This window comes from Mercenaria mercenaria, chromosome 17 (genome assembly GCF_021730395.1).
Source record: "Mercenaria mercenaria strain notata chromosome 17, MADL_Memer_1, whole genome shotgun sequence".
Lineage (NCBI taxonomy): Eukaryota > Metazoa > Mollusca > Bivalvia > Venerida > Veneridae > Mercenaria > Mercenaria mercenaria.
Window position 1 is genome coordinate 30,357,881 of NC_069377.1, and position 144,179 is coordinate 30,502,059.

Consider the following 144,179-nt stretch of genomic DNA (forward strand, 5'->3'; position numbering starts at 1 on the left):
TAGGGAAAAATTAAGAATATTTATAAAATGGGAAACTAAGGAATTCTGGACATCTCACAAAACTAATTTAAATCAAATGCACCAAGTCAGAACTTAAATGAGCTACACCTACGTCCCAAAAGATATATTTGACAAAGTGATTGAAATTCAATCAACTTGTAAAAGTGAAAAATGAAATAAAAACACATCAATATAAATGAAAAAAAAAACACGTTAAGAACCATCATATTGCATGTTTTGCTTTGTCTGAAACATCGATGTGACATTGTTGAAGCTTTTAATGATACATCAATTCAATACACACAATATGTATTTCTCAAAACTGGTGTCAAAGGACTGATGTCGCAACCAAGCCAGAAGAGTCACTTTTTGACATGCGTTTAACTTACATGAGATGAGTTTGGAACAAATAGTTTTGATGAAGAAATCGATATGTACCTTGATACTGTTCATTTTACACAAGAAACCATTCTTATTCCTCTGACAACACATTACGGGGGTCAAATTAAACCGTTACTGAATACGTTCCAAGCGCTTCCGGGGTTTGTACATTTTACATTATAATGACACGGCAGAAAGCAGGTTTAACATATGCTCATCAAGCAAGCTTATAGTACAATTTTCATACTGTAATGAATCCAAATGTACAAGAATACTATTTGTAACCAAGCAATATGAAAAAAACAACATCGATTTAATCAGATCTGTACTTCATTAGATCAAGGTTTGTACATTCTCTAATTCTTTCTTTATGGTGTAGTGTTCAAAAGTTACAATTTTTGATTTAACATAAAAGCGTCTTCTCTGTATTAGGTTAAGCGTTATTTTATTATCAAAATATTTCTTAATTAGTTATTTTCGGAAATATCTAACCTAAATAGCGTTTCTTGATTCAATTCTTCTACCAGTACTAACATATTTTCAGCAACTGTCCTGTTCTCAAGTTGAATCAGAAACGAGGGACAAATGATTTCAGACAGACACAATATCTTTACAAACGTTTATAAGATCGGCACTGAGAACATGCATTGAGCCAAGGGATCTAGCTCAACCTATGCGACCGGTTGGTATGTGCTTAGTTAAGCGGTTGATTTATGAGGGATCTTGATTTCATGCATTTTTCATGAGTGACCATATACCAATTTTGAAGTAAAAACAATTTCAGGTTTTCTCGATCTTAACCCATCTAATCTGGCCAGAATAAAACTGTCTTAGACTTGTTAGTGATATCATGCCGGCAGTAATCTTATCTTGCAAGTTGAGAGACACCATCATTCTACAGAGGAAGGAAATTACCTGCAATGAAACAGTTGTTATTCTCTGATACGGCGGATAATACCCCATTCATGACAACGTATTTCCGAACGAACTCGTCTTTCTTTTTTTTTAGTATTCAAAACGTTTAAGCATTCCCAGTCACCTAAATAACTGATATTTATATATGTTCAGTGGTCGTTACATATTCATAAATTATCTGGTCGTATAAGCAGATATATTAAATGTTATTTTAAATTCAATTTCTTGTAAAGGCCGAAAAATGTACTGTAAAGACCTTCAAATTAACACAATTTGAAAGCAGATGGAAGAGAAAACGCATTGGAAAATGACTTCACCAACCTCAAAATTTACTTTGGAATAATAGTGTAATATTCAAAACATAAAAATGTACCGGGACGTATAAAATGATATTATCTGTAGTAAGCCGAAGTTCTGTGTCAGCCGCTGAATTCAAGGTATATTACACTTCCTAGTTTCAAATTTCTAATATTTTGCACGGAATATGACGTGCAACGGAAAAAAAATGATTTAAATGTCAGAAAAGATAAAGGCGATCTGTTAAGCAGAATAAACGTAATATATCAAACATTTATATAAAATTCTGTTAATTTTGAAATATCGTATCAGATGGGACTATACGCCGCTTTTCATGCAATTGTACTCCATATGTGGGTCAATATATACCGCTGTATGAACACATCAGTGGATGCCTCTTAATTGTATTTTTGTACTTGCAGATGGTGGGTATGAACGGTTGTGTGCATTTCCACGACCGCCCATGAAAAGGCTCGGTCAAACTTAGCCTGAAACATTTCCATTTCTGTAATTGTTAGACGACTTGTCGATTATCATTTTTTTTCAATAACAACAACAACAAAATAAAACATTGGAAGCAAAAAATACAAAGCTACTTCTAAGTAATTCTGAAAGAATAAAACTGGTAATGTTACACTAATGAGCCTCCGTAACTGAATGTTTACCTTCGAATTTCTTTCCCCAATTGCTGTGGGTTCAAACCCTTGCTTGGGTGTGGAATTCTTTCAAGTAAGGAAGCAATCCAACTGTGTTATTAAAGGTCTGTGGTTCTATCCAGGTGTTCTGTCGTGCTGAAGATAAAGTATGATCTTTCATCATCAACGAAAAGCTCGTCAGTCGCCATTTGACCAGTAATTGTGACGTTATAAACACAACAACACTAAATAAATATTACATAAAACTTAAAGATAAGGCAATAGAAAAAGTGGAAACTCCACAGGTCGCTCAACACAACAAACACGAAAATGTTACAGGCTCGGTTTGATTGAGCCCGTTCACGGACGGTAGTGGAAATGCATGCTACCATCCACGCCCTCTAGCCCCAGGTTGAGCAGAACTCAACATTTACACATGCTAAAAGTACAAAAAAAGATTTAGAGACATCCGCAGATGTGTTCTTACGGCGGTGCACATGGTATCTTCAATGCTACACTAACATGTAATTCCACAAAAAGCGGCGTATGGTCCCCAGTTAAAATAATGGGTTTGGCCTAAACGAGAAAACAATGGGCAGAACTAAACAAACTGGAATTTAGAAAAGGGATATGAGGTTATGGAGCAAGCCATGTGACAGTTGTATGTATGCTGAAATATGTATTTATTTAAACCTAGACAATTCTGCTTTGACACAATATTCTAATAATATTAATCTTTGACGTAAAGCCTTCAAAGTCAATGGAATAATTGTTTTAATCATCAGTTTTCATTATGATCTAAATTCAGTTTGTTTTAATTTTCTTCTTAAAATCGCTTAATAAAGATTAGGCTTCATGTGGTATAATGATCTGCAAAAAGCACATGCAATAACACTACAGCAGCCACTAAATTATGTATATCTCCGTATACAGTGATTGAGAAGGTTTCGTTACTGCATGTAAATTCCAGCTCGACATATTGTCTTCTTTCCGAAGACATGCTATTGAAACTGGTCTCACCCATGCTGCCGAAGTTTGTTTTCCATTTCATCAAACCAAAGTTAAGAATTGCGTCATTTTGTGTTTACTTTTTATTAAATGTAATTTTTACACGTTGCCATTTCCTTGTGTTTTTGAAACGTTATCTAGTCACCATGGGTTACAACTGTATACATGAATGGTCATGTTAATTTTTAAATTTTACTTTTAAATTCTCTAATCAAGGAAATACGATTTTTTCTCATACCGTAGCAGTAATTCTGAAAATTTCATCTTTTGAAAGTTGAAAAGTATTACTTCTGTAATTTATTCTAACACCAAAGACTTATGCCATTTCTTTTATTATTGTCTGTACAGTACGAACTCTTTGAGTATAATGTAAAAGATACAAATGACGTGTTATAAATATTAAAATACATTATGTATATAGTTCAGTCTTTACCTGGCCCACCACGCCCGGGTTAATGTTGTGAAAATTGTCATTTTTTAGAACGTTGTATGACATTTGCAAGCTTTGACCACAGGCCATACATTGATAAAAATACTATCAAGTAATAAAATTTTATAGTCTTTCAGGGAACACTATGGACAGATCCTATTGTCTTTTACGATATATAATAGATGTATGCTTAATCGGAAATTACTTTTTCTACACTCTTTATGTTCTGTATGTGCTGACAACCATCATCATTGATTGTTTGTTTTGTCAGATTTTATGTCACGAGACAATCTTTATCACTCTTGTGACTTGCCGGCTTTTAATGGTATCAACAGAGATCTTTCTTTAGCAAACTTGATAGCTTTCCAACACGGGAGATTTCTGTATCTCGTCATTAGAGTTGAAAACACTGTGATGAAGTGCCAGTGATTAAAAGACTCACTTGACCAAGTAGCCCTTCTTCCCCTACTCCCCCCCCCCCCCCCCCCCCCCACACACACCGACCCCCGCCCTCTCACATCAAACTATTAACATCAGTACGAAGAATCCAGTTTGGTAATAACTTTTATATGATATATAATAATATAGAAACAATATATAATATGGAATACATATGCCCGTTATCATGATGTATAAGCTTTGGATACAGACACGATGATAATGGAAAGAATATAATGTTCGTCTAGATCCTTCGTTTCAGACGTTCAATTTACTGGTTCATTCACATTATATTTCACGGTAATTGGTCTTCTTGGGACGTCACGTAGATATAATTTAATGTAAAACATTCTTGATATCTGGCTAAATGCGTACCTTGAACTAATCAATTATTTACAAACCATTTTGTAAAAAAGATATAACTTTGTTATCTTAATTAATAAATAAAATTACCTGATTGTCAGTAAGCACGTCCATGAGGATTGTATGCACATATGTTTGGAGACAATCACAGCCGGCTGTCTTTGATAAAACATGTTTCGTTTTGGTTTTTTTTCGCGAAAAAATTTAAAACAAGTAAGTTGGCCCTGGCAAGCTAAGAGATTTCAATAACATGTGTAAACATTTCATACATATAATACAATCATGCAAAGTATGCACTTTTAACGACACTAATATAACAAACTGCTTCAGTGACAAAAACATCAACATTGACAACAGGCAACATGAAGTATTTTATGTTTCGTTTGTGTATTGAAACATTTGACATTATTGAAGCTTCTATCAGATTAAAGGCAGGATTCATTTCTCAAGTACAATACAATATACTGATAAAGGGTCATTTTTTATCTGTATTTAACAATATTAAATCTGCATATCAAAAAAAAACATACTTGAGAAACGACTTCAACCTTTCATTGGGCGACATCTTACATTGTTCTTCAATTAGAAACCAGTATTTCCAGAGGGCACATACTAGTAATAATTTTATCTTGGTTCTAAAAAGAACCAGGGATAATATATCTCTTAGACTAACGCCTTGGAATGATCTTTAAGCTTGAATTGAATGCAGCCTGGCGCTAATACATAATCTTGGATATCACCCTCAAGCAATCTTCTAGTAAAATTTATAATAAAATAATGAAAACTAATAAATGTTCAACAATAGCAATTAAGACGAGAATTATAATCATGATAATATTTGACTGACTTTTTCGTGATTGTTTCCTTAATATTTATACAATGGTAGCCGTAAAATATTTATTTACTGTTCAATGAAGCATTTCAATTTTTTAGGAATTTCCAGGAGTAAGCATTAAAATATTGCAAAGCAAATATTAAAAAGTCCACCAATCTCACTTTTCCTGACTACATGTAATTAAACTTGGAATTAGAGCTTATGCCGACCCTTAAAACATGTGTTATATAACAACGGCAGTAATTAATTGTGCAATTTGAGATGCATGTTTATTCTGCAGCGGCAGGAACTTTACTGCATTAATTATATTTCTCTGAGACCACTGTAACAGTAAACACATCTTCCTCATACATACCATCTTGTCATGCGGATGTTTATAACAGTAATAATATAAACATCTTTACCTTGGCCGACCAAAAACAAAGCAAAAGCCATTACTGCATTAATTATATTTCTCTGACTCCACTTCGGTAGTGGAAAAATCCGCCGTTACTTTTTGGCAGATGTTCAAGTTACACCAATCGCTTTTGACACTACTTTTTATGGTATCCCGGACGAGACAGAATAGAAGTCAGTTTATTTTGCTAATCAAAAGATCTACTGCTACAAATTTACACCGTTGATATTATATAGACAGGCTGTAAATTCCTGTAGTCCCATACTCGAAGCCGGTGCTAATGCAATTTTGCCCCAAATGATTTTAGGTTGTTGGAAATCCTCAATATTTGTGATTGACAGTGACTGTTATTGTAATCAGTGCATCACTACTATTTCCCTTTACTAAGATATTCGTAGAAAAAATATTTTATAAAATTAACATGATGATATGCAAAACCAATCAAACAGCTTTGATTTGCACGAAAGAAATGCGCCTATAGTATATATTTATTACGCAACACGAAGCGGAAATTCTATTCATGTCATTGTAATTGTACTTTTGTGATTTTCCTATCCGTATATTTTATTGACGTAAATTCTATATATATATATTTGTTTCATTATACCTCGTCATATCTATTTTTTCAGTTTCCATACTATCAGAAATATAGAAGAACAAAAATTAAAACCCATCACTTCCTCTGTTTTGAGACAAAAATGGTATTCATATTTCGGTATGTGATTTTAATTGCATTCTCTGGTATGAGAAGAATCTTGTATGATAATTATAGGATTGCTCGTCGTTTTAAATGACACAGTTAAAATGTGTACCGTCTACAGCTGGTTAAAAATAGTCCTCATCGTGAAATAGAGCAGCATTGTCATCATGAAAACACCATCTTTTATATTTGATAATCGCACGTGATGATAACTGGTTATGACAAAATGGGGATAAAAATGAAACACAATTGAAACAGCTCTACAATTTTTAACCTCTACACTACACTTCACTGAAAATTGCTGCACTCTCGGGCTTTTCAAGAAAAGCACAAATACACAACACAGTCTTTGGAAGATTTTTTTTATACATTCTATAACTTTACAGATTTCAATCTTCTGACATTGGTTTATCTGTTTTATATATGCTATTTAATCAATTTTCACAACAGATAGTGCTTATCGGGAAAGGTACTCTGCCATGCTCAAACTATAATATAAATGTGAGAATTTGGATACATTATGTTGATAATTCTCTCCCTTTGCAAAGCAATTGAGAAAACATTAGCTATTTTGTGGGATAATTTCGGATTTCACGACGATTATAATAATTGTTATGGAATCTTTACCATGAGCTTAGTGTTTGGTATTTTGTTGCGAATTATATAAATGTGTGTATGAAAAACATGTACCAACGAACAAATAGGCAAACTTTTATTCGCCAGTTCTTTGCTTTCGTTCTGAATACTATCAATTATCAGAATTACAAATAAAGTCCTGAGGTGGCTGATATCAATTTTATGATACATACCATTAGGCATGTATTTCCATCAACCATTCTTTTTACAACTCTCGACAAGCCTCGTTACCGCCCGCTGCGCAGGTTTCCTTGGGACGGTTCGTAAACACATGCCAGATATTACTATTATTTACAATTTCTAAAATGAGCAAATCCTTGTATAATGAAGGAATATCAAATCGTTTTAAATGATGCGCTTGAGGTAGTGTAATGTCATCGTTAATAATACAATACGAACAGCTAAATCTCTTTTTGTCTCTGATAAAAAATAAATAAACGTTGTTAGTGACAAAATGAAATAATACCTAATTCTTTATCATCTGGTCTACCCTCAATACTACCTGATTTAGACAAATAAATATGCAACGTAGTACACTTTTACAGATTTTTTTCCGAAGATGATCTTTTCATTACAGCTTAAAAGTTTAGGTAAATGATCATTCTGTCTAAAACAGAAACATATTATATTTCATGTTTAAGTTATCGCTTGTGTAATTTCTGACACTAGTATACATGTCTTATAAGTGGTATTCGTCAGTCCACACCTGTTCTTCTATAAATGTTCAAAGAAGTATTAGCTTGTCCTGTGCATGTCACAACAGAAATTAACTTTACAATTTCGAATAAATCAAGTTGATCATCCTCCCCGCACCCCCACAATGCCCAAACATCCCCCCGCCCACGCATACACATACACCTTTACGTTTTAAGACTAATTAAGTAACAATCAGCCATTCTTTTTGCAAATCTCACATATTACTACCGTTTAATCCATACTCATTTTCTGATTTTGTCCTTCGTTATATTATTCATTTAGGAACCATTATCATGCGCTTAGTGTTTGATCCTGTTATCACCAATCTCTCCTGCTCTTACATCAAATATATCATCTCTTAATTAAGAAATAATAAATCTGTTCCTATATTTTATCAGTTAATAAAATATGGGCAGGAGTTTGGATGCGTAATAATAATATCACGAGTGCATAGCACGAGTGATTTAATTATTCGCATCCAAACGACTGCCCATGTTTTATTAACTGATAAAATTATTGGAACATATTTATTATTTCAATTCTAACAACGCAAATAATTCGCATTTTACAGTACTTCATTTTCAGCGTAATACGTCATTCGGGTTATATGCTGTTACAGTTTACCCCCTATGGTTAGAAAGTGTTGCATAGCCAATGGAACGTATAGATATTTGTTTCTTTTTTATTAGAATTTTGAGAAGTATTCATAAATTAGTAATCTATCAGCTCGCAAACTAATTATGAACTGAATCATCAAATTAGGCGAGTTGACCCTGTGTTACGAGTGACGAGCTTAACTTTTATATGACGTCACATCATTATGACGTCATACTTTATGTCATACATTTATGACGTCACCGCTGAATCATAATTGAGCTAATTTAATTCGCTCGTAGAGATCAGAACGTGTTTTACGGACCTACACATAAGTCAGTATGACTTTTTATTATATTTATGTTTTTGAAATGCTGTTTTCAACCGTTTGGCCCTGAAATAATTTGCATGTAATGGAACTGAAGTAGAATCTCTTATGTTACAATCAGAGGGGGGTGAAATGTAACAGCCAACCATATTTTATCGTAGATCCATGTATAGGCGATTTCGCTATATGTTTATATAGCAATTGCTGCGGATAGTGTTAGAATCTGAAATCTTCCGATTGTCAAGCCATATTCTAATAGAGCATAAAAATAACTTCTTTAGAAGATCACAATCTTAATCCTTCTGTGAAAGGAAGCTTTCAGCCACTGATACTTTATGAAGCTTGTATGATACATTTTTTTACCAGTAGAGACGCTTGCCCTGTTAATCTTTTGAAACTGCATATCACCACACTGCAATCAATAATTTGTTTAAGGTCTCATTGACACACGTTTAATATCCACTAGACAAGCGTTTTCGATAAAGCTGATTAGACAAATGACATTTTATTCTTCGTTTCTAATTTAATCTTTGATTGTTGTTTCGTTTTTAGGCTGGCGAACTTGTTCACTAGACTATTATCACCACAAGTCGAAAGTCACAAAGACTGCTGAGACTGACCACACAAAATAATATTTCATGCGCAATTCGAATAGTTCCATGCTGTATATCAATTTAACCATGAATTTGTTTAAAGATGGTTAAACTTACCTGTTTCTATAAAATCTATTTTTTTCAACCATTTTATAATCATGTTTTCTTTTAAATAAAACATATTTGAAAGTAAAAACAGATCTTTATAAAGGCGTTGCTGAAAACATATTTAAACTTACTACGCTTTTCTTTATTAAGCTGGCGTAACGTCACGTGCATACTCTGCATGTTCATTCACTTTAGTTAAACTATTACATTATGCATACAAACAAGTTTATTTTTAGACTGTGGGATAGTCTATTTTAAGCAGAAATAGTGTGTAAGTTCTTAATTAGAGTTTTTAGAGTTTTGTCAGCTTTATCATGTTTATATAATATATCTATTTACGAATCTAAAATATATCACATATTTCATGGTGTTAGAAACGTGGAAATAAACAGTGAAGATACCGAAGTTGCTTTAAAAAGTAATGGAGTTTTCCCCATGCATAATCTATTGTTAGATTTCCTTAGACTATTTAGGTTTTTCCGTGATCTATTTTAGGCTATACGCGATTCATAATAAAAGCCGTACCGCACGTACTTTTTTCCTACCTTTCTGTGCAATAAAGGCATAAAGTGCTTATATGATTGATGGCTACGGTCGTGTTATCATGTACAATAATTTTTAAACAACACTTGCTCAGATTTTGTCTTGCAAATGTAGACATATATCAATCTTTTGTGTACACTTCTACACTATAACTCTGTGATTGAAGCGGATCAAAATACTTAGATATACATGTAAAACATATTCTCACTCTGTCAACTATGTTTCAAAACAAGTAATAAAAACAAGGAAGAATATCGAACAGGGAAAGCCATGTTCTAAAAACGCAGCCTCCTCAAACGCGCACACGATCTATACACACACACATACACACAAACACACACGCACACCACACACATACAAGGACAAAAACAAACAAATAAAGGAACACAGTGGAGCACCGCCATTGGAACGGTCAGTGGTAAAACCACCACTGGATGCTTAACATCACTTTTCTCCCCCCCCCCTCCATGTTCAAAATCACAGGACAGTGTAAATAAGTCAAAAATATTAAACCAGGGAACAAAATCAACAAATACTCAGACGATTAGTAAAATAAAAGACAACTAAACAACATTAAATAAACACATGGGTCCGCCTTCGGTTTTGTTATATAGAGAACATCAAAACTAATCTTTTTGGCTTAGTGGAATTGTTGCAGAATGTGCACGCTCGTTTGTACTACTACTTTTTGTTAGATTTCCTTAGACTATTTAGGTTTTTCCGTGATCTATTTTAGGCTATACGCGATTCATAATAAAAGCCGTACCGCACGTACTTTTTTCCTACCTTTCTGTGCAATAAAGGCATAAAGTGCTTATATGATTGATGGCTACGGTCGTGTTATCATGTACAATAGTTTTTAAACAACACTTGCTCAGATTTTGTCTTGCAAATGTAGACATATATCAATCTTTTGTGTACACTTCTACACTATAACTCTGTGATTGAAGCGGATCAAAATACTTAGATATACATGTAAAACATATTCTCACTCTGTCAACTATGTTTCAAAACAAGTAATAAAAACAAGGAAGAATATCGAACAGGGAAAGCCACGTTCTAAAAACGCAGCCTCCTCAAACGCGCACACGATCTATACACACACACATACACACAAACACACACGCACACCACACACATACAAGGACAAAACAAACAAATAAAGGAACACAGTGGAGCACCGCCTTGGAACGGTCAGTGGCAAAACCACCACTGGGATGCTTAACCTCACTCTTACCCCCCCCCCCCCCCCCCCCATGTTCAAAAGTCACAGGACAGTGTAAATAAGTCAAAAGATATAAAACCAGGGAACAAAATCAACAAAATACTCAGACGATGTAAAATAGAAAGACAACTAAACATAAATAAACACAGTGGGTCCCGCCTTCGGGTGTGTATATAGAGGAACATCAAAACTAATCTTTTTGGCTTAGTGGAATTGTTGCAGAATGTGCACGCTCGTTTGTACTACTACTTTTCCGAAATTAATCCGGTACTGTAACAGTGGAACCTCCCTAATCCGAACCCCTCTAATCCGAAAACCTCTCTAAACTAAATGAATTATTTGGTCCCGATTTTTTCTTATTCATTGTCTACTATAAAATATCCTCGAAACCTTCCTCCTCAGACGATGTAAAATAGAAAGACGACTAGGCATAAATAAACACAGTGGGTCCCGCCTTCGGATGGGTATATAGAGGAATATCAAAACTAATCTTTTTGGGTTAGTGGACATGTTGCGGAACGTGCACGCTCGTTTGTACTACTACTTTGCCGAAATTAGTCCGGAACATGTATAATGTAGGCATCGGAACTAAAACAACTCAAATTAGGCACGATGTATTTCAGATATATGTGTAGCTAACAGCATCAAAGTACAGTATGAAAAAAGACTTAGAATATCATTTAGTAAAAAATAAACAATAAACAAATGACCCCAGGTAAAATATTTGAAAAAAATGTAGACAACTCCGCTAAGACGTAATTGTAGGCTTTTACTCTAGGCACGAAAAAATCATGCGTAGTTACTGCAAAGTCAGCAGTACGAAATGAAAATCATGTAAGGATCGAATCATTTTATACCCCGGGGGAAAGTTCGACATTTTTGTGGTAAACTTTGGCAACAAACTGACGATTTTTAATAGAATTTCACAAGGTAGAATATGTTGAAAAAGCTATTGCTGGAAATAGAGCAATCTCTGCTACCCATATATATACGTCAATGTATGGGAATACCATCTAGAAATATGAGAAAATCAAAGAAAACATATATCAGGACTGTTAGATGCATGACTGTGTTATCCTGTGTAGCATGGAACATGGACAGCTTACATTTCCATTACATTGGACAGGGCGGTGTTCACTCATCAATTTCACCCTCTAAACAGATTATTTCCCTTATGTAAAGAAGGCTTAGGGTAAGTCTCTATATATTGTGGTGGTGATTATTACGTATAAATTGTCTTTACTATATTACAACAGAGTTTGATCTGCGAGACTGGGCGTGTGTAATTTCGATAGGAACACAAACAAGCCTTACGTAGTCCAATCAATATCTCTGTAATAGAATTCCGCTTACGCTTGTGCTAGAGGGCGTGAGAGGTGTTGCACATTTAATTACCTCTCATGAACAGACTAAATTAAATCAAGTCTGCTAGTTTATTGCTTGGTTGCATTCTATGCATCCAAAGGATCTTTATATCGATACACATACTAGAATGCTGTTCAGAAAAAACGATGAGATATCTCACCGTTTCCTCTTATATAGTAAAGAATTAAAGCTGTTCCATTAGACAGGTGAATTCATCTGCAGTGAAACAACATAAAACTAACAAGCTTTCTAAACTGAATGTGTTTGAAGTATATTTTTCAGCTGCGATCTTCCTCCGCCATCAAAGCTGTTAAGTCGCCATATGACCTACTTGTGTCGGTGCGACGTTACCCGCCCCCCCCCCCCCCCCCCAAAAAAAAATGATAACATGTGGTAATGGATTGAAACTTCAAACACGCGTTCACTGTGATGAATTGACTTCCAGTAAATAGATTCCATAACTCTATTTTGCTTTTATCTGTTTTTTTTTTATTTTTGTTTTTTGTTTTTGTATGTAAACTTGTATCTCAATACCTACTAATAGGAATTGATTGAAACATCACACACACGGGTTCCAGAACTTTATTTTGCGTGTTAACCAATAATTATACTCTCATTCCGATTTAGCAATTTTGGTTAAGATTTTCATATGTATGTATTTTGGTTTCTTAATACCCTTTATTGGGAATAAATTGTAACTTCACACACTTGTCAACCTTGATGACCGTACTTGATTTTACAGGTTCTATAACTCTTTGTTGCATATTTACAAAATGATGTCCATTTTTATCTTAGCGTTTATTCCATTAATTTTCTTAACGACAAGGCTGTTGAATAGCCGAACGTTACTGTCCTCTGACAGCTTCTGTTTTTTTTCTAAAATCATAACAGCATTTATAATCTTAAAGACATTTACCTTGAGATACGAACAAACCAGCTGATATTATTGAAGAAATTATCCCTCCCAATTTGTTCTGGTGCCGGCGTTTAGCACCCGCTGGTGGCATGCTCTGTTTTAGATCATTTATAACGTGCATGTTAACAACTAATGATTATCACGAAGCAAACAGTTTCTTTTCATGTAGGACAGTTATTCCACTTTTAGTGAATAGATCCGCCCTATTCTCTTTATTTCCGATGCCCTTTTCTTTTAGATCAATGCAATTCGCCCTCAGTATTTCTCTCCTAAGTTCAAATTCATTGGGACAAAGCAAATCTCCCTCGTACTTCAAGCATGCAGTCTTTCTTACGATTGAAAATGTTTCTGTTAGTGTTGATGGCTATTGCTGTTATTTAATTAACTTTTGTCGTGGTTAAGGCACAAATGACAATTTTATGCGTGTATATATTTATATAAAAATTCATACAAATTCATGGATTTAAGAATTTGAACTAAAATGACTCAGCCATGAAATCCACAAACATTAGTCCATCACAAACACTGATATTACAGTATTCTCTTGCACAGCCTATTTCATATTTAACACCAACTTGTAGACACTTCGATGTTTTTTGCAATACTTAACAAGGCAAAATACAAGTAGAAAACTTTGCTTATGCTAAAATTACTTTACCACCAACACTTTGCTCATCTTAGATAAAACATTTTATCATTTTTTGAGATTTGAAATGTAAAAATATTCTCACCTATGGTATTTTATTTGGCTAAATACAAAAATCTAACACTGTATGTATAGATAAATGTTATGTATTGACAGTCATTAGTTAGAAGCACTTCCAATTTCTGTAGGGGCATGGCATGAAACATTCTAACTGTGTACACTTATACATTAAATAATGAATAGCTTTGAAAACCAACACATGGTACTTTTATACACATAAATATGTTTATTTTCACATAGATAGTATAGTAGTGATTGTTTACAATTTCAAATTTGTATGAAAGTTGGGCATAATGTATCTTTAAGTTAATTGACGATGTAAACATACACATTTGCATTTATTAGTTAAACTGTATTCGTTGACTTGTACAAATATTCATGGAGCTATTACCAAGCAGTGTAAATAATTAAGAAAGGAAATGTCCGGGTACAAATCTTAAGAACCTTGAGGCATATTCCGGACTGACTTTTCAGTCGTTAAAGTCCGGTTCAAATAAGGAGATATTTACATCAAACTTTCACATGAATATATTCTGCGTTCTCATCGTTTAGCATATGAACTTCGTTAGTGATGGATCAATAAATTAACATCTGAAATTATACATTGTCATAAAGTAACCGGCAATTTGTGAAAGTGCTTTCATATTGACAGAACCGATGATTTCATATTCAATAGACTAATGGAATTGACATGATATATAACAATAATATTATTGAGAAACAAAGAGCGCCGTCTGTGTGGGCATGAAAACGTATCAATACTACAAATGCATGACAGTAAAGCTGTATATCAAATTTGAAAAATAAAACACAACCACCAAAATAATGTTTCCATACCTGACAAAGATGCTAACTTATTCTAATATTAATGACTTTTCCAATAATTAATGTGACCTACTTATTCGTCTTATATGCAAATTTCGAATGAAGAGTAAAGGGATAAAGTGAAACAAAAGTACATTATGATATTTGTTCGTGTTTAAATGTGCTAAACAGAGGCAATTTCCTGAATGGACAAGCTACATATAATAATAACGGTAAATTATGTATTACATGTACAAAAATGTAACCAATTATTGAGCTTCTTCTATTGTTTTTATAACATAAATATTTGCATGATTTTATTACACTTTCTTTTCTTTCGTTCCGATTGTAAGACGCATACAAATTCTATTGTACCCACATGTTATGTTATAAACTGAAATTGTAAATTGTCACAAAATGAGTGCTTTTGATATTGACAGTTGGTTTCATATTCATTAAACTAATGAAAACTGATATGATGTTTATAACAGTAAAATTACTGAGAAACAATTGCGGGTGATTCGAACGTATACGCCTGTTCGTAGGTGGACTCACACTTGGTAGTAAAATATGAAAACAAAAATAAGTTGAACGCCGTGGCAATAGAATGTAGTCAGTTTGCTGTGTTATTGACCCCATTAAACGCGCAGATCTTGTTCTAGTAGTACGATGTCTTAGCTGCGATATTTCCCAAATGAGTTTTGACATGAAACGAACGGAGAAATGAATAATGACAATTGTAATAACAGAAACGGTTTCAATTTTAAAATATGTAAATTTGTAGAAGCTAGAAAGTATGACAAGGCATTACCAATACATTTAACAAGAGTGATAAATGTGACAGGTAAGCAGATATTAATGTCAATTTGCAATATTTATGATCAGTGTAATAAAAAAAGTATTTTTGTTTCTTTGACTACACATAAAGCTTTAATAACAACAGAAATTTATGATTAAAGCACTAAATATCGAAGGATGTACCTATTAGTAATTACTTCAGGACCGCCACGTTTTATAAATGTTATAAATATAATTATAGTATTTCCACTAGTTTACATTTATTGTCCCTGCCAATTAATTGAAATGTTGCGAAAATAAATAACATGATTTAATAATTAATGTATTTATTGCTCACGTCATAATCTTTGTAAAATATATCAGTGGATATTATATTAATTATTATAGAAAATAAATGAAAAGGAAAACAATCTGCTGAATCTCTTAATGGATGTTCGTGACTTTTAATATATCCAACAGATTTCCTAAGGCCATCAATAAAGATACTTTCAGGATATCGAATCAAAAGGTCAAATAGAGACTGAATATAGAAACGCTAGCGCTTAGAAATTGCAATTATTGTCGGAGATATATTGCTAAATAAATGTAATATTGTATATAAATATTGCTACATTTATATAGATTTACTGAAATGCTTGCCGATCAACAGTCAAATTTATTGCCCAAAGTTATAACATTTAATTTAGAAATCATTTTTCTGTTCTGATTTTAAATTTTTGACTCAATAGCCTAGTAAACATATAGACTGGTACTTGTTAAACACTTACTGAGATTTAGAAGAAAGCCTCTATTCACATCACTACAAAATATATCTTATATTTATAACTTTAGATCGAGTTTATGAGAGTTTCATTAACCGGTTTAAATCCCAGTGCTGTTTACTGTTCTAAGGAGGTGTTTCAGTGAGTTTCTTTGTGTATTTGTTATTGTTGTCTTTTTTGTCTATTTGTTTTACTTCGTGTATTTATCTCTATGTAAAAGTCTTCATATTCTAAATACATCGCTGACGTGTTTTTATTTTGGTTTTGGGAGACTGTGACCTTTGAACGCGACTCTCGATACTGGAACTTTGTCTTTGATGTTTTATCTTTACAGGGCACAGCGCATACAACAATGTATGTTTTGCAGGTATGTGTAAATAACGAATATGTTAAAAAAAATCGCTAAGAGAAACATGTAGACAACGAGGACATAGTAAACAAATACACGTACACAGTAAAGAACCTCCCTGACATTATAAACATGGTAAACGGGAAAAAAAGTCATTTCAGTGTTTAGACCGATTAACTGAACCCAAACTTTTCCCAACAATGCACGATGAAATGTAACCCAAAAAAATTATCTCCACTAGTTAAGTGATTTAAACATGCAGTAAAACAAAACAATATCCAACAGGAAAAGCTACGTTTCAGGAACGTAAGACAATATGCACATACCCTTCATTTATAAACTAGGCTACATATAAAACAACCGATATTTCATGAACCATATAAGCAAGCACTGCCAAAAGCTGAAAAAACAATTAAGAGCCTGACAAAAACAGGAACGAAGACAGCATTATACAAGAGTTTGTTTGTTTGTTTTTGGTTTAACACGGTTTTTCAACAATATTTCAGTTTAGTAACGGCAAGCAGTCAACCTAACCAGTGTTTCTGAATTCTGTACCAGTACAACATGTTCTCCAAATTTTAAAGTAACTGAAAACTTTCCCACATGTACGAGTCAGAGGTGGAGGACTACTGATTTCAGGCACGATGTTTTTTATTAAATCGTCACGAAGAGCATACGGCCCGTCCGAGGATCGAACTCACCACCTCGCGATACGTGCATTGTACAAGTGGGATAGTCTGTCAGACACAATCAAACCTTGAAAGGGTAAGGTAGCACCCTACTGTAAATCGGACTAAATAAAAATCATACTGTGTGCCTAAGTGTCGGGCCATATTTTCAATTATGCATACTATTACCTACAAAATACAATATTGCAATGACCTGGAATCTCAAAAATGAATGAATTTATTATTAAAATACATTAATGTACATGAAAGGTCTTGACATGACTTAGGATCTAGCAAATCTTATTAGCTAAGGAATATTTATATACCCGCACTGTTAACCAAATCTTTAAGAAAAACCTTCAGTAAAACGGAACAATTATTGAAAATGACCATACATTAAAACAACACTGAATATATGTACGGGGAGACATTTTACAGCCGCCACAAGGCACTCAAAGAAGTTAACTATAAGAAAATCCAAAAAAAAAGAAAATGTGTAACTCTTCCTTACGCATCCTATGGATCCCATAATGGTTAATTCTCTCGATTTAATTCAAAATGTTTTAGTATCACTTTCATATTGAATGTGCCACTTAATAAGTTGTTGATTTTCTTCCGAAGGTCGAGATTGAAAGTAATAATCCGTTTCAATCTTAGCTTAATGTGTTTACAAACATTTAATAAAGACAAAAGAGTTGTCAAAGTCATTATCTGTGCTACTAAAATAAACTAAAATGATGTTAATGGAAAATTCCTTTTTAACTTAAATATCTATTTCCCCACGGAGCATGATAAAGCCCTTTGAATGGTTATTTCTGCATTATGGCATTTCTAAAATTACATCCTTAAATGGTTTTACGAATAATTCTGGTGTCAAATTACAGGCATAATTCCTGCGCCAGCAGTTCTATACAGTACAACAATTAATGACATTAATTTAATGGGCTAACTGGTTATCAAATGTCTGCACTTTCGGTATTTATCATCAACTGCTTACTTTATTACACATTAATGAGATATACAAATTGCCATGTGTTATTGTTCTGTAAAATCTGTTTAGGTTTGTTACAGTTTTATGTTACCGAAATTATTGCAGAGTGTAGCTTAGTGAATCGAAACACGGTAAAAGTCAGTCATTATAAAGATACAGGTTACGAAATATTAATAGATCAGTCGCATAAATATCGTAATTAAAATATTTCAAAAACTTGTTAACTCAGTTATGGGTTTTTGATTGCAAATAGGTTCGAATACTTGCAGTTTCCAATTGTAAAACTTGCACAGATATTACTTTCAATTCCCTTTTTGTAGCCTGTGCCGAATCTGTGAGACGATCGTAATATATTTGCAGACGACTCGAATTTTGTGCAGCTAAATTATGATTCTGTTCAAGGACCACTCACTGTTTGGGATATATATATTTTCGTAATTTGAAAATATAAACAGTTCCCACATATAGTTTATGTTATCATAAAAGTAACAAGTTTATGTGTATTAACATGCAGCACTTTGCATTCGGGTAAAAATAAACACACTTAATACATTGATAGCCGAACACGGTATGAATGTGTACTGTCACTAAAACATAGCATTTTTTCGGCGACGCCGTCTAAATTCGTTTTCGTTACCTATGCCACGTGACTTCAGTTTGCCAATCAAACTACTTGATAACGCATTATAGATAATTTATCAAAATGGAAGACTTATGCAACACTCTGCCTGATTGGACGAGAGTGTCAATTTCTTTCACTCTGTTGATTGTGCTACGCTGAGTGAAATGTAGACAAAGCGTTTATCCTAAACGACGCTGTTCACAGTTTTAAAGCTTACTTTGGCTCAGTATACTTAGCAAGAATATTGATATATCTCAAAATGATAAGTAAGTTTAATAAATGTGATAAAAACCTGTTCAATACCAACATATATCAAATTAAAGAAAGAGCTGAATACGGTCTGCGTATCACATGAATAAGGGTGTGATAAGAGTCTTTTATGTAGAGAAGTGCTTTTTAAAAGATTTTCCTTGTTACAATTGTCGTCTGTATATGAAAAGGTTTCTTGCTTTTGTGACTTATTCAGGTTGCATATTAAAATGACTACTTGTTTGCTTTGATATATTTGTTATAAATTATTTAACTGATTTATTATATATGAATATTTTTCTTTAGTATGGTATGCAAATATTGAACTCAGTTGAAATCCGTTTTATTATATATATGCTATATAATGACTGAATCTCGTTACACTGAAATGAAGGTACGTTGCATACAGTTTATCTATGTGATATGACTATGGTCAAACTTTGCTTATGAAACAGAAATATTGAAATAATTACAATTGTATGTTTTGCTTGACCTTCACTTTTTTATAGGTGTGACGTCATTGTCCAAAGATTCATGAATAGCGAATATGCTATTTGTTGTAGCGGGATCAGTTGGCCTATTTTAGAAATAAATAAAGATAATAAATAAAAAAATCCTTTAATTGATTTTTTCGCATGTATTCTAATCAAACTTGATTTGTAGCATCTTTATTAGGCCCGCAGCCAACTTTTTTCAGCTGGGACATTTGAACCCTTTTAGGGGCTGCTAGATCTGAAACTAGAATTGCCTTTATACAGCGTCTCATGAACAGCCTGGTGGATCTTTGCCATACTTGGTCTGGAGCATCATTATAAGGTCCTCTTCCAAATTTATTTATATAGGAACTTGGGCCCTATTAGGGACCACTATAGCTAAAAGTAGATATGCCTTTCTTCGCATTAACCACTAAAATGTAATGGATTTTTATCAAACTCGATGTGTAACAATATCGTAAGGTCTCCTGCTATTTTGTTACAAATGGGGATAGGGACCAATTTAGCTAAAAATATAAACACGTTTAATGATCTCTTCTCATGAACCGCTTCATAAATCTTCATCAAACTACTGCTGTAATTATTCGTGTAAGGATAAACGAAACAGAATTGCAACCCTACGAAACCTTTGTGAAAAATTAAAAGAGAACCATTTAAATTGTTGAAGTGCAGTGTTTAGTTTTGCAATTTGAAAACTGTTAGATGAAAGATGAATGTTAGATGAAAAATTCATAAACTTCTTTCCTTATTACAATTCGCCGACCATCATTTTTAAAGATATTTCTTGTCTAACAATAGGTTGTTTCTGCATGACATAATTATGAATTATACTGGTCTACGTTTATAATGAAGTTCTATATTTGGTAACGTTCAAATCAGTTACTTTGGATTTTCAACTCTTGAAGTATCTATATCATATTGAAATAAAGTATTCTGGTGAAAACGGGCATTGAATATCTTTAAAGGTAAAAGTTTACTGTCACAGTACATTACTTAGAAATTTATTGATCAGATTGAAAAAGAAACAAGTACATTTGTATATGAATTTGAAAAAAAAAATCAGAGCGACCATGCCAGCTGATGTGATAATTCGGAAGAAACATAAGCATCAGCCGGGAAAAGAGTTGAGATTGTGTCACACTTTACATGGTAGTGACATTAGCTTTTTGCATGACAATTCAGGCAGAATACACAAACGAAAAGCATTGATGCGAAGTGCGCTTTCGTTTTGAGGAGGCTACGTTTTTGGTGCGTGGCATTCCCTGTATGATATTTTTCTTTGTTTTTTGTTAAATATCTTGACAAATTTGTTTCTTATTATTTTAAGTTCATCGGACATTATGAAATGTTCTATTTGACCTAACGAGAATATACTATTTTGTACCTAAATATATAGTAGAAAATATAATATACCTGAAGTAAACAATACAAGATTCTGCAGGTTATACAAGGCAGAAGAAACAAATTTGTAAGAATTATTGAGAGTAATAAACACTGTCGTAATATATTGTCATAACAAAAAAGTAATACTAGATATTCAATACCAGGACTTTGAGTAAAGGATAAAAAGCTCACTATATAGCCCATGTAAAAGTTTCGGAGTCACGCAAATGATCAAGAAATGCAAGAATTTGCGAGATTTCGATGTATCGGCCGTAATGACGCCTATTCGCTTATAGAGGATGTTCATTTGAAATCGTACGGTATGCAAGTCATGTACAGTTCATCTCATACCTCGTGTTATATAGAGCCTAGTTTGTGTAATTGGGGTTTTTGTTGTTTTTTTTTTTTGGGGGGGGGGAGGTGTTTAACGCCATTTTTCAACAGTATTTCAGTCATGTAACGGCGGGCAGTTAACCTAACCAGTGTTCCTGGATTCTGTACCAGTACAAACCTGTTCTCCGCAAGTAACTGCAAACTTCCCCACATGAATGATCAGAGGTGGAGGACGAATGATTTCAGACACAATGTCTTTTATCAAATCGTCACGGAGAACATACGCCCCGCCCGGGGATCGAACTTGCAACGTTGAGAAAAGTTACAGTTAAGATAACTTCTATAAGTGCTTTATGTCAGACATATCTATTACCATGTGTTTGCGTAATAATGTACTCTCAAAACAGTTGGCATTTTTATCAAATTATCCAAAATCATGAAATAGCAATACAACCAGGCTATAGTTTTGTTTTATGAGTGTATAAAGCCATATACGGGATCATGCGTACAAAATCTCTTGTCTGAAGGGACTCCACTCAAGATTTTTTCAAATGAGAATTCAACTGTGTTTCAAAAATTATTTGTTGTTCAATGTTCCGCAATAATGGAGGGAAGAATGTCTTTATTTACGGACTTTTATTATCTGTTCTTGATTCTGTCACCTTTGTTGCTTTATATAAATATGCGTTGTACTTAACCAACCGAATGGAATATCTTTCACTTCTTATTATACATTTTTCTAATGGTTGTAGGATAAGCAATAATTGCAGTAAGTGAGTTAGTTAGCGCTTTGCTTCTTGATAAACACATACATATTAACGTCAGGATTTGACCGTTTTCAACCATGCGATGAGTTAATCAGCGGAAAATGTGAGAGAATATATCCGGCATTTTAGGAGACACGAATGTCTTTAAAGAGAATGAATAAGATAATATCAGTTAATTGGATATTATTAGATTGTAAATTAGTTTAGACAGTGTTCATTTAAGTGCATTTTAGATCTATACATATAATTTATCAGAACTGGAATCTGTGTTTTGTATATCTCACAGTTTTACATTTATCACATGCTATTAATACACAGAACATCCCATTCTGTCCTACAAGATGATCGACTCTGCAAAACAAACCAGTACAGACTTCGTTTGTTTGAGTCAGTATAAATGAGCCATGCAATGAGAACCAACATAGTGCATTTGATGCCATCATGGATCCAGACTAGCCTGCGCATCCGCGCAGACTGGACAGGATCCATACTGTTCGCTAACGGTTTCTCTAATTGCAATAGGCTTTGAAAGCGAACAGCATTGATCCTGACCAGACTGGTCTGGATCCATGGTGGTCGCAAATGCACTATGTTGGTTTTCTCATGCCGCGGCTCATATGAGATGTAATGAAATGATTCCTAAACTTCAGTTAACTACTTATTCAGCGAGTTAAATAATGTAGGTACCCTAGCGGAACAATTGAATTTCTTGTCGATCATTAGTCAAAACTATTTTGACTCAACCTTAGTGAACATGTGTTCAATATATAGAGGATAATTGTTGGTTTCGGTGTAATATCACGTTATAATTTCACCGAGTGGGCACCAAAAGTGATATTTTCACGAGTGGCGCAGCCACGAGTGAAAATAACAACTTTTGGTGTTCACGAGTGAAATTACCGTGATATTACATCGATACCAACAATTTTTCTGTTTATTTTATGTCTAAAACTCTACTTTTGTTGTGTTTATTTCAATAAAATGTCGAAATTTGCGGGAAATTTTATCAGGAAGCATCGCAAAGATGACGTCATTTTAACGACGTCATCGTCATATTGTTTCCGGCTTTCAGTACGCTCGGTAAACTTTTTGACGTTAATCCGGGTATCAGATTTGATAATTTTCACTGAGTGGCCAGTGAGTTTATCAGGATATAATTCACCGTTATATTTCGATAAACCACCGAAAAACATAAAATAAAGACCAATAATATAGCACCACCTATGGACCAGCGATTTATGTAAGTCGGTAATGTAATAATGTATTAATATTTATTCTTGTAATATAGATTCGTTCTGTTACAGTGTATGTGGTGGCCATTAAGTGTTGTTATATTTTCTTGTCTAAAGGTTTACGATCCCCTGAGATTGCTATTTAACAACAGACTGAGTATGAAATCATTACACTAATGTATCTTGTGCATGACACTTAATAATTCAAAAGTAATACTAGAAATTCCTGTACAAAGGTCTATTTCACACAAAAAAAAAATATTAACTTTTTTACGTGTTTAAAAAAAAAAGCAAAAATGAATCTAAAATGTAATATATTCCAAAAGTAATTGTTGATGTGTTTAACGTCGCACCGACACAACTATAGGTCATATGGCGACTTTCCAGCTTTGATGGTGGAGGAAGACCCCACGTGCCCCTCCGTGCATTATTTCATCATGGGCGGAAACCTAGGTAGAACCATCGGCCTTTCGTAAGAAAGATAGATGGCTTCCTGACAAGAGGAACTAAACGCCCCGAGTGAGGCTCGAACCCACATCGATGACGGGTAAGTGATTTGAAGTTTGAAGTCAGAAACCTTAACCACTCAACCACGGAAGCCCCTCAGAAAATAAAGATTACATAATTATCTGAAACATCGACAGTAATACAAATTGTTTCAAATGCATCCGCAGCCGACTCGTGAAAGATATTTCAGTTTTACAGAGAAACAATCAAATATCCTCTGTATGTTTATTTACTTCTTATTTTGCCTTTGGAATTTGAAATACATCAATTTGAACATTTTTATTTTGTTTTACATTTGAGTTAGACAAACATTAAAATGCCCTCATAATAATGAATAGTTTGAGATAAAGTACTCAGTTTCAAAATTATCATTTAAGATACAATAAGAACTTAATAATAAAGCTACTATGTTTATACCAACTTTTAAACGTGTAAATATAACAAAACATTTAAAACGCAATGTTTAATAAACACACTATGTCAAGTCACAAAAACCCTTTTTTATAAAGTGGCCGAAATGAGTATTAGTTTGATTGGTTAATGACCAGGAAGGTCTGTCTAATCTGTATGAAGAAAAAAAAAACACTTTTTTTCACAATAATAAGGTTGCGTATTTTTAACAGGCCTTTATTTGCAACAAGGATATGTCTACGAAAAACAACCATTTGAACGTTGTTTGAAATGAGAGTTAAGATATCTTAAATATTTCTCAATTTCCCATATATACTCATGCAGATATAAAACAATGGTGTTTAAGAAGATATACGTATTTTTCTGAAATCTGGTCTACCATTATCACAAGTTTAACAAGTTTCAGATATTTTCCTTAAAAATGATATATAGTATGGTTAAATATATTTAAACACGACTACGAGATTATATGCCTACGTAATAATTATTCTGGTCGACTTATAACGAAATATTGGAATGTGTCAACATATGAGCCGTGCCATGAGAAAACCAAATATGGCTTTGCGAGCACTAGCATGATCAGACAGCTGCGCATTCGCGCAGTCTGGTCAGGATCTTTATGCTGTCGCTAACAGTTTTCTCCAATATCCAACAGGCTTTGAAAGCGAACAGCATGGAACCTGACCAGACTGCGCGGATGCGCAGGCTGGTCTGGATCCATGCTGGTCGCACACCCACTATGTTGGTTTTCTCATGGCACGGCTCATATGGTGTTGTTGTATGTTTTTACTATTCTATGTTTTTATGCAAAATATGGATGAAATAAAGAAGCAATATTTATTGACGAACTTAAGGTGCCAAATAGTAGGTTGACGTGACGTATTAAAACATGGTGAATGTTACATGTCCCGTAGTATACTTTTGGGATGCGTTGATGTATAATGAGTTATTATGCACCCTAAATATCTAATTAAGAAATACGCTGTCCTGTTTTCCAATTTTGATTCTGAAAGGCTTCTATATAACATAGTAGATAGCATATGGCGCCATACGATATGTGACATGACATAAATATTGTCGTATTTTAATGAAAATAAACATAGTATTTTATATAAGAATCAATGGTGTTATCGTAGTTCAGATTTGGTTGTGCTATTTAATGTTAATTCAAAAACACTGGAAAAAGTATATCAATATTTTATCTGAAATATTTACAAATTAAAAGATGAAAGGTCAGGGTAGATTTCTCGGAAGCACAGAGCACCCAAAGCACAGAGATAGAGTCATGCATCACAAAGTAGACCCGCAACAAAAGGAAATCGTAACGGAAAAAATATAGTAGACGGGTCGCTTCAAAACTCCAACGAACACATTTTAATTATATATATGCAAAGGTAATGGGTGGATAAAAGGTCGGGGTGTTGCGGGAAAATGGTAAAAAGCCAGGATGGATAGATCATAGAAACATTCTACACAGAAAGATTCTGGGTTATGGTAATTTTCAATTGTAAAACTTCAAAGAAGCTATAAGAAAGCTAATTTGAGAAATATTTCAATTTTGATGTTAAACCCTTAGGTTAGTACAGTTGGAGGTTACGCTTTTTTCTGTTATTGTGCTTGACGGAAGAGGTGGAAGACTCACTCTGTGATCATAATAAATTCTCGAAGTCAACGGAGACAGATATGTTGTACCACTTGTCGTCTGACCTTTTTCAACAGGCTTTTAATGTTGTTTGTCTTGAAATCCGACATACTGCGTTAAGTGCATTTGCTATGCCACTAAATTTAGACTTGTATTCTGATCTATTTCTCCCGGCCTTTTATAGTTCTTGTCTTAAAATCCGGCCTACATTTTTAAGTGCATTCGTATATGGTTCTGTTAGGTGGTGCCATTCGTATAGGTTATGTCAACTTTATTCTTCTTCGTCCTTGCTCTCTAATTATTTTATTTCTTCAAGGTAGTGTTGTTTTTGTTTTGCATTTTATCCTTATTTGTTGCAATAACAAGTGCACAGAATCATACTAAAACGCCCCCAAAATGAATACACTCACAAGCACCAATCTAAACACCACAAGTTGATGTATTCAACAATCTTGTTTCACTTCAGACAAATGGATGCAGTTCACCATTGGTGTGATATTTCATTATGCTCATTATTAAGCGTTCGTACTCAGTATTTTACTCCAGGCAAATATTTGCGAAAGTAAATTAAGCAATATGACTGTAGAAGGATCTGATAAACAAAGAAATCTTGACAAACTACAACCTTTTGTAAACAGGGAAAACAAACCTTAGATGATATATTGCACGCTGATATTGCTAGGTGGATAGTTAAACAAACAGACTTAAACTCAATATTCTTTCTATTGCTTTTAGGGAAATAAATAAAGTCGAACATAATGGAGAGTTATAAACTATTAATACGATATTATCAACCTACATACTTATTCATATATGTCCGTGTCAATTTATTATTATACATTTATATATACCCCTGGGCGGCTGCGTTCTTCTATGTGTGGATGTCTTATAGTTAACATAACCAATTCCGTGAAAACATTTACCAAGTTTTCACTCCAACTTCAACTCCGGATATTCTACAGTATTATGTATAAGCTTATGTAACTTGTAAAATGATATTTTAACAAATGGTTGATTCTATTTCCCTGACATGTGGACAGTTGTTAATTGTACGATTTAGCTGAAATAGTCAAAGGTTAATGTGCTTCTTCTTTAACAAAGACCTCTTCCATAAATATATCAATTTGTTTCCAGTCGAACCTGCGGCAAGTGTCAGTAGTATTAGAATTACCGAAGCGAAGTCAATCTGACCCCCCTGACCTTTTGACCACTTCTAAAAAACTGACCAATGCCGGACAATTTAAAATCCACAGGTTTTAAACCCAATTAAAAGTTTTTAAAGTTAAATTTAAATACATATGATATAGATGAGTTTACAGAATAAAATATATTGTTTGAAAGAAAGAAGATTTACTGATAATATAAACCCCCATTATGTTATAACAAAAAATGGGAGAAAAATGATAAAAGCTACCTGTTCATCTTGTGGAAAGATGAAATCAAAGTTTGTTAAAAGTACAGGGGGTAATTTAGATATCCATAAAGCAATGTTACCTTTATTACCTAAGAAAGGTTTAACACTTCCAGGATATAATTATTGTGGGCCAGGAAATCCCCTAGATAATGGACCCCCTGTCAATGAACTGGATGCAGTATGTATGGACCATGATTTTTGCTATGACTCAGAACTAAGTAAAAGTGAATGTGACAAAAAAATGCTTTCCAACTTAAATAAAACTAAATCAAAAACATTTGGAGAAAAGATTGCAAAACATTTAGTTGTAAAACCAGCTATCAAAACGAAATACAAACTTGGTCTCGGACAAAAACAAAAGTCAAAAAACGGGAAAAGGGGGTAGAGTATACCCCCGGAATCACTGTACCAAGCTACCGCTGGAGCGATGAATTAGCAGAAGAATTACACAAACCAATTAAAAGGAAATTTAGGAAACGAAGAGTGATAGTTAATGATATTGATGATACTTGGTCAGCTGATTTAGTTGACATGCAAGCTTTTTCAAAATATAATAAAGGAGTAAAGTACTTGTTAACCGTTATTGATATATTTAGTAAATATGCTTGGGTTATTCCATTAAAGAATAAAACTGGAGAATCTGTTACTGAAGCATTTGAAAAAATAATTTCTGAAGATAGAATTCAGGGACAAAAGTCCCCGAAGACTGCAAGGATTCCACAAAATTTATGGGTAGATGAAGGAAAAGAATTTTATAATAAAAAGTTTGAATCATTTTTGAATAAAAATAAGATTAATATGTACCATACATTTAATGAAGGAAAGGCTGTAGTAATAGAAAGATTTAATAGAAGTTTAAAAAGAATAATGTGGAAATATTTTACAGCAAATAATACTTATACTTATTTAGATAATTTGCAGGATATGGTTGATAAATATAACAAAACAAAACATTCTAGTATAAAAATGACACCAACCGAAGCTAGTAAAAACTTAAATAAAGGTACTGTTTACTTTAATTTATATGGTGATTTAAAGATACCAAAGAGCAAAGCAAAATTTAAAATTGGTGATCGAGTTCGCTTAAGCAAACTTAAAAGACATTTTGAAAAAGGATATACACCAAACTGGACAGAGGAAATATTTATAATTTATAAAATTAATAATACAAATCCTAGAACATACACTATTAAAGATTTAAATGATGAAATAATTCAAGGTTCATTTTATGAACAAGAACTTTTACCTACTACACAAGAAGTTTTTAGAATAGAAAAAGTTATTAGACGAGACTATAAGAAAAAACAAGCTTTAGTAAAATGGAAAGGTTATAGTGAAAAATTTAATAGTTGGGTACTATTTAGCGATCTTGAACAAATTTAATTTAGAAATAAAAAGTTTAATTATATAAATGAGTAATAAAAATCTTATTTCTAATAATAATGGAATAGAAACAATAGATCAATTAATTATTCACTTAACTAAACTAGCTGCTGCTTACAGAAAAAAGTTATAAATTTTGTGGGAGAGTAAGTACTGGGTTATATATTACAGCAGGTGTTTTTGGTTGTTCAGCTGCATTAGCACTTGTTCCAGCTATTCCTATATTTGTAGCAGTTGCTGGTGCTGTTCCATCAGTAATTACCATATTTACTAACAGACTAAAACTTGACGACAAGAAATTTATTTTAAAAGCACATCATCACAAAATAAAACAACTTATAACAAAAGCACGGATCGGAAAAGTAAATAAAGAAGATCCAAATAAAGTTATTCAGGATATTTTTACAATACTATTAGAAATGCAGAAAGAAAAAAATTATTCAACACCTCTTGAAATGCACATGAAGGAATTTAAACTTAACGGATATAAAAGTAAAAAAGAAGAAGAGCTGTATTAAATTTTACATGCGTTTTTAGAGATTTTTTTTCTATAAGTATATTATATAGATGGTTAATAGAAAGGTAGATAGAATGATTATACCAAAATTATCTAGCACTTTAGGAGAAATAATGAATCCAGACAAAAATTCATATAAAAAAGTTCTTAAAAGAAGAAATGTTATTAAATCAAAACGATTTTACCAAGAACATGTGCTTTGAAGTACCAATCAATCTTCCTTTTCGATTGTCTCTGATATTTACTGCCACAGCTTCACTCCAATTATGGCATTTAAGAATATTATTTTAACGAAGCCTAATGCTTGATGTATTGGAAGCTGTTTCATACATAAGTTTACATATAAAGATGTGCTGCTTTCAGAAACGTCGTGAAACACTTTAGAAGACACAGCCGTTTTTAATATTGGTATCCTTTTCAGCTATTTGTCAGACTGATGACAAGTGAATACTTTAATGGTATAATTAAGAGCATAGAGAAGTTTGACGGAAAAAGGAAGTCAATTTTTCTTTGTAACCTGAAGGTTTGAGGCGGGGGTGTATTGCACCGGAACATAAAGCTCCTTAAAGAAATTGGACCATTATCAGTTGTTACATTTTTTTTTCTCATTGTTTATTAAAGTCTTTCTTTTGTACCATCTTTGAAAACGACAAATACCTTCACCTTAATGGCCTATCAAACATTTGCATGAAGCGCGAGTTAAGTATTTAATCATTCAATATCAAAACAGTAGAGATAGTACGCGTCTATATTAAAGAAAAGGCTTATAAACACGTCTAACACCTTGTACTAGCTCTATTCCAGCTCCTTGCACTTGCACCAGCTCCTACCTCCTAATCCCTTAAACCATTTACTACTTATATATAAACTTTTAAGCTTTTCATTGTGAAGGGAAATACCAGACGCCGCGTGTATAATGAATTACACTTTATTTCGAACTGACATTTCCACTTAGTATAAAGGGCAAATTAAAGGATACATTATTTTGCACATACACCTTTAATTGGATTAGCGAACTCGGTGAAGTAATGGACTTTAATTTAGAAAATCTACTAATATGAAGAAATTACAACGAAATTCCCTGTCTTCCTTTCGTTTAGAACTTTGATACATCTGTCACATATACCTTCGATACATTCGGGGATATGGACAAATTTCTGCTGCATACCCCAAACCCTGCTCAATTTGAACTAGACAGACAAAATCACCCTCTCATTTTTCCAGTTATATCAAATTTTCACTTCATTCTGTTTAAAACATTTTATTACATTCTTACAAATTGTATCTATACATTTCTATATATCTTTCTTTGTTTTTTTTAAAATTTTATCCAACAAAATCAATGGGGGATTAGTCCGCCTTTAAGTTAGTCAAATTGACCAGGTTTGGGGATGTTTTCCGGAAGGGGGTTGTCCTACATTCCGAAATTTGTTAAACGGACCAATTACAATGGCATTTAAAATACTACTTCAATCTCAGGTAATGAAGTTGGAGAAAAGGATTGCACCAACATTGCCTAGCTATAGACTCTGCTGTTATAACTAAGGGTCGAGTGTCTGCGTTTCGGTGAGAGAGGTGCCGAAATCGAGTCACGGTCAGAGCTCTGATACAGCATATATTTGAAGGTTATCGGACTGATTCAGACGTCTTTATTTATAGCGAACACTATTAGAACAATTTTCACCAAGCCAGATCACTGTTGAGTGTTAAATAGAATACACCTAAATACAAAATATTGAATATTTTATTTCCCTTTCATGTTCCTGCTCCAGGAAGAGTTACATTCCCTTAACACAATAATATCTTTATGAAAACATTAAACACTCATAGCTATGTGCTTTTGCTTAACATGTTATAAATAATATCTATTTTTGCGAAATATTTGGACACCTGCATGCATTCTAACTTCGTACTTATGTATTGAATACTATCTTTTCCTCCTCCTGCGAAACCGGTCAACGTGTTTTTATCAACATTTTCGCAGATCAAACGCTAAAACTGTTTAAAAGTATCTGAAGGTACGTTTTACGTGTTGCATTAAAGTTATTTTTCACTATAGAATACATCTGGACTACGCATAGGATTTCACTTGTAGATTTCATTTGTAGATACACCCTCTCCAACCCCCTCCCACCCCTCAAAAAAAAAAAAAAAAAAAAAAAAAAAAAAAAGAAAATTACAAGAGAATCAAAATTTTCGTCAAAACTCATAAGTCTGCGAATGAAACTTTTATCGGTATCAAGGCCGACAGAGAAAATGATAATTTGTTGTTTATTGTGGTCAGTTTCAGTCTCAGACATGTTCACTTTGGCCAGTTGTGAACATATTTCATCAATTATTCACTCGGTTAAAGATGTTTCGATCTTACCTGTATAACAAATAAATGTATTCTCACTTCATTCATTTTTACATTTTTTTATGTGTTTTCGTACTCACAAATTGTATAAGAAATGACACAAGTCATGATTTGAGAAGAAATTTTAATCAGATGTGCAGAAAGTTGTTGGAACTAATACAAAATTATCTAAATAGCATAATTTTAGAGAAGATATTGCAAATGTTTAAATATATACATCTCATGAAACAAACATATTACAATAAAAATTACATTCTAGATTTATAAACAAGAGACATTTTTCTTAGAAAATTTAAACAAACAGAGTTCATACTACATTATGGTAACTTGTAGGTTTATAAATAATTATTTAAAGCTCGTGTGGTGTGCTTGATTGATGACAAATTCCACTCTTCCATAGGAACAAAATCCCAACTTTGATGTTGTTAAACACAAAACAGTTATAATACAATACTGAATATATCAGAACAGAAGAGAAAATATCTTTATTTACCCAACTTGATACAGAAAATACCTTGAAGTTTATAAACCCAAATTTTAACAGAAAATACCTTTATTACATGAGTACCTATAAATAGTAACACATTTGTGCTGAAAATTCTCCCATTATCGCATTGCGTCATGCATTATCACATTATCATAATAAGCCCCGGGGCCATTATCGATAATGGCCCTGGCGTTAGCGCGGGAAATTAACGTCCGTAAACAAAAATGACGTCATGGCGTTTCATGGAGGTAAAACAGCAATATTTCCGTTTTATTTTATCATCTTGAGCGTAACATCGTGTATTCTTCGTGAAATAACGTATTTTTATCCCTAAATTATGCAATAAGCAAGAAAGTACAACTATCCAGGAATTTACTTTTATACAGTAAATAGACTCTTATACAAAAAATATAGAAACTGAAAAGCTAAAATTTTTTGTGCCAGAAGATGCAAGTACCCATAAAAATGACACAAAAACATTTCTTACTATATTATAGGTAAACATGTAATAAACAGGTAAATACATGGGAGAGCGATGCCCTTGAGTGATAATGGCCCTGGAAGAAGATAATAGCCCTCGGGCTAAAGCCCTCGGGCTATTATCACCTTGCCAGGGCCATTATCACTCAAAGGCACCGCTCTCCCATATATTAACCTATACTTATTACATGAGTACCTATAAATAGTAACACATTTGTGCTGAAAATTCTCCCATTATCGCATTGTGTCATGCATTATCACATTATCATAATAAGCCCCGGGGCCATTATCGATAATGGCCCTGGCGTTAGCGCGGGAAATTAACGTCCGTAAACAGAAATGACGTCATGGCGTTTCATGGAGGTAAAACAGCGAATATTTCCGTTTCATTTTATCATCTTGAGCGTAACATCGTGTATTCTTCGTGAAATAACGTATTTTTATCCCTAAATTATGCAATAAGCAAGAAAGTACAACTATCCAGGTATTTGATTTTATACAGCAAATAGACTCTTATACAAATAATATAGAAACTGAAAAGCTGAAATTTATTGTGCCAGAACATGCAAGTGCCCATAAAAATGACACAAAAACATGTCTTACTATATTATAGGTAAACATGTAATAAACAGGTAAATACATGGGAGAGCGGTGCCTTTGAGTGATAATGGCCCTGGCAAGGTGATAATAGCCCGAGGGCTATTATCTTCTTCCAGGGCCATTATCACTCAAAGGCACCGCTCTCCCATATATTAACCTATACTTATTAACCCACACTTGTTACAGAAAATACCTTTATCAACCCAAACTTGTTACAGAAAATACCTTTATTAACCCAAAATTGTTACAGAAAATACCTTTATCAACCCAAACTTGTTACAAAAAATACCTTTATTAACCCAAAATTTGTTAAGTTAATGTATGAAATAAAACAAATTTACATGACATGGTAAATTAAACATGTAGACATACACTAGATGAATAGAATATCAGCATATATTGAAACATGTTTAAGGTTTTGCAGTCTAAGAAAAATATAGTATACTTTTATTTAAATTATTGATGAACCCGTACCCTGATAAATTTCTATAATGAACTTGTCAATTTTCCAATTTTGAAAATACCGATAACTGTTTAAAGGGGTGCTTACCAAAAGATACTGATTGAATGGCGAACATTGCAGATCATGATCAGACTGTAGAATCAGTCGTGTCCAGCATGACAAGGGTTAAAAATAATAACTTTTCATTTAAGAGTATAATCACCTATTTTAATATCAGACAGGACTGTTTATATTCATGTGACTTTTTGCTGGTTTTTCATGTACATGTATGTTAATGTTAATTTAGTAAATACATAATGCGTAAGACAACAGAATATTGATATAAATGTGAAACACAAAAATTAAAAGCTTCTTGTCCCTTTCATCCTTGGTGATCTATTTGACAAAAGTCATTCTTAAAAATTTGAAGTGATGTATTCTACAAGTAAATACTTTGATGCATTTGACTTTATTTTATATCATCCTTGATTGCAGAAAGAAAGTAAACTTTCGATGTATTCTTATGCTTCGTCTTACAAATTATTCGGCTTCTCTAAATACCATGAATACAGAGGCAATATCGCCGCATATGATATTGATACGATTATCGTATTATTCTCATACATTGTGCGAGACCTTTCGTATGCTAATTATAAAAAAGAGCCAAATCTGCCAGAGCAGATTATGATTATATCAGCTTCATATGCAATGATCAGCATATGAATTTCTTATGCAAATCGAATGATTTCACTTATGATATGGATATGATACCGATATGAAAGTCATATATTAGCACCCGTGGCACCGTTAAATGTCGCAACATCGCTAAATGTCGCAACCACCGTTAAATGTCGCAAGGTTGACGCTAAATGTCGCAACCACCGCTAAATGTCGCAAAAATGATGTGCCGCTAAATGTCGCACCGTTAACGTTAAATGTCGCAAAAATTTGCCCACCGTTATATGTCGCAACACCAGCGCTAAATGCCGCACTTCCTATTTGACAACATATAAACAATTCATTGTGTATATTTCAAACTTTTATTTTAGAACTTTTATTTTGAACTTGTCAGTTTTCTAATTTGGATAATACCGTTAACTGTTTAAAGGGGTGCTTACCAAAAGATACTGATTGAATGGCGATCAGTGCAGATCATGATCAGACTGCAGAATCAGTCGTGTCCAGCATGACAAGGGTTAAAAGTAACAACTTTTCATTTAAGAGTATAATCACCTATTTGACACTATATGAAACGAAATGAATGGAAAACTAGCATTTTTACCTTGGTCAGGTCAATAAACTTGGATATTCATCTCATCATCCTACAATAACTGTTCAATAGTCACATTAAAGCAATCAGTATCAGACAGGACTGTTTATATTCATGTGACTTTGTGCTGGTTTTTCATGTACTAGTATGTCAATGTTAATTTAGTAAATGCATTATGCGTAAGACAACAGAATATTGATATAAATGTGAAATACAAAAAATTAAAAGCTTCTTGTCCCTTTCATCCTTGGTGATCTATTTGACAAAAGTCATTTTGAATAATCTGAAGTGATGTATTCTACATGTAAATTCTTTGATGCACTGGACTTTATTTTATATCATCCTTGACTGCAGAAACAAAGTAAACTTTCGATGTATTCTTATGCTTCGGCTTACAAATGATTCAGCTTCTCTAAATACAGAGGCAATATCGCCGCATATGATATTGATACGATTATCGTATTATTCTCATACATTGTGCGAGACCTTTCGTATGCTAATTATAAAAATAAACCAAATACGACAAGCATATGACAGCAGATTATGATTATATCAGCTTATGAGGGTTTGGTGCCAGAAGGTAGTAAGTTCCTATCCTTAATATGTCTGTACTTAGAGCCTTCTGGCTGTAACCCCTACGTTATGAACAAACATCATACATGTATAAGATGAAAATGTAGCAAACAGATGACCGTTTGTATATCTATATGTTTTAAATTTCTTTATTTGTATTATTTCTGAACACTCATTGAGCCGTGTCATGAGAAAACCAACATAGTGGGTTTGCGACCAGCATGGATCCAGACCAGCCTTCGCATCCGTGCAGTCTGGTCAGGATCCATGTTGTTCGCTAACAGTTTCTCTAATTTCAATAGGCTTTGAAAGCGAACAGCATGGATCCTGACCAGACTGCGCGGATGCGCAGGCTGGTCTGGATCCATGCTGGTCGCAAACCCACTATGTTGATTTTCTCATGGCTTGGCTCATATCATTATACTGATATACTGATACTGATATTGATCCGTTTCCGAATATGTGAGATAGAACAATCACTTGCATTTAAGTAGAAATTATTTTTGTCTTATATCTTTTAGAATATGTAACCATTTATGCCAGTGACGTATTTTGATAATTAGTGTAGTTCAGTCTCCAAATGGTTACACAATACATTGTTTGTGATAAATGACACAACCCGATGACTTGGCGTATACACCTAACCTAAATCCGCCATTACGTTTGTTATGAACGTATTGTGTTGCACATAGAAAACAGCGTTATAAATAATGCACTAATTTGCACATAATATATGTAAATGTCTCACAATTCCTTTTGCAAATCTTTATGACATATTGAATAATAGCAAACGTGTCACAAGTGAACATTGTATTTCCGTTCTATATCTATTATATACGCTAAAAGTAAAATATACAGGACAATAGCTGGCGAAGAACATATCGGTTAAAAGTAAATACGCCGCATGTACGATTCGAACCTACAGCCTCCCTGTCGACTATGCAAATGGCCTGATCACAATAAACTTAATTTTATATTATACACGTACCCTCACATGTTCACATGAAAACCGATTATTTTGTGGCCGAAATATTTGCTTTGAACCAACCGATACCAAATGGATTTTGCAATGATCAGATTCAACAGATTATGTTTTTGAAACGAATAGGATTGTATGGTTCAACCTTTAAAGTAAGGACGTTTCTTGATATTTTAAAATCGTTTAGAACTTTGCTACATGTTTATCAGTAACAGTTGAAATATAAGAATGAAATACGTATATATGGTACTTTTTAACAACTCATATAAGGTGTACTTCAGTTGTGAGAAGAAATTAAAACAGCAGGTTTAGGTAATGCAAACATTGTTTATTCATGTCTGTTTTGCTGACCATTGTTTTAAACACATCTGACTTCCTGAAAGAAATAAAACCAACAATATGCCTAGGTGTATACACATCTAAAATAATCTAATACTGTCATGTTGTCAATCAAAAGTAGATGTTAGTTCGAATTCTTCTTGTCAGGAAAAATTAACTGTTTCTTCAAAATATTTTTACAGACAAGGGTAATATGCTTACTTGTTTCCTTGTTTTGCCATTATTTTATTTTCATATTTTGCTTTTTTCCGTAAGTCCTACATACCCCTTATTCTCATATATAGATATTATTATAATTATTATTATGAAATGTAAAGTCTTCTTCACTATTTAGATTTCCAGACAAATACCGCATAATTACATTTCAGTAATTAGGAATAATACGTTAAAAATTCTAAACAGCAGGTTAATTGTATCTTAACCCTTATCTTGCTGGACACAATTGATTCTGTCTTTGCGACCATTGTAGATCGTGATCAGCCTGCACATCATGATCTGTACTGTTCGCCATTCAGTCAGTATCTTTTTGGTAAGCACCCATTTTAACAGTTCATGGTACTGTCCAAACTAAAAATGGACAATTTCATTATAGAAATTTAGTATGGTAAGGGTTAAATATAGAGTCATCAAGTTTCAAATGTGTTTATGATAATTATGCCTCCAATGTTACGGGGAGACATACTGTATTTGTACCGGCCGTGTGTCCATCATTAAACCGTGCCCACTCTATATCTTTTCGACCTTTGAAGGTCGTTTAAATCACTAAGCAAGACCAAGACTAGTATTAGGATACAAAGGAAATATTTTTTTTAAAAACGTTGATGGGCATACAGGTAAACTATCAGGATTAAAAATTATGACATAATGATAATAATGTTTGATGCGTGATTTATCTTTCTTGGCATTTTAGTTAATATTACATATTATACGCAAGTTGCAACAGAAAGAAATATAGGGCCATCTTTTTTAAATTGTCTTCTTTTGTACCTTCCAGTAAGTAAGAAAGATTTTCATGGTCTCAAATTATGTCTGATTCCAGCTGTCGTGCAAAGATCTTATTTCAATAAAAATGATGTTGCTCTTTTGTTCCAAGTATATGTATGGTGTTAAGCTTTGATAATTGACTTTAAAAAATGGAATTCATTGTCAACCATTCAATGAAAGTGCCATGTTTTTCAAACTCAATCTATTTTCTAATATCTTGAGTATGAAAACTAATAATATTTTCTTCCAAGTAAGATTTAGAGTTTGTTAATAATAGGTTCTTTCTGAAAATCAGAGGCAAGCTTTCTCATTTGTTTTGTCGCTCGACCATCTTTGTCGGCTAATTGTCGTATCGTATTTAACTAAATGCAAAGACAAGCATTGTCCACTGTTCATTCTGCCTGCAATGTTTTGTTATATTATTTATTCCAGTTAAGATTGTTTTTCATAATCAGAATAAAAATGAAAAAATGGACGATTTAACAACGGACCAAAATGACGAACCTTCTGGCTTAAATTGGTTTTAGATATTTTTGAACTGTATTGTCGTTTGCATTTATTTATAACTACGCTATCTTATTAGTCGGTATCTGAATTTAAATATTTTTTCAGTTTGATGAATTGCTGGAAAATGCTATCAATATGAAACCATCATATGGTTTTTAAGCTCATGCAACATAAACTATTTGATATGCTTCATTTCGCTTCATGTGAACAGCCTTTGCCTGAATAAATAGTTTTTGTATTTGCGAGTTTCTGGATTTTGACTTATTTGATGAGGACATTTGACTTTCTCTTACATTTAATTTTGTACCATATCGGAAGACATATTGAACATTTGATGTGATAGTGACTAAAATTTTGCAACAGATGAAATCAGAATCTGTCGGAAAGTGTTTAGAATACGTGGACTATGTAAACCAGAGAAAAACAAGTAGATTTGAATGAGACTAAAATACTAAACTACTATGAGTAAATTAGATTTACTTGTAATCCCTACTTGCCTGTTATGTTTAAATCATAAAAAATATTTTAACCTTTATCATGCTTGACACGATTGCTTCTGCCTTTGCGACCGGTGCAGATCATAATCAGCCTGCACATCCGTAAACAATCCATTTAACAGTTAATGGTACTGTCCAATTTGGAAGATGGGCAAGTTCGTAACAGAAATTTAGTAGTAATGTGTTAAGACACTTATCTCATGACCAGTTTCATTGTCAATATATTCCTAATTCTAAACAAGACAGATTGCAATGTAAAAATGATATGTTTAAATAACGTCCACATTTAGAAAATAAAAGACGAGACAGTTAGACGAGAAAGCATTGAATAAATTAAATGTTCGAAAACACGAGGATTCAGATGCTTAAAATGGCAGGAGCGCCGGGCGAAAACACGATGATAAGCGCTGCTTAAACGTCGAGTTTTTGCACTGCTCCCCCGACAACTCGACTTTTTGCCCTACGACTCCGCTAGATTGCGAGTTTTCGCCCCGCGCCCCCTCTATTTTAACTTGTTAATGCTTGTGCTTCTGTTCGGCGGGGCGATACCGCGAAATGGCAGAAATTAGCCACAATAGTATAGCACCGTTACACGCTTAGCCGTCTTACCTGGGAAGAACCAGTACAGGCCTCTTAGGTGGGAAACTCTCAGGAGCACCTCAGAAATTTCCAGTGCCTGGACCGAGATTCGAACCCAGGGCTTCTGGATTGACAGTCAAGCGTGTTGCCACTAGACCACCCGCCCAATGGCACATTTTATGCTTTCGTCAGCGTTACAGAAAAAAAAACATGTGTGAGCTTTCCTGGTGAAAATCCGGTCTAAAGGTCACAGCAGTGTCACAGTTATACCATGAAACTTGAAATGATGAATGAAATGATTTTGAATTTGAAGTCATACGTTGGCACACATTTGTATTGTTTATTTAATTCACATTGCACATTAGTTCTGCATATACTCATTTTAGCGTACACGTGTAGTTAAACGAAGACAGACATACATTTTCAGATCAGCCAATCAGAATACATGTAATTTTGTAATCTAGACTGGACCTACATGAGAGAAATGCATCCAAGATTTTTTCTGTAACGTTGTTGAAACCATAAACTACGCATTGTTTGTCTGCGATAAGAAATATTGAAGGAATGATGGAAGATAAATCACCACTTGTTCAATATAATAGTATACATTTGCATGTGCGCGTTTTAGATTAAAATAGGTTACATGTAGTATATTTTCCCATTCATGACCATGGTTCTTAAACTATACCTAGTGGTAGGGTATAACATGTACAGTGGCATTTTTTTCTTGTCTGGTGCAAGTGGTATGAATGTTTAAAATCTGAGTTTTTTTTTTTCATTTCAAATGATTAAGCTTTTATTCCCTTCCTCATATATAATATATTTTATGTCAAACGGAAACGAGTTTGTAACATTGTGATTCAATTAAATCTTATTAATATGCGTTGACTAAGTTATTAATATAGATAAAGAATTTGCATCATTAACGGCTACTGGCTGAATTGTGATGGTATTATAAAATTGTTAAGAGTGTACTGTTATTGTCTGTCAATATTTTCCATTTGAGACGTTTTCAAAAATAGTACTTAACAATATCAGTACAGGTAAAACGAAATGTAGCAGCCCTCAAATCCAAATCATTACCCAAAATACAGCAAAAAGTACCTGGGTGATGCATCTACGCTGACCGTGTTTAGTAACGAAACACCTGCTTAGTTTAAGGAAGAAATATGAAATAATCGAAGTATCAAACTGTGGAGCTTTTTGATAGTTTGTGTAAAGTAAGTTCAATAATTATGATACACATAACCGGTTAAAAAGAATTTCAAATCATCAACATGTCATTGATTATTTTAGCGAAATCCTGTATCTGTTTTGTTCTTTGTACCGCGACGCTCTGTTGGAGCAGGTTCATTATTGCTTGTCCCGAGAACATGAATTTTGCCCATGTTAATCATGGTATTTCAAGCCTAACTCTATGCCATCATTGTTGGTCTCCATGTCATTATGTAAAGCATTGTTTAACCACTTTCACATCTTGGGACATACTAAAGTCACTTTTCTATGGCTATATATGAAATTTATCGAGGATATTTGTCCGATTCAGTGTAAGGTTGAAATATATTTGACGTGTGAACACAAGAAGAACGAGTAAATTATAAAAATAAATTCAATCATGGATTCAAATATTTCCGTAGTACCATTGTCAGGACATATGCAAGTTGTTTGTTTGTGGTTGAAACAGTTTCAAAATGTTTAAGCTTTCTAAGGGCTATTCACTACTCATAAATACTATTACATTAGACGCTGCGTATACGGCGAGAAACCCCAATCATGTAGGTCCTATAGTTTTTGTTAACTATAACAATAGCAGTCTGTAAGTATTAACTGGAACCTCGTACTGCGTTGTTATATTTTCTGGTCATTTGGGATCATGAAGTCCATTCAGTTACATTGAAGCCGATAAAAAGGGACGTGAGAGGCTAGCTCTCACGAAGAAACTCAGTTAAACCAGTTCTGCTTGGTCGAGTTCCATGCTTCCAAAGGGTCTTAATAAAGATTTTTTCATCTTTTTATCCTTTTTGAAGAAAATATCATTACAGCTCCTTTAGCGGAAAAAAGATATATAGTTCCAATATTTTAAGAACGACGACGAAAACTAGTCATACCAATTTGAAAAGTTTCACAAGTCGAAAGTTTTTAGTACAACTTAAATTAAGAGACAACCCAAGAGATGTATCGCTTTAGAATCGGTGCAGTAGTAAGGACAGGATGACGTTCTCAATTTAGACAACAATTAAAATTTGACATAGCAAAAGTTAATACACATGACCTATTAAATACATTTGGTGCTGTTTGAATTGTTTCATTTAGTCACTAAACGCATCGTTATTCGGCTCAACGCAAATGAGAACCGGATACGGTATATCAAGCCTTAGTAATTTTAGTATTTGTTTCTATATTGTAATGAAAATTTATCTGTGTATTAATAAAAGAGAACCGGAAAAGGCTGTAGAAAGGATATCTACCATCAGAGCTGCATCGTATCTGAATGATTCAGTGGTAAAAACCCCCAAAGGAATCGGCTGACTGAAAATGACACATGATGAAGTGCTAAATATATGCAATACATCCGCTCACACCTCTCGGGAATTTCTCAAAACTAGAGTTTTAATGATTTTTGGCACTGGTATCAACGCAGATTTGTGGAATTTTCAAATTCACTATCCCTTCCTCCCTAAGCTTGTTATCTACCATTAAAGCTGCATCGTTTCTGAATGATTCAGTGGTAAAGACAGGATTGGGGTCTCAATTTAGATAAGAAATGATATCTTCCATAGCAAATGTCAATATACATGACCTTTAAAATATATCTGGCGCTGGTTGAAATGTTTCATTCTGTAAAAGAACTCATCTTAGTACGGCTGAACGTTTGTGCGAACTGGGCACGATAATACAAGCCTTAGTGTTATATTTTGTTACAATGACTTAAATGTTTGTTGCTGTGTCGTCTGTGAAGTACATTTACCGATGTTTCTCTGCCTAATCGCTCGGGAGCTTAGGGCAGGATAACGTTATCAGTTTGGACAACAATCAATCCCTTACATGGCAAAAGTTTATATGTATATCATCTGATATATACACGGCTTTGGTCGAATTGTTTCATTTCGTCAGTGAACTCATCCGTATACGACCCAACGCAAATAAGAACCGCACCCGATATAACATGCCATGGTACTATCGGACCACTGTGTCCTAAGTGTTTGTCGCTCTACCTCGTGTCTATTTAGCTTGTGAATTGAAATAAGACATGTATCGCATTAGAACTGGTTAAGTGGTAAGGACATGATGACGTTTTCAATTTAGACAAAAATTAAAATTTGACATCGCAAATGTTATTATACATGACGTATTAAATATATTTGGTGCTGGTTGAATTATTTCATTGCGTCACAAAACTTATCCTTATACGGCTCAACGCAATTGAGAACCGGATACGGTATTACAAGCTTTAGTTATTTTAGTATTTGGTTCTGTATTACAATGAAAATATATCTGTGTATTAAATTTTTATTTGCACTCGGAAAAAAAAAACACGATCGCCACAGGGGTCCGTTACGGGTATACAATGTATGAAGATTTTTTGAATTTCGTCAAATCGTTCATAGGGTTCTTTTACACGTTGTATACAAATATCAGTTGATGCCTCGGATATCAGATATGTTTGTATTTTAGAGATGCAGACCTCGGCATTTCAGAAATATTTTCATAATGAATTTTATGTTCTAAATGTTGATTCTACGGCAGCGTGAATAAGCCACCAGAGGCGTATACGCTTTAGTACGTTAAGGCTATGGAAAGGATATGCTATGAAAGTGTGTCTAGAATGTAAAAACATGTTGGAAATTTAAATGGTGGAGCTTATGTTCAGTCACAATGATCCTCGTAGACATGTATTTTGCAACTTACTTGCATCGATATTCAAGCATCTGTCAATATGACAAAAGATTCTTGTAGATCTGTCCAGCTGACATTTGATTCGTTCTTATCAGAATTGGTTGCCGTTTAACTATCGCTTAACTGTATTCACATGCAAAATGTAACATACTGATGGAAAGTTCGTCACTTTAGGTTTACAATAATACCCTGATCATAACACAGGTTTGTTTGTAGAAATCGTAGGGGCTCGTTGTCATGATACTGTTCAGGAGCCCAGGTAACATATTTTTGTGGACTTACCTTACCCGTATCATCAAGTTATAGTATCGTTAGATGCAAGTTTCAGTAATTTGTTCATTACAAATAATACTGACTAACAGTATTATTGACAGTGAATCAATTGACCATGTTGTATCTAAACTGCTTGTCGCTCTATTACAAAGAAACTAGACATGTGTTACACAGTACACAGTATTAAAGTGGCAGAGGCCTGTTTCGTATTTGTTCCGGGTACTTTCTTTTAAATAAATAGGTAGATGTAATTTAAAGGCATTTATATTCAACTGGTTATTTATGGTATTTATAGAACTCAAGATTCCTGTGTACTAGTAATTATTGTGTAAAATAAATAAATGCTTGAATCGAGTTTCCTAGCTCAATGTAGACGGCCGGGTCTAAAATCTAACTTGAGGTAACGGAAGTCAGACGAAATAGAAACGGCCATATATCCATCCAGATTAAGCTCAAATCTGGCGAAAAAGTAAACAGTTATGACACACCAGTATTTTTGTCTGGTCACATGCTTTAAAATTATACATGTGTTTAAGTCTGTGATTTGCAGAGAATGCGGTACAGGTCGCGCAAGGTGTACATTTTGGGCCATTTTTGCCTCAAAATGTAGTGTCCCTAAATCGGAGTTTTACTCGTTTTTATCATAGAAACAAAGGAGTAGGCAGGCTGAAAATGACACATGATGAAATGCTAAATATATGCAATACACCCTCTTACAACAATTTCCGGTATATTCTCAAAATTAGACTTTTTATGATTTTTTCGGCACTCTTATCAACGCAGATTCGTGGAATTTTCAAATTTACTGTCCCTTGCCCACTAATATTGTTGTTTGGATATGGCTTCTATCACTGGCTGTATGTGATGATGGGAATATATCCGGCTCTCGGGATACTGTTTACGAGGAAGAGCCTCGCTACCACCTAAACTGTTAATCTCGAGCCGGTTATTCCCATCTGTACCTATTGAAAAAATGTTATATCCTGACACAAATTCTCTCTTGATACAACATATTCTGTGCTTTAGCAACAAGAATGGAACTTTAAAGTGGTTGCGTAATGCAAAAGGTATTCTGATAGATGTTGATCCCTGTAGCAAGTCTGGCTGTATGTAGATTTCAAGATTTTCATTTTGACAGTATTCCTGTTGGGTCTGAAGTATTTGTTTTCCACAAGTCAATGTTCACCACATAAATTTATTTGAAGATCAAAATACTATGGTATATTCACCGCATCTGCAATGACGTCGGATATGGAAATATGACACTGATTATATCATTGGCTTTAATATCTCTTAAATGGACATTGGGAAAAAACTGTTTCCGATTTTACAAAATATAAAAGCAAACAAAGACTATTCAGACACCTAGTAAATGTTTGTTAATCATTAAAACGCCTGGCAGATCTCCCTTTCCCATTTATAAAGACACAAAAACGAAAAACTGTTGTGAAGCTTAAAATTATGTTTTTGAGGAAGAAACTTCAAATTTGGCTCTAAGACTTTCAAAACCACAGTTATAAAAAGATAAATATCAAAGATTCAATTCAATATCTAGAAGGCTTTAGAATCTAATTGACATATTACTGAGGCATGTTTTGACTCTATTAGATCATGGCTTGATTGCCTCGGGTTGTCAAATTAAGATACATGATATATCTGGCCTGATCTGGTCTGAAATTATACAAGGGAAATAAGTTATTAACAGGAGACCAAATACTAAGCACAATATGAAGGTTTACAGTTAAATGATGAAATAATGGAAGAAATTCTATACAATAAATTGCTCTGGATAAAATAGTAGTATAATTACCAACTTCAAGACGACAAGAACTCAAAATGCAATTTTCATTTGCTGCATTAATTTTAAATGTATCTAACAAATGTGGATTATGTTCTTGTGAATTACTTTTATCAGGTCGTTGTAAATAAACAAATACATGTTGTGGTTTTGTTACACCAGCTGTTATTCTAAAGGTTATATTAGTTTGTTGTGTATCAGTTGATTGTGTTATCATTTCCCGAAGGTATGACCATCTTGCTTTTTTAAATCTTTCAGTAGTAATTAGATCAAACCCAAATTCATTAAAAATTAAACGTGGAACCCATAGAATTAATTTTGTTACAATCACCCTACCTGGATCAGCAGCATTAGCTCTAAAAATTAATTCATCATCATCTGTCAGCTGCAGTGTTATTTGAATTTGACTTGGAGGTATAATATTAGTTTCTAAACCCTGAAAAAATGAATAATTATTTAGTGGAATTTTAGCATTTACCTCAGCACCACCTTGGATTAATAACTTCCTAGTAGCAAAACCTTCATTATATCCAGCTTGATCCTTCCTGCTCTCAGCATTATCATTTATATAGAGGATAATTGTTGGTTTCGGTGTAATATCACGTTATAATTTCACCGAGTGGGCACCAAAAGTGATATTTTCACGAGTGGCGCAGCCACGAGTGAAAATAACAACTTTTGGTGTTCACGAGTGAAATTACAGTGATATTACATCGATACCAACAATTTTTCTGTTTATTTTATGTCTAAAACTCTACTTTTGTTGTGTTTATTTCAATAAAATGTCGAAATTTGCGGGAAATTTTATCAGGAAGCATCGCAAAGATGACGTCATTTTAACGACGTCATCGTCATATTGTTTCCGGCTTTCAGTACGCTCGGTAAACTTTTTGACGTTAATCCGGGTATCAGATTTGATAATTTTCACTGAGTGGCCAGTGAGTTTATCAGGATATAATTCACCGTTATATTTCGATAAACCACCGAAAAACATAAAATAAATCTAAATAAATAAACTCATTTGTTCCAGTTGATTTTGCATAATCTTCAGATAGTTCAACTAAATCCTTTACATTTACTACCTTATATAAATTATTACAATCATATACAATTTTTCCATTTTGTTTAACCACTAACTGATCAATTAATGAAGCTGCATTATTAATTAGAGCAATTTGGGCTCCATCTCCGTCACCAGCATACTCACCACCGTTAGCAAGTTTATTTACTTTAAAACTTACTTCAAAATAACCATTAAACCAATCAAAATATGAACTTCTATCATTAATTGTAAAGTGATATCCGTTTTTTTGTTGCTTAACATTATTTCCTAGGACAGATATTAAAGCTGTATCTAATTGAATAGGAGTTAATTCATATCTTTCACAATATTGTTTTGTTCTAAACATGTATATATTATATATTATTTTATTTTTTTATTTTAGTTTTTATTCTATTTTTTATTTTATTTTTTTTATTAAAGTTAAAACTTTAGTTTTTATAAATTAATCTGTTAATACGTTTTTGTCGAGCTGAAGTTCCAGATCCTGACAATATTCTATTTATTCTCATATCAATATCCTCCTCTTTATCATTATTATTTTTATTATTTTTACTGTTATTCTTTTCTTGTAATTCCTTAGCAATTAAATTACCAACTGCCGGAGCAGGTTTCTTTTTAAATTTTTCAACAATTTTATCAGCAGCTAAATTTCCAACTTCTGTGCCAACCTTTTTTGTTCCACTTTCAAGTGCTGCTTTTCCTGCTGTTTCCAAAGCTTTTTCTCCAGCTGTGCTAATTGAAGACGCAACTCCGCTTGAAAACAATTTCGTTAAAGTGTCAAAGATACATGTTCCAAGGACCGCGTCCTCGGAGACCACAGGTATTCCATGTATGATTTCTTTTCCTGTGTGAGCATCAACATAAATAAATATTCCTTTATTTTTGTCATAAACTTTTTTGTACATTATATAAAACTAAAATTTATAATTTCATATTTCTTTTAAAATTAGTGTAAAACTTGTTTCAACCTCATTAAAATTAATTATTCTACCAAATACATCTGTAATATATATTCTAATTGAATTTATAATATATTTATTAATTTCAGAATATCCAACTCTTTGTGGTTCTTTTGTAAATGGATAAGCTCTTGTTAAATCTGCAGTACTTAAAGCATAGATAATATCACTGAAATTACCATCAACAAGTGAATTATCAATAAGATCACAATGAATGTAAATTGTATCCACAGAATTAGTTATATTTGGTGTTGTAGTTCCCCATTCAGTATTTCTCAATGCTTTTTTCTCAAATCCAAGCAATGTATGAAAATTTGACATTCTTAAATCCAACATAAAATTATCTGTAATTGAAATCAAAATCTTAAAACTACTTAAATCAAATTCCAAACTTATTGGAGCAATTTCCGATTTATTAAATTCAAAATCATCATTACTTATTAATGTTTCCCTGATATAATTATTAATATCTGTGTAACTGTAAGAACCGTTTGTAAATATGATATCTTTCCATTCTTTACCATTATTGTAACGAATTCTTTTATTGTCATATTCATCACTAATATTATGCCAAGAGTAGGTCATAGTGTTAATACTATCCAAACCAACAACATAAGTTTTATTTTTATCTAAAATTAAAGAACGACTAAATCTGATTGTAAAATCACTCGAGTATTTTTATTATCTTTAACTGTTTCAGAACTTAATACTATTTTTGTTCCATTTATATATTCAAGAAAAATAATTTTTATATAACATTTCATGTTGTTTTGGTAAGAGTGAATTCATTTTTAATAGTTCATCAATTATTCTAATACCTTCATTTTTAGTTCTTCATTATTATTTCCAGCATCAATTGAACCACAAATTAACTCCAACTCATTAACCAATTCTTCTGGATTACATGGACAAACGTCATAACCTTGGCCCCTAATTACTTTTTTAAATTTCATAGATCTTTTATTAATAGGTAATCCTGATTTTTCTGTTAATTCTTTAAATATTTTTATTGAATGAGTTGAATGTTTTTTATTATTGTTATATCTTTTATTAATCAAATCAATCAAATCATTATCTACTTTAGTGTTAATTACTTCTTTTCCAGTTATTCTGTCCTTAGCAATTAACTTATTTTGACCATAAAGTTTATTTAAGTTAATAATTAAATTACCATATTGTCCATTTGGTGAAACTTTATATGGATTGTGATATCTTATTCCCTTTCCAAATACCTCTGAGTCATTAATCATTTTTGATAAGCGTTCACCATATCTTTTAAGATTTTTTCTGTCTAATTCTAACTCCGAAACATACTCACCTGCAGCCATAGGTTCTGCATTTGTAAATTCAACTATTTCATCTGGATTTTTTTTACTGTGTTCATTTATTTTACGAGTACATGCCTTTAAACTTTCGGTAACCTCTTTTCTTGTTTTTATCCAATCATCTTTATTTTTGTTTATTACTAACTCTGATAATACAGGTAACTTCCAATCTGATAATACATCTTTATCAATATTTACATCTAAATTTGCCACAAATTCTTTTGATTTTTCAATTGTATCTTTAGTTGTATCTTTAGTTGTATCTTTAGATGTTTCAGTTATTCCCATCTTTTCTCTTCCATAATCTTCTAATCTTTTAAGTTCATCTTGAGGAACCCATCCGACAGGTTCATCCCCCCAATCTACTGGTATATATTCTTGTTGTCTTTTAGATTTTTCAACTTTTCCAGGAGACCCTGTAATTGATGGTGGTTCTTGGAATATCTGTGGTACACCCTGGTATGTTTGTATGTCTTTCATTTCATCACCTAGTAACGCTAATTGCTCCTTAATTCCAGGTAATGCTTTTAACTGACTTGATAATTGTTCTTTTTGACTTTCTATTTTTTCAGTAATTGGTTTATAAATTTCAGTGTACATATCCCGATTTGTAGCTTTCTTAATTTTTTCTCTCATTATTTCTTCTCTAAGATTTCTCATCTTTTGCCCGACTAATTTTTTTCTTATTATCATTTCATTAAGTTTCGATTGCATTTATATAATAATGTAAGATAATGTAAGATATTGTAAAATAATGTAAAATAATGTAAGATATTGTAAAATAATGTAATATTATATAAATGGAAATTCCAAATTATGATACAAAAAGTGATAAATCCAATAACTTTAAACAATTTTATCCTTTTATGCCAGATTCATGTTTTAGAATGTTAATATGTGGATCTTCTGGATCTGGAAAAACAAATACATTAATGCATATACTTCGAAAACCTCTTATATATTATGATAAATTATACTTATATGCTAAAAACTTAGAACAATCTAAATATCAAGATTTAATTAACAACTTAAGTCAAATTGCAAAAAAAATTAAAGTAGATCCAAATGAAATACTTGAATATTCAGCTGATCCCAACCAAATTGAACCTTGTGAGAATCTTGAATCAGAAAAACAAAAAGTAGTAATATTTGATGATTTTGTATGTGAAGATAAAAAAGTTCAAAATGAAATAACAAAATACTTTATTCAAGGACGTCACAAAAACTGTTGTGTTATTTATTTAAGTCAGTCTTACTATAAAACACCAAAAGATATTCGAATTAACTGTTCACATTATATTTTATTTGAAAGTCCAGGTAAAATGTAAAATGATAGGATTTGTAATGAACAAAATATAGATCGTGATTCATTTGCTAATGCAACAAAACAGAAGTATGATTTCTTATATATTGACAAACCAAGGAAGTTTTTAAGAAAAAACTTTACTGGTAATATATAATGGGAGTTTTTAATGATACAAAACAAATAAGTGAAACTGAAAGTGTAAGTAAAGTTAAATTTGATATTGATTTAAGTGATTATGCTACTAAAAAACAATATAAAAAGCTTAGAAAGGACATGGAATCGTATCTTCACAGAAATAAGGAACTTGATAACACAATGAACAGAGCATTAGATATGGGAGGTAATAAAATAATCAACCTAGGAAATCCAGATAAATCCACCGATGTAGTTTCAAGACGATTTATGTTTAAAAAAGTTCAAAGTGTAATAGATAACTATAAACTTGAAGATGTCAAAAGTATAAAACAAACACTAGAAGCAGAAGTAAAGAATATTGAAGAATTAACAAAAGATTTTAAAAAGAATTCATTATTAATAGTTGAATTACAAGGTAAAATTGAAGAAGAAATGAAAGCTATGGTTGATTCTATTAAAGAACTTGAAGAGAAATCTGATTTGACAGATGACAATATAAAAAAAGTATTTAGAACCAATTTTGAAAAGTTATACACTCAAGTTCAAGAATTAAAAGATAGTATGATTAAACATGAAGAACTAAAAGACAAGATTATTGAAGCTGAAAAAAAGTTACAAAATATGTATCAGTTAGAAATTAGAACAGAAATAAATAAACTAAATACTGAAACTGAAAAAAAGCATAAAGATTTATTAGAATTAATTTCAAATAAACTTGCAGAATATAAATCTGAATTGGAAAAGGCAGCTTCACAAAGAGGTGATGATCATGATACAGCATTAGAGAATTTTAAAGAAGAAATTAATTCTAAAATAGATGACTTTAAAAAACAAATTCGAAATTGGATTAGTATTGTTGACAACCGTCATAATTTAAAGTATGCAGACTTAAGTAATATTACAAAAAAATTACAAGAAGATAATTATGACGCAGCTTAATGCTAAAGTTGAAGAACATAAAAATGAACTGGACTTTGTAGTTGAAAAATCAGTTAAACAAGGAGAGTTAATTACTGCTAATACTGAAGCAATTAACACAGTTAATAATCAGATAGAAAATTTGAAGAAACAACTTGTAGACTTGATTAATAATGTTGATGCACGTCACAATATAAAGTATGAAGAGTTAAGTAAACTTACAGGTTTATTACAAAAAGATATTAATGAATTTAATGATAAATTTAATGATAAAATTAAAAAAATAATAAATGATTTGGACTCTGTAGTTGAAATATCAGCTAAACAAGGAGAATCAATCACTGCTAATACCCAAGTAATTACTGCTAATACTAAAGCAATAACCGCTAATGTCGGAGAAATTGCTATTAATGATGAAAAAATTTCTAATAATTGGGAAAAAATTATAGAAGTAAAAGATGCTTTCTTAAAACAAGAAACACAATTAGCTAGAACAAAGAATACTGTTGACAATCTATCTGCTTCTGAAGTTGCCACAACAAAACGACTTGATGATTTAGCTGAAATAATTCTTAAACCTAAAAAGAAAGACAAAAAAATAGAAAAAAGGCTAGAGGAAGTGGGACATGAAGTGTTTCTTATTGAATATAACAGTTTTTATACATATGTAAAAATGAAAAAGTATTTTAACCGTCTTGGTGCTTGGATACATTCAACATATGAAGGTATGGATGATCTGAACTATTTAAATGGAATGGATTTAAGATTTGGAATTTTCGTAGATTATAAAGATTTTATACACATAAACCAACAATATAATGTAGCTGTACCAAATGTGGTTTTGAATGGTGTGTTTGCGGCCAGAAAAACTGGAATGTATATAATAGATATTAAATTTTTATTAACGGGGGCCAGGCCCATAGGTGAACCGGATAAACCGATTAAAAGCCCAATATCGCAGTTTATATTTAGGCGGTGGTATGATGATGATGATCTAATTCTTGGTATATTTGGCAGTAATATAATAAATATAGTAGCTGAGGACTTTGACACTGATCGGTTAATATCTATTTATAAGAAAAGAATTAAAGTTTATCTAACACAAGGAACAATGTTTGATATTCATCCTTATAACGATTCAGAATCTACAGAAGTAACATTTACGCTTTTGCCGGGTAGTTACATCAGATTATACATATCGGATGAACCTGCATCGAATATTGTATCGGATGAACCTATACCGGATGAATCTATATCGGATGAATCTGTATAACCTGTATCGAATGAACATGCATTCCATGATAGAAACAAACTTTTGAATTAAAAGTTTAATTAAAGTTTTAATTACTATGTGTACCCTGATAATGTACTTACTAATTGAAGATAAGATCAAATACCTTACATTTTATTAATAAATATAATCTGCCAAAGTTTTGCCAAATTTCTGCCAAAAGTTTGCCAAGTTGGCAGACACTGCCACATTGCTGCCACTTGGCAGAAAAATGGCAGGCTTTTGATTGGTTGAACTTGTGGTTTTCCACATAACCATTTTTAAAAAATGCACTTGATTTACCTTTGACACAACAGGTACATAAAGGACAAGTATGTGTCTTACAAGTAGGACAAGCTTTCAATACACAATAGAATTGTATTTGTTATAGGGTAATATTTGTTCTCCAGTTAAACTGAAACCTGATCTTTATCTTGATATGCACTGTCAATCAGGAAGTAAATACGCGGTGTATAGATATTTAAGTCAATTTTATTTCAGCTTGTATCTTTGATAAAGCCTGTGGATTTTAAATTGTCCGGCATTGGTCAGTCCGGACCAAAGACTAAATCTTTTTTTTTTTTGGTTAAACCAAAGGTTTTCATTCGGTTTAACTAAAGATTTAAAAGATTTTTAGGGTATTAAGTAGTATTCTAAGTTTAGGGCAAGGTTAAAGTCCACTTATAGAATAGGGACAAGGGGTCAGGGGGGGTTATATTGTTTTAAAATCGGTATTTCTAATACTACTAAGGAAAACTATTTTTAGTTATTATCGAAGTTATATTTTGCATAATATTTCCTTCGCCACGCTTAGTAGTGAGGGGTGCCTTGATTTAACATGATTTTCTTCCACATTTCCAAAGAAAAAAGATGATTTGTAGCATACTAAAATGAAGGGGAAAGATTAAGCTATACCATGGTACTATTTTAATAAGATTTAATGCATCAGGATTCTGTTAAAATAACAAAATATATAAAACTCTGATGTAGTCTCCAAACAGATTCAACTCTCTCTTCATTACTTCAAATGAGCCATAATTCTGTGTGCTATTTGGCAGCCCCATAAACTACCAATTTGAAAGTATATCACAAATTTTCTCTAATCTCTTACTAGAAAAAAGAGTTACGCAGCAATCAGTTATTTTTGGGTCTTTGATTCCTTTCTCACTGAATTAAAAGTGATATAATTCAAGAAGGGGTTTAGTTACTAAAAACTGTTAAACACGTTTATAGATCACTCTTCAAAATATCAGAGTGCCATTTTTTATGCGATTTCCTTCATAAATAAAGAAATTGAATCACTTCAAACACTTCACAAAGACTGAACTTTTATTTTTTTGCCAACAAATCAGGCTACTTCATTCTTCCATTCCATGATGTATTAACAGGTCTATTAACACTTAATCACAAATAATCAGGCCTCTCCACCAAGACAGCCAGTCAAAATCAGTTATATTTACCTGATGAAAATCACCTATACAATTTCGGTTACATCAAAGTAATATAACTCCCTTTAGAGCCTTAGATGACCACATTTTAACTATTGAGATTCAGGAAATCAAATGCTAAGCCGGTGGTCCAGAAATACCGTGACCAAACTTATTGCCTGGGTGTTCTTTTCAGAAAGGTGTTTTTGTAAACAAATATCAAATATTTACTGTTTATCCTTGAACAAACGCGAACAGAAAAACTCTCTAGCAAGGAGACATCAAAATGGACAAGAATGTTTAAAATACTGAGTAAACATTTGTATCACCCCTCTATGATTGTACACATGGCTTTAGAACGTCCGCTTCTTTGGTAGACCACTGTGTGCATCTTTTTAAAGAACATGTAATCTCATGTTTAGAAACTCCGTTATATATTACTGTGAATTTTATAAAAAATAATTCCATTGAGGGTCGGGAAAATACATTCGAACATGCATCCCTATTCGGCAAAGTACCCTGTTTTTAAATTTCCTGACTGGGACTGGAATCGCTAAAATCAATTACATGTACGTGGAAGAAAGTCTTGACCTTAATCGTGGCGATAGTCTTATTTTGCAGTTGAACGATTTAGTTTAAAGATATCCAATACCCATCTTTCACTAAAATATTTTATCTTCAGATATTTTCTTAAAATGTATAAAATCCTCATCAAATGTAATTAACTTTACTAAATTAAAAAATAAGTTTGCATACAGTTATAATTAAATGTCGTGCAATAACAATAATTGTTTAAAAAGCAGCCAGCTGCACTTATACTGTGTTAATATAAAATAGGGTTATTATAACAGTAGCTCGTTCTTGCCTCTTGGATACTGTATTCGGCTCGAGTGAATTTTTTTTGTCAAAAATCCACGAGAGCCGAATACAAAATCCCAGATCTAGCTACTGTTATAATGATCCTTTTATTATATCCCTCTAACTTTTTGTTTGTTGTTTTGTTATTAAATGAAATCTTCAATGTTTATCGATATTAAAATGGAACAAAGTGATTGAGAAGTTTTTATGTGCGGTATTTATAGAACTGTGTCAGGTCATGCATATTAATGAAAGAAGTCCGGCAGCATACAATACGGAAGGTACAATACGGAATTAAAATGTACAATACGGAATTTTGTCTGCCTGTTCATATTTAATTGTGAAATACAAGCCATTTTTTACAGAATTTATATAGGTATATAATAAATGCATTTATACAGTGAGTACATTTTTAAACCAGTAGTAGTTCATACTGCTATGAATATGAACCTTACATAAAATTTATGAAGTAATTGGTTATGTTTTTTAAAAAAGAAATTTGGATATAATATACCTTTAAGTGCCAATGTATTTTATTAATTCAACTATATTGTGACCTAGACACATGTTGTCTGACAAGTATCACACGGGGTTCGAAGGTATATTGCTGTATTCAAACGTACACAACTGTATTGATATTCCACTCTATTTATTATTTGGAAAGCAACTGTCATCTACAAACGGATTATAAAACACATGACTTACATAATATACTCTCAGGAAATGGATGACACCATAAGCAACGCCAATGCTCCTTGATAAAATCTTAAACAATATGAATAATATACGATATATTTCGCGTTTTTGCTTTTACCAAGGGAAAAAATCAGTACAAAACGTTTTTCATGTCAAACGGCCAGTAGTGTCCCCCTTATGCAAGTGGCAAATTCAAAGGCTACTTTAAATCTTCAGTTACTGTAATTGATGCATATTTTCTTGTTAGTATACTGCACACTGGAGTATATCTGAAAAAAGTCCTTAACTTTTCACAGCGTTTGCTAAAAAGAATCCCACAACAAAATCTGCCCGTATTTTAAATAAAATCCGCTTATTTAGTAACGCTATTGTATAGAAATGTTTTTTTGTCAGACGACTATATTCCCATAAAGAACTGTATTGCTGTTGTAGAAAAAGGAAAAAGTAAAAGGAGTGTAAACTTTTATAACAGAAAGCTACACTTCTTTAAATGCTACTGTCTGAATTTACTCCTTTTCGCCTTTTTCAATGTCTCTTTTCGAGATACCGCCATTTTATCTAGCATGCGATAGGAAAGGAACACTCACAAAGTAAAAGAAAATGCGACCCTATTGAGAATGGGCGCGAAGAAAGGAAGCTAGTGGACTACTTGTGACTAGACTTGCGTAAGCTTACATTTGATTTGGTAGTAATCATCCTAAAATAACCATAACATTCCTTCTTAAAATTTTCCATTTGGTGTAAAACATGTGGCATAATTTCTAAGAATTTCTTTATTTAGTTTAATCCTTGATTTCAAAGTATATTTATGTTTTATTTCTACTGAGGATTTTGTCCTCTATGTACTGTTCCAGTTACATGGTTCAACTCTCATTAAATTCCATTGTACTATTTTTAATGGGAAATGCTGTTGTTTTTCGGAAATTAAAATGAAAAATGAATTGTATTTCTTGACAGATTTCGAATAAGAAACTATGACAAGTGTTGACGGTAAGACCTTCGATTAAATTTTGTTTGACAAATGACGTCACTGTGGATATTTCAAGTAAACTTGTCGTGAATTGTCTGCGATTTCAGATTTTTTCAAAAGGTCATAATGTGATTAACAGTAAAATATTATCGGTGCATTTTAATATATTGTCTATGTTTTCATGGGAAACGTACGTACTGTCACGTTTTTTTTTTATCTATTTCCACAATTTTAGTGTCTTAAAGGAAAAAGGATCTTTAAATCGGTTATTTACGGCGCCCCTAAAGTGACATGTTACGCACTTTTTTCCACTTAGGTAATGTGAGACTTTTTTTATTTCGTTTAAACGAAATAAAAAAAGTCTCACATTACCTAAGTGGAAAAAAGTGCGTAACATGTCACTTTAGGGGCACCGTAGTTATTCAAATATACATGTATTGGTTTCATATCCGACAAATAAAAACATGTTAATCACAATGACTAAATGTCTGAAAAAGCATTCGGCAAGCCCGCTTCCAGGTTTCCAACTTCTGTTCTCGGTATTCCTCAATAAGATAAGATGGCCTCACTTTGCCATTTCGAAGTTTGCATTAATTTATAATTGTTGTGCTTCACACTCTTTATTCACGCTTTGAATAGAATCAGACAAAGTATGTTCAAGTCAGTCCACCAGATTTTGACATTCCAGTACTTTCTGTCTTTCATTCTTTCTTTCCATAATACCATTTTTTAAACATTTACAAACTAATTTTTTCGTATTGTTTTATGCAATAATGCTTGGTTAAACTGTATAGCAAATTTTATCAAGTCGCATGATCAGACTTAACCATACCGAGTCTTCATTTATTTTGCTTTGCTGTGTTCTATATTTCAAAGTGATCTTCTTACATTGTTGATACACCTCCGGTATATACTGGATTCAAGCGATTTGAATAATACGTATCTTTAATGTATATATTTTGTAACCATGGTAATACTAACCCTAACCTTTAGTCAGTATAGTATACATATTATACACTAAATGCGTGCGGACATGCAATTATTTGCGTATTTTTGCTGTGCGCTTCAATTGATGATCACTTCCGGACATGCGCAGAAGACCACTCCAGCTCTGCAATGAGCAACATCGCAAGTTGATTGTGTACAACAAATTTTAGCTGGAATTTAAAAGCGTTTGGTATTCGGAAGTAGAAGTTTCTGGTATTCAGAATGGTTTTTATTAGCTCACTTGAGCAAAATGTGCTCATGGTGAGCTATTGTGATCACGCTGTGTCCGTCGTCCGTCGTCAATTATTGTGTTTAAACAACATCTTCTCCAAAACCACTAAATGGATTTTGATAAAACTTTGCGTGGATGTTTCATGGATGGTCCTCTACCAAAGTTCTTCAAACATTTCCGCTTAGTCGCACATAAGGGCCGTCTGAGCTAAAAATAGAAAAATCTTCAAACGACATCTCCTCCTAAACCAATGGTCCAATTTTAAAATAATTTCACACAAATGGTCCTTATTTCACCCTCTACTAAGATTGTTAAAATTATACCGATTCGTCAAAAAAAAAAAAACATGGCCGCCAAGGGGCGTGTTCACTTTTCCCTATATGTATATAATGGAAATTTAAAAATCTTTTTGTGTGAAACTGCTTGCCAGATTTTAAAATGATTGAACACATATGGTCATTGTGTGACACTCTACCAAGATTGTTCAAATTATTCCAATTCGTCAAAAAACAGGGCAACCAGGTGGGCGTAGTCACTTTTCACTATATGTATATAGTGGAAAAATGAAAAATCTTCTTGGGTGAAACTGCTGGCCCGATTTGCAAATAATTTTACACAAATGGTCCTTGTGTGACCCTATACCAAGATTGTTCAATTTATTTTAATTTGTTAAAAAAACCATGGCCGCCAGAATGCGTGGCTACTTTTCTTTATATGTATATTGTGGAAACTTTAAAAAAATCTTTTTGTATGAAACTGCTGGCCCGAGTTTAAAATATATTTACACAAATGGTCCTCGTGAAACCGTTTACCAAGATTGTTCTAATTATTTCGATTCGTGTAAAAACATGGATGCCAGGGGGCGTGGTCACTTTTCCCTATATGTATATAGCAGAAACTTAGAAAATCTTTTTGCATAAAACTGTTAGCCCAATTTTAAAATAATATCACACAAATGGTCCTTGTGTGACCTTCAACAAATATTGTTCTTTTTTTTTTCTTCTTTTTTTTTTTTTTTGATTCGTTGAAAAACATGACCGCCAGATGGCGTGGTCACTTTTTTTTCAAAAATTTCTTTAAACAACATCTCCTCTAGACTGGCGTCAGTCGTTAGAGTCATTAAATGTAAAGCACTTGGTCATAAAATCAATCCTCTCTGATAGCACTTTCAGAAAACATTAAATTTTACAATATCTCTTGCCTCTGTCTCTATAAGCCACAGTAAAGGTGAGCCACAGAAAAGAGAATTGGCCGTTGACATATTTTTTAAATAGAAGGGGAAATGTTTAATCTCAACAGACTGTGTAAGTCTTCACCTCCTCCAAAACCACAAAATGGATTTTGATGAAACTTTACACAAATGATCTCTGGGTTGCCCTCTTTCAAAGTTGTTCAAATGGTTTCAGTTTATTGAACATTATTTTTGGTTAGAAATAGGCTTTCAGCAATCAGACTTCAAAAATCTTTTTCTCTGGAGCTTTGATATTTGGCATATGATATAAGGGTGTGACTCTCTACCATAATTTTCCAAATTATTGTCCTAAGGTCAAAAATGGCCATGACCCTGTGTGTGGCATGTACTTACTATAGGCTTATATATAAGAAACTTTGAAAATCTTCTTCTCTGAATCAATAATAGCTAGAGCCTTGATATTTTGCATGTGATATCAGAGTTGTACTGTCTACCATAATTGTTCAAATTATTGCCCTAAGTTTAAAAATGTGTGTGACATGTATATAATATATGCTAACATAGAAGAAACCTAACTTAGTACTTACAAGTACCATAACGTTACACAAACACACTTGAAGCATTGTACACAGGTGATCGCTTTAGGGTCAATGACTCTCTTGTTTTATTTTTTATACTGCTTATATTATTATATATTGATTACACATTTTATTTGTTGCAATCAATAAAATAAACATCGATACTTTTAAAGTTTTCAACTTTTCAGGGGATTCAAGTTTTATGAGGGTCATGTGATTAGTTAAATTTAAAGTTTGTATAATCGGTATACCGGTTTTTCCATATTTTGAATAAGTCTTTAATAGCTGCCCTCTATTAAACGTAGCTGCATGCATTTCTCATGGTCCAAAACATAGCTATAGTAATTTTTTCTTTGGATCTAACCAGGGCTAAGAATTCGTTCGCGACATATTGCTATTAATGCGATTATCTTTGTAACGAAGTTAAAGGTTTTACAGAGTTCAATTATTTTGTTATTCCTATGAAATGAAACAAAAGAGAAAGGAAGAAATGCTTCTTTAATGATTTCGTTTTAGATAATTTCAACAAAATAAGGTTTCCCTATTGGATATGTATCCTTGCTTTTAGATTAAAAGATTTATTCTAACTACCCGATTTATTTTCATATAAACACAGAGAGACTAAAACTGTGTGTTATTATGCAGCACATTCACTGTTTTTAAATCACAATTATAACGTCATGGCGCCAAACGTCATAACAGTGCGCTGGGAAAAGAAATTCTTACAAAACAGGGAAATAGTTGGTGGATATCTTCAAGGAGGGATACTATATGTAAAAATCCTTGAAAACAAGCTAGAAATTTTATCGTTCAGATTCGTATTATTGTATCACTGTATCTGCGCCCTCTTGATATAAATTCATTTGCATCTGAACTGCAGACAATGATTTTATTCAATGGCATTTCACTGTCTGATGTATATTATTTCTTAAATAATTCTGTAGGAATGGCGATCTTTTTTAATTCAGAATGGTTTGGCTATGTTGCATGAACAAACATATGTCTTTTATTAAACCATGATATACTAGTTTCTATTAAGCCCGCCCGCTTAGCTCAATAGAGAGAGCGCAGGTGCATGGATCGCGGGGCCATGAGTTCGATCCCCGGGGGGTGGGGGGAGCGTATGTTCTCCGTGAAGATTTGGTGAAAGACATTGTGTCTGAAATGATTCGTCCTCCACCTCTGATTCATGTGGGGGAAGTTGGCAGTTACTTGCGGAGAACAGGTTTGTACTGGTACAGAATCCAGTAACACTGGTAAGGTTAACTGCCCGCCGTTACATAACTGAAATACTGTTGAAAAACGGCGTTAAACCCAAAACAAGCAAAATATATCTATTAAAAAATACTAATTTTGCCGAGTATGACTAAATTTAAGATGGCAAGTACAGGGAAAAAAAATAAAAGAGTCAAAATCATCAGTGGTTTTACTCAGCAGGCATTGACCTTTATCTGTAACTATTGCTTCGTCAGACTAGTGAAACAGAGAATTGGATAGGTGCGTGAAGTTGGCAGCGGGATAGACATTAGACATTCAGATAGACATTCGAAACGAATGCAGATCTGATAGACAAACCTTGAGTTCTAGTTCTAACGTTTTCTTTACAAATCATTCATATTTCACCTTCATTTATGTTTTCATACTAATTGAGAATAAGAATTACATAAATTATTATTTGCATGTTATTAAATGAATAAATGTCCCATTATAAAACATGTTTTATTTCGTCTTAAAACCGGCGAATACAAGAAGTTTAAAAGTTAAAATATAACTAAAGGTGACGAAAAATCAAACTAAAATCAAGAGATTTGAAATGTAAACGTTATCGTGTGAAGTGGTCATTTAGACAGTTCGTAAAATTATAAAATGAACATAGAAATGAACTGCGCTATAGTTTTTAAATGACTAGCTATGTTTTATAGAATATATTCAATTATTTACAGATGTACGCGAAATACAAAATCCTGCCTTTTCTGCTGTCCTCACAAGATCTCTCCGGAACCTTGGCATTCAGCAAGTCATTAAATTTGACAGAGTCCTTCTCAATGACGGTAACTGTTATGAAACACACACTGGGATGTTTACAGCGCCAGTAGCTGGCAGGTATCTCTTTATCTACAACTTCGGACTTCACGGGAGTACAGAAACGTGGCTTCAACTAGTCAAAAATGGCGCACGCCAAAACCAAGCTGGTGTCGAAGGTAAAGTAAGTGATCAAAATCTGCAGGGTGGAAATGCTGCAATTATTTATCTTAACCAAGGTGACGACGTTTGGATCGAGACGGCAATATTATCTGACGTGACTGTTGAGGAATATTCAACTACATTCTCTGGAGCACTTCTCTATTAAATCAGTCTACGAGTTTAGGATACATTTTAGGAAAAAATGGGAACTAATCAGTGGAAATCACCTTCTGAAATATTGATCTTTCCAGAGTTAAAATCTGTGACCAGTTTTTTTTTTTTTTTTGTTGTCGTCGTTTCTCTCAAAGAAAATAAAAGAATACAGTGAAAAAATGTATGTACTTTCAGACACCAGTCATAATAATAAATTTATTCGTTCCTTTTCCAGATACATTCATGTCCTTGAATTTCAGGTTGTTATGTTATTAGCATGCTATTGTTTTTGTGTGTCTGACTAGATCCATGGACTGTCTATTGCTCGTTACAGATAACATTGGATGCTTCCCTTCTGATATGCAAATGAGAGTAGATTAATTTATCTAACCGAACTGTGCAAAGTTAAATGGAACTATAAGTCTATTGTTTATAAAGTATTCTTTACATTAAACAGCAATGGATCAAGGTATTATTATGGAACAGAATTAGAGCAAAAACTGCATTGTGCTTTCGTATTTCCAATCTTGCGATTTACATATATGCATTCGTTTTTCTCATGTTCACATGCTTCCTTCGGGACATCCCATTTTGCATTGTTACATGACCATTTGCGCACCCTGTGTTTACGTGATCCTTTCTGACATTAATATAGTAGTCGCAACTTGACCGCGATGGTTGACCTTCAGCTGATTATTCATATCGATTATTTCATTGTAGAAATAAAGGGTGATTAGGGGAGCCATGTATATTTATATGGATTTAGTTTGTATACAGTGCACTATCAAAGTATGTATACTTACATTTGATCAGTTAAAACTTTCCAATACACTAATTTATAATTACACAAATTTATATTTCCACTTTCTCATGCGGCTCGTGTTTTACGTACACTCCTTTTCAATAATAGGCTGTGCTTCATTATGTATTATAATACAAAGGTCAACCATCGGGGTCAAGTTGCGTCCACTATACAGGCTTCATTTTAATATCATATATATCTATAATATTATCTTGCTTTCGGTCATGCTGCAATGTGATATGCATCACTCGGTGTATTAGCTTGTGGTTAACCTAGACACACCTTCCCCATGTATTCATGTTGTCCATATACTGATGATATGGACAGAAGTGGCTCCTTGACAGGTTGAAAGTGCTTACTCGTACGCATGAACAGCTAACAAAGTTTTAAACAAACACAATCTCACTGGTCACAATGCAGAATGCAACATAGCGCTAAGCATAATGAGGTTGCAATAATGTACATTTCTCATTATGATACCAGAGGGCGCTTTTATATTCGTGCTCGGAAGCTTCCGTTAAGTCACGGGAAAAAATACGACACTGCGCATTTTGGCTATGTGCCCGGTAATCGGACCTAACCTGTTTGATTTGTCTAGGCGTCCGGTAATCAAGTTCAAAAGGCCTGTAAATCTTTTTTTTTTTCTTTTTCTAGGTCAATTACCTACCTCACTAAGTCAAGTCCTATAACTCTGGCATGTATTTTAGCCAAATGAAGCCCCCTTTTGAACTTAGAAAATCCTGTTTAAAGTCTTACATGCAAGTTACTATCTCCAAAACTAATGCAGATATTGAATTGAAACTTTGCATGTGTCTTCTAGGTTATAAAACCAGGTGACAGCATCAAGTCCCATAACTCTTACATGCATTTTGGCCAAATATTGCCCCCTTTTTGGACTTAAAAAATCCTGGTTAAAAACTGGCGGGCAAGTTACTTTCTCCAAAACTAATGCAGATATTGAACTGAAACTTCACATGTGTCTTCGGGGTTATAAAACTAGGTAAAAGCATCAAGTCCCATAACTCTAACATGTATTTTGGCCAAATTATTCCCCTTTTTAGACTTAGAAAATCCTGGTTAAGTTTTGCTTGCAAGTACATATAGCTATTACTTTAAGGCATATAGCTTTGAAACTTATCATTTTCTTTTTGTAGGTCAATTACCAACCTCACTAGGTCAAGTCCCATAACTCTGATATTTATTTTGGCTAAATTACGCCCCCTTTTAGACTTAGAAAATCCTGGTTAAAGTTTTGAGTGCAAATTACTATCTCCAAAACTAATGCAGATATTGAATTGTAACTTCCATTTCCTCTTTTGGCGTTGTTTCGCTCCCTCGTTCTAGCGCTCCCGCCAAAACGACATAACGAAGAATCATTAGAATGCAACGCGACAGAACGACACTTATGTACGGCGCCCAAAAAAACGTCGCATTTGAAATTCCGACTAATTACGCAACTGGAAATGTTTCCATGCATCCTAGAAACACAAAAAAATATCAATGTTCATTTTTTTCAAAGATAACAAAATCAGCAATCGCCGCATTATTAGAAAATCCCGGTCAGAAAAAAAATTATAGTTTTACGGTTAACTATAGAAAACACCAGTAATTCAATGAAGCATTCCAATGAAAAAATATTAAATGCACAATTTGAAAGGATATAATAGCAAAAAAATCCATTTGCATCTTTATCAGTATGCCCTTATAGACTTATTTCGCTTTCACAACTCATTTTGTACATGAAAAACATATAGGAATAAGATAAACAGATGGTATACCTCTGTCCTATTAGTTTTTCAATTAAATGAGTAAATCTGAAAGTTGGTTATTTTTACAAATTGCAATACAAACTTTTCGTGAAAGAAACACCTTTTAACAAGACTAAAATCTTTAACCATTAGCTTGCTGGCATTCAGTCAGTAAATTTTCGTTGAACACCCCTTCGAATAATAAATAGTATTGCCCAAATTTAATGATGGCTCAGTTCTTTTTTTTTTCAGAAATTTAAGAGGCTATGGGATAAAACGATCCGATAGAAGTATAGGACACATCCAACCAAACTAACAGTAGATTTTGACCTGAGAAATTGTAGTATGCGCAACACCTTTCGGGTCATGGCAACGGCTTGAATTGAAGTGTAATACACTTATAAATTAAATGCACGCCTGATTCTAGAAGGACGACAAAGGTTAAAGTAAGGGAATACTTTAAACCGCATCCACACGGCTCTTAAAGAGTGCTGTTTTAATATGTGTGTGTTGATAAAATCTATAAAATTCTTCGCAAGCTTATAACGCAACCAAACAATGGAAAGGACTTCATATTCCCAATGTGCCAGAAAATATAACACCGAGTCAAAGTGAATAGAATCGTTCTAATATGTTCGTTTTAACATGTTTATGCTTGTAAATATCTTTAAACTTGTAGAAATACTCACTATTAAAACAAAATGGTGATGAAATGAACTCCATGAAGATCCTTTGGAAGCACAGAACAGAACACAACCAAACAATATAGGTACTGTAGTAGACTTGGGTTGGTTGCGCCATCTTAGATTTATTTAACGCTTTAACTCTTTGCTTACTTATAATTTACTTGAAATATAAATGTCTGAGCTAACATGGCAGACACGTACAGATATGAAATATTGTACCAGTGCTTCCCCGCATCGTCCAGTGCCGTTGAAGGTGAGATATTTGTCATTCAATTACCAGTCTTCTGTGAAACGTACTATACAATTAAATAAACCTTCAAACGATTTTGGGTGGTTGTTTTCATTATTTTAATTAATCCAGTGTCTTGTACTTCTCTCATGATGCAATTACATTTCTTAGCGTCTAAGCTAAATCGATGTTTCTTAGTAGGATGCAATTACATTTCTTGGCGTCTAAGCTAAATCGATGTTTCTTAGTAGGATGCAATTACATTTCTTAGCGTCTAAGCTAAATCGATGTTTCTGTGTAGGATGCAATTACATTTCTTGGCGTCTAAGCTAAATGGATGTTTTTGTGTAGGATGTAATTACATTTCTTAGCGTCTAAGCTAAATTGATGTTTCTGTGTAGGATGCAATTATATTTCTTGGCGTCTTAGCTAAATCGATGTTTCGTAGTAGGATGCAATCACATTTCTTGGCGTCTTAGCTAAATCGATGTTTCTGTGTAGGATGCAATCACATTTCTTGGCGTCTTAGCTAAATCGATATTTCTGCGTAGGATGCAATTACATTATTGGCGTCTAAGCTAAATCGATGTTTTTATGTAGGATGCAATTACATTTCTTGGCAGCTAAATCGATGTTTCTATGTAGGGTGCAATTACATTTCTTGGCGTCTAAGCTAAATCGATGTTTCTGTGTATGATGCAATTACATGTCTTGCCGTCTTAGCTTAATCAATGTTTCTGTGTAGGATGCAATTATATTTCTTGGCGTCTTAGCTAAATCGAAGTTTCTGTGTAGGATGCAATTACATTTCTTGGCGTCTAAACTAAATCGATGTTTCTGTGTAGGATGCAATTACATTTCTTAGCGTATAAGCTAAATCAAAGTTTCTTAGTAGGATGCAATTACATTTCTTGGCGTATAAGCTAAATCAATGTTTCTTAGTAGGTTATAATTACATTTTTTGGCGTTCAAGCTTATTTGATGTTTCTTAGTAGGATGCAATTACATCTTTTGGCGTCTAAGCTAAATCGGTGTTTCTTAATAGGATGCAATTACATTTCTTGGCGTCTAAGTTAAATCGATTTTTCTTAATAGGATGCAATTACATTATTGGCGTCTAAGTTAAATCGATGTTTCTTGGTAGGATGCAATTACATTTCTTGGCGTCAAAGCTAAATCGCTGTATCCTATTAGGATGTTATTATATTCCTTGGCGTCTAAGCCAAATCGATGCTTCTTAGTATGACGCTATTGCATTTCTTGGCGTCTACGCTAAATCGATGTTTCTTAGTATGACACTAAATTGATTGGTAAGGTATACTGCCGTCGCGAACTTTTCTAGGTTAACAGCAGCGGTTATGAAACAAATATACAAATTTACCTTTTCACAAGAATTTTGTTAGATAGGTGTAGAAACTCATCTAGCTCAATCAGTTTTCTTAATTATTACGATTACATCTTGATTTTAAATATTTTAAAATGCAACTTTATCGCGAAAATATATTATATTGTCTGTAGCGCAAGATGTGTAAAAGTGAAGTTCTTGACTCGGTCTGCTGGTTATGGTAACAGTATAAATACATGTTCTTTATTGCATTTCATCCCCATCATTACATTCCTTTAGATAATGACAAATACTTGATAAATTACAAGCAACGGCGCGGGCATAGACATCAAAGATATAAAGGTATTGGGACAAGCTTAAGTTTGTCTTTGCCAACAAAACAATAAGAATCGATAGCTATATTAGGCGAATAGATGAAAAAAACAACAACAGTGCAGCATACAAGTAATACACCAAGTCATTTCAAACCATTTTAATAAAATACTTATGGTTTATATTTCCTGATCTTTGGGTTTCGTACAGATGTATATACATGTATGTCCGACATATGAAAAAATGTCTTTGGTGTGAATCTGTGTTTAAATTTTGATGACACTGAGTTTTTCTAACGTCAGCGTCTATTCTTTATGTCATTGTTTAAAACAAATATTTCTTGTGAAAAGGTACTCTATCAACTGAAGTATATAGGATCATACAAGCATTTAATTTAGATTCTTTCGCACAATATAAAGCACCGAAATCAATTTCTGGTGCATCCCTGTAATAAAAACTATGGCAAATTCAACACTGACCAATTTGACAATTCGTATGTGTTTTCGTAACTTATAATCTGTCAGTAACTAACTTTAAAGGCATTCTTAAGAAATAGCAATAATTGTCTGAAATAAAAAAAAAAAAAAACATTTTTTAAAAATTTGTTGTCGTACAATCTGGAGATCTGTGTCTTTAAGGTGACTCGCAATCTTAATTTCATGAACACCGATAGACAGCTCTGTCCAAAACGAATTCAGTGTTACATATAGCTTAACCTTTTGCCTGCTTAATTTCTAAAATGGACTGGTCTATCAATCAACTTGGGCAGTACCATTTATAATTTGTAGGTTTTTTTACTGAAAATTTACTGACTGGATAGAGAACAGTGCAGACCATGATCAGACTGCACGGATGTGCAGACTGATCTTGATCTGCGCTGGTTGCAAAGGCAGAATCACTTGCCGCCAGCAGATTAATGGTTTATATTTTCAAAACTGAAACTAAGCGCACTATCAGAGTAAGGCAACGATTTGTAGTTTATACAGAGATAGAAATCTGCTACGTTAAAGTATTACAATTTATTAAAAAAAAGTAATGTCATTAATTACTCAGTTAAAATAATTACCGTAAGTGTGTAAAATCCAATTAAGCAGTTTAAAGTATATTAATCAATCTTTCCTAACGTAGCTATTAAAACTACTGTTGGAACGTGCATGAAGTCAGGTGTGAGTATTATCAAAAGGTGGTTAATCAGATTTTGATCAACCAATGGACTTGTTAGAAACTTAAATTACTGATCATTTATACTTATTTGTATTCACCAAGTTCTTTATAAACATCAGATTTTCACTGAAAGTTCTTTTTAAAATTTCTTTTTCTTATCTTGGTTGTCCAACCAAGATAGTGTTAATTTATAATACATATAAATTTAACAAACATGTTTTGCCTACTGAATGATATGAATTATATTGAAGTTGTCAAAGATTTGCATTGACAGGTACATATTTGCCAAAATTCATTAGAAATGCAAGTTTCTAAAGTGTTTGTTACCTCCCTTTGTCTATCTTGTTTGCGCAACCGAGATATAAAGAAAGTAGATGAATTTCAAAGCTACATGTTGTTTTAATACTTGGTTTTTGTTTCAGGTATTTGAAATATCCAAATATTTATCCAGTGCAAATGTAAAAGTAAATTTTTTATATTTGAATCAAAAGCAATAGTCCACTTTTTGAATTCCCTTCTATCAATGGGTGGTTATTATAAAATTTCATAAAAAGTAATAAATTGTGCATTTCCAATGGAGATCTTACTATATCTAATGGATCTTTTAGTTCAAAAATAAATCTCTACCAGAATATTCGAAAACTGAAAAATGTCATAAAATGTTGCTCAAATGTGTTTGACCACCTTTAAAGCACCTTACATGTTTAGTTAGGTATGTGAGTATTATCATAATCGGCCTAAACAGAGCATGCATAGTTAGTTAAAGCATGTGAGCATTACCATAAACATGCATAGTTAGTTTAATATGTGAGCATTACTACATGTATAATCGGCCTAAACAGATAATGCACACTTAGTTAAATATGTCAGCATTACCCTTATCGGCCTACATTTAGTTAAATGGGATTACTACAGCCGGTCTACACATATGCGTATTTATCTAAATGTATGTACAATACCATAATTGGCCTACACAGACCAAATATATTTAGTTAAATATGTGTACATTACCATACTTGGCCTACACAGACCAAATATATTTAGTAAAATACCGGTATGTGTGCATTCCACAATTAGCCTACACAGACCAAAATATATTTAGTTTAGTTAAATATATATCATGATTTAGTTAAATATGTGTGCATTGCCATAATTGGCTTACTCAGACCAAATATATTTAGTTAAATTTGTGTACATTACCATGACTGGCCTACTCAGACCAAATATATTTAGTTAAATATATGTACATTACCATAATTTGCCTATACAGATCATGCACATTTTGTTATATATAATTAGTTATATCAACTCTAAAGAAAACACTTAACTAAGCGAAAAAAATCTACACAACATTCCTAAACAAACCCAGATCATTCAGTATCATGGCACAGTTAATGACATACAAGACAATTAAAAGAAGTATTATGGTATACCGCATATATATATAGCAAACAGGATCAGCCTACACATCAATGAACAGCGGAAAGTCATTTTACCCCCACCTCTGATTTTTGTTAAGTTGGCAGTTACTTGCAGAGAATAGGTTTGTACTGGTACAGAATCCAGGATCACTGGTTAGGTTAACTGCCCGCCGTTACATAACTGAACGGCTCTAAACCGAATAGCATATTGACCAATTTACACTTTCAGGTTTCTGATGTTATATTTCTATTTGCCGAAAGAAAATGACACAACAACGAACCAGCGTAAAGAGATTAGAGTTTAGGCTAGCATCACCTTTATTTTAACCCATCACATACTTCATTAATGCCACGCTAACTACAACCATCTATGATAAGGTTATCCGGAAGCACCTTGACTAGTTTACGCCATATAATATTAAATTCCCCTGTAAAACAATAAAAATCAAGTGTAACACTGAAATATTAACAAAATATTAGTAAAATATAGAAACATTGTTACAGATATTAATTTATATGAAAATAAATTGTTGTGGCTCAGTAAAGACATAGCAGTGTTTGTTGCTGTCGGGTCTAGCCACACCTCTCTGCTGTATCGCTTTCCGTCCGTAGACCTGGAAGAAAACAGTCAATAGGTACATTTCTATAAACAAGGCAAAGTCCATAATACATATAAATTAAAAAAAAAAAGTTATACGGTGTTTCACATATTGGAGATTCTAACATGAAGAGCATGCCAACAATTACTAATGCGATCCTGAATGAGTTTTCCAAGATGATTCGACCCGTCAAATATTATGACGCATTAATAGAACAGAGCAGAGCAGAGCAGAGCAGAGCAGAACAGAACAGAACAGAACAGAAATTATATTTTATCATTCTATGACTTCTACGTACATACTTTGTCATTAAATAAAGAAAATACAACACACACATACACACATATAATCACGTATTCCTAGTTAACAATAACGAAATTTGTTGACACAGGTATCGTTCTAGGACTAGGTGAATCTATTTGGGTAATAATAGCGGTAACAGATAATTCAGGTATAACTCATCACAAAAACTAAAAGCTGAGTAATTCCATATCCGAATATTATATAACATGTGACTCTAACATTTTGTAAATAATTGTAAATTCTGTAACATTTACTTTATCACACATTTATTTCACATACTGTTTAAACTTTGAAGATGATAGAATAATTCTATTGATAATGTGTTGCTCTCATGTGTTAACAGAGAATGTGAAAAAAAAATTCCTGCACAGCTAGGTATATAGAACCGATATACTTCTAGCTGTGTTCGTTGGACAAATGCATTACAGTCAAAACTGTATCAGTTAGCCAAGAGAATGATGCAATCCAGCTGCTAAAACCAGGTGGCTAATGGTAGATGCTCCGTAATAACGATCAGTTATTTCCGTTCAATTACGTATTCCCCGTATGTGATTTCGGAATTTTCTGGCTATCACTGAAACCATTACTCATATTAGGCTACATTTACGGCCGAATAATGCCAAAGAATGCCGAAATTATACGAAATAGTACGGAAATTGCCGAATGTCATCACGTGTCGCAACCTTCAGACAAGTTGAAATTTTAAAAGAAAGTTAATTTCGAAAATAAGCTGACTAAAGCATGGATAATTTAGGAAGGGAAATAACCTTTAGACAACAAGAAAGACAAACCTTGTTCTTATTTTAATTGCTTGCTCCACGAGCATACCGTGCGAGGCGAGTTTCCACGAGTCTGTATCTGCTGAGAAATATTCTATATCTAATCCTGGAAACTCTGTGTTAAAGTTAGCTTTTCCAGCTATCGCACTGAAAAAATGAAACGTAAAATTTATAAAACATCCATCTAGGTTTTGGATTTTATACTTCTCCAGACATAGTATAACCTTATTACAAATAAAAATCTAAGTATCTGCTGCGTCTCTCATATAATATGTCTGTCTGTCTGTCTGCCTGTCTGTAGGTTTGATTTTTATCCGTCATGTCTTTTTTTACCTTATTTGTGTTTTAACTAAAATGTTTGTTTTAAGTTTCCTTAGCTTAAGAATAATATTGTAAACTTAGTAACATTAATATGAAATGTACCACTATAAATGTATCATTTAACCATTCAAAGTTTAAATAAGAACAAGAGTCTTACAATATAACAATGTTATAGGTCTCAGGGAATCATTTTCGTGGATCCTGATTTTATATACATGTACAAATGACAGTGTGCAGCAGAGTGTGGGGAATCATTTTCGTGGACACTGATTTTATATACATGAACAAATGACAATGTGCAGCAGAGAGTAGATTTATATGATTGACACTGTCATAATAAATACATTTTATTCGTTATTGTTTGCCGCAGTGTGCTTCTCTGGAATTACAATCCTCATCTTTACATTTATGTTTAACTGAAATAGGTCTTTTTACTTACACGGCACCTGGAAGAGAAATTCTATAGCGGACACCCATCTTGTCAAGCCTCGGTAATTCATGATATCCCACTGCATCAGCAAATTTTTCCCATTCCAATGCTTTCATTTTCTCTGCTGCTTTCCCTTGCAAGCTTTCGAACGCTGCCTTATGCCATGCTCTCTCCGCAACTGCCAGAAGTCTTGGAAACAACATAAACTCCGCTTGCTCGTTTGTCCGCACTGTCTCCGTCCATAGCTCTGCCTGCATTCCTACAAGTACAATTGTTGTTGTTGTTTTTTTGTGAGGCCCCGATTATGCTCCCTTGTATAATAGGAGTCCAACAGCCACCCGACTATTAGCATAACATACTTGAATATGGATTGTAAAAAGCATCAAATACATGTATGCACAAATACATACATACGAACATACAATTTCAGTGACTTTTGAATAGTTAAGAGGATTAACAAAAATATCGAGAACAAAATTAAGGAACCTCAAATATTTGATATTAGGAAAAAAGACAGACAACTAAAAAGGAAAAATTTTGCTTTATGTTCTTAGTTTGTTCATGTCACCATGCAGTATAAAATGCTATTTATTGAAAGAATTCCTCAAATTATCAGCTGATCACAATGTGTATTCGAAAATAATCATATTTCTCAAATATATCTGACATGACTTTAACATAGATAACATTATAAATGTATCATCGTGCGAATTTATTCATTTTGTTAGGTTTAAGGTCGCACCCACATAATTATAGGTCACATGGCGACTTTACAGCTTTGATGGTGGAGGAAGACCCCAGAGTATTATTTTATTACGAGCGGGCACCTGGGTAAAACCACCAACCTTCCGTAAGCCAGCTGGATGGTTCCTCACATGAAGACTTCAACGCCCCGAGTAAGGCTCGAACCAACATCGATGAGAAGCAAGTGATTTGAAGTGAGCGACCTTAACCGCTCGGCCACGGATGCCCCATCATTATGCAAAGGTTCTCTTGCAAAGCCTCTTGTATTCTAAACATTTTTGTATCTATCCTAGAACTAAGCTGAAAACCTCTCGTCACGCTAATATAATTCACTCTTACCTATAAAGTCACCGATCAACCACAGACTCTGGCGAAAAGTATTTGTGACTTTGCGCTGCTTATTCAGCGCAACATTCACGAGACGGGAACCAGGAAAATCCTGATTTAGAAGAGTTCCACTCTTCTCTTAGGACGGTTGGAAAAGCAGTTACCTTACAACTTGAGCTTATCTCGCTCTACCGATATATATCGAAGTAGCTTACCCATGATGTTTTCCGGTTTCATGAGATCAAAACATTCTGTTTTATCTTTGATTACTTTGGGACAGTCAAGATGTTTGTCATTGAACATGATTGAGGGTGTAAATTCCCATGCATCTCTTGTTGATATTTTTCTCGTTGCCCAATACAAGCCTCTCTCCTCCGGGTCTGGCTCGTAAGGGTGATCAAAATATAAATACGAACCATAGGCTAGAATTACCTGTAAATTGTTAAAAAATATAAAATGTCAACAAACAACAAAAAATGTTCAATCGACGCAGCAACACACAGCTCTCTACATGGAAACAGGGTACGTGTGTATGATAAGATGCTTTTGGTCCCAGCTGGAAGCAGATTTAAAAGCGCTGGTCTTCAGACCGTAGGACAAAACACACACACACACACACACACACACACACACACACACACACACACAGAGAGAAAAAATAGATATCAGAAAAGTTATTGCTGTTTTCCTTAAGAGAGCTTTGAAACTTGGTTATTAATAGATTATATGTTATGGAAACACGTTGTTTTTACTATTTTTTCCAAGCGTTTATAACGGGGTACCGGAAGTAAACTGCCTTGATAATAAAACATTATACTTAATGACCGTTATACATGTATTCCTCCGTGGTGCTTTGGTCAAAAACGTAGAAAAACTTTTATTGCCGTAGCGGCCCGGGTTCGATTCCAGTCTCGGGCTCGTTTTATTTTTTTTATTTATTATTATTATTATTATTATTATTATCATTATGTATTTTATAGATAGTTTAGAATCAATTAGAAACAATAACTCATCTTCTAATGTTCATTATATGACCAAAGAACATTTAAGCCAAAATCTGGAGGTCAGTGCCTTTAAAAGGCTGACGTATGTGGTATGTTCTAAGACTAAATTTTACCAGAATTACATATCTAGAATTGTAAAAAAAAGAAAGACAGTTCAATAGCTAGGAAATATCTAGAAGAGCAACTGACACATAGACCCTTTTCTGAATAGAAAGTAAAACAAATGCCTTCCGAAACGCAGCTTAAAAATTCTTGACTCCGTCCATTTTCTTTTTATTCTTCCGTCCATACAATAAAATATAAAGTAGATTTACATATTCCGCAATACTCCATTCTGTAATAGAAGCTTACACAGCTATACATGAAACAGCGAAAACATCTTTGGCTGTACATTAACAACATAGTATGCGCTCAAATATAAAACAAATGTCATCATCAAATACAACTTAACTGATGATTTCCCAAAGTGAATACATTTGATAGATCCGTATCCGCTTAAAGAAAATTACAAAACAAAACATTAGTGTCTAACAGTTCACGAACATTAAAACATTTATTCAGTTTTTGCGGAAAAGTGTACTTTATTTGAACATAATATGAGCTGCACCGTGAGAAAACCAACATAATGCGTTTGCGACCAGCATCCGCGCAGTCTGGTCAGAATCCATGCTGTTTGCTTTCAAAGCCTATTGCAATTAGAGCAATTGTTAGCGAACAGCATGGAGCCTGACGACTAGACTGCGCAAATGCAATATGTTGGTTTTCTCATGGCGCGGCTCATTAGTATACCTTATACCCTTTATTCGCAAAAAGTTTCGTCCGGTGTGGAGTGCGTCTTTCAGAGGGTCTCTTCCATACATACACATATATATCTCTAAAAGTAAGAAAACATGACGGATAAGATTCCATAATTAATCGAATACCTAAACACAACTTGATTTATAGGTCGTGTCGCTATGAAGTTTTACGCTATGAGGTCATATTCTTGACGTATAGGCGGTTGTTTTATGGCATAACAACAACATAATTTCAGTCTTCTTTGCTTAATAAGAAAAAGAATCTGGCCGTGTTAGACATGAATATATATTTCAATATGGATTCCCTTAATAAAAGAAGTTAATATAATTATACAATTGTTAAACTTACTCATTTTTAAAAGCGTCACGTGGAAATGGTACTCCGACGTCAAGGCTGTCATGTGAGATCATTCCGTCCTCCCAAGCGCCCACCGACACAGACTCATCAGATGCAATGCGGGTAAGATTATTTATAAAATACTTCATCAAATCGTAATGACTCATGTTTTCTGAAGTAGAAAGCAAATATTAATTGAGCCTCGCCATGAGAACACCAACATAGTACGTTTGCGGCCAGCATGGATCCAGACCAGCCTGCGCATCCGCGCAGTCTGGTCAGGATCCATGCTGTTCGCTAACGATTTCTCTAACTGCAATAGGCTTTGAAAGCGAACAGCATGGATCCTGACCAGACTGCGCGGATACGCAGGCTGGTCTGGATCCATGCTGATCGCAAACGCACTATGTTGGTTTTCTCATGGTGCGGCTCAATTAATGGTAATACAACAAAGCTCTAAAACAAGAAAATGTCAAAACTCATGTCTTTCTATCAAATCAATCGCACGAGAAATATTGGACAGCGTTCTTAGCTTCACAGCATCCCTGTATTAGGTCAATCGGCCTCGTTGTCCGTGATCAACATTTTAAGGTCGTGCGTGTTCCACATATCGCTAGGAATTTTAGAATTTGCGTCATGTATGTTATAATTTCACTGGTTCCCTACCTGGATGCCAAACCTTACCTGGTTGCCAAAACCCAAGTAAACACACTTGCAAGTTTGTAAAATGATTATTACTTCTCTTTGTCTATAGAAGTGTAATTACAAAATGTTATAAAAAAATGAATAGAACATATATTTCTAATCATTTCTAATAGGGATAAATTCCAAATGATGTCTGTTTATTCCATAAATACACTTCTACAAGAATATAGTTACGAAAAGTGGCAAAAGACCTCTCTGAAATTGCTTAAGAACGACGTATTTCTCAAATGACTACGCAACCGAAATATCGTCGCAGGTGGATAGTGCAACTGATGGCTCCTGATTCTTGAATAAAATGATATGTCATAAAGCTTTTTAGTGTTTCCATCAGTGCCTTAACACATCGTATTTCACCCCGGTGTGTAAGGTGACCCTCGTGCTGTAATGACGTCATAACGAGCTAACTACATTAGTTTTATGTAGTGGATTCATGTTTAATTTCTTTTATCTTTTAAATACATCAGGAATAAAAGTAAGTAACTTCATAGCTCTGGTCCCAATTTCACAAAAGAACTTACGCGATTACTGACTTAGTTAAATTTGTTAATTTAAAATCGTATTATTGCTTATTACAATATAAGTTATTGTTATTTTATATGTTTTCTTTAAATAATGTACTTATAGCTAAATTATGCTATGACTAGTAGATCTAGTATTTGTCTGCAGTACTTATTTCAGTCGTGCAAATATGATATTTCTATTTAAGGATAACATGGTGTAGTAGGCCTCAATTTCACCAAAAGCGTACATACAACTTGATAATGTAAGCTTTAAAAATGTCAAACGATAGAAAGAAGGCGTATATTGACAAGTTATGTAGTGACAGAAGTTCTCAAAATTTCCTTAAGATTACCCCCCCCCCCCCCCCCCCCCTTGATTATTTTGGTTTTTCATGAGTTATCTCCCCTGAAAACTAGAAAAAAAATGATTTTCCCCTTTTCCCGACGGGGAATTTTAGATTTCTTTTTGATATTTGTATCAGAATCATATAATGCAGCTTTCTACCGCAAAATGTTCCCAAAACTCAGGTTCAGATTCTTATAATCAAAGATATTATTTATTTCCCATAGGCATCAATGTTAACTTCAATACCGATTATCCCCCCCCCCCCCCCCCCCCTAAAAAAAAGATAAAATTTGAAAAATCTCCCGTTGAAAAGTTTTTAATTTTGAATGTCTTTAAAGTGACCAAGTTTCATTTACATATTACCATCCAGTTACAAATTATGACATATGGCTATTACACCATGTTATCTTTAAGCACAATATAACTTTTAATAAGTATATTTCTTATTTCTGTACTTCGTTTTCAATAAAATTCAGCATTGTTGTGTCTTGATCTATGAAATACGGTTCTGATATAGATGTAACCGTCAACATTAAAGATGCATGAAGGGCAAAAACAAGCATCTGAAATAACAGACTTAGCAAAGCAATAACTAAAGTTTTTTTCGTGAAATAGGGGCTGTTGTCCTTTATTGTATAGTTCTCGATTCATTACAAGCTATGTACGAAGAAGATGTTAATAAACTTGATCTACAATAGGTAACGAAATAGTAACTCTACTTTCTACGTTCTTACGCGCATTTGACTCGACGTCATGACATTTCTGTTTTTCTCGCTTCGTTTAGATACGCTTCATTGAGAAATATGCTGTGAAAAATTATTTCGTTCAGTATTATTATTATTATTATTCTTTTTTTTCTGAGATGGTATGGAAGAAAAACAATATATTACCGGTTGTAGGTGTGGATCCGAATATCCGGCTATCGGGTATCAGCGGTGTGTTATTCCAACATTAATTCGCACCTAGTGGATGTATGCGACGAGTGTATAATATAGTGTTAGCTTTAACATGGGTTTAATAGTGTACCTTCAATGCGTGCCTTCAATACATGTGTACCTTCAATGCGTGTGTACCTTCAATGCATGTACCTTCCATGCGTGTGTATTCCTGGGAGCCATTCTACACTGATAATTATTTGAGTACACTTTGCCCAAATTGTTGATTGAAATCAAGGTAGGTTGGTAGGAACATCAGGTTTTTGCATACTCATCACGCGCTCCGTCTGTGAATTTATTCCCTCCTGATAAAACTGTACTTAGATGTGGAATAAATAATTAGATACAACTTACCTCCCCTTTTCTTCATCAGCTTTTGGCATGCGGGAGACGCATCCCACGCACCGTCTGCGACCTCGTCCCCTCCAAAATGATAAAACTTTAGTGGTTGAATATCTTGGTGCATCTTTTTCACTTCAGTTATAATCTTTTTGACAAATGTATACGTAGACTCCAAACACGGATTCATTACGTCATCAGAGAAATGTTGTCCTGACCTAAAATTCGGATGGTCGTCTGGGTCTATGATGGAAAAACTCTCAGCTTTCATGTCTTTGCGCATAGACCGCTGCGAACTCGAGTGTACTGACTTTATAGCCGCACGACTATGTCCCGGCATATCAAATTCTGGAATAATTTCCACATGACGCTCTTTGGCATACACGAGAATTTCTCTGTAGTCGCCAATATCGTAGTATCCAGAGCCAGAAGTGTTTGAATATGGCCCTGAACCAAGCATAGGTAAAATGCATTGTTCTTCCCGAAGATCATGACAGCGAGATGCCCCTATCTATAAAAGGATTAAAACAAAAATTGCATTAAAATTTTGCTTTTACAAAGTTCAAGCATTATTTATGAGACATACTTTCTGCAATCATATTGCATGTACAATATATCTTTACAAGAGGTGGACATATATTTTTTATACATTTAAATGCAGGGATATATGTATAACAATTACTTGGTTTAACAATAGTTGATATTTAATACTTAGTATAAATGTCCACGAGAAATAAATCTAATGCAGCAGCGGTCGATCATGCCCTAACCCTTATCATGCTGGACACGACTGATTCTGCCTTTGCGACCAGTGTAGATCTGCACTGTTCGCTATTAAGTCAGTACCTTTTTTGGTAAGCACCCCTTTTAACAGTTAATGGTACTGTTCAAATTGGAAGATGGACAAGTTCATTACAAAAATGTAGCAAGGTAATGGTTAAACTCTTTTGTGGAAATTTCAATGAACTAATTTGGACAAATATCACTGCGAATAGATCTAACTAAAACATTTAACAAAGAGGTATTCTATTTACGTCATTGCCTTAATATAAATTTACTGATATTTCTTTGAATTTTAAGGGGTTTATTTAAACTCAAGGATGCAGTCCCGTAATAGAAGTCGGATATTCCCGTGCGAATATGTATTCTTATATGCTGTCTCGGCATCCTTCGGACATTAACAGAAAATTGTTTTTACATAACAACCGAAGAATACCGAAATCGCGTACATAGATTACATAAACGAACAGAATTTTCTGATTATCAATGCGCGTCCGCTACCTTAAAGTTGTACGATAGAGTCTCTGTATATAAGATGTGTGAATTCTTTCCCAAAAATAGAATTTCTTCAAACTTTGGATATTGAAGGAGGGAATGCCATTTTCAAAGGCAGATAACTCCTTTTCAATACTGGTGACCTATGACTTTTATTGCATATCGATGTTGCTTAGATATGATTGTCCTCCAATATTACAAATTCTATTATTGGGGAACAATTCATCCATCTCATATAAAGAAACTCTGGCGTAACCGTGATTTTTCCGAAGTATAAACCTACCTGTGTAAGCTCGGGTATTCCTGGTATTTGAAGTCTCCAGCCTTCATCGTCTGACAAATGTAGATGTAGTTTGTTCATTTTATACATCGCTATCACATCTATAATCTTTAGAATTTCGTCAATTTCTATAAAGTTGCGAGACACATCTGAAAAAAAATAAATTATGTAAAATGTTATTTTTATAAAATCTTAGGTCCTTATTACTGTGTTTGTGTTAATCTTTGACCAACAGTATATGTCCATTTTTAGAGAGAGAGAGAGAGAGAGAGAGAGAGCAGTCTATCAAAATAATAGCAAAATCTCGCGGTTTAATTTATACTGATTCATTTTAGCTCGATCGTGATGAAAGCTTCGAGCTTGTTTGAACCATTTTTGAGTCCGCTTTCCGAAAAAAGTACTGGTGTCGTATGAGAAGGCGTTGTCGTGACCCAGTTGGGGCCGAACCCACGACCCCCGGGTTATGCGTTCGATACCTTAGCCATTAAACGATCACTCCCCTTCTATCTCCGTTTGAATCTACATTCTTGCACAGATCTACTGTTTTCTTAAATAGATAACAGAAATAAATAAAACTTTTAAGAAATGATTTATTTAGCAGCATTCAGACTTTCGCATTCATTCATGAATTACATCACGAGAGCCTGGGATGTAAGGCGAGTTTTTTCAGTACCGGCCAAAAAAAAAAACAACAACAAGGAAAATCCTGTTTGACATGAAAGAAATAACGATTTATCTTTCCAATGTTCGTGGGTTATTTTCAACTTATGTTATTATGAAAAAAAAATATTCATAATATATTGTAGAATTCGCTTTATCTTGGAAAACTAAATTACACTAAAAACTCTATTTTCTGCATAAACACAACAAAACAACGATTTTTATTCTGAATAATGCAAACTTAAAATTACGTTTCTCATAAAGGTTTTATCATGGAATGGCTTATATAGATACAATTTAATATCGGATTATTCTGAATATTTCAAATATAATATACCTATATGCAGGCCCCTGTAGGAAAACCTTGGGGCATCTTTGATGATAAACTCTGGTAACATAACGGGAATGCCGACGGTTTCACGAGCATCCGGAGTAAATAAAGCACTGCTGAGGGTCTGGAAAGCGTAAAAGACGGCTTCGTTTGTTGCCGCAGTGATTAAAATGTATTCCTTTTGTGGCATTGTTTCAATGCTATAAGCATCTTCTCGTTCTTGAGATTTCCCATCGATATCTACAGAAACGGATGCCTTTCTGACTTCTATATATTTCCGCATTGGTTTAGATTTTACAATGTTCATTGAAAGTTTATCTGCAAAGAAACAAATAGTCTTATATCATCCTTTACAAACAATTTGTTTTTCTCCTCCTGCCAACAATATTCGAGTTAAGCAGACAGGAAGGAAGATTGGTGTACTCTTTCTCTTTTTAGTCTATACAAAGCTTAAAAAAGTAAAAGGCATAAATTGAAACAAAAAAATTCCATTATAGGTATGACTTTAAGTTAACAAAGTATTGGACTACTCTGGGAAATTTTGCTTTTCAACATTCTTTCATCTACATGTATTCACACGAAATAACTCCTTGAAACGTACCTCTAAACAAGCAAGTAAAAAAAAAACTCGTATGCAACTTACACAGATATAAGCTAAATAAAGTTTAAACATGGCATGTCGAAATCTAAAGGATCGAGCGTTTAATTTCTAGAAAACCGAAATTCGACGTAAAATGACATTATGTGAACGTGTTTTCGAGGCGGAACTTGAAAATGTGTTTGAGATAGCAGAATTTTGTAAGCAGTGATTAACTTTCAATCAATTCAAGTACCCTGAGCTACCCGAAAAGAATTTAACCTCTTCCAAGAATACATCAGACTTCACTATAACCCACTTGTTGGTGTTAAATTCCATCTCCCACTTGTTTTTCACCTGCATTATTAACGGGGTCGGTATGATTTTCAATCTTGAATCAATTTCTGTATTCCCAGTTTCATACATCTCGAATCTAGTCTGGGTGGAATAGGGACTACTTTTGTCATCCATTCTTCTTTTGTATTGCTCTTTGTTATTGAAGTCTTTAACATATTTAAGTCCCTCATCATCAGTGTTTTCTAAAACTTTCGGCATTGTTGAGCTACTTGTTACGTACCATCTTGGCATGGAATCGGACCTTGCAATTTGAAACGCTTGTGATTTGAACCTACACGTCATAATTTCATAAGGTTTGAGTGCAACAAAGTTATCTCCGTCAGGTTCGAATCTATATAAACTTCCACCAACGTGAAAGAGTTTAAGACCACAAGTGTTTAAATGATATCCATTCGGATATGGATATTCATCCATCTCTACAAGTCTCATGGAGTACCCGTAAAGCTGCCACCGTTTTGTTGGTATTTCCTTGTTCCCTGTATTGGCCAAAGAAATTCTACCAAGGAATTGTCCACGGCCTCCCATCATCTCACCACTGATGAAATTATCTTCCACAGCAAAACTTAGATTAACATATTCTGCAAAGTAGTCTATTTCTGCTTGTGTTGGTTCTGGAAGCTTACGCTCTAAAAACAAGAAGAAAAAAATAAATTTATAATTACATGTATATGAAACTGAAGAAATGCCTTAAAGAGTTACCTATGCAGAGGACAGGAATGTTAACTTTCTAGCTGAACGATGTTCACGCTTAAGAAATGTTCTTGCAATGTGCCAATGCTGGCCTTTTAAATGTTATTTTTGCTATCGCTTTAACTTTTGGGAGGAGGGTGTTGGAGGAGAGGGTGTTGTTGGCTTTTAAATGTTATTTTTGCTATCGCTTTAAGTTTTGGGAGGAGGGCGTTGGGGGGGGGGGGGGGGGGGTTGTTGTTGTTTTTTTTTTTTTTTTTTTTTTTTTTTTGGTGTTGCCGTGAAATAGTATTTATAGCAAGAGATTTTGTTTTCAATGATATTTTAGTACTATAGCAACACTATTACTACTGCTCATGTTATATATTGGTAACCTATTTGGTTCTCTTAACTTACCAAAGTAAATGTACTAGTATAATATGTACTAATTTTACTTCATAATGCATCAACATGTACAGTTAAACAATATACATGTAAGTAATGGAACTTACCTCCAAACAATGAAAAGCTGTATTTCGACCCTGTATTTGATCTGTCAAATTTACTGCAATAAGAATGAAACTGAATAAATTCGGGAAACTTTTAAACTAAAAGAGGGATGGGGTCCAGAATTGGGGCTATCAAATATTTCAATGTAGCCTTTGCTAAAGGCGTTTAAGCTTCAAGAAAAATAAAGTCAAGATAGGGGGTAACATATCAGTGTCGGTTAAGGACGTTCATCTTAAAAGAAGGATGTGGTCCCGGTAAAGATGCGTGCGTGGTGGGTGGAGGGAGGGAGGGGTCATTCCTATTGAATGTTTACAACCTATTGAATGTTTAAGTGTCGCCATGCTTAAAGACATTTAATTTAAGGGAGGGACGAGGACTTGATTGGGGGCTACCTTTTAAATATTTCAGTGTCACCTTGTTTAAAGACATAAACTTAATTAAAGAGGAATGGGGTCATGATATATATCGTTTTGCCACGTTACTTGTTAGCGCACATGTATATGACATCTGAAAATATGCCAGCTCAAGGATTCAAATTGTTTTCCACTTCTTATTTACAATTACTCAGACCATGACCTTGTTTGATCACCTGCTACTGTGCAGTATATAAAGTAACAGGAAGTATTACAGTAACTGCACATGCGCATGATCAAGCGTATACTGCTCTCTGTCGTCGGAAGTAAATATAAACATACAAATATGGCGGCGCCCGTAAAAATTTTCCTTATACGCTCTTTTTTTTAATACTTTTGGCAACAAACCAGGGCATATTATCATCCAGGCACACGTGTGTTCCAGCTGTCTTGTGGCAGCTATGAAGAATAATGAATTCAAATAAGACTATAGTTACAAAAGAAGGTGAACAATTTAGGCCAATATTTACTGAATGAATTTAATACAAAGCACTTTTAAATTATTTACTTACAATTAATAACCGGTTTTCGAAAGTATTTAAACATGTACATATAAAAGCATAGACAGTGACTCTGAATGATAGTTGTTTTTTTAATAATAAGAAGGGAAAAATTGTACCTGTTACACTTAATGAGCAAAATGACGGCTGCAATCAATAACAGCAAGTAGACATAGTTTCTGGACACATGGTACATCAGTTTATGTACGATATAACGCCGAGAGCATGGCATTGTTTGGTTGTGATGTTGCATACCTTCATACGGAGAAATAGTCTGTCTCACTTCCTTTCATGTCCATGGCGTCATGGTTAATGCGTTATCTGTAACATAATTATTTATTTGTTATCCTCCACATGTACGAAGGTTGCAAAATGTATGGTGATTTTCAATAATCATATATAAAGCAAAACATGTTTATTTGAAAAGATGTGTACCACAGAACAATAAATTATTCCTAACACTTCAATTACAATGACACAGAGAGATTTGACTCGCACTCGTGGACACGTCATGGCAACCGACAATAATCCTAATGAAGACACATTTTGCAGCACATTACGGAAGGAACTGTGTAACGGGCAGATCAGCACAACTAAATATAGTGGCGACTAAAGAGCTTGTTCTTTTATCAAGAAAACCGTTTTTAAGGTTCATTTTTTATTATAAATAATTTAAATAGCGCCCTTTTCATGATAAACACGTTCACAGGCGCTTTACATCTAGCAAATGCAGCCACACAGGGCGCGAAATTCATCCTCTACTAGTACAGACACAGAGCGATCTGACCAGATAACAGATAGGGAGAAATCATTTTAGATACAGGCCTGTCCTGCTAACTTAGTCTAGCTCTTTGCGAATAGACAGTCTGGTTCCTCAACGTGCCCGTTGTATTGCACCGATACACGCGAAACCGTCTTTCTTGGGAAGAACCAGTACAAGTTTAGTCGGGTGGGAGACACTCAAGACATCTCAGAAATTTCCAGTGCCTGGACCGAGATTCGAACCCCGGACCTCTGGATTGACAGTCAAGCGTGTTACCACTAGACCACCGGCACACCTATAATTTAACAGTATTATTAGAATGATTTTCATCATAAGTTCATGTGTGTGGAAAAAGTACGTCACTAGGTTGTGGTGGGTCTTTAAGGTGAAATACCATACCGTGATTTTCAAATGTAAAGAATGCAATTCATTTTGCACAAATAAATCCATTTTCTTAACTATTCGTGTATAAATGTAAATATCCATAAATGTTTTTGTCAAATAATTGGTATATTTTCAACAAATACCAATTTATTCGAATACTTCCATCCACTTTGTACTTTGTACTTATGAAGCATTTGTGGCCAACATGTAAAAAAAGATAAAATATTAGTAACTTAATAATTAATATTCAAGTACCATTCATATTTGGTTTCCATAGTCGCTGAGATAACTTAAACGTTAATTTTACATGCAATTTACCTTGTTAGAAGGTCCGAATTTCACATTTGAAAATATTAATACTAGTATTTACTATTCAACCTTTATTTTTCTTTCCGTTGTTTCGTTAATCTAATCTATAACTTTCTATAAAGGTACATAAATGAGACATAATGTTTTCCTTTTTTGACTTTTTATGAACCACAGAATGATTTGAATTAGGGGTCTGTAACCAGTACGCATGTAAGTAAAAATTATAGATACGAGAAATTCTGGTCCATAGTTAGAATCCATCTTGGAATTTTAGAAAAAAAGTTTTTTAACAAATGAGTTATTTTCTATGCACAAAATCGTCATAAAAATATACGTTTCGCAGACAATTAAAATCAGATTAATTGGAACATGACGTTATATATTAATATGCACTACTATGCTTCATACTAATCACTGAAGGATTTGGTAAAATTCAGTCTAATTGCACACAGTCAGTAGTGTGAATATTGCAAAATAAAATCATGAGCCAAAACTGCACGGAAAATCACTGAGGCAAAACATACCGATAATATGCACAATAAGACTTGGCACTGATCACTCCTGTAAATTTTGGTGGAAATCAAAGAAAAGCATCATTGAAGAACCAAGGGATATAATTCTGTTGAAAACAACACACAGGAACATGCCGAAGATACTGTAAAGTCATTAGTATTGGTGGGGGACTAATTTTCGTGGATTTCGTGGTTGAGTCAACCCGCGAAATTTAATCCCAACAAACAAGTGAAATTCTCATTCATTTTATGTTCAAAAGTTGAAATCCACGAATTCATAGCCCCACGAAATTGCCGTATTGACCCAAACCACGAAATTTCATGCCCACGAAATTAAATGATTTTACAGTATGCAGAACTAGGCTTTGCAATGATCACTTCTGTGAAGTTTTGTGTAAATCCTCTTGGTAGCATCGTAGCAGTTACCCGGATAAGGTAAAATACAACAAAGCAAGGGCCATTACTCCCCTGAAAATCAATGAACCAGAAAAGGCCGACAATATGCACAATTAGACTTGGTACTGATCACTCCTGTAAGATGTGGTGTCATTCTACCCGATGATAAAAAAGAAAAGGCCAGAACATGATGAAATTTGATTAATCAAGGACCACAGTTCCGCTGAAAATCATCGAACCGGAAACTGCCGAAAAATATGCACACTGAGGCTTGGCATTTATCACTCCTGCGAAGTTTGCTGGAAATCTGTCCAAATATATGAGAAGTGGCCAAAACTTTATAAAATTTGACGAACCTTTGGCCACAACTGGTTCAAAATCATCAAACCGGAAAAAGCTAACCATATGCACAATTAGGCTTGACAATGATCCCTCCTGTAAATGTTTTGTGTAAATCTGCCCGGTGATGTCGGAAAAATTGCGTGGATAAACGAACTGACAGACAGACGGACAGCATTAAATCAATATGTATCCCCAACTACATGTGTAATTAATTACTATATGTAGCAAGTTAGATATATTTAATAAGGATTTTCGTCGTTTGATGTAAATATCTAGATATAAAATGTTTTAGTTGAAGATAGCCTTCGGACATGTTTAATTATTATGTACAACGCCACTGAATATGCCATTGTATAAAAATAGGCGTTTAATCAAACGAACCACTTTCAGTTTCAGTTCCAGGTTTATCTCCAGTAAAAATTATCATACCGTGATTTTCAGTCTAATGAAAAGAATTCCTTTCGCACGTATAAATCTTTTCCTTAATTACGCCTGCATCTTTTTAATAAATAACAATCCATACTAACACAAATGTTCACTTTGTACTTTGTAATTATTAAGCATTACAAATTGTGTGGCAAACGTTTAATATAGATAAGATATTAACGACCAAATAATTAATACATGTATTCAAGTATCATTCATATTGCTTGATAAGCCAGATTATCACAATCGTTGAGATAATGTAAACATCAGTATACATGCATATTACATATCTTTAAATGTATTACAGGTCCGAATTGCTTTTTATTTGGTTTAACATCGCACCGACACGATCATAGATCATACGTCAACTGTCTTACGTTGATCGTGGAGAAAGATACCCCAGGTGCCCCTCTGTGCATTATTTCATCATGGGCGGGTACTGGATAGATCCTCCGACCTTCCGCCTCAGTGGCTTCCTCACAAGAAGAAATCAACACCCCGAATGAGACTTGAACCCACATCGTTGAGGGGAGTCTAATGGAATGATATATCATGAACTCTATTAAAAACTGTTGTAAACATCAAATTAATTAACAAGTTTATGTGTATTAACAGTGCTTTGCTTTAAGTTTTTAAACGTACATTATTATTGCCGTTATTGACAAATGAGCCGCGCCATAGGAAAACCAACATAGTGCGTTTGCGAACAGCATGGATCAAGACCAGCCTGCGCATCCGCGCAGTCTGATCAGGATTCATGCTGTTCGCTGACGGTGAGCGAGCCTTTGGCTCAGGTGAGCCAAAAATCGGAAAAAGGTTCAGGGTCGGCAGAAAGAAACAGGGTCGGTCTGGTCACCAGAACCATACATCATTTTTCATTAGGCCTAATCTAACAAAACGCACATTTACGCCGGTCCTTATGCGGTTTAAGAAGCTAAATGCCTTTTTAGGTTTTTTTTTATAATAATAATTAAAATGTGCCTATCAAAGTTTCAATGCTGAAAAAGTTAACATTTTTTATTTAAATATGAAGAGAAAACGGAACCAAGGGTAGCTCATCAGTCGATGGAGCATCGGAACGGTATTCTGAGGCCCCCGGTTCGAGTCCCGGTCTGGCTGCACATTTTTCTCACCCTGTGACATTTTGCGCCCAACATGGAACTGTGACGTTCGAGTCCCGGTCTGGCTGCACATTTTTCTCACCCTGTGACATTTTGCGCCCAACATGGAACTGTGACGGCATTACACTGGTTAGTCTCCAACGCCCTCAATTACTTATATATGAATTACCCGTAGAAATTCGAGGACGAATTTCAAAATGGTGGGGAAATATGTCACGGTATAGAACTTGAATATTAAAACGGGGAGAAAATATGTAGGCGGCCGGGTAGCTCAGTCGGTAGTCACCGGAACGGTATATTCTGAGGCCCCCGGGGTTTGAGTCCCGGTCTGGCTGCATATTTTTCTCACCCTGTGACATTTTGCGCCCAACATGGAACTGTGACGTTCGAGTCCCGGTCTGGCTGCACATTTTTTTCACCCTGTGAATTTTGCGCCCAACATGGAACTGTGACGGCATTACACTGGTTAGTCCCCAATGAATTACCCGTAGAAATTCGAGGACGAATTTCAAAATGGTGGGGAAATATGTCACGGTATAGAACTTGAATATTAAAACGGGGAGAAAATATGTAGGCGGCTGGGTAGCTCAGTCGGTAGTGCATCGGAACGGTATATACTGAAGCCCCCGGGTTTGAGTCCCGGTCTGGCTGCACATTTTTCTCACCTTGTGAAACCTTAAATTTTTTATGCATCTTATTCTACGAAATAAAACATGCCATACAACACACCGCTCTATACATGTCACTGTCCATTTCATTTTAAATTAACCTTTTAGAGGGCAGTTTAAACGATCGACAATATATGTTATTATACCTCTCTTTTGCCTACAATGATAAAATCCCATTACCCGAGAAAGAGATATTTTGACTATCAAAAACATTTTCAACTTTTTTGACACGTGACCAAGCGAAAGTGACTGTCAGGTCATATGACCGCGCTGATATTTCGAATGTTATATAAGGGCAATTAACTGCTTCAATTGTTTAGCCATTTGATTGACTCCCTTGTACACAGGCGATTACCGCGCTAAAGATGAAACTGTTAAATTAAGTTAATTAAAACACATTTAAACATTTTTATGTTTTAGATCTATATTCTGTTCGGTATAATAAAATAAATATCATATGGCAGCGTGTGTGACATCGATATTGTCAACCCTCGAAACAGAATGTCACCACTCGGCTTTCGCCTCGGGTTACATTCTGCCCTCAGGCTGACAATATCAATGTCACACACGCTGCCATATGATATTTATATAATATCATATATTTTTCAAAACTCTATTCTACTCTTTATTATATAAAAAAAATGATGCATGAGAAACAAAAACATTGTTCATTGCTATCGTGTTTTCGTAACGACCCTCTCTTATATTATACCTGTCTGACTACACGCTTCAAGAACACGTTGACACGCTTTCGCTGTATTAAACAAACATAGTAGACGGCATTGAATATGATATTGTTACAACGATTGTACACAGTAAAGATGTGACCTTATACGCTTAATAGGTCCCCAGATTGTACGGGAATGGGATTCATGCATGCCGTCAGTGCTGCAATATCGACTAAAGGTTAAGAACACTACACACCGACTGAATGATAATTTTGATTAAGGGTTCAACTTTATTGAATTTAAAAGGATATTGGCAGCTTAACTGTTACAATTAAACTGTTAAATTATTAAAGAAAATAATGCGTGTATAAACATTGTAGTACACTGTATTGATTAGTCCTGTTAATTCCGCGCGGTTAAATACAAACAATTTTACACTGCACAAATTCAAACCGTGCAATCGGGCGTTGCGTTAATTGGCTGTCGTAGATCTTTTAGTTTACTTGAGACAGTTGAACTTAAATAATGACAGGGCTCGAACCTTCGACCTCCCGACCGCAGACAGATGCCTTATCCATTAGGCCACCGCAACTTTATATGTGTACAAAGCAATGTGCATGAAAAGTACATGAAAGGTACATATATTCAGACTTTGTCATGATCAATTCTAGATCCATTACTTTTTGTGCCTAATGTTACGCTCTCATTCATATTTTATCGAACAATGGGAGAGTTACTTCAACTGGCCTTGCTACGTATGAAATCAATGCCTCAAAAATCGATGAAAATGCTTTGTAGACGATAGACGACCTTTATAGTTTTTCAAAACATTGTACCGCATTTTGCACAACATTTTGCACAATATTTTGTACAATATTGATTTGTGACTGTCTCATTATTTCACTTTGTTTTATCCACACGCATATTATATGCCATGGATTATGAATAAATCTGAAATCTGCATTTCTTTCAAGAAATCATATCATTGTAATGACATCGACAAATTGATTAGCTTCATAAATTATGAAATAGGTCATCAATAATATTCATGTGCAGAAATATAAAAATAAAAAAGAAAGTCTACACACATTTCAAAAGTATAGCTGTTAATTACACGTGCTATATAAAAACCATTTAACGAAAACGAAAACGAAAAGGTATAAAGTGCATTAATACCGGTTTAATTATACTGTCCTTAGTTAAACTTTTATCAAATGCGTGTTATCTTGAACTTAGTATAACGCTGTTTATACAAACAAATAATTATGTTTATTTCGTTTTTATATAAATAATGTTAATTAATTTTGTTACTCAAACAATTACTATAAAGCAGCATCATTATGCTACATAGCATTTAAAATTACATGCCATATAGAGATATTTGAGCCGTGCCATGAGAAAACCAACATAGTGGGTATGCGACCAGCATGGATCCAGACCAGCCTGCGCATCTGCGCAGTCTGGTCAGGCTCCATGCTGTTCGCTTTTAAAGCCTATTTGAATTGGAGAAACTATTAGCGAACAGCATGGATCCTGACCAGACTGCGCGGATGCGCAGGCTGGTCTGGATCCATGCTGGTCGCATACCCACTATGTTGGTTTTCCCATGGCACGGCTCATTTAATTTTCTTTCAATTTTAATGATCGATAAAATACCTTCCAATTTCTGTTCAGTATGAACAATAAACTATATATAAAACAAAGTATGACATCTAAAAGTTATGAACAGTATACTAATGTAGAAATGGACTAACCGTTAACGAGCATATGCATATAAATCCACATATATCCTAAGGTTGCCACATGTTTACATTGTAAACGGCATACAACGACAATATAGTATATGAGAGGGTCGGTCAAAAAGTACGCATGGAAAGGTGGCGTCTTGTGAAGGGTTTAAAATAACTTTGCAAGCGTTTGTATCAAATTCGTAAGCTGTAGACGTTGTTAAGTAATTATAGATGTTGCCCTACACTCCTATTCCAAGTTGCGCATAATCGACGTGTAAAAAATATGAACCGCGCCATGGGAAAACCAACATAGTGCGTTTGCAACCAGCATGGATCCAGACCAGCCTGCGCAGGATCCATGCTGTTCGCTTTCAAAGCCTATTGAAATTAGAGAAACTGTTAGCGAACAGCAGGGATCCTGACCAGACTGCGCGGATGCGCAGGCTGGTCTGGATCCATGCTGGTCGCAAACGCACTATGTTGGTTTTCTCATGGCGCGGCTCATATTATAATCATGGAAATTTATATGGTGGCAAATTTCTGCCACGAGACAGCTAGGTAACTATCACGATGATATTGTAAACTTTTTAAGAAATGTGTATGTTTTTTTTTTCTGAAAACATTTCAGCAAAACATGGTGTTTTCTAGATTTTTATTTATTTCCTGAAAATATTTTAGCGCAAAAATAGTGCATGAAACTGCCACGAGATGCTTGGTAGCTTTCACGATAATATTTTCAACTTTCCGGTAATGTTGTGCCTTGGAAAACATTATAGCAGTAAATTATTTTCTTCTAGATATACTTCTTATTGCCATGAAACTTTAGGTTATTAAGATAAAATTTCCAGAAAAGTTCAAAATATCATGATAATTTCTGAAAGTATCGAGATAGCTGTCTAGCTCATAAGTGGAAACTACGGGCACTTACGCAAAAAAGTCGTACATTAATAATATTTACAGGAAACTTTCTACTATTGAGATAATCTTTTCCGAAAAGTATAACTTTATCAAGATAATTGTTAAAGTTTCGCAATAGCTACCTAGCTATCTCGTGGCAGAAATATGCCATCGTATGGAAATAATCTAAAATTTGAAAAAAAATTAATCCTTGTAAATATTTGCCGGTGATATGATAAAAATAAACACGGTAATACAATGAATTTTCAATCTTGAAAATAAGCAGATCTCGCTTTTTTCTATCGATCGCAAATTTAGCGTGTGTGTGAAATTGTGTCAATAATGTATTGATTAAAACAGGAGAAGAAACATATAGCTAACACGTTTTCATGAAACAAACAGATGTTTCCCGTTCAACTAAATGAATACGTCTTGAAAAAAAGCATGTGTAAATGCAACGTCAACATTCCTTTTAAAGTCAAATAATCGTTTTTCCTACTTTGCAATTTCTGTTACAGAAGTGTTAACAATAAGAATTCAAGTACATTTAGGCTAGATGTATTTTCTTGTTAGATTTATTTCAAATATAATGTATGAAAAACATATACACTGAAATCTAGGGTCTTATCTCTAAGAATAAATTGTATATTTGTAACAATGATAGATGCATTTAACCCTTACCCTGCTAAATTTCTAAAATGGACTAAATTTGGGCAGCATCACTTATTATTTAAAGGGGTGTTCGTTGAAAATTTACAGACTGAATAGCGAACAGTGCGGACAAAGATCAGCCTGCACGGACGTTCAGGCTGATCTTTGTCCGCACTGTTCGCAAATGCAAAATCGCTTGATGGTTAAATTACAGTTAAAAAGTGTGAATACTGAAAATAATACTAATATGAAATGAATACGATAAATCACACTCTCGAAAGATACTATCTGATAATAGCCAAACAATGGCCCTTCGACTGTTTTAAAAATATTTTTTAAAGAAAACATACCTTTATTTTATTTCGCCTCTCTTACATACTGCCGTTTGTTCTTATTTATTCCATAAACAATGCAGTCGAGTCATGGCCCCGAAAAATTAAAACTGTTCAGACCAACTTTTAGTAATTTTTCAATAATTATAGTTCTTTTGCTTTTCATTTGACATGATTATTCTTTTGTACAAAATAAGAAGATTTTAATCTCATGTTGTGTCCTTGAGAAAAGCCTGATAACACAATGAGTTATTGAAATAGGATAGTTTTAAATTTATGCAAACAACGAATTGATGTCGTATAAAAGTGCGATTTAAAGGGTGTGTTTTTTTTTTGCCTGTTTAGTTTTATCTTTTGTAATAAATGTACTTTAACCAAAACTTCAGTCACAGTGCTTTAGTTTATAAAGTACGTGCAGTTAATAGATTAAACTTGACACATACAAGGTAATAAAAATAGATAGCAGATGTCTTCAAAACACATTTTTATTTAGACAAGAAGTCTAATCTTGACAAGCTGTCATTTAACCCTTAGCCTGCTGGCGGCAAAAGATTTTAACTTTGCAACCAGTGCAGCAGGCTGATCATGGTCTGCACCGTTCGCTATTCAGTCAGTAAATTTTCAGTGAACACCCCTTCGAATAATAAATGGTATTGCCAAAATTGAATGATAGGCCAGTCCATTTTAGAAATTTAGCAGGGTAAAGGTTAACAATCTCGCACTATGAAACCACGATTGACTTAATACTTTAACATATCGTTTTTGTAACTTCCGTGTCCATACGAATGAATAAATATTCTTGTCAGTGACTGTAACCTTGCTTGTCACGAATAAATTAATTTTCTAATTAAAATACTATAGTAAAGAAAGTATTTGGAGGAACGCAACAAACTGTTACATAGACAAAGTGCACAGTTATCTCCGTTTGTAATTAAAGAATTACAGCCTCTCGACCTTTTACCTGATTCTTCTCCAAAGTATTTGAAGAACACACACTTTCGTTATCTAGTTGCGATCTGAGTATTTCACGGCCTTCTTCAGAAGTGATATAAGTGGCCTATTTCACTTGAGCAATTTATTTAAATATAACGCCATGTTATCAAAAGCAGTATGAAGCCACTACTGACCAAATACTTAAACATTTATATAGTTTTTATAACTTACATGTCCATAAAAGTAAATAGATAATGTGACTTCTTCAAAATGTTTGATTTGTTATCATCAAGTTGCGATTTGAGTATTTCACAGATATAAATGGCCTAATTCATCGGAGCAGTTTATAAACATAACGCTATAATGTTATCGAACGCAGTACGAAATCAGTATTGACCAAATACCTTAAGATATATACCAATTTTATAACTTCCATGTCCGTAAGATACATTGTGTTCTTCGCTCCCAAAGGATCTTCTCACAGATTATGGGGGTGAGGGACAGTAGATTCGAAAATTCCACAAATTTGCGCTGATACCAGTGCGAAAAAATAATCATGAAAACTCAAATTTTGATAAATTAAAGGCAAATTTTGGGCGAATGTATTGCATAGACTTAGCACTTCATAATGTGACATTTTCAGCCTGCCGATTCTGTTGCTTCTGTGATAAAAACAAGTAAAACGCAGGTTTCAGGACACTAAATTTTGAGGCAAAAATGGCCCAAAATGCACACCTTGCGCGACCTGTACCGTATTATCTGCAAATGATTGACCTAAAACCACATGTACATTTTTAAAGTATGTTGCCAGACGAAAATAATGGTGGGAAGAAAAGTGTCTCATAACCGTTTACTTTTTCCGCAATTTTATGCTGAATCTGGATGGATGAATGACCGTTTCCATTTCGTCCAAATTCCGTTACCTCAGGTAAGATATTAGACCCGGCCGTCTACACGGAGCTAGGAAAATCGATCCAAGCACATATTTACTTTACACAATAACTACTTGTATGCAGGAATCCTCAGTTCTATAAACATCATAAATAACCAGTTGAATATAAATGCCTTTAAAGTGCATCTATCTATTTTATTTAAAAAACGTACCCGGGCCAAATGCGAAACTGGCCCCTGCCACTTTATAATAACTATCACAAAGCAGTCTATTAGTGTAAAATGTTTCCCCGTACTTGGACTCAGTGTTGTTATAGTTTTGGTCCTCTGGGATCCCGGAGGCCATTCAATAGAGTTCCGCTTAAACCGGCCTTAGGGGAGCTGGGGGCTGTTGTACATTTAATGACCTTTCATGAACTGACACAAGTGCTTGCGTTTTATATATGCCTCTTGCATGGACCGGATGTCAAGTTAAAATCTATAACCGCTTTGACTGATGTTACTTTCATGTACTATTACTTTCTACCTTATCATCATAATTAATGAGCCGAACAATGCGAAAACCAACATAGTGCGTTTGCCACCAGCATAGATCCAGACCAGCCTGCGCACCCGCGCAGTCTGGTCAGGATCAATGCTGTTCGCTAACAGTTTCTCTAATTGCAATAGGCTTTGAAAGCGAACAGCATGGATCCTGACCAGACTGCGCGGATGCGCAGGCTGATATGGAGCCATACTGGTCGCAAAAGTACTATGTTGGTTTTCTCATGGCGCGGCCCATATTGTTTTTGTAACTTCTGTGTCCATACGAATTAATTAAATATTCTTGTCAGTGACTGTAACATTGCTTGTCACCAATAAATTAATTTTCTGATTAAAATACTATTGTAAAGTAAGTATTTGGAAGAACACAACAAACCTTTATATAGACGAAGTGCACAGTTATCTCCGTTTGTAATCGAAGTATTACAGCCACTCGACCTTTTATTTGATTTTTCTCTATAATGTTTCGGGAATACACACTTTCGTTATCTAGTTGCGATGCCTTCTTCAGAAGTGATATAAGTGGCCTATTTCACTTGAGCAAAATTATTAATACAACGCCATGTTATTGAACGCAGTATGCAGCCATTATTGACCAACTACTTAACCATTTATAGTTTTTATAACTTACATACAGATAAGAGAACAAAATTTATTGCTGCAAATAACGTTTCAAAGAGACAGTGTTTTATCTGCGTGTATGAACTTTGTGATTGACCGGACATTATCTGGCTAAATTTTGTTTAAACTCTGTGTTACTCTAGAAAGAAACTATTATTAATATAAACTTAATTTATTTAAACTGTGTGAATACTTTTGAAGACAATACTTTGTGTTAACTTTTTACTTTGTGACATTTAAGCGTGCTATGATATCTTTGTTAACTACTGTTAAACATACGTTATGAATGATACTAAAAAAATTAAAAAGTGACAATGTCTGTTTACCGTGACCATTTCGTAACATTCATTCTTTTGATTCAATTAACAACAACAAAAAATACGTTTCTTTAAAGTTCTGTCGGTCAAAGATATATCGATCATACATTGAAATTTAAGAACTGATTTTTTTCGGCGTTCAAGCGAAATGAACGACATAATAGGATCGGCAAATCCGTGAATCGCGCAAGCAATACATGTTTAATTTGCCGATCTTATTCTGTCGTTTATTTCGCATGAACTCCGAAGAATAATTTATTCATTTTTCCAATATGATTAACAATGCTTTAATCGTCACAACGGTGTTATGTTGACGTCACGTCAACGTGATATTTAGCGCAATGTACGCATCAAGAAATAGCGCTTTCAAATTTCATGAAATATTTTACTTAATAACATATATTAAATGAAATGTCACATTGCACAAATGTATTAATTAATTTACAAACATTCTGAGTTAGTTATTCGCTTTTCTGAATAATTCGCAATAATTTTCGCCCGAACTGAATTCTGCCGCAAGAAGTATTACCAGTTCCGGCCCTGGCGTGTATAAACAAAGACCTACTATTGGCGCCAAGCGTGCGCGAAGAAACAGTTCCATCATATTTGATATACATTTTACAATAAAGAACATATTAGAATCGAAATAATTTATAGCAAAACAGTTCTTCGTCACTATTTATACACTTGGGCGGTTATACGTCGTCAGAAATAATTTCACGAGGGCTGCGCCCTCGTGAAATTATTACGCCCGACGTATAACCGCCCATCGTGTATAAATAGTGATAAAGCACTGTTTTGCTATAAATTATTTTTTAACTAAAATTTACATTATTATTTCATTTCCATTTGTAAATAAGGTTAATAAGGTTATGTTATAAATTGCACACATTTTGTTGTATTTAACATTAAAATCAGCTTCCCAGTCATTTACGGCTAGTTAACATTTTCAAGGTATCTGAATTGTTTCTTTCAAAATAATTGTTGTTAAAGGTAAATTTTATTTACCGTCGCTTTGTTATTGCTAACAGTTGCCGGTTACTTTTTCTGTTATCTGACAAGCAAATGCTACCCTTGCAGACGTAACAAGTCTCTCAACAGTATACAAAGGAGAGATTACTTGGCACCATTTAGGTCATGCATAGTAAGACTTCAAAACGTATTTCTGTATGGAAAATCATCTTGATTTGATCAGAATTCATTGAATCATCGTCGTACAACTGGATTCAACTCCTTTACTGTTGGTGTTCCTTGATTAACAGTGCTTTGCTTTAAGTTTTTAAACGTACATTATTATTGCCGTTATTGACAAATGAGCCGCGCCATAGGAAAACCAACATAGTGCGTTTGCGAACAGCATGGATCAAGACCAGCCTGCGCATCCGCGCAGTCTGATCAGGATTCATGCTGTTCGCTGACGGTGAGCGAGCCTTTGGCTCAGGTGAGCCAAAAATCGGAAAAAGGTTCAGGGTCGGCAGAAAGAAACAGGGTCGGTCTGGTCACCAGAACCATACATCATTTTTCATTAGGCCTAATCTAACAAAACGCACATTTTACGCCGGTCCTTATGCGGTTTAAGAAGCTAAATGCCTTTTCAGGGTTTTTTATAATAATAATTAAAATGTGCCTATCAAAGTTTCAATGCTGAAAAAGTTAACATTTTTTATTTAAATATGAAGAGAAAACGGAACCAAGGGTAGCTCATCAGTCGATGGAGCATCGGAACGGTATTCTGAGGCCCCCGGTTCGAGTCCCGGTCTGGCTGTACATTTTTCTCACCCTGTGACATTTTGCGCCCAACATGGAACTGTGACGTTCGAGTCCCGGTCTGGCTGCACATTTTTCTCACCCTGTGACATTTTGCGCCCAACATGGAACTGTGACGGCATTACACTGGTTAGTCTCCAACGCCCTCAATTACTTATATATGAATTACCCGTAGAAATTCGAGGACGAATTTCAAAATGGTGGGGAAATATGTCACGGTATAGAACTTGAATATTAAAACGGGGAGAAAATATGTAGGCGGCCGGGTAGCTCAGTCGGTAGTGCACCGGAACGGTATATTCTGAGGCCCCCCGGGTTTGAGTCCCGGTCTGGCTGCACATTTTTCTCACCCTGTGACATTTTGCGCCCAACATGGAACTGTGACGTTCGAGTCCCGGTCTGGCTGCACATTTTTTTCACCCTGTGAATTTTGCGCCCAACATGGAACTGTGACGGCATTACACTGGTTAGTCCCCAATCCCCAATGAATTACCCGTAGAAATTCGAGGACGAATTTCAAAATGGTGGGGAAATATGTCACGGTATAGAACTTGAATATTAAAACGGGGAGAAAATATGTAGGCGGCTGGGTAGCTCAGTCGGTAGTGCATCGGAACGGTATATACTGAAGCCCCCGGGTTTGAGTCCCGGTCTGGCTGCACATTTTTCTCACCTTGTGAAACCTTAAATTTTTTATGCATCTTATTCTACGAAATAAAACATGCCATACAACACACCGCTCTATACATGTCACTGTCCATTTCATTTTAAATTAACCTTTTAGAGGGCAGTTTAAACGATCGACAATATATGTTATTATACCTCTCTTTTGCCTACAATGATAAAATCCCATTACCCGAGAAAGAGATATTTTGACTATCAAAAACATTTTCAACTTTTTTGACACGTGACCAAGCGAAAGTGACTGTCAGGTCATATGACCGCGCTGATATTTCGAATGTCATATAAGGGCAATTAACTGCTTCAATTGTTTAGCCATTTGATTGACTCCCTTGTACACATGCGATTACCGCGCTAAAGATGAAACTGGTAAATTAAGTCAATTAAAACACATTTAAACATTTTTATGTTTTAGATCTATATTCTGTTCGGTATAATAAAATAAATATCATATGGCAGCGTGTGTGACATCGATATTGTCAACCCTCGAAACAGAATGTCACCACTCGGCTTTCGCCTCGGGTTACATTCTGCCCTCAGGCTGACAATATCAATGTCACACACGCTGCCATATGATATTTATATAATATCATATATTTTTCAAAACTCTATTCTTCTCTTTATTCTATAAAAAAAATGATGCATGAGAAACAAAAACATTGTTCATTGCTATCGTGTTTTCGTAACGACCCTCTCTTATATTATACCTGTCTGACTACACGCTTCAAAGAACACGTTGACACGCTTTCGCTGTATTAAACAAACATAGTAGACGGCATTGAATATGATATTGTTACAACGATTGTACACAGTAAAGATGTGACCTTATACGCTTAATAGGTCCCCAGATTGTACGGGAATGGGATTCAATGCATGCCGTCAGTGCTGCAATATCGACTAAAGGTTAAGAACACTACACAACAGACTGAATGATAATTTGATTAAGGGTTCAACTTTATTGAATTTAAAAGGATATTGGCAGCTTAACTGTTACAATTAAACTGTTAAATTATTAAAGAAAATAATGCGTGTATAAACATTGTAGTACACTGTATTGATTAGTCCTGTTAATTCCGCGCGGTTAAATACAAACAATTTTACACTGCACAAATTCAAACCGTGCAATCGGGCGTTGCGTTAATTGGCTGTCGTAGATCTTTTAGTTTACTTGAGACAGTTGAACTTAAATAATGACAGGGCTCGAACCTTCGACCTCCCGACCGCAGACAGATGCCTTATCCATTAGGCCACCGCAACTTTATATGTGTACAAAGCAATGTGCATGAAAAGTACATGAAAGGTACATATATTCAGACTTTGTCATGATCAATTCTAGATCCATTACTTTTTGTGCCTAATGTTACGCTCTCATTCATATTTTATCGAACAATGGGAGAGTTACTTCAACTGGCCTTGCTACGTATGAAATCAATGCCTCAAAAATCGATGAAAATGCTTTGTAGACGATAGACGACCTTTATAGTTTTTCAAAACATTGTACCGCATTTTGCACAACATTTTGCACAATATTTTGTACAATATTGATTTGTGACTGTCTCATTATTTCACTTTGTTTTATCCACATGCATATTAAATGCAATGGATTATAAATAAATCTGAAATCTGCATTTCTTTCAAGAAATCATATCATTGTAATGACATCAACAAATTGATTAGCTTCATAAAATTAATTATGAAATAGGTCATCAATAATATTCATGTGCAGAAATATAAAAATAAAAAAGAAAGTTTACACACATTTCAAAAGTATAGCTGTTAATTACACGTGCTATATAAAAACCACTAAACGAAAACGAAAAGGTATAAAGTGCATTAATACCGGTTTAATTATACTGTCCTTAGTTAAACTTTTATCAAATGTGTGTTATCTTGAACTTAGTATAACGCTGTTTATACAAACAAATAATTATGTTTATTTCGTTTTTATATAAATAATGTTAATTAATTTTGTTACTCAAACAATTACTATAAAGCATCATTACTATGCTACATAGCATTTAAAATTACATGCCATATAGAGATATTTAATTTTCTTTCAATTTTAATGATCGATAAAAACCTTCCAATTTCTGTTCAGCATGAACAATATACTATATATAAAACAAAGTATGACATCTAAAAGTTATGAACAGTATACTAATGTAGAAATGGACTAACCGTTAACGAGCATATGCATATAAATCCACATATATCCTAAGGTTGCCACATGTTTACATTGTAAACGGCATACAACGACAATATAGTATATGAGAGGGTCGGTCAAAAAGTACGCATAGAAAGGTGGCGTCTCGTGAAGGGTTTAAAATAACTTTGCAAGCGTTTGTATCAAATTCGTAAGCTGTAGGCGTTGTTAAGTAATTAGAGATGTTGCCCTACACTCCTATTCCAAGTTGCGCATAATCGGCGTGTAAAAAATATGAACCGCGCCATGGGAAAACCAACATAGTGCGTTTGCGACCAGCATGGATCCAGACCAGCCTGCGCAGGATCCATGCTGTTCGCTTTCAAAGCCTATTGCAATTAGAGAAACTGTTAGCGAACAGCAGGGATCCTGACCAGACTGCGCGGATGCGCAGGCTGGTCTGGATCCATGCTGGTCGCAAACGCACTATGTTGGTTTTCTCATGGCGCGGCTCATATTATAATCATGGAAATTTATATGGTGGCAAATTTCTGCCACGAGACAGCTAGGTAACTATCACGATAATATTGTAAACTTTTCAAGAAATGTGTATGTTTTTTTTTTCTGAAAACATTTCAGCAAAACATGATGTTTTCTAGATTTTTATTTATTTCCTGAAACTATTTTAGCGCAGAAATAGTGCATGAAATTGCCACGAGATGCTTGGTAGCTATCACGATAATATTTTTGAACTTTCCGGTAATGTTTAGCCTTGGAAAACATTATAGCAGTAAATTATTTTCTTCTAGATACACGTCTTATTGCCATAAAACTGTTGGTTATTAAGATAAAATTTCCAGAAAAGTTCAAAATATCATGATAATTTCTGAAAGTATCGAGATAGCTGTCTAGCTCATAAGTGGAAACTACGGGCACTTACGAAAAAAGTCGTACATTAATAATATTTACAGGAAACTTTCTACTATTGAGATAATCTTTTCCGAAAAGTATAACTTTATCAAGATAATTGTTAAAGTATCGCAATAGCTATCTAGCTATCTCGTGGCAGAAATATGCCATCGTATGGAAATAATCTAAAATTTGAAAAAAAAAATAATCCTTGTAAATATTTGCCGGTGATATGATAAAGATAAACACAGTAATACAATGAATTTTCTATCTTGAAAAAAAGCAGATCTCGCTTTTTTTTATCGATCGCAAATTTAGCGTGTGTGTGAAATTGTGTCAATAATGTATTGATTAAAACAGGAGAAGAAACATATAGCTAACACGTTTTCATGAAACAAACAGATGTTTCCCGTTCAACTGAATGAATACGTCTTGAAAAAAAAGCATGTGTAAATGTAACGTCAACATTCCTTTTAAAGTAAAATAATCGTTTTTCCTACTTTGCAATTTCTGTTACAGAAGTGTTAACAATAAGAATTCAAGTACATTTAGGCTAGATGTATTTTCTTGTTAGATTTATTTCAAATATAATGTATGAAAAACATATACACTGAAATCTAGGGTCTTATCTCTAAGAATAAATTGTATATTTGTTTTAACAATGATAGATGCATTTAACCCTTACCCTGCTAAATTTCTAAAATGGACTAAATTTGGGCAGCATCACTTATTATTTAAAGGGGTGTTCGCTGAAAATTTACAGACTGAATAGCGAACAGTGCGGACAAAGATCAGCCTGCACGGACGTGCAGGCTGATCTTGGTCCGCACTGATCGCAAATGCAAAATCGCTTGATGGTTAAATTACAGTTAAAAAGTGTGAATACTAAAAATAATACTAATATGAAATGAATACGATAAATCACACTCTCGAACGATACTATCTGATAATAGCCAAACAATGGCCCTTCGACCGTTTTAAAAATATTTTTTAAAGAAAACATACCTTTATTTTATTTCGCCTCTCTAACATACTGCCGTTTGTTCTTATTTATTCCATAAACAATGCAGTCGAGTCATGGCCCCGGAAAATTAAAACTGTTCAGACCAACTTTTAGTAATTTTTCAATAATTATAGTTCTTTTGCTTTTCATTTGACATGAGTATTCTTTTGTACAAAATAAGAAGATTTTACTCTCATGTTGTGTCCTTGAGAAAAGCCTGATAACACAATGAGTTATTGAAATAGGATAGTTTTAAATTTATGCAAACAACGAATTGATGTCGTATAAAAGTGCGATTTAAAGGGTGGGGTTTTTTTTTTTTGCCTGTTTAGTTTTATCTTTTGTGATAAATGTACTTTAACCAAAACTTCAGTCACAGTGCTTTAAAGTATATATAAAGTACGTGCAGTTAATAGATTAAACTTGACACATACAAGGTAATAAAAATAGATAGCAGATGTCTTCAAAACACAATTTTATTTAGACAAGAAGTCTAATCTTGACAAGCTGTCATTTAACCCTTAGCCTGCTGGCGGCAAAAGATTTTAACTTTGCAACCAGTGCAGCAGGTTGATCATGGTCTGCACCGTTCGCTATTCAGTCAGTAAATTTTCAGTGAACACCCCTTCGAATAATAAATGGTATTGCCCAAATTGAATGATAGGCCAGTCCATTTTAGTAATTTAGCAGGGTAAAGGTTAACAATCTCGCACTATGAAAACACGACTGACTTAATACTTTAACATATCGTTTTTGTAACTTCCGTGTCCATACGAATGGATTAATATTCTTGTCAGTGACTGTAACCTTACTTGTCACGAATAAATTAATTTTCTAATTAAAATACTATAGTAAAGAAAGTATTTGGAGGAACGCAACAAACTGTTACATTGACAAAGTGCACAGTTATCTCCGTTTGTAATTAAAGAATTACAGCCTCTCGACCTTTTACCTGATTCTTCTCCAAAGTATTTGAAGAACACACACTTTCGTTATCTAGTTGCGATCTGAGTATTTCACGGCCTTCTTCAGAAGTGATATAAGTGGCCTATTTCACTTGAGCAATTTATTTAAATATAACGCCATGTTATCAAACGCAGTATGAAGCCACTACTGACCAAATACTTAAACATTTATATAGTTTTTATAACTTACATGTCCATAAAAGTAAATAGATAATGTGACTTCTTCAAAATGTTTGATTTGTTATCATAAAGTTGCGATTTGAGTATTTCACAGATATAAATGGCCTAATTCATCGGAGCAGTTTATAAACATAACGCTATAATGTTATCAAACGCAGTACGAAATCAGTATTGACCAAATACCTTAAGATATATACCAATTTTATAACTTCCATGTCCATAAGATACATTGTGTTCTTCGCTCCCAAAGGATCTTCTCACAGATTATGGGGGCGAGGGACAGTAAATTCGAAAATTCCACAAATTGCGCTGATACCAGTGCGAAAAAATAATCATGAAAACTCCAATTTTGATAAATTAAAGGCAAATTTTTGGCGAATGTATTGCATAGACTTAGCACTTCATAATGTGACATTTTCAGCCTGCCGATTCTGTTGCTTCTGTGATAAAAACAAGTAAAACGCAGGTTTCAGGACACTAAATTTTGAGGCAAAAATGGCCCAAAATGCACACCTTGCGCGACCTGTACCGTATTATCTGCAAATGATTGACCTAAAACCACATGTACATTTTTAAAGTATGTTGCCAGACGAAAATAATGGTGGGAAGAAAAGTGTCTCATAACCGTTTACTTTTTCCGCAATTTTATGCTGAATCTGGATGGATGAATGACCGTTTCCATTTCGTCCGAATTCCGTTACCTCAGGTAAGATTTTAGACCCGGCCGTCTACACGGAGCTAGGAAAATCGATTCAAGCACATATTTACTTTACACAATAACTACTCGTACGCAGGAATCCTCAGTTCTATAAACATCATAAATAACCAGTTGAATATAAATGCTACGGTGGTATGTTTAGGACATGCAATTATTTTTTTTAGGATTAAATTATTTTGAGCGATCAACATCTTATCTCGTGCGCACGACATCTTATCTTGAGCGATCAACATCTTATTTCGAGCGATCAACATATTATCTTGAGCGATCAACATCTTATCTTGAGCGATCAACATAATATCTTGAGCGATCAACATCTTATCTCGTGCGCACGACATCATATCTTGAGCGATCAACATCTTATTTCGAGCGATCAACATCCTATCTTGAGCGATCAACATAATATCTTGAGCGATCAACATCTTATCTCGTATGCACGACATCTTATCTTGAGCGATCAACATCTTATCTCGAGCGATCAACATATTATCTCGAGCGATCAACATATTATCTTGAGCGATCAACATCTTATCTCGAGCGATCAACATCTTATCTCGAGCGATCAACATAATATCTTGAGCGATCAACATCTTATTTCGTGCGCACGACATCTTATCTTGAGCGATCAACATCTTATCTCGAGCGATCAACATATTATCTTGAGCGATCAACATATTATCTTGAGTGATCAACATATTATCTTGAGCGATCAACATCTTATCTCGAGCGATCAACATATTATCTTGAGCGAACAACATCTTATTTCGTGCGCACGACATCTTATCTCGAGCGATCAACATCTTATCTCGAGCGATCAACATATTATCTTGAGCGATCCACATATTATCTTGAGCGATCAACATATTAACTCGAGCGATCAACATCTTATCTCGTGCACACGACATATTATCTTGAGGAATCAACATCTTATCTCGAGCGATCAACATAGTATCTTGAGCGATCAACATATTATCTCGAGCGATCAACATATTATCTTGAGCGATCAACATCTTATCTCGTGCGCACGACATCTTATCTTGAGCGATCAACACCTTATCTCGAGCGATCAACATATTATCTTGAGCGTTCAACATATCATCTCAAAGGATCAACATCTTTTTTCGAGCGATCAAAATATTATCTTAAGCGATCAACATCTTTTCTCGGTCATCTTATCAATATCTATTAAGGACCTTTGTGTGAATTCAGATCATTAGTAAAAACATACGGCTGCCACCGTTTTTGTTTTTGTTTAGATTATACTTATAACCGTTTCACATGTTTGCAGGGTTAGACATTTAAATACGGAAACTGATAAAAAAGGCAGCAAAAAATCAGTGATGATGCAAAGAAATAAATTTAAGTCCTTGACAAAAAAAAAGTCTGTAGGTTTCGCATGCTATGGAAGTCCTGGAGGGACAATTGATTTCCGTACTTCCCACTTCTGACTTCTAACTTTTGCACTTCTTACTTCCAACTTCTTGACTTCCTACTTCCTACTTCTAATTTCCACACTTCTGACTTCTAACTTCCGCACTTCTGACTTCCAACTTCCCGACTTTCGACTTCTGATTCCCAACTTCCACACTTCTTACTAAAAGCAAAAAGTTGTCTGCACTTGTACTCGGTTTTATTATCACAAGTGTTCCTAATTTGGTGGCCGTTGGATGGTGAACTTTCATCATCTTTCACGGATTTACTTGACCAGACAGTGATTTTCGCTCATTTAGCTTTGGTGCGGCTCGAGATAAGATGTTGATCGCTCAAGATAAGATGTCGTGCGCACGAAATAAGATGTTGATCGCTCGAGATAAGATGTTGATCGCTCAAGATAATATGTTGATCGCTCAAGATAATATGTTGATCGCTCAAGATAATATGTTGATCGATCGAGATAATATATTGATCGCTCAAGGTAAGATGTTGATCGCTCGAGATAAGATGTTGATCGCTCAAGATAAGATGTCATGCGCACGAAATAAGATGTTGATCGCTCGAGATAAGATGTTGATCGCTCAAGATAATATGTTGATCGCTCGAGATAAGATGTTGATCGCTCAAGATAAGATGTTGTGCGCACGAGATAATATGTTGATCGCTCGAGATAAGATGCCGTGCGCACGAAGTAAGATGTTGATCGCTCAAGATAAGATGTCGTGCGCACGAGATAATTTAATCTTAAAAAAAATAACATATGTCCTAAACATACCACCGTAAAATGCCTTTAAAGTGCATCTATTTATTTTATTTAAAAACGTACCCGGGCCAAATGCGAAACTGGCCCCTGCCACTTTATAATAACTATCACAAAGCAGTCTATTAGTGTAAACTGTTTCCCCGTACTTGGACTCAGTGTTGTTATAGTTTTGGTCCTCTGGGATCCCGGAGGCCATTCAGTAGAGTTCCGTGTAAACCGGCCTTAGGGGAGCTGGGGGCTGTTGTACATTTAATGACCTTTCATGAACTGACACAAGTGCTTGCGTTTTATATATGCCTCTTGCATGGACCGGATGTCAAGTTAAAATCTATAACCGCTTTGACTGATGTTACTTTCATGTACTATTACCTCCTACCTTATCATCATAATTAATGAGCCGAACAATGCGAAAACCAACATAGTGCATTTGCGACCTGCATAGATCCAGACCAGCCTGCGCACCCGCGCAGTCTGGTCAGGATCAATGCTGTTCGCTAACAGTTTCTCTAATTGCAATAGGCTTTGAAAGCGAACAGCATGGATCCTGACCAGACTGCGCGGATGCGCAGGCTGGTATGGAGCCATGCTGGTCGCAAAAGTACTATGTTGGTTTTCTCATGGCGCGGCCCATATTGTTTTTGTAACTTCTGTGTCCATACGAATTAATTAAATATTCTTGTCAGTGACTGTAACATTGCTTGTCACCAATAAATTAATTTTCTGATTAAAATACTATTGTAAAGTAAGTATTTGGAAGAACACAACAAACTTTTACATAGACGAAGTGCACAGTTATCTCCGTTTGTAATCGAAGTATTACAGCCACTCGACCTTTTATTTGATTTTTCTCTATAATGTTTGGGGAATACACACTTTCGTTATCTAGTTGCGATGCCTTCTTCAGAAGTGATATAAGTGGCCTATTTCACTTGAGCAAAATTATTAATACAACGCCATGTTATTAAACGCAGTATGCAGCCACTATTGACCAACTACTTAACCATTTATAGTTTTTATAGCTTACATACAGATAAGAGAACAAAATTTATTGCTGCAAATAACGTTTCAAAGAGACAGTGTTTTATCTGCGTGTATGAACTTTGTTATTTACCGAACATTATCTGACTAAATTTTGTTTAAACTCTGTGTTACTCTAGAAAGAAACTATTAATAATATAAACTTAATTTATTTAAACTGTGTGAATACTTTTGAAGACAATACTTTGTGTTAACTTTTTACTTTGTGACATTTAAGCGTGCTATGATATCTTTGTTAACTACTGTTAAACATACGTTATGAATGATATTAAAAAAAATTTAAAAGTGACAGTGTCTGTTTACCGTGACCATTTCGTAACATTCATTCTTTTGATTCAATTAACAACAACAAAAAATACGTTTCTTTAAAGTTCTGTCGGTCAAAGATATATCGATCATACATTGAAATTTAAGAACTGATTTTTTTCGGCGTTCAAGCGAAATGAACGACATAATAGGATCGGCAAATCTGTGAATCGCGCAAGCAATACATGTTTAATTTGCCGATCTTATTCTGTCGTTTATTTCGCATGAACTCCGAAGAATAATTTATTCATTTTTCTAATATGATTAACAATGCTTTAATCGTCACAACGGTGTTATGTTGACGTCACGTCAACGTGATATTTAGCGCAATGTACGCATCAAGAAATAGCGCTTTCAAATTTCATGAAATATTTTACTTAATAACATATTTTAAATGAAATGTCACATTGCACAAATGTATTAATTAATTTACAAACATTCTGAGTTAGTTATTCGCTTTGCTGAATAATTCGCAATAATTTTCGCCCGAACTGAATTCTGCCGCAAGAAGTATTACCAGTTCCGGCCCTGGCGTGTATAAACAAAGACCTACTATTTGCGCCATGCGTGCGCGAAGAAACAGTTCCATCATATTTGATACACATTTTACAATAAAGAACATATTAGAATCGGAATAATTTATAGCAAAACAGTGTATAAATAGTGATAAAGCACTGTTTTGCTCTAAGTTATTTTTTAACTAAAATTTACATTATTATTTCATTTCCATTTGTAAATAAGGTTAATAAGGTTATGTTATAAATTGCACACATTTTGTTGTATTTAACATTAAAATCAGCTTTCCAGTCATTTACGGCTAGTTAACATTTTCAAGGTATCTGAATTGTTTCTTTCAAAATAATTGTTGTTAAAGGTAAATTTCATTTACCGTCGCTTTGTTATTGCTAACAGTTGCCGGTTACTTTTTCTGTTATCTGACAAGCAAATGCTACCCTTACAGACGTAACAAGTCTCTCAACAGTATACAAAGGAGAGATTACTTGGCACCATTTAGGTCATGCATAGTAAGACTTCAAAACGTGTTTCTGTATGGAAAATCATCTTGATTTGATCCGAATTCATTGAATCATCGTCGTACAACTGGATTCAACTCCTTTACTGTTGGTGTTCCTTGATAAACCTGCAAGTAAACAGCACAAGTGGACTCATCAATCTGCTTTGTGTGTGTGCCCCAACACTCATGGCCTCTGACAACACCAAGGATTAGTTTGTCAGCCAGTTGGACACCCTCATTAAAAGTGTCTTGCGACAGGAAGAACTGATCGTACTGGGCGATCTCAATGCTCGTGTAGCAAATGACAATGATGTTTGGCAAAACTGTCTAGACTGTTTTGGAGTAGGGAAGTACAGTGAAAATGGGCAAAGCCTGTTAAAGCTGTGTTCGTTTCACAAGCTCTGTTTGACTAACGACTGTTTCAGCACCAAGAAACAGCACAAGGTATCATGGCGTCACCCAGGGTCCAAACACCGGCATCAGCTTGACCTTATACTAACAGGACGCAGGCATTTAAGTCAATCTCTTATTTCCAGACGACTGTGACTCAGACCACTCAACTATGTGTTCTAGCACCAAGATAGGCTCCATAGGACAAAGCAGGAAGGAAAACCTAGAATCAATGTTAGCAAGACAAAGTTGCCCACTTGTTGTCTGAATTTGTCAGCCTTCTGAACTGGGCACCTCCCTTGTTAGAGACTATTACAAAGCCTTAACACAACAATGGAAAACTTGAGGAATGCAACATACTATGCAGCCATTACCATCTTCGGCAAGTAAACTGGATCTGGGGAGAAGTCCGGTCCAGAAGTCATCCGATGACTGGTTCGGCCACAAAAAATGACCCCTACAAGAGATGCTAAGCGCTCTGCCTTAAAGGCCTATAAGGATAAACCATCCAAGGTGACTCTCGGCTCTCCAAAAGCTGCCAGGAATACCGGTCAGACAGAAGTCCGAACTTTGGTCTGACCTTTGCAACTAAATCCAGTAATTCGCAGATACTGGAAACATCAAGGGCATGTACGGCGGCATCAAAATAAGCAATCGGACTAGGCGTGAAGAAAACAGCGCCCTCATCCAAGACTGGTGCAACTGTCGCCTACAAGGCCAAAGAACTTGACAGATGGGTGGAACATACTGCAGAGAAAACATGGCTGGGGGAAAAATTCACATTTTCACCTAATTATGTGCCTCACTCAAAAAGTATTTAAATGTAAATTCATGAAACTTTGCTTGAGTCTTTATCATAATGTGACCTTGCACACTTCGTATTCTTCTTGAGAATTGTAGCGTTTATTACATAGTTATGGCCCTTGAAATAGCCAAAGTAATGGATTTTCTGTTTGTGATGCTTGTAGCTCAAAACGTATATGGTATAGAATAATGAATCCTTTTCAGAATTTTTTTGAGGCTATACCCCATTAAGACTGCAAACATTTGAATTATTTCCCCTTATTTGTGACAAATGCACCAGTGGGGGGGGGGGGGGGGGGGGCACACCCTGTGTCCTATAGACACATTCTAGTTATTCTATAAACATTATACCTCGTGAGATTTATCTCACTTTTGCCATCTGTCACACGATTTGCGCCTCCATTTCAGTATTAGCATTTTTCATTGGAAATCATACAGATGCACAAACTCCAGCACAGTGTTACTTCATATAACTAGTAAAGTAGAAAAGTGCATCACGTATAAAACTGGGCTGAATTTCAGTTGTGTTATACCTTTCATTTTCGAATTTTGTTTTAAAAATATCTCAGCAGTTAAATATTCTGTTTTGTTTGTAAAACTAAAAAATAATGAAGTATAACACGTACAAAATTCTTTTTTTCTGGCGTTGTGGCACGCTCCCCTGTTAAAAATGTTAACATTAATAATATTTGTAAATGTTTGTATAGGTCGACTACGTTTTTTGAGCCGTGACTAATTTATGCAATACAGTTGATTCGCCAAAAAAAGGTAGGTTCTAGCCTTGGTAAGTTCACATTTTTTAATTTTTTAATCGTTTGTTTCAATAAACATTGCACACAATAAACAGCGCTTGAGAAAATTGTGCAGTCTGTGATCATCGAGCTTAACTCGGATTCCGATACATCATCTATCACAGAGACTGACACAGCTGAAGAGTCGTCAACAAACACAGCAAGTGAAGTTGAAATTATGTGGCATGGATTAAATTGAAGAAAAGTAGCAAAATATATTAAAATATAGAAACAATGAAAATAAAATAAGTCAAACATTATTATAAAATATATAAAATGGTTTTTGCAAAGTGACTTCAAAGATTCTTGACTAAAATAATATAAAAATAATGTATACTAGAGACAAAATACGGTCGTAATCTGGGCTTGAACTTGCACCTCACGGTTTGTAATCATTACGCTCTACCAAATGCGCCAGCGATATAATCAAGTTCATGGTAGACAAAACATATTATCAACTTACTCTATAGAGATTTTTCAGCCAGGTATGGACCGAATATCGACATAACCCAATTTAAAAAGTGTATATATGTCATATATGAAATTGTGAATTCGTGAAGTGGAAATCATGAATTCAGGAAGCAGAAATCGTGAAATCGCGAATTCATGAAGTGGAAATCGTGAAATCAAGAAATCGTGAAGTTTTTTCGTGAAATCGTGAATTCATGAAGTGGAAATCGTGAAATCGTGAATTCAAGAAGTGGAAATCGTGAATTCAGGAAGCAGAAATCGCGAATTCATGAAGTGGAAATCGTGAAATCAAGAAATCGTGAAATCATGAAATCGTGAAATAAAGAAATCGTGAAGTTTTTTCGTGAAATCGTGAATTCATGAAATCGTGAATTCATGAAGTGGAAATCGTGAAATCGTGAATTCATGAAATGGAAATCGTGAAATCAGGAAGCAGAAATCGTGAATTCGTGAATTCATGAAGTGGAAATCGTGAAATCAGGAACCAGAAATCGTGAAATAATGAAGTTGAAATGTCACCACGGGTCTTTCGTAATCGTATGAAATGAACCGGTGTCATACCTGTGCAATGCGCGTTTCATACACTTAAGTACAATTATAAGATATATACCTATGATATCTGAAATTAACGTAATAATTATTATGCATGACTTATTATGCAAAACGTCCAATTCAAAAGCTTTTAGGCTTGAAAATTTAACTTTTTTTTATTTTTCATCAATCCTTTATCAATGTTTGACAATGTATCGGGTATTAAAAGTTATAATATTTATAACAAGGTTTTATTTCCATTTACAACAGGCGCACCTAGCCTTGTTCAAGGTAAGTCAATAGTTCTAATACTTTGATATTTTTCTCTTTTCTATCTTTAAAATTAACTAAAATCTGTGAAATGGCTTTTACATTTTCTTTTTGAAATATGAAGTTTTAGTTAAGAATTCTTTTTTTAAAATTTGCTTTTAGTGAAAGCGATTGTACCATCTTGCAGTGAATGGTAAAACTTTTGAAGATTACCAAAATTTCATCATAAAAGGATATAAAATTATGTTAACTGTCATCCACTTTTTATAATAAAACTTTAGTTGATATGAATCTACAAAGCATTTACAGTGAAATAAAAGTGCGCGTCTACAAAAGTAATTATCTGTGAAATATTTACTAAACTGTAGGACTAGGAGTACCTGAATCTACATTAGGCAAGTACAATTATTTTGATTGTCTCCCACAGTTTCAGATATGCATATGCAACAGAATTGTTTTATCAATTACTGAGCTAGCTAACAAATTACACTAAAAAGTGGAACATCTTAATTGAACGACTGAAACGTCGAGATCATATTTCTTCAAAAATGTCCTCCTTAGTAAGAGTCTGTAATAAATGCGTTAATCACACAGCAAAATATATAAAATAAGACAGAAGAAAGTATCGGTATTATATAGCTAACATACAAAATATGAATTTATATAGTATTGACTGAAAATATTCAATATTCTATACACGTTGGGATTTTTAAACAAAAATGTTTGGATAAACATCAGAAGGTTTAATACCATGAATTCAAAAAGTGACTTGTATGTTTGAGGTCATTTGAAGATGTTTGAAAATATTCATTAATACTCGTACAATGTATTTCTATGTTCTTTTTACTAAATAGAATGTCATTGCTCAGTACTTGTATTAAGGTTTAGGAGTATATCACCAAAACACAGAACTATTTTATAAACGAATAACATCGTTACCAATATTTTACTTAACCATTACATGTTCTGCCGTACTGTCCCGTACTGAAAATATTCTGAAAAAGTTGTCCCCCTTTGAAAATGAATGCCATTTGTAAAGAAATAAAAATAAACAATTGCTGAAAACTGTGTTCCACTTAATTATGTAAAATTTCAACACTCGCATGCGATTGCAAATGAATCAAAACTAACATGTGTACCAGTTCTTTGAAAATGGTGAGTTTTTGAAGGCGTTTGACTGCCCGGAAGTGGGTCCCATTTAGAAAGTCTTTTTTTCGGAATTCAATGTTTATTTTAGTATACTGACACTTGTTGTGTTGTTTTTGTAATGATAGCGTGTATATTACTTATATTACTCTACAAAACAAGTGTCAGTATACTGATATAAGCATTGAATTCCGAAAAAAGAACTGTTCAAACAGGCCCCACTTCCAGACAGTCAAGCGCTTTTAAAAACTCACCATTTTCAAGGAACTGTTTCACATGTTTGTTTTGATGCATTTGTAATAGCGTGCGAGTGTTGAAATTTCACATAACTAGGTGGAACACAGTTTTCAGCGATTGTTTATTTTTATTTCTTTACAAATGGCATTCATTTTCAAAGGGGGACAACTTTTTCAGAATATTTTCAGTACGGGACAGTACGGCAGAACATGTAATGGTCAGGTAAAATATTGGTAACGATGTTATTCGTTTATAAAATATTTCTGTGTTTTGGTGATATACTCCTAAACCTTAAGGTAACCGTTATATGATTTGATATGATAGTTGCCTTGCAGGCAGATGAAAAAAAAAATAGAGTTTTTACCTCTACATCGATTTAAAAAACAACAGAAATGGGAAAAGCTAGATTATAAATGAAAAGTTAATCAAAAGTAAAACAAGACTTAAATTCTTCAATTTTCTATCTATTTATGATATACGTAAGCTAGGTAACAATTTGTTTATATACCGTAAGATACGGCATTACTTAAGGTATCTCGTATCTTAAGAGAAGACAGAGTTAATCAAAAAAATCCCTACGAGCAAGAAAAGGTTACCTTACGACTACCTCATGACTTAAGGGACCTTTGTCTCGTAAAGAATATGGACGATATTAACGCTATTAGAGGACTACACACACTATCAACTGCCTGATTTGACAGCTGTCAACGTCATATAGCGAAGCTTGTTGACACAACATGCCTTTGGTTGTATAATCTACAATAGTATTGGTTTTTCACTTACCTGTTATTTTACCTGTGCAGACGATATTTTCTTATTTCCAATTTGACATGAATGTATTACACAAAAAATTGTTGCACATTCCAAAGTTCAGAGACAGTTATTGCAATCTAAAATATCCTATGTGTAGAAAATTGTTTTTAAAATTAAATCCAGAATTTCTAGGTCATATAATAGTTTCATCCTCAACTTAGCAACACGAAATAATCGTGCTTAAACTTCAAAGGGAACTAACTAGTACCCTATTGTTGTATTTTAAGAACACGAGTTATTTATCTTTAGACATGCAATCATATTTTGGAAATTGATCAAATGAGTTTTGTTAAATATTATGACATAGTATATATATATAGTTTGTTATCTGACCATTTTCATCCCCGTTATGAACCTACGATTTTATAGAAGGAGCTCGTTATTTTTCTTGTTTATAGAATGTTATAACAAGGCAAGTAAACTCTACATTAGCACTACTATATTTCTATTTCTTCTTCTTCTTCTTATTATTATTATTATTACATTGTACAGATTTCTGTTATAGAATACTGATGTCAAGTTATTGTAAATATACTGATGGACTGTACTAAGATTATGTATAATATTCAATTAAAGCAAGTAATCTCTATGTATAAATGTAAGCAGCAAGTTTATTTACAGTCACTAGAGAGTTTGAGATTTCAACCTTCGCCTTCCCCTTCAACGTCTCTCATATATATTTGGGGTAAAACGTCACCGATATGCGTGTACTTTATTTATATCAGACGTTGCTACTAAAGTTTTCCATGTAATATCAAGTAAGCCTAAGACTTCTCTTTATTAATATGTGAAATAAAAAGCTTAATTTCAGGATTTCTGCTTATTAAGTTATTCGATTATGCATATGTATAATTAGACTAAATTTGATGCGAAACACTATCAATAAGTATGAGAATAATGAAGTTTTGTATGGCTAATGATTTTAACTAAATACATTGAATTGAACCTGGAAGTAGATCTATGAAGATATCAACTGATTTTGAGAAACTTTGAGATTTTGTTCAAACTTTAACTTCTACGGCATATTTGTGTCCCCAGGCTATATCGATTATAACAGATGGGCCTTTTTGTCGTATGAAGTGAAGTTTTGAACGTCAGGAGATGTGATATCACAGAAGTCAAAACTTCAGTCTTTTTACATCTACTCTGTCCAAAAAAGCAGAGCACATACTCTGCATCAAAGACTGAAATCTGGATGGAGGCGCCTGACATGACAGTCATTTTGCTTGAAAAATGAATAATAACGCGCGATTATCATTTGGTGGAACATTTTATTTTTACTTCCAAATAAAATTAATCCGTTTCTGTCGGACACTTAATACAACAATTGCGTTTTAATCATAAACATAAAATGGTAATAGTAAGACGAAAAATTCTTCTGAAGTATCAGACAATTTCAGATCTATGATATTATGATGCGAGAGGTTTCCTGTTAGCCGTATGGGATAACTCCATTCTTTACATGCACGGACCCAGAGCCTGGAAAAGGGGCACTGTGGGTCAATCCCCCCTTTGATTCTTACATTTTACAAAGAAACTCGGTCTTGAAACTCGGTGTGACAACCCCACCCCAACCCCTGAAATGGATGAACCCCTCTTTAAAGTTGGTGTCCCTCTGACCAAATTCCTTGATCTGCACATGCTTTACTTATAAAATGGTGTATTCAAACAAATACGTGTATATGGCCACATGTTATTTTGTGCAACCATTTTCGTCTCCACCTAACATCTCTTGACTGTTTCGCTAGACAATTGGTGACTTCGCACGCTTATATTGTGCTGTCTGAGAGTTTGGCACTATACAGAGTCATACAGAGTGTCATGATGCCAAAACGTATGACATCACGAGAATATACTACATTTGTTTCAAATCGCTTGTTAAATGTATTCATAAATTGTTTATATTGGCTTATGTAATCATCGCGCCTTTTAAGGAATTCGATGTACAAAGTACCAATTCAAAGTAAAAATAACCTTTAAGAAAAACTATGAAATACTAGTCAACAGCATGACGGATGAATCTGTCCTTTATATTTTATGGTCATGTCTTTTGTGTTTGCTTTATCGCATATATTAAACTTAAGTTCAAAGTATATCGAGAAATTCATTTGTAATAGTAGGTGTCTCATGTTTTTGTTTAAAAAATATTAACGGTATTATCTTTCAAGAACACCATCAACAACAGAATACATTGATATGATTATCATTTTTATTTCCTCTCATGTATGATTTACAATCATGCATTGTATACTGACATCATTTCATATAAAACCTAATTGTCGGAGCAACACCAACGAGTTTTTACAGTGTTCACATTGTTTCCTTTTTTTCTACCGTGATCGCACTAATATCCATGCGTTGATTATATTAATTGAAATGTGTTTATTTAATTTTCATTTTAAAAACTTCTTGTAAAAGTCCTGCCCTTTCGGACAATTGATAATTATCAAAATGCACGGAAAAAACGATCACATTTACGGATAAATTGAATGGGCGGATTAAAAGAAGTAAGGTTCATTCTAAAGTTTAAAATCTCAAAGAATTTTAATCGAACTTCAACTTCATACGTTAACTTCGCAAGAGACGTTGAAGAGGAAGGCGAAGGTTGAAATCTCAAACTCTCTACTATTTTAACTTCACGTTATGAACAGAGAAGGTCTGAGTATTCAGTATTGGTTTAAAATCCAAAAGATGGTATCAGTAAATTCTGAGACATGTATATTTTTCTTCAAATAGTCAAATTTTACTCATGATTGTTGGAATTAAATGTCTCATTCAGGGAATTAGTTATATTTAGTTTTTATTTAGATATTATCTTTCAATATTTTATTTTAATTTGTTTTTTCTATGTATCATTCTTGTTAGAAGTAGTCCAAAACTGTTGTTCCCTTGTCTGTCTTGTGCCAAGCACGTACATAGCATTGTTTATTACATACACTGTCCAGTGGTTGATAGAAATGAAACCAGTCGACTTTACCCCAATAGGTGTGAATGATTTAACTTCTTATCGATCTACCATTGGACTGTTTAATATTAGAAAACAGCGAGTTGTGAGGCGAGTTGTATTTCAGTCAAGTCTTTTAGTTTTGATTATTTGGTTCATAATTAGAAATATATATCACCTGTTTTATCTTCTTAGACTCCATATTGCGTATTTTCAACATAGTACACTAAATCTTCAATTCACTAGTATTATAGTGCTTCATATATGTAGTAAATGCGAAATGTATTACTGTCTAGAGAAAATAACGTTGTTTGATTCTCCTATTTTAAATAATTTATATTACGTTGTAGTACTGAAAATCTTATTGTTGTTATGTGGAGATGTTGAAGTGAATCCAGGACCTTTTAATGCATCTTTGTCTATCTTTCATCAGAATATACGCAGCATTAGAAACAAATGTTAATACATAAAAACTAATTTCTTAGACTATGACATACTATGTTTTACTGAGACTAAGCTATCTCTTGATATTACAGGGGATGTTGAAATTAGAAGGTTTTTGATACTATTTACAGGAAAGATAAATCTTCTTAATGTTTGAACAAATTTTGGAGGCTACTGGCAATGCTACATTTGAAATATCTAAGCTCTAGACCTTCTGGTTTATTTTTAGAAAATTTTGAAGATTTTTCTATGTACAATTAAGTAACCCTATGGGGCGGAGTCAATTTGACCCGGAGGTCATGATTTGAACAAACTTGTAGAGGTCACTAGGCAATGCTACAAGTTAAATATCTAAGCTCTAGGCGTTCTGGTTTATTTTAAGATTTTTGTTTTTGAAGATTTTCCTATGTAAAATAAAGTGACCCCTGGGGCGGGGTCAATTTTGACCCCGGCGGTCATAATTTGAACAAATTTTGTAGAGGTCCACTAGGCAATGCTACATGTCAAATATCTAAGCTTTAGGCCTTCTAGATCTGGTTTTTTTTTAAACAAAATTTTTGAAGATTTTCCTATAGAAATCTATGTAAAATCAAGTGACTCGTGGTAATACCATACAGACCACCATTAAGATGAATGCCAAGACAGCAGTAACATCGGTCAAATAAATAAAACGTTGAGGAATTCCATAGGTGCTGTTTAACATGTCATTCTAATGATGTAACAATTTTCATGGATCATGGGAAATGAATATTCTATTCAGAAGGACAGTGCAGGTTGTTGTAATGCTAAAAAAACTGCTTGTTGGATTGTCATCGTTGGACTTCATTACTAACGTCAATCTTTTCACGCATTTGAGACTGAACACTTAATGTTTTCCAGTGAGAAATGTTTCGGCACGGAATTACGTACACTAATAATATGGAGAAAAAAAGGATGAAAAACGTTTTTCACATGATCTATAATTTCAGTGTTGCATTAATCATTTCCGAATTGGAAACATTCAAGAAGTAACATTGCAGACATGATGTTTATACGCAGTTCTTTTTATTTTCGTGCCACTTTACATATTCGAAGTTTATAAAGGTCCATTTGATTTCAATATAATGTTTGTGATTGAATTGTGTATTAAACTTCAAATAAACTTCATAGTTGCATGTTTTGATTTAAGTTTATTCACAGAAAAATATCAATTATGCAAGTGTTTTATAAAACTGGGTATTCCAGCTTTAGGATGCAATGGAAACAGGCAATTTTAAAGAAAAATACCCAAAAAGAGTTGCAGTATTCATATATTGTATTTACTTGGAAAATTTCTTTCAATAAGAACCGCTTCTATTGTCTGATAAATAGAATAATTTATGTAATACATAAGTTTGATAATACACTAGTGTAGTAAAGCATTGACATTGATGTTGACGTCATTTATTTCTTGGACACGTTGGGTGAATTTACTTGGTCTATAATAGGTAAAGATAGAAGAAATTTTGATGTTTCATCTGTAAAAATTTAAAAGGATAAAAAGAATACTTAAGTATAACATTAGTGTCTTTCCACCTTGCGTTTATTAAACTCTTTGAATAGAATTGATAAAATGCTCAGCAGAGCCTCGCATTTTATTATTTTATTCAACTCGTTTAATAAATTCAATATGAAAAGACAACCGTGTAATATCCTCTATGTATTATTTTAATTTTGTTTTGAGACTTAATTGAAAATTAATATGCACACGCCACACTGCACAATAAATTTAACGTGATGGTACATGCATTTTAGCGTGAGAGATAATCATGAAACTCCCTTTAAAGGCAGAACAACTGATTGAGATTTAGACCAACTTGACTCATTTTAGCTGTCAAAGTGAGAAGTCAGTATTGGATGTTCTACATTTGCGCCAAAATTTGAAGGATTTTCTATAAGATCATAAAATTGGTGTAAAATTACAAACTTTTTCATACAATATATTGTAAGAATAAGGATGGATCAATTGGTGGCGTTTGAAAGTTTCAAATATCATAAAGCTGAAATAAGTCACCATTCAACAAAGGGATACAGGCTTTTGTCGCGTAGATTGAGTTTTCTGTGAATGTCGACCTCGGAAATGAGTCATCCGTGGATGGCTCAGCTACATATCGTTGGATCTTGAAGTGGCATCCGTGGATGACTCAGTTAAATTACGATGAAACTGAGGTGAGCCATCCATGGATGGATCAACTATGAAAGTTAGTCATCCATGGATGTCTCATCTACATAGTAGTCGTTTGAAATGAGTCATCCGTGGATGTCTCAGTATGTCTCTGAAAGTGAGTCATGCAGGCATGGCTCATCTCTAAAAGTGAGTAATGCAGGCATGGCACATCTATGAACGTGAGTCATGCAGGCATGGCTCATCATGTACCTTGTTGATGAAAAACAAATGAGAACATACTGTGTGAGAATGTCTCGCAGGAAAACGGAAACAAATACAGTGGTAGGTATATTTTTCCTTTTTATGACAGCGTAGATAAAATATATACATGACGTCACAGAAAAAGGCAATATATGAAAACGCCCGTTTTCTTATTTAAAACCATATTCTGACTTCAGATAATTCCCTGTTTATAGAACAGATGGTAATGATGGACGTGTTTTACATAGTCATCAAGATGAAGGATAAGTAGAGGAAGGACAATATGTGCAGGGATATCAGGCAGAAGAACAGAGTGATACAGAACAACCTGAACCATCTAAAGAAGAAGAAATAGAAGTCACACAGAAGAATGATAATACAGAAGCAAAGATACTTCATCATACAGAAGAAACAGATAACACACCAGAAGTAAAGGAGGTAGCAAAAGCTCCAGCTATGAAAACACCTACTGTACCAAGACGGCCAACTAGAGAAAGGAAACTTCCAAAACATCTCAAAGACTTTCACATGTACAGGATTGTGGCAAGGCCAGTAGACACAAAACTACAAGCTCTGGATGCTCTGATGAAGTCAGGTGGTTTAATTGAGATAAATAGTGACACAGCATATAAGCTCATTGTATCACTGATAAAATAATCAAATTTATTATGTAATTCATGTGTCACTTATGTATTATGTGTTTAATATGTCACTTATGTAAATAAACAAGATATGACAAGTGATTATGTAACAGTTTAAGAACTGTGTGTTTGAGAACTGTGTGGTCACAGTTTACGTATGCAGGGGGAGAAACAGTATAAATTAAATTATGATCACAAATTTTAAATTTTAATATGTGTGTATTGAATATTATATTTATATCATTATTCAAGTACTGTGTATATTACTAGAATGATAAGGGCTATAACTCCTGATATTTAAAAAGTGGTTTTAATGTGTATATGTGTTAACTATAATATGTTAGCAGTAATTTACCATTTATAATATTATATTGAAGTTATTTGCAAGTTTGTAAATATGTGAAGAGATACTGAGGTAATTTTGGAGATAGAATGGTATTTTATTCTAAATGACACACTAGGAATGACGGGACGTCTTTTCATAAGGCGGGGGAGTGTGTAGCCGGATTGACTTTTGGTGATTAAAAGTCTTTTGGATAATTTTAGTAGATTGGTGTAAATATTAATCGCGAAAAAGGCGTCACGTGATTTCAGTTAAGAAGGGAAGACATGTTTTCTAATAGAAGTGATATATTTGGTAAATTATGACAAATAGTAAGGGTTCACAGGTTAGTTATCGGTTTAAAATGGTTATATTCATTGTTCGGTAGATTTAAAGCTGCTTTCCACACCTTGATTAAAGGGCTTGGTTCACTTATAGGTTAAAATGGCACAACATCAAATGTTGTTGAAATATTATTATAATGAATGATCAACAACCCAGAATGCAAAATCTCATATTTTAATTCATTTGAAATTGTGCTGTTGCCATGGCAACCGTATTGATTTTCTTTATGGAAACACGAAAATTTCTTATATAACAATTACATCAGAACGTATAATTAACATTCAGATATGCTAAGATATAACCCTAAGCAACGCCTATAATTTGAGGCAAAAAAAAATATGGTTGCCATGGAAACGGAGATAAAAATAAGAATATTTGCTATGTCTGTTTTTTATGGAATAAAACCAATTTAGGTCATTCTTTTAGAAAAATAACATATGTAATTTGTTTGTGAAGATCATTATTCATAAATAATACAATATATTTCTGTTGCTATGGTTACAATGGAGTTGCAGTATAAGCTTCAATGAGACAACAATGCCGTTTTTGCTAAGTTATTGTAGAACACTTTCAGCATTTACCATTACATGTAAAAATAAAAAAAATGCACCACTGAAAAGTGTTCTTCAAACAATGTTTTTTTCAAGAGATAATATAGAACAAAAGAAAAATGTTTCCATGGTAAGGCAGTTAATTCTGTAAACATAATACTACATAATCTCATTTAACACACAGTAATAGTTTAAGAAAACTGCCTTATTAAATGTCTTGATCATATTAAAAGAGTTAGATGATAACAACGGCAATAATATATAATTAGGCATACAAAAACTAAATTGTTTCCACAATAATCCAATGTATGTTTTACAAATTATACATATATTGTGATTTCAGACAGGTTAAATTAATTGTTCATGAAAAGGGAAAATAAACATGATACGACAGAAATGATTGCATGCAGTTTGAATACAGCAGAAAATATTCGTAGATCTATATAATCCAATTGTCGTAATGAAAAAAATGTACATTACTAACATATATGTTACAATTATTGTTGAAAAATGTTCCAGTGTTTTAGTGGAATTTCACATTTATACTGCGTTCAGCCTTACATGTATATAGTGAGTCAATATTTAACAAATGCATAGTACTGTTGACACCATAAAGTTGTTAATTCAATGTTTACATAAACTATATGTATCATTTGTTCTTTTTTTCAAATATATGGAATTTGGGTCTAGTACATCTTCAAAAAATCAAAAACACTTTCAAATTAAACAAAAGTTCTCAATTTTAATGGCTTTGACCTGCTGGTTTTGAGCATACATTGCTGTTGCTGCAAAGGGGCGCTATTTCATTATACAGGTACCACTGTCGACTGGCATCCAACTCAGGAATGGTAATACAGTTGGTGAATTTGCCTGTCATGCCAACCCCCTGCCTAAAAATATTAATCACCGTCTCTGTGTTTAAGTTATAATCCTTCAAGTATACTATACCAGGTCATGCAGAAGACATTCTGTAATGATAAATGTATCAAATATTTAAGACAAAGAACACATAACCTTTTCATCAATCCTGAACAACAGCTGTCCAAAAGACAGCCCACACATAATTACATTAAATAACATTTTAGAATTTTATTACAGTAATAACTTCTTTTCATGAAAAAATTCAACAAACGCACATATTCTACATCAAGTAAGGGCCACGATTTTGATCTCATTTTAACAAATAGTTCTTTAACCTGGTTAAGAAAAAACAGTTACTTTATTAGAATTATGTTATTTCTGTTTAACTTGCTTGCAGTGAGCTAGACACTCTTTAACAATACAAAAATAAGCAGAAACTGTGGTATTTTAATGAAAGTGTCCTCTTTACAGACATGATCTCTGCAGCAAGTTTTATCAATACTTGATTATTAATAAAAACATAATTGATTAAAGAGGTTCAAGCCAAATATACCTAAACATTTTAGGACTGAATTCTGTATGCCGGGTCTCAATCAGTTTGTACTCCAAGTCATCATTTAGACCCATCATAACAAGCCACATTCCATAGCTAAAATAACGGGTATATTTAAACAATGAATTCTTAAACAAAACCTTCTAAGTAGCAATAGTGAGTCCCGGTTAGAATATAACATAGCATCACTTTATTAAAACAAATAAATACCAGCTACACAGTTTATTTTCTTACATAAACACCTAAGTCTTAATACAGTATGTTGTGTAAGTATGCAATATTCAAATTTTTATTCAATGTTTATCAGTGGAGATATTATTTTTCATTTACATAAAATTATGCACATTATATATATAAACTGGAAACTAGTGACTTTCCAAACTGAAGTGTATGAACACACTGCAAAATTAAATATTCCAACATCAAATTATGTGTGCTTAATAAATATTTCTTTATTTATTGGGAATTCTTACCTTATTATAACACTTTTCTTATTTTGTCCACTATAATTGTCCATATGTAATGAAACATTCTTTTCTCCATAGCCATGATGCTTGAAGTGATGGTGGACCATAGATACCACGCTGTTTGCTCCTCTTCCAACAGCAGTACTGTACTTTTCATACAAAAACAAGAACAGTTTATAAGAAATGTATTAAATTCTCATCAAAAATGGAGTGAATCAACACTGACCAAACAGTTCATCCTTTCTTATAGATATTGCTTAACATTAACTTGTATTCATTGAAATTTAATTGAATTCCAATTCACAGTGCTTATGATACAGCATCTTTATTATAAAGCAATGCAGTATTTTCAACCCAATTTCAGGGATTTACAGAAAGTTCAGTGGAAAAAAACCCATAGAAATTAGTAATATCGAGTCTTAACAAAACATAACTTCCTTTAGATAATTTTACTTGACAAAATTTCTGCAAAGGTGTCACTATAATTCCAATGTAAAATGTGCACTGCAGGCCTGAAGCTTTTATTCATAGTCATGATTTGTTTGAAGACTATGGAATTTAATTTAGTGATATATGGAATTTCATAGTTTTGAATTGATATTGAAAAAGTGCATTTGAGGATACTGACACTGATATGAATGTAAACACTAACTTCAAAATCTTATACCTGTATGAGGATTTACAGAAATACAAGGGCCCTACTTGCTGAGCATAGTATGGGGTCAATACTTGTTGAGCACTCAAAACTGCAGTGAGCCTTTATATTTCTTACTGCTGGAGGTTATCCTGAAAAATAAAAAAAAAAAAGAAGAATTTTCTCATTTATTTAGTAGCCTACCAGCATGCTGTCTACCAGTAATGACAGTAGTGAGAATGAAAAAAAAAAGTTTTTATTGTAATTTGCATGTAGAATTTTTAAGAAATTTTCAGGAGGTCTATTTTAGTTGCTATAATTACAACAAAAAGTGACAATTTAAAACACCACTTTTCCTGTGTTATTGTACTATAATTTTCAATTTTCATAGATTCTTCTGTGCATAATGACCATGTAATTATTAAACTGTTCACATCTGTGACAGTTTAAACAATGTACAATATCTTGTAATATTCCTACACATAGGTTCATTTACCTCTTTACAACTTCTAGATAGAAAGTTTCATGCCTGCCTGCTTAGCTCAGTAGGCACAGCGTCGGTCTACGGATCGCGGGGTCTTGAGTTCGATCCTCGGGCGAGGCGTATGTTCTCCGTGACTATTTGATAAACGACATTCTGTCTGAAATCATTAGTCCTCCACCTCTGATTCATGTGGGGAAGTTGGCAGTTACTTGCAGAGAACAGATTTGTACTGGTACAGAATCCAGGAACACTGGTTAGGTTAACTGCCCGCCCTTATATGACTGAAATACTGTTGAAAAACGGCTTTAAACCCAAAACAAACAAACAAAACAAAAGAAAGTTTCATACAGAATGTACTTAACATAGTAGATGCCCGACTGTCTTGGCAAAAAGTATATTCTGCCATCATAAAAACTTACAAATACACAGGAAAGATATTAAAAGTATTTGATAGCAGACAGTCGAATCGAAGTGTCAACACTGCTATTTTTCGCTGCAAAGTTGTATCTTCGATACGTCAACAAACGAAGCGGTCTGTCCATTTTGTTTTGCCTCTAATTACGAATAAATTTATAATGAAAATTAACACTTACCATAACAATTATTAAATCTGCCATGCACTTTAAATATCCGCGTATATTCAGAGCAATAACTGAATGTATTCTCTGACCCAGTTTCAGACATGCATCCACCAATAATGGTGTGTTGATTTCAAAGGGAAACAATTCGCTAATTCACTCATTAGGTTTGTGATATTTCACTAGTGCGATAACATGTATTAAAAATCTTCGTCCGATATTATTGATTTTAACACTAATGGCTGTTGCTTGAAAAAGAAATTAATGAAAACAAATATCTAATAAAGTGCCGTCAACTTCAACGTCATTTTACCGAAATCGAGGCTTGTGTAATTTCGGATAAAAATGTGTCTCTGAGACGGACGTTTTTTTCGTTTTTGAATATGCCGGCATTGCTCACCAGCGATGATTTTTGCACTTTTTGTTGGTTTTTAATGTACAAAGTAGTGTTTAAAATATTAAGACTGGTAAAGGATGCCGCCAAGTCGAAAATCATAAATAAAGTCTCAAATTTCATGGAAAATTCACGTTTTTTTTTTGGAAAGTGGGGCATGTTTGGAGTAATATATCAACACAACAACACAATTTTTTTCAAAGTTTATTACTTATATATGAAGCATTGTGTTTACTTGTTACGAACAGCATATGTATCAATGTAGAATAAGTAATGGATAATATGGCTAAATTCGGTGCCATTTACGTACATTAGTGAACCTAGCCCTTTCATTATAGAAAAACATAATTCTACTTCTACGTGGTCTAATAATTCTGGTTTCAATAGTGAAACACTGATAATTGTTAAATTCTATGTACTTTCAAAGATTTCAATGGTAAACTACTAAGTGTCGTCGACGACACTTAACAGTTATAAGATAACCACTTTTTGGCCAACAGTAACAGAAACAGCAGTAACACCGTTTGCAAACACTAACGTTTATTAGTCGACGGAGCTTAAAAATGTGCGGCACAGATTCCTTTTCAGAATTCATCATACATCATTTTACAGATATTTAAAGATATTTACTGTCTTTCAAATTTATTACGGCCCAGGTTTTTATCTCTGGTATGATTTTGGTAGTTTATTCAAATTTCTACCTTATGTCTTCTATAACAGTCTCCGGATTTAGTTTGCAAATCCGGAATTTTCGCAAACTCAGCTACCTTTTATCTTTGACTTTTTTGTGATCTTTTGACACCTAACAATAGTTCGGGTCTCATAGGGAAATAATTGGCCATTTCCTTTCAAATATCTCAAACAACGAACTCTTGGGACGGCTTCAAAGTTGGTCCTCCCATGGGAGTATTTTTTTCTCCCGCGGGGTTTTCGCTATCCCATGGGAGGTCCAATCGGAGGTTTCTCCCACTTTAAGAATTGCGGGAGAAATACCCCATTGGGTTTTAACAAAATTTCTGAAATTCATTATTTATCGCTGGTAAGTTTTTCTTAGTTTTTAATGTTGTTTTGTTTCTATATTAGACCAAAAAATTTAAGCTTTCTAAAAAATTTCCCATGGGGGTTTTCCCTTTCCCAATGTGATACTGGCGAATCCGGGGAGAGTTCCCCTTGCGGGAGTTTTTTCTCTGTTTTGAAAAGGGGGTTTATTCTCCTGTTTTGAAAATGGGGGTTTTTCCCCCATTTTTCTTATTTCTTTTTAAAAACCCGTTCTTAGTAGTTTACGCAAAAAATTTTGAAATTTGGGGGCCAATGATTTTTTTAAAATAAAAATAAAAATTAAAAAACAACAAGTTAACGTAATAATAATAAAAATTTAATTTTAAAAAAATTTAAAAAATTTAAAAACAACAACAATGATAATAATAAAAAAAAGAAACTCAAATTTGTTTTTTTTGTGTAAAAAAAAGGATCTCATTCAAAAAAAATGTATGCTAGCTTTTCTATTGGGGGGTTTAAATATGTTAACGCGCACCGAAATAGCCGGCGGGCTTTTTTTTAGGGCTTCTGCGGGGAATTAAACCGTGATTTTTTTTTCTCTTGTTCCCTTATGGTAAAATTTTAAGATTTGCATTAGGGGTTTCCTTTATGCGTTTTTTCTACGTTTTTGGGCTAAAAAATTTTGTGCGCCGCATTTTTTAATTAACTGAATTTTGCGGGTATTTTGGCATTTGCTTTTTAATTTTCGGGGTTTTCTGTTTTAAAATTTTGTTTCTTGTTTCTTTGGGCCCTGCTTTTTTTTTTTTTTTTTTGCTTTTCCCTTTTTTTTTAAAATTTGTTTAGTTTTGATTTTATTTTTATATTTTAATTTTCTTTTTTTAAATCAGTTTTTTGGTCTGTTAATGAAAAATTTCTTTTTTTTGTTTGTTTGGGTTGCTTTACATGTTCTTTTCCCCAAAAAAAACTTAATTAAACAGCCTAACTTTAACAATTGTTTAAATAAAAATTTTCGTTCCAAAAAACTTTAATCATTAAAATGTTTTTTCAATGAGAAAATTAAAGGGTTACGTTTCGGTATTATTATTCTTTGCTGGTTTAATTTTGATTTCGTAAAAAAGGGTGAGCGGATAGATTAGCTTATTGTGCTTTTTTTTCACCATTTTTTTAAAAATTTTCGAAATTTTACATGATTTTTTGGCATTTTTTAAACGATCGGGGCAATGCCCTTGAAAATCCTTGTTTTTTTAATCAATAAAAAAATTCGAAAGTGCCCAAAAATTTTATTTAAAAAATAAATATAAAAAAGATTAATGTTTTCGAAAATTTAGTTTTTTTTTGGGATATTCTTTTATTTTCGGGACCTTACAAACATAAGTTTAAAAAACAATGAAAAAAATTTAAAATTTTCTATTTTTCAAAAGTATTTGTCCGTTTCCGTTTCTAGGTCTACGAGAGGTATATGTCCCCCAATTAAAATGATTGTTTTTTTCTTTGTTTTTTTCGGTTTAATCCGTTTTTAAAATTATTGATATAAGTAAGGACGGGAAAAATTTTTTGTAAATTAGGTCAGTCCCTAAATTCAGGGGGTTTGCCTGTGACACATTTACGGCAGGAAGCAAAGGCAAACCCCTTTTTTTTCAAAATTCCTGACTAAAAACCCACCCCTCCCTTTAAAGGGGAAGCGGTTTAAATTTTGGAGGGGTGAGCAGCTACATTTACGAAGATAAAAATTCACACATTAACCCATTTTAAAATCGCATTTATACGGTTTTCCCGTTGGGGCCCAATCCCCTTTTAAAAGTGTTCTTCTAAAAACGGGGAAATCGATAGTAGGGAGGGTTGAAAACGCGAAAAACGAAACTACGATAAGGGAAAAAGGGCGCAACACGATGTTTTTTTGCGTTTATTTCGATAACAAAAAACGTAATAATACGATATTTCGTGAGGGGAAAAATGTGATATAATGTCGTTTTTTTTCGCGTTTTTACCATTGCACTTTTCGGTTTTCTTTTATCATAGTATCGTTTTTTGGTTTTAATCTTTCGAAAGTCGCGTTTTTCCTTCGTTTGTTGTTTTAAACACCCCCCAATACTGTCGCTTAATCTTTATGGCTTTCTTTCCCCTTTCCGGGGCGCATGTGCATGCTCAAAATTACAAGTTTAGAATTTAAAGTTTTAAAGAATACAAGTTCCCCCCCCTCAAGATGGGGCGATATGAAGATTCAAACCCCGGGTCCCCTTGTATGAAAATCTTGTTTTTTATTGTTGATCTCCCTAGCAAAAGGTGCCAGTTAGCCAAAAGGAAAATTTTAACTAATTTTCATTTTGTATTGGCAATTTAAATAGACTTTTTCAGAGAATGAATTTAAGGAGGCGAACCCCTTAAAAAGGTTTTAAAAATAAAATTTTGGGATTTTGCTTTTTCTAAATTCCCGTAAAATCTTGAATAAAATTTCTGTTTTAAGGATTTTAAATTTCTATCCCTTTCGGTTTTTAAACCCCCCTTTTACTTTTTTTTTTGACTTGTAAAAAACGGGAAAAATAAAAAGCTTGTATTTCTGAAAAAAATTTCCCCAGACGTTGATGCTTTAAAAAATAAAAATTATGGGCCGGGAAAAGGGGGGGAAAAAAAAAAAATTTCCCTTCGAATATTTGCGTGTTCCGATTTCAGCGGGGTTTTGGGTTTCTTAGGGTTTTTCCCAACATCGATAACTTGATTTTTACAAAACATGAATTCGCTTGAATTTTATTTTCGTGTGAAATAAAACCCAAACATATTTGGGGCCGAAAACTTCATAAAAACATTTTTGTGAAAAAAATTCATGTTAGACAAAAAAAAAAAAAAAAAAAAAGGCTGATCATGTTACAATTTGACATTCTCTTTTGTTGTTATTAATCTTGTAAACTAAAAAAACCCCTTTGCGATTGACCTGCAGAGTGTTTGAAAAATAACATATTTTGTTTTACCTAAAAAACGTTTTAAAACCCGTGAACAAGCAAAAGAAATCTTTTAAAATTTTTAACAGTACTAAATTAGCATAAAAAAATTTTTTCCCCAAAAAACTCTGCGGGGGGGATTCCCCTATGAAACTGGGGCCACGGAAGGCTATATGATGTTGATGACGGGGATATTACGTTTTAAATAACGCGACAGTACGATGATGATGATGCGCAGTACGTTGATGATAACGGGGACATTTCCCGATGGAAATTAGTGCGACATTTATGATGGTGAAACGCGATATTTCGAGGGTTGATAACGCGACAGTACGATAGGGGACGATTGTGATAACGGTTTGTACGATGATGATGACGGGGACAATACGATGATGATAACGAAACTTTGGGGTTGGTGATAGCGTGGACATTTGGGAGGGGTGAAAATTTCCCGATTTTTCGATGTTGTTTAAACGCGAAAATTATGATTAGGGGTTAACGCGACAGTACGATGGTGGTTTAAACGTGTTTTGTACGGAAATTGAAATTGGGGAAATCACGATACTACGGTAAAAAAACACAAATCTTAGGGTTTTATTACGGGGGTGAAAACGGGGATGTACGATCGTACAAATCGAAATGATGTGTTTTCTTTTTTTTTCGTTTTTTCTTTGTTTGGTGATTTCGCTTTTTGTCTTCGTACCTTGAGTATGGGTTTTTCAGATGACACTTTTCAAAGGCGAGGGCCCCATAAGGGAAATTTTTCCGTACTTTTTAACTTTTTAATGTCGCTTTTTACGGCTAAGTAATTGTGTGTTCAAAAAGCTGTTTTTTTTTTTTCACAAAAAACCCCATGGCTGTTTTCGGCTCATTGTTGGGTCTTTTTTTTTTAAAATTATGAAAAAAAAAAAAAAAAAAAAAAAGATTTATGATAATTTTTGATATGATTCGGGTTTAAAATTCCTTTTTTGTATAGTTTTTTGGGATTAATCCCCAAAAAAATTTGCTATCGAATATTATTTTTATTTATTTATTTTTTTTGATAGGGTACTTTGAATGTAAATTTAAGGGGGTGTTAACGGGGAGAAAGAAAAAATCCTAGTTTTTTTGGGGAGGAAGTTTAAAAAAAATTTTCCATAGCTCCTTTTGTTATTTTTTATTCGCATTCATCAAAACAAAATTTTTTTGTGCAGCACAAAAAAAAAAAACGAGACAAGTAAACGCCGCGAAAACTATTTATTTATTTTTTTTATTTCTTTTACAATTTTTTTATTTATAAAGTTAAAAGGGCCGGGGGTAAAGTAAAGCAGAAAATTATTTACAAATTGATTTAAAATAAAACCCTGTTTTCTTTTCAACATAATTTTTTTTCCCTTTTCAATCACGGGTCTTTAACTTTTTTTCTTAAAAGGGGAATATGAAAAAAAACTTTAAAAAAGTCACAATTTTTTATTTCTTTTTTTGAAAAAATTTTCCCCCCCTTTTTTGCGCGGGAAATGTGGGATATTACGTAAGGGGTGCGTTCCTTCCCTTGTGTCTTTACAAAAACCGGGCCCCGCTGTTTTGGGACCGCCCTTTTATACGACGTAATAAAAATAAAAACTTTCAGGGGCAAATAGAATATTTCGTTTTTCTAAATCTGTTTTTATTTACAAAAAACCTTACTTTTATGTTTTCAATGCATTCAAAATTTTTTAAATCTTTCCCCAATTAAAAAAAAGTTTAATTTAAATTTATCCGAAAACCCCAAAAAAACTATTTTTCTATATTTTTACTTATTTTTTTGCGGGCCCCGGCTGTTTTCCCTTTGTGCCCAAATTGTAGTTAAAGTTTCCAGCCTGAAAACACCGTGCAGTTTGATAAAGATCTGCCTGTTCGAGTTCGTCAGCTTTCCCCTTTGAAAAACAGTAAATTATTTCCGCCCAAAATTTGAAATTGGGACGTTTTTTATAGCAATTTAGCATAGAAAGGTTTTTAAAAACTGTTTATTTCAACTTTTTGTGGGGGTTAAAATTGGTTGACACCCTTTTGAATTTTGTTACTCTTTTTTGAAAAAATTATTTAAACGGTGTACATGGGGACGGGAGAGTAGGGGGTTTCGGGGGTTTGGCAGAGAAAGAAAACAGTCGTTACATCAAATTTTCCTGAAAACTTTGTTTCAAAATTTTTCCCTTTGGGCTTTAAATGCATTCCTTTTACAAACGGAAACCGGGTTTTTTTTCGGGTCAGTATGTTTTGATGTATTTTGTGAATATGGGGTTTTTTTTTCTGCAAAAGGTTTCCTTGAATTTGGAAATTATTTTTAAAAATTTTCATGATACACAGTGAGTAAAAAAATTCTTTAAAAACCGGAAAATTTTCCCTTTTTTAAATATGTACAAAAGTTTTAAAAACATCTCCAAGCGTTTGACCCCCGAAAAAAATTCCGGGAATTTCCCTTAAAAGGAAATTTTTTACGGGCTGTTCATCAACTTTTAGTTTGGGTTAGAAAACTTAATTAAACGATTTTGGGTTTTTCAAACCCAATAAAACAAGCTTGTTTCCGTTTTTTTTCCCAATCCCATTCCTTTGCAAAAATTTTTAAAAGGGTCCTCTATTTCCCCAACGATACAAGGGAAAAAGTTTAAGTCAAAAAAGGGCCCATGACGTAATATGAAAAATTGCCCTTTTATACTTGGCGTTGTTTCAAAAATTAAAAGAATATTTTTTTTGGAAAAAAAATTTTTCAAAATGAGCTTGTTTTTGTCAGGTTATTTTGTCGGTAAGAAAATTTTTATATGGGAATTTTTGGCGGAAATTTAAAAATATAAGAATAAATTTTCAAAAAATTATGTAATATTTATCCAGAAAAATTTTTAAAATATTTTAAAGCGAAATGTGTTTTGGTATTTCCCAAAGACGAAATTGTCAAAATTAAAGGGATCAGATATAAAAAATTTGGGGAAAAATAAAAATTTTTAAATTTTTTTTATCAAAAAAAACCCGGATTTAATATTTGTTGCTCATGTTATTTTGGGTTTTTAAATTATACCCCAGCTTTCCTTAAGGAAAAAAAAGGGAAAGAAAAAAAAGTTATACTTTTTAAACCCAAAATTTTCGCGGTCAGATTTTTTAAAAGATATTTACAAGTTTTTGTCAAAAAGTTTTTGTTTTAAATTGTTTGGTTCCTTGTTTTTTTTCTAAAGTCCTTTTCTGTTTTAAAAGTGCTTTTGCGAACATTTTTTAAAAAGGGAGGGTCGTTTTTTTAATTTCCGCAAAAATGAAAAATTTAACTGGTTTTGTTTGGGTGGTTTCTTTTCTTCTTTTCGTTCCTTAATTATAAAAAAGAAACTTTAAATTTAAAATGGCAGTTAAAACGAACTTTCAAGATAAAAAAAATCTGATTTTTGTAAATTTTATAAAATTTTCCCGTTTTTTTTAAAAAGGACCCCCAGAATTACATTGACTAAAAATTGTTTCGGGGAATTACTTTGCATTAAGAGGGCGTTTTTTATATGCTCAAAAGGCGGGGGTGGGTTTTTATTTTTTATTTTTTTTTTATTAAAATTATTATTCTAAAGTCTCAATTCCTACAAGCCCAAACCGTTAAAACTCGCGATTTACTAGGGAAAAGTTATATTAACTTTTGAAGTTTTGCCCCAAGGTTATTTCGTTCGTAGAGAAAACTTCTGAAACTACTAAAAATTTTTATATTCTATAATTTGACAAAGAAAATATACAGAAAAAAATGTTTTTAAAAAGAACAAGAGCGGTAAAAGGGGTTTTCGGATCGGTGGAAAGGGATTAGTGAAATTTAAATTTATTACATAACATTTTTGTATTATTTTTATTTAAAAAATTTAAATTTGTTTACAAGGGGGACTTTTAATTCGGGGCTTAAAAAGGGTTAAATGTTCTAAAACGGGAATGATTTTGTTTTTTTCTCCCAACAGGCCCAAAACTTGAATTCAAAAAGAGTATAAATTTAAAAAAAAATGTGGAATTTCCCAAAAAAATTTAATCATTTAAAGTCTGCAAAAGCAAATAAAATTTTAAATTTCGTTCCATGGTTTTTTAAAATATAAAGAAAATATAAAAAAAAAATATAAATTTCCAAGGCATGCCTAAATGGGGATTTAAAAGGTAGTTTTTTGAAATTAAAAAAAATACTGCCCATGCTTGTACTGATGTGCAAGACATTGGGGGTTTCGGAAAATTTATGTGGGACGCTTATTAGCAAAAGGGAAAAAAGGCGTATTTTTCCCAAAAAATTCGAAGTCAGACGTTTTTGGGGACGTGTGGGGAAAAAAACATTTTTTTTAATTCCTTTTTTTAGTATATCTATCGGTTTTATATCGTTTTGTTACTGAGGGGGTTTTTCGACCCCCGGCCCGGGTCTTTTCCAAAGACTTTGGAAATGGCCCAGTATTTCCCCTTTTGCTTGGCGCTCAGCTTTAAAAAGGGGAAACGGGCCCTTTCATCTTTTAACTCCCCTTTTTGGCGGTGGATTAAATAAGGAATAAAGGTTTTGTCGAGAGTGTTTAATGAAAGTTTTTGAACTTGCTTTACAATGGACCAAAAAAAAATGTATAAAACAAAAATGGGGCATCACGCTGGTATCAAAAAAAAATAAATACAAAAAAAAAAAAAAAAAAAAAAAACAAAAAACACACTTTTTAAAAAATTGAAAAAAAAAATAATTTACGTTTCAAAATTTCCCAAAATTTTTTAAAACTTCTTTTAATATTTTAAAAAGCGTGTTAGCAAAAATTATTGGTATGATGTAAACACTATGGGGAAAAAATTTCCCTTTTAAAGGGATGATTAAAAAACAAACAAAATTTTCCTTTTTAAAACGTAACACAAAATTAGATAAGAGTTTTTAAAGGATTTTAAAACCAAATTCTATCATTTTTACAAAACCCAATGTAAAAAAAAATGTCATTTTTATAGCTCATTTTAACACCGTCCAAATTTGCAAGGGAAACCCGTCCGGTTAAACCCGCATCAGGTCAAAAACCCCCCGCTGTCACGACGAAAGTGCCCTTAAATTGGTTAGTGCGAGAGAAAAAATACGGGGTTGATTAAGGTCTTTATTCAGGTTTGTATTTTTTAAACCCGTTTTTTGCATTTTTTATTATACATGTATTTTGAGAAACTTTAAAAACGAAGCCAAAACGGGGGGAAACGGGGTTTAAAAAAAATTACAGAACGGGACTTTGTATTATTTTTAAAACTTTACTTTTACAGTTTTTCGAATTGTTGTGTTTAATTTTTTAAAAACCCGCCCAATTTGGGGATTGGGGTTTCGTATTTAAATTATTCGGCCCAATTCGGTGTTTGTCCGTATGTTTTACGGTTTTTAAATTTTTTTTTTTTTGTCTAAATTTTTTTTTAAAAGGGTTATTGCAAGTAAAAACCCTTTACTGTGGGTTTGTATTTGGGGGTCGTTGTTTAATATGCGGGAAATTGCTGGTTCAAAGCCCATTAGCGAAAACTTTTTTAAAATTTCTTTTTTCCCCCCCCCCCCCCCCTTTTTATTGATTTATTGGTTTTAAAAATTACCCCCCTTGAAATCCCCCCCCGGGCCCCTTCCCCCCCCGAAAAAAATGTTTTTCGTACTAATTTTTTTAAAACGATCGAAACTGAACATGAATATGTTTTTTTTGGGGTTTAAAATTGGGTTTAAAACCAAGAAATTTTGTCAAAACTTTGCCGGCCCATTAGATCAGAAAGAAAGTTTTCAAATTTTTTTGTTAAAAAATAGGCCCGGTCAAAAAACACGAATTTGCCCCGCGATTTATGCAAAGGATTTAATGTTGAAAATCTTTTTTGGGTTTATATGTAGTAATAAAAAAAGAGTGTTTTGTAGAAAAATTTTTTTTTACTCCCCGACAATTTTTTTTGCAAAAAATTAATTTGTTTTTAAATTTCCAGTAAAAATGAGCACTCTGAAATGCATACTTACTATAAACCAAAAAAATTTATTGTGAAGAAGGTATTTTAAACCGTTGAAGCTCTTAAATTAAATGAGACATTTAAAAAAAATTTCAAATTATTTTCAAAAACATGTTAGCGGCCCGTTTTGGCAGGATTTGTTTGTGGGGGGGCCCCCAAAGTGGGGGGGGTTTTTCGGGAGGGCTACCCCCCCCTTTTTGTAAATTTTTTTTTTAATATGGCACATGAATAGAGTTTTTTCCTGCTCCCCGAAACATTTTTAAAGGATGCATGTTTTTTATTATATTTTTAAAGGAAAAAGTATACTTTTTAAAAATTTTTAAATCAAGCCTTTTAATGTATGTAGGGGTTTTTTGTCGGGTCACAGTGTAGGGGACTTTTTTTTCTGTATGATCCCCATTTTAAAAAAAAATGTTGAATTTTTTAAGATGTTTATTAAGTAGACTAGTCCTTTACTATGATGATTTTTCCCACTTTTTATGATTTATGTAGTGAATGGGCCGGGTTCTATTTACTATTTCCAATTTTTTAAAATTTTTTAAAATCAGTCCTTTTTAAAAATCTCTAAAAATTTTGACTGGCTTTTGTCTTTTATGAACTTTTAAAAAAAAAAAAATTTTTTTGGGAAAATATCGAAATTTTAATTGTTAGTGGCTAGTTTAATTAAAAGGGTTTATCCTATTTCCCAAAAATTGGGCCCAAAATTTTTTTAGTTTTCCCAACAAAAAAAAACAAAGTTTTAAAGGGACAATTCCCTTTTTTCATCACAGATTTTTTTTGACAATGAACTCTTTTAACTGTTCCAAAAAGATCTATAAAAAAAAATTAGATGTGTATTTTAAAACTTTTTTGGACTGTACAAACTATAACACCCACGAACATATTAAATGTTTTTTTTTTATGTTTGAAACCCCTTCAAAAGTAACGGGGGGGGGGTTTTTTAGATGCTTTTTGTAAGTTTTATTTGAAAAAATATTTTTAAAAAACTATGAGATTTTTTTAAAAAAAGGGGTTTTTGGGGCCCCAAAAAAGGGGGTTTAAAATTTGGATACAGTATTTTCCCAAAATTTTTAATTGTTGTAAAATAAAAGATGGGAAAAATTTTCTAAAAATTTTAAATTTAATTTTGGGGGGTTGTGCCTTAATGTAAAAAAAAAATACAACCTTCAAAATTTTTTTCAATTTTCAGATTCTTTTTATGTTTTATTTAAAACAAAATAAACAATGTAATAAATCATTTTATAACACTTCCAAAGAGTAAAAATCATAATAGTTTCTCCATCCCCAACCAAGTCCCGGATCAAGCGATCAATGAAGCATGCACAGAAAAAACTTTATCTGTGATGGCCTGGGGCAAATTTTTCCACAAACCGGGGACAGTTTTTTTGGCTTTTTTCCCGGGTGTAGCTGTCAAATCAACCCAGTTGCGTTTGGTTTTTTAATTTTGTTTTTTGGGAGGGGCCCCTTTGAAAATTAAAAATTATTTTAAAAAAGCCAGCCACCCTGGGGGGGTGGGGGGGGGGGGGGCCCCCCGGGCCCCCCCTGGACCGGGCCTGTTTTTTGAAATAAAATATTTTGAAAAACATTCACCGGAAGTGTTAGGGGGTTTGCTTTAATGATACTTTTAAAGCTTTATTTTTCGGGCCCCCGCAAGGGTTTAGTTGATTCGTTATTGCTTTGAAAAAATTTAAATTTTAAATACACACTGAATATACATGAATATTTACTGTATATGTATTTTTAAAGATAAAATTTTCTTGTCAAAATGGTAGATTAAAATAATAGAATATTAGAATTCATTGTACTTCGTGTAATTAAATGTTTTAGCTGTTAAAATTGCACGTTTTTTTTTCTTTTTTTTTTTTTTTTTTTTTTTGCCTCTTAAGAAAAAATTTTTTCCCTTCCGGGTTTTTAAAGGACATAAACCCTCAAAAATTTTTTTAAATGAAAAAATGGGGAAAAAAATTTAAAAATTTAACGAAATTTCCACCGGGGTAACATTTTTTTAACGTCTTATGTTTGACACTCCAAAAAAAATTGCAAAATTTGATAATTCTATTACATTTTGCGGGGCTAGGGGTGTCCTTTTTTAACGCTTTTTCTTTCATTTTTTAAAACCTCCCATTTTTTTTATAATTAGGGGAAACGGGGTTTTCGGGGCTTCAATGTAAATTTTTCTTTTAAAATTTTAAATAAAGTATTTGCCTTTTTAAATGTTAAAAGTTAGTTTATGAATTAAAAAAATTTAAATTGTCAAATCACATGTTTTTCCAAGATAAAAATCTAAAAATTCTGCTTTTTTTTGTTTGGTTGGGAAAAACATAAAACTTTGGTGGGGTCTGTGGCGGCATTGAAAAGAAAACAATGTTTTGTGGCGTTTTGAGGTCATTTTTTCTTATTTCGGCGGTATCAATTAAGAGAATCCCAAAAATAAAAAAAACCAAACTCTTTTTGGGGTTATCCTTTTAAATTTTTTACGTTTGTTTCTGGTTGGAAATGCGCAAAATTCATATTTTTACGACTTATTGCTTTGGTGTGTAGGTGTTTGTTTAATATTTTTTTTTTTTTTCTTTTTTTTGACAAAAGGTTTAAAATTTTTTGCATTCGAACAGTGAGAAAATTTGTTTTTAAAGGGTTCATGAAAAAAATGTTGTTTTTCCAGGTATGTCGGTTAAAAAAGACCCCTGAGGGTCGGGACGGTAAAGGCCCAGTCTACAAGTTTTAATTTTGGGTTGTAAACGGGTTTGGAAAAACGAAATTTTCCCGGAACAGTTCCCGATTGCAAGGGTTTCCAAAAATTTTTTATATTAGGGAAAGGGTCCCAAAAAAGTGGGGTTTCGGGGGTTTTGAGTGAAAAATTATGAAAAAAGGGACGAAGTTCAAAGCGGGCTAAAGAAATCAGTTTTTAGCTAAAAAAAAATAAAAATTACTTGTCATTTATTTTTAAAAACAAAAAAACTATTAAACTACTAAAAAGGAATTCGGGGGAAAAACGTTTCCCCGTTTTCACATTTTTTTCTTTCTTTTTTATCTATTTTATAAACCCAAATTTAAAATTAGTTTTTGTATTTTATTTTTCTCGACGGGAAGGGACATCTACATACTTAGGGGTTGCGGTTTCTTTGTCATTTAAATTTTAAATTTTTTAAAGAAATTTAAAAAGGAAAATCATTACTTTAACAATTTTTGAAATTGACATGAAAAAGCATGGTCACTTCGGTAATCAGCCCCTAACTTTATTTCGAAAATTGTCCCCTTTTTAAAGGGGAAATCAAAAAATTTACTGAAGTTTTTTGATTATTTTTGATGTGAAAATGTTTTAAAACGCACTCGGTTTAAAAATTTTAAACCCGGCCCCAAAGGGGAAAAACCAACATCCCGCCGGCCCCGGGCGCATCCGCGTGGTCGGGGGAGCCATGCTGGTGGGAAAAAGCCCTATGTTGTTTTTTTTCATTTTTTGGGCTTAATATCACGTGGGGGAGCGTAAAAAAAACATTTTACGCGATTTTTTGTTTTTTAAAAAATCTTTCAGTATTTATATACATGTACTTTGGGTATTTGGGAAAACTTTATGGATATTTACTTTTTTCCCAATCCGTGCAGTTGTTTATGTCGGCATTTATTCGCCATTCAGCCCAGTTTTTTTTTGGAAAGCACCACTTTTTAAATATTTAAAGGGTTTACTTTTCCAAATTGTAAGATGGAGAAGATAAATTATAAAATTTTTTAGGGGGAAAGGGTTAAAAACAGATAAAGAATGAAAAGTTTTAGAACACCCCCCCCCGCTACCCCCCCCCTCTCTTTTAAAATTAAAACCGTTGCATTAAACCATCCGAACTACTTTGATATTGTCAAATTTAACATTGGGAAATAAAGAATCAGTTGAAATAAAAAAAAAAAACAATTATTTTTGATGCTTTAAAAATTTTTTTAATACGGAAAAGAAATTTTATCTCGATTTGAGTATAAATTGGAAAACCAAAAAAACAAAGATGGACTTTGTTAATTGAACATTTCATTTTTTAGCTTAAACTTTAAATTAATTGCATGTTCATGTAAGCTTTTTTTACCTTTGGTGGTTGTTCTGTGAGATCATGTTAGGAAATGAAATAAAAACTTCAGAATTACTTTATAAATTCATGGAAATATCTTTTTTTTTTTTTGGGTATTACATAATCGCTGATAAGCCCGAGGGTAAGTTTGGGGGGGTTGTATATTGGATTGGGGGGGGGGGGGGGGGGGGGGGGCACTTATATAGTAGTGAAAAATTGGGCCCTTTTTTAAATTTTTTTTTTTTTCGAGATCAAAATTACGGGAAAAAATAGTTATTAATCCAAAATCATCCAAAGGTAATACGATTAAGTATACCAGGTGTGGTTTTGGGAAAGATAATTTTTTTTTTATCTTGTTTGGGGGATATTTACTATAAAATAAATTCATTACTGAGGAAAAGATGAAATTTCAAAGTAAAATTAACGAATTTTTTTTTGTGCGGTCTAGTTTTTTTGCCCTACGATTGCGCATGCGCGAAAATTTTTCCCCTTTCTAGGGCAAAAAGCTCTCTGTTAAAAAATTTATACTTGCGTTACCCTTTAAAATTTGATTTTTGAGTTTGCTTTAGGGAAAACTTCTGAAAAAATTCAAAATTTACATTATGTTGGGCTCAAAATTTGGGTCAAAATTTTAAAAAAAAGAAATATCGGTGGGTAAACTCTACTTGAACAATCAGGGAAAATTGACGGAAAATAAACTAAACTTTGGTTTAAAATTTTTTTTAAAAATTTTACAGAACACCCCCCATTTTGCAAATTTTTAAAAAAGTAATTTTTTTTTTTTATCCCTTTATTTTTCTTTTTAGTTTTCTATTTTGCAAAGCGAAAATCTTCGCCGACTTGTTTAAAAATTTCCCAAAAAGCTCCCAAATGTACCTAAGATGATAACACGGCGATAAAAGGGAAGGGGGGTTAGTTGGTTTTAAATTAAATTTTTTTTGTGGTTTGGGCACTTTTTTTTGTTTAGGTGTGGGAAAAGCTACAGAGGGACCCTTTTTTTAAACATAAAAAGATGACTTTATTTTTTTGGGGTTTGAACTTTGTATTGTTTCCCCTTTTTTAAAAAAAAGTAATCAGAAGCAGACACCTTAACCCACAATTTTATCGAGTTCCCTTTAAAAGACTTTTTTTTAGTGTCGTAAAATGGGCGTTTAATTTTGCCTTTTCCGCTCTAGGGTTCCCTAGTATTCTCTTATTTACGTTTTTTCCCCACTTGTATCAATGGGACTTTTGGCATTTTTCGTTGGGTTTTCCCGCCAAAATTTCCCCAAAAAAAAAAAAAAATTAATTTGTAAATTTTTCCAAAAAACCGGGTGTCAGGGGGAAGTTTTTTATTTCCTATTTTGCCCCCCCTTTTACTGCTTTTGGGAAATTTTAATGCCAGTATTTCCCCGATCTTTCTAAAGGGTTTATCTATCGGAAAAAAAAATGGGTTTTTTTAGAAAAAAAGGTGATAAAAAAGAGAAAGATGAAGTCCTCTCTTCCCAATGTGCAGAGAAAAAAGTTTTCGCCCATAGGTTTGCCCCTTTTTAGCTTCCGGCGGGATATTTTCAAAAACCCCTCACCCCTGTGGGTTTCCGCCAAAGCTCGGTTCTCGAAAAAGGCCCCGCCCTTTATTAAAGTTCTGTAAAAACGCATGCAATTTTTAAATTCATCTGTGTTACCCTTAGTTTTTCAATTCTTTTCGGGTTTTTGCCAAGTTTTTTAGTTTCGGGAAATTTTCTTCTGATAAGTTTAGAAGTGTAGATTTTGAAATGATGATCGATTAGATGGGCTGTTTGTGAGGGAAAAATTTTCATCCTTCTTTAAAAATCAGTTTTTGCGTAAATTTTATAAAAGGGAAATTTCCGATTTAATGAATCGAAAAATATAAGCGAAATTTGTATTGATAAATTAAAGAATTGTGATTGGGTTTTTGGAAAGGGTTTCTTTCCCCAGATTGAAAAAAACTTGCACATCTACTTTTTAAATGGTTTAAAACCCCGCCCTTTAAGATGTAAACTAAAAAAAAAGATGGTTAATTTCCGGCCAAAAGTTTTCAAAATTTTTAAAATTTGGGTAAAGTCTTAATTTTTTTGGTTTTGCTTAATTTTTTTCGCGTGTGGGGCATGGAGAAAATCACGTGACAGGTTTTCGGGGTTTTTTTTACAGATTTTTTTTTTTCGTTGATGTGGATACCCCTAATACTTTATTTGAATGATAAAATTTTTATTTTTTTGTTAAAAAATATTTTTTCTTTTTTTTTTTTATAAAAAAAAAAAAAAATTTTTTTGGGGCACGTGAAACGTTTCGTCCTTTTTCCCTAACACACAGTAGTTTCGGGCCATTCAACTTTCGCTTTCGGAAAGGGTTTTGCCCAGTTCACACGATCCTTTTTCCCCGATTGGGGGACCCCGCAAATTTCAACTGGGTTTTAAAAAATTTTTTTGGAATGCATTAAGTGTAAGAAAAAAAGAAAAAGTTGCTTTATTTTAATTTAAAATTTTCTCATCGTTTTTCGTTTAAAACAAAAAGGTTTTTTTCATCCGGCTTTACACTTTGCGGATCCGAGGGGGGGGCCCCCCGGTGAAACCCCCCCCTCTAAAATCGCCGGGGCATACTTTTAAATTTTTCTTTTTTTTGGGTACAATTACTGCAAAAAATTTTTAAGTTTCTCGCTCGCTACGCTAAAGTACATTATTTGTTTTTTTGGTTTTTTATGAAAATTAAAAAAAAAAAATTGTTTTTTTCACGCTCGCTTTGCTCGCATGGGTCAGGGTCCTTTATGTTTGCTAAAAATTTTTTGTTTTTCCAATTTGGCTTTGAAAGCGAACAGGTTGGAAACCTTTTTCCCGACTGTTTGGGAAAGGGGCGGTGGTCTTGAAAAAATGCAGGTCGCAAAAAGCCCCTAGGTTTGGTTTTTTCCCTGGGTTTAGGTCATATGTATTTTTTTTTTTCTGTCGCCATAGGTAATTTTTTTTTTTCTGGGTGAAAAAAAAAGGGATTGTTTTCTCGCTCGTCTGTTGGCACATTTTTAAAAAAGAATTTGTCCTAGGTTTAAACCCCCTTTCCCCCTAAAAAACCCCAGAAATTGGTTTAAAAAAATTTTCCCGATAATTACGGGAAAGAATTTGTTGAAAATTCATAAAACATTACTTTTAATTTTAAAATGTTACCCTTTTATTGATTTGTCACAAAACCTTTTTTTGGTGATTTGTGGGTTACCCGATAAAGTACCAAGGAAAAAACACGGGAAAGCACCCGATGGGGCAATTTTTTAAAAATTTTTAGGGGGGAGCGGGCCCAAAGGGCCCCCAAATTGCTCTATAAATCGGGTTTATTTACGTTTCCCCCTTACACCAAATCCTTTTCCGACCTGCTTTTATTCCCCGTTTTCCTGATTTTAAACACCTTTTTTTAAAAAAATTTTTTTCCCGGTTTTTGAACAGTAGAAATCCCGCTTGTAAAAAAACCGGGCCCCCCAGTCAGTAGGTAGGGGTCGGGGCTACGGATCGCGGGGTTTTCGCGAGTTCGATCCCCGGGTGTGGGTTTTGTTCTTTCCCTGACTAATTTTATTTAAAAGACAAATTTTGTCTGAAATCATTAGTCCCCCACCCCCGATTCATGTGGGGAAATTGGCAGTTACTTGCGGGGAGGAAAAATGTTTTTTACTGGTACAAAAAAACCAAAGGGAAAACTGGTTAGGGTTTAAAAACACGACGTTATTTACTGAAATTTCAAAACAAAAAAAAACAAAAACCTGCTTGTTGAATGGAAATTTATGGGTCTTCTTTAAAGTTTCAGTGTTTTTTAAAGGGAAGGCCCCTGTTACAATTAAATTTTATTGTTTGCATACAAATATCATATTTAATATTAATTCCCACTTGTTGATTTAAATTTCTTTTTGGGAAAAAAAAAAGGTACATGTCTGTGTCCTTTTAAAACACCCGATGAGTAATAATTGTATTCAACAAAAAAAATCATTTATATGTATTTTGCGTTGCAAGTGTGTGCGACAGTGGGGTGTGCGAAAAAAATTTTGTTTTGGTTTGTGTGTTTTTAAAAGAGATGTTTTGCTAGATGATTTCATATTTGTATTTGTGTTCGAATTTTTTTTAAATTTTTATTTCAGGTCGAAAAGAAATATAGTCTCCTTCGGGTAAACAGAATACCCGCACGGGAAATTTTTTTTCATTAAGTGTTATTCAAAAAAACAACAACAGTTTAAAGCCAAAGGAACCCCAAACTAAAAAAATTGGTCAGTCTTTGGAAATTGGAAATTTTTCCCCTTTTTCTGTTTAAA

General features: G+C 33.6%; 2 protein-coding genes and 1 long non-coding RNA gene across 7 annotated transcripts; 1 reads left to right on the plus strand and 2 right to left on the minus strand.

Moving 5' to 3' along the window:
* The first annotated feature begins 60,788 nt into the window (after positions 1 to 60,788).
* On the plus strand, positions 60,789 to 61,761 carry LOC128549948 (complement C1q-like protein 4). Its single transcript, XM_053527743.1, has 2 exons — positions 60,789 to 60,795; positions 61,355 to 61,761. The coding sequence occupies exons 1-2, from the start codon at positions 60,789 to 60,791 to the stop codon at positions 61,759 to 61,761; spliced, it is 414 nt and encodes a 137-aa protein (XP_053383718.1).
* A 5,254-nt stretch (positions 61,762 to 67,015) lies between these two features.
* Positions 67,016 to 114,480, minus strand: LOC123536141 (beta-hexosaminidase-like). Of its 5 annotated transcripts, none has more exons than XM_045318984.2 (13): positions 114,340 to 114,480; positions 83,610 to 83,811; positions 82,580 to 82,632; positions 81,311 to 82,027; positions 80,474 to 80,785; positions 79,480 to 79,625; positions 77,937 to 78,432; positions 75,109 to 75,268; positions 74,752 to 74,836; positions 73,174 to 73,390; positions 71,897 to 72,146; positions 71,149 to 71,283; positions 67,016 to 70,069 (listed from the first exon to the last, which is right to left on the minus strand). In XM_045318984.2, the coding sequence occupies exons 2-13, from the start codon at positions 83,741 to 83,743 to the stop codon at positions 69,901 to 69,903; spliced, it is 2,874 nt and encodes a 957-aa protein (XP_045174919.2). In that variant the 5' UTR covers positions 83,744 to 83,811; positions 114,340 to 114,480; the 3' UTR covers positions 67,016 to 69,900. The 5 variants fall into 5 exon arrangements, with proteins under 5 accessions (XP_045174919.2, XP_053383524.1, XP_045174916.2 ...); XM_053527549.1 differs by lacking the exon at positions 114,340 to 114,480 and adding an exon at positions 102,500 to 102,622; XM_045318981.2 differs by lacking the exon at positions 114,340 to 114,480 and adding an exon at positions 92,708 to 92,866.
* An 8,259-nt stretch (positions 114,481 to 122,739) lies between these two features.
* Positions 122,740 to 125,708, minus strand: LOC123543724 (uncharacterized). Its single transcript, XR_006685005.2, has 5 exons — positions 125,595 to 125,708; positions 124,551 to 124,669; positions 123,890 to 124,032; positions 123,417 to 123,512; positions 122,740 to 122,970 (listed from the first exon to the last, which is right to left on the minus strand). It is a non-coding gene; the product is annotated as an uncharacterized LOC123543724 (long non-coding RNA).
* Between the last annotated feature and the right edge of the window lie 18,471 nt (positions 125,709 to 144,179).

What these genes read in the sequence shown, in the direction of transcription:
- LOC123536141 (XM_045318984.2), bottom strand. Translation starts at nt 83,743, where the DNA reads ATGCAACATCACAACCAAACAATGCCATGCTCTCGGCGTTATATCGTA. An exon ending in GAATACCCGAGCTTACACAG is followed by an intron (nt 78,433 to 79,479) that starts GTAGGTTTATAC and finishes ATCCTTTTATAG; the next exon opens with ATAGGGGCATCTCGCTGTCA. An exon ending in CGTGACGCTTTTAAAAATGA is followed by an intron (nt 74,837 to 75,108) that starts GTAAGTTTAACA and finishes TCTTACTTTTAG; the next exon opens with AGATATATATGTGTATGTAT.